Source organism: Amborella trichopoda, chromosome 11 (assembly GCF_054954075.1).
Source record: "Amborella trichopoda isolate Santa Cruz 75 chromosome 11, AtrichopodaSantaCruz75HAP2 v2.0, whole genome shotgun sequence".
NCBI classification, from domain to species: domain Eukaryota; kingdom Viridiplantae; phylum Streptophyta; class Magnoliopsida; order Amborellales; family Amborellaceae; genus Amborella; species Amborella trichopoda.
Window position 1 is genome coordinate 35,192,493 of NC_142346.1, and position 144,179 is coordinate 35,336,671.

General features: G+C 36.8%; 5 protein-coding genes and 1 long non-coding RNA gene across 24 annotated transcripts; 3 read left to right on the forward strand and 3 right to left on the reverse strand.

Annotated features, from left to right (window-relative positions):
- The first annotated feature begins 9,071 nt into the window (after window positions 1–9,071).
- On the forward strand, window positions 9,072–39,144 carry TIC110 (translocon at the inner envelope membrane of chloroplasts 110). 7 transcript variants are annotated; one of them, XR_016044121.1, is made up of 17 exons: window positions 9,077–9,175; window positions 10,644–11,197; window positions 11,349–11,408; window positions 12,137–12,260; window positions 12,711–12,779; window positions 12,897–12,995; window positions 13,449–13,515; window positions 15,240–15,304; window positions 15,429–15,523; window positions 29,312–29,436; window positions 29,537–29,637; window positions 31,480–31,696; window positions 32,465–32,571; window positions 35,279–35,433; window positions 35,733–35,858; window positions 36,100–37,080; window positions 38,604–39,144. XR_016044121.1 is itself a non-coding variant. In XM_006846932.4 (16 exons), the coding sequence occupies exons 2-16, from the start codon at window positions 10,692–10,694 to the stop codon at window positions 38,847–38,849; spliced, it is 3,036 nt and encodes a 1,011-aa protein (XP_006846995.1). In that variant the 5' UTR covers window positions 9,072–9,175; window positions 10,644–10,691; the 3' UTR covers window positions 38,850–39,144. The 7 variants fall into 7 exon arrangements, 6 of the variants coding, with proteins under 6 accessions (XP_006846995.1, XP_088707684.1, XP_088707685.1 ...); XM_006846932.4 differs by lacking the exon at window positions 32,465–32,571 and having other exon boundaries at window positions 9,072–9,175; XM_088851558.1 differs by lacking the exon at window positions 32,465–32,571 and having other exon boundaries at window positions 9,083–9,175; window positions 12,892–12,995.
- A 1,664-nt stretch (window positions 39,145–40,808) lies between these two features.
- On the reverse strand, window positions 40,809–87,944 carry LOC18436713 (Proteinase inhibitor, propeptide). Of its 3 annotated transcripts, none has more exons than XM_011626029.3 (3): window positions 87,786–87,944; window positions 87,595–87,692; window positions 40,809–41,249 (listed from the first exon to the last, which is right to left on the reverse strand). In XM_011626029.3, the coding sequence occupies exons 1-3, from the start codon at window positions 87,911–87,913 to the stop codon at window positions 40,933–40,935; spliced, it is 543 nt and encodes a 180-aa protein (XP_011624331.2). In that variant the 5' UTR covers window positions 87,914–87,944; the 3' UTR covers window positions 40,809–40,932. The 3 variants fall into 3 exon arrangements, with proteins under 3 accessions (XP_011624331.2, XP_020524489.2, XP_011624332.2); XM_020668830.2 differs by lacking the exon at window positions 40,809–41,249 and adding an exon at window positions 46,221–46,651; XM_011626030.3 differs by lacking the exon at window positions 40,809–41,249 and adding an exon at window positions 49,780–50,045.
- A 5,118-nt stretch (window positions 87,945–93,062) lies between these two features.
- On the forward strand, window positions 93,063–104,342 carry XRCC2 (homolog of X-ray repair cross complementing 2 (XRCC2)). Of its 11 annotated transcripts, none has more exons than XR_016044124.1 (12): window positions 93,063–93,380; window positions 93,939–94,086; window positions 94,717–94,841; window positions 96,375–96,445; window positions 98,336–98,398; window positions 98,929–99,066; window positions 100,396–100,492; window positions 101,608–101,699; window positions 102,324–102,360; window positions 102,540–102,640; window positions 102,748–102,845; window positions 103,467–103,745. XR_016044124.1 is itself a non-coding variant. In XM_006846937.4 (10 exons), the coding sequence occupies exons 1-10, from the start codon at window positions 93,198–93,200 to the stop codon at window positions 102,769–102,771; spliced, it is 987 nt and encodes a 328-aa protein (XP_006847000.2). In that variant the 5' UTR covers window positions 93,063–93,197; the 3' UTR covers window positions 102,772–103,745. The 11 variants fall into 11 exon arrangements, 3 of the variants coding, with proteins under 3 accessions (XP_006847000.2, XP_088707688.1, XP_088707687.1); XR_016044128.1 differs by having other exon boundaries at window positions 93,063–93,376; XR_002281394.2 differs by lacking the exons at window positions 101,608–101,699; window positions 103,467–103,745 and adding an exon at window positions 104,026–104,342.
- A 564-nt stretch (window positions 104,343–104,906) lies between these two features.
- On the reverse strand, window positions 104,907–108,067 carry LOC18436715 (fructose-bisphosphate aldolase 1, chloroplastic). Its single transcript, XM_006846938.4, has 6 exons — window positions 107,803–108,067; window positions 107,359–107,628; window positions 107,140–107,249; window positions 106,564–106,654; window positions 106,179–106,448; window positions 104,907–105,334 (listed from the first exon to the last, which is right to left on the reverse strand). The coding sequence occupies exons 1-6, from the start codon at window positions 107,962–107,964 to the stop codon at window positions 105,056–105,058; spliced, it is 1,182 nt and encodes a 393-aa protein (XP_006847001.1). The 5' UTR covers window positions 107,965–108,067; the 3' UTR covers window positions 104,907–105,055.
- Window positions 108,068–126,693: 18,626 nt separating this feature from the next.
- On the reverse strand, window positions 126,694–128,670 carry LOC148779879 (uncharacterized). The gene is made up of 2 exons (XR_016044130.1): window positions 128,551–128,670; window positions 126,694–127,123 (listed from the first exon to the last, which is right to left on the reverse strand). It is a non-coding gene; the product is annotated as an uncharacterized LOC148779879 (long non-coding RNA).
- On the forward strand, window positions 128,640–133,558 carry LOC18436716 (ammonium transporter 3 member 1). Its single transcript, XM_011626032.3, has 3 exons — window positions 128,640–129,661; window positions 130,632–130,917; window positions 132,776–133,558. Exons 1-3 carry the CDS (start codon window positions 129,011–129,013, stop codon window positions 133,309–133,311), a joined length of 1,473 nt encoding a protein of 490 aa, XP_011624334.1. The 5' UTR covers window positions 128,640–129,010; the 3' UTR covers window positions 133,312–133,558.
- Window positions 133,559–144,179: the final 10,621 nt, after the last annotated feature.

Genomic DNA, 144,179 nt, shown 5'->3' on the forward strand with positions numbered 1-144,179 from the left:
TCTCAAAGCATTTAAGGGTGCTCTTGTTGTGATCAAGGGTGTTAGAGTTGGGAACTTGTATAAATTATTGGGAAACTCCATTATTGATAATGCGGTAAATTCGGTAGGAGAGTAATGATCTTCCACTACGCTTATGACGTAGGAGGTTGAGTCACTTGAATGAAAATGGTATGGAGATTTTGACGAAGAGAAAGTTAATTCCTACCATATATTTTGGGGAATCCGAATTTTGTGAGCATTGTGTTTATAAGAAACAATATATACCAATTTTCAATGCCAGAAGCCATACAAGCAAGTGAATAATTGATTATGCTCACTAGAATTTATGGGGGGCCCTTACCCATAATATCAAGATTATATTTTATTTCTTTTATAGATGATTTCTCGATGAAGGTATGAGTGTTCACTCTTAAATCAAAGAATGATGCATTTTTGGCCTGTAAGTATTTTAAAACCAAAGTTGAGAAGAGTACGAGACGCCACATCAAGACACTTTGCACCGACAAGGGGAAGGAGTACAGTTCCGATGAGTTTACAAAATTTTGTAAAGATGACGGAATCAAGAGGCATTTCACCACAGTTTACACTCCCCAACATAATGGTGTTGCGAAAATGATGAATTGCACTTTGATGGAACGAACGAGAAGCATGTTGAGCAATCTCGAATTGGAGCAAGAGCTATGGGTCGAAGCTGTGATGACAACTTGTTATCTCATAAATCGATCACCTCTAGCAGCTTTAAGGGAGAAAACACCCCAAGATGTATGGACTGGAACTCCTTGTGATTATTCTGATTTAAAGATTTTTTGTTGTAATGCTTATGTTTTAATTCTTAGTTGCCAAATAAATAACTTGAACCAAAATCAAATAAATACATTTTTGTTGGGTATAACAAAGGTGTGAAAGGATGCAAGTTATGGGATCAAAGTGCCTGAAAGATAATTACAAGCCGAGATACGCATTTTGATGAAAAGAGGTATAGGAAATGAGATTAAAGAAAGAGAATAATCTCATAATGACACCCAAGAAATTGATTTTCAACCTTATGTCCCATCATCTAGTTAGGGTCAGATACCGAAAGAAGCACCCACAAGTATCAATGAAGAAGACATTGATGAAGAAGAGTGAGTTGGTGAACGAAGTGATTCCCATGAATAAGTTGCACCATCCATGCCAAGAAGATCTACAAGGGTAATTCGTCCACCCGAGCGGTTTGAGGACTATGTGGATCTCGAAGTACTATATGTTTTGATTGTTATGAATAAAGAGCTGAGCACTTACCAATAACATATGGAAGGGGATGATTCCATATGTTGGAAAAAATCCATGAACGATGAAATGTTGGCTTTTCGGAAGAATGAGACTTGGAATTTGGTAGAGGTGTCAAAGGGTAGGAAAGAGGTTAGTTGCAATTGAGTATTCAAAATCAAGAAAGGGATTGATGGAAGTTTGGAAACGTATATGACAAGGCTAGTTGCAATGGATTTGCACAAAAGGAAGGTGTCGACTTTCTTGAAATTTTTGCATCGGTTGTTAAGTTGGACTCCATTAGGTTGGTGCTTGAGCTTGTTGCATTGCATGATTTGAAACTTGAACAAATAGATGTAAAAATGACATTTTTACATGATGAACTTGAAGAAGAAGTATATATGTAACAACCGGAAGGATTTCTTGAAAAGGGAAAAGAGATGTTAGTGTGCAAGTTGAAAAAATCCATATATGGATTCAAGCAAGCATCAAGACAATGGTATAAGACTTTGGACATGATCATGATTAGTCTTGGATACCAAAGGAGTGATTATGACCATCGTGTTTATATGAAGTTTTTTTATGATGGTTCTTATTTAATCTTAATCTTGTATGTTGGTAATATGCTTTTGGCATGCAAGGATAAAGCTCTGATTGATATAAGACTTTGGAGATGATCATGATTAGTCTTGAATACCAAAAGAGTGATTATGACCATCGTGTTTATATGAAGTTTTTTTATGATGATTCTTATTTAATCTTAATCTTGTATGTTGGTAATATGTTTTTGGCATGCAAGGATAAAGCTCTGATTGATGAGCGCAAGGAATCTTTGAGCATGAGTTTTGAAATAAAAGATCTCAGGCCTGCAAAACAAATACTAGGAATTGAAATCCAAAGAGATCGACGGAGCAGGACTTCGTCACTTTCACAATAGAGCTTTGTGGAAAAGATGCTTGATATGTTTGGCATTAGCAAGGCAAAACTGGTGAAGACTCCATTAGCTCCTTATTTCAAGTTGTTTTCCAAGCAAAGTTTGAAGACCATGGATGAAAATGAGAATATGGTTAATGTGCCATATGCAAATATTGTGGGAATCCTAATGTTTGTCATGGTATGTACTAGACTGAACATTGCACACTTGGTTGGTGTCTTGAGTCACTGACAAATCCCTAAAAAGTTCATTGGGAAGGTGCAAATGGGTACTTCAATATTTAAGAGGTACAAGTGACTATGCCATGATATTTAGCAAAGGCTCGGGGCACATACATACAGAGCAGAGAAGATGAACTATAAAACTATTGAGGCCATTTTTGGTCGTTGAACAACCGAAATTCCAGCTATTTAGGTTGTTGAGCAACTGAAAAAGGGTAAAAACATCTTATTTTAAAAAAATTTGTTATAAAGTGAAAAAAACAGACATTCCAGTAATAACAAAAAGTATTTGGTAATAACGGAAGGTATAACAGATATATATGTAATTTTTTCTAAAAAAATTATATTTTTAATTTTAAAAATTTATTATTCTTTGCATCCTCTTGGCTCATATCAGTGTTCGAAAAACCGGCCAGTCGGAACTGAAACCGACCGGTTAGCTAGCTATCGATGGGGTGGCGATTCCGGTTAGGTTCGGTTTTAGTGTACTAGTAAAAAAACACATCGTCCTGCAAAAATTCGACAAAAAAACCGGCCGGTTTGGCCTTGAACCAATGACTTTTTGACAAAATCAGTTCGGTTTGGTGTTATATCAGGCGATACAACAAAATAACGGCACCACATAAAATAACAGTCGTTATTTGTAACAGTACCCGTTATTTGGGCAGAACCCGCGATCCGCCATTTTATGTAGCTTTTAGATGTTTTTTACTGCCGTTTTTTTGTTTTTTTTTGCTCAATTATTGTATTAAACCTTCAAATCTTCTATAAATCCATCAATATTGAATCAAAAACTTCAAGATTAGATCGATTTTGGTGAATTTTTTGTGCATTTTTTGGTGTTCTTCAGCTTTTTAGGAAAAATCCACCATTCCTTTGATTTTGGCCTGGTTTTCCAGTTTTTTACAATAAAAAGTTGGGAATTTTAATGATCACAGAGAAACATATGTTTCGAGACTCCTGATTTCATTGAAATGGAGAGATTTATGGCTCAATTTTGAGATTGAAGCAGACAAGGTAAGCCCGAATCCAATTTGTTTTAATTTTTTTCTTAATTTTACAGCTTTTTAGGATTTTTCAGACAATATTTGATTAGTATTATTTATTGCAATAAATAAAAGAATGATTTTTTAACAAAAAAAAAAAAATTGGACCTTGATTTTAGGAATTTAGGGTTTTTTTGTTTTTAATGTTATATAATTTATATATTTATAAAAATATGTTTTTCGAAATGAATATGAGAATACATATACACTATATTTGTGTGAGATTATTGATTGCATAAAATAAATGAAACGAATATTAAAACAAAAACACAAATTTGGAGGTCAATTTTGGACATTTTGGGGATTTTTGGGATTTGAGGGTTTTTTGAAAGAAAAATAAAATTGATATTTTTTTTGTGAGGATTATTTTTAATGTTCTATAATATATATATTTATAAAAATATGTTTTTTGTGATGAATATGAGAACATATATAAACAATATTTGTGTGAGATTATTGATTGCATAAAATAAATGAACGTATTTTTGAACAAAAACAAAAATTTGGAGGTCAATTTTGGGGATTTTAGAGATTTTCGGGATTTTAGGGTTTATTGAATGAAAAACAAAATTGATATTTTTTTTGTGGGAATTGTTTTTAATGTTATATAATCTATATATTTATAAAAATATGTTTTTTGTTATGAATATAGGAATATATAAACAATATTTGTGTGAGATTATTGATTGCATAAAATAAATGAACGAATTTTAAAATAAAAACAAAAATTTGGAGGTCGATTTTGGGGACTTTAGGGATTTTAGGGTTGATTGAATGAAAAATAAAATTGATATTTTTTGTGAAGATTGTTTTTAATGTTATATAATATATGTATTTATCTATCTATATATATATATATATATATATATATATATATATATATATATATATATATATATATATATATATATATATATATATATATATATATATATTTATTTATTTATTTATAAAAATATATTTTTTGTGATGAATATGAGAATATATATATATATATATATATATATATATATATATATATATATATATATATATATATATATATATATTCAATAAAAAAAATTTGTATTCCCAGTATTCTTTAAATTTTAGGGAGACATTTTTTATGAATGATTTGATTTTGTGGAGTCATTTTGATTCAAAAAACACTCAGTATTTCAAGTATTCTTTAAGTATCTAACTACCTATTGGCTATACTTCATGATGCAATTGTGTCATAAAGTCTTAAGATTTTATATTTTTATGTATGCAGCAATTAAGATTTTATATCTTTATGTGTGCAGCAATATTATGAAAAATCGATATACTTTAATTGTGTTTAATGCCCGTTTTTATAAAGGTTTCAATTTTTGTCAGCATATCTTATCAGATCTTCAGTTTTGATCAACATACATAATTGATCTATTGTACTAGCTTGTAAAACTCCTTGGAGCAATGCATGCTTTATAGTTTAAACTTATAGCAAAGAGTGTATTAAATTTCACTTTTGGAAAGTGGATGTATTTTTCCCTTCAGATGCCTTCATTTAGAACCTTTTGAGAAATACTTTTTACTCTGAATATATATTCATGGTAAGGATCACTATCACATGAAATGCAAACTGCTCATCAGGAATTGAGGTATATTTAAATGGATTACTTTTTGTTTAATAGGTTGATGCTCTTATTCAATTTCATTGTATACCATGTGCTTTGGGAAAGGTTGGGGCACTTATTTTTGTTCATATTCCCTACTGCAGGATTTACTTGACCTTAGCCCTCTAGAAAACATATTTCACCACATTTCTTAATGCATTTCCCTCATGCATGGCTTTTTCAGCTTTCATGTTCTAGAAGCATATATGCATGTTTTTTTTGAGAAATATTAGTTGAATAGCATGGTGATTCATGGCCATCTTAATTATATATATATTTTTTCTATTGGATGTTATTGTAACTTTTTCATTTTCATGAGAAAGTAAGGCTTAAATATCCATGCTTACAAGGTCCCCTTGGTAGGTGATTTTCCCAAATAAATATTTTGTAATGAACTTTTATTTTTAGGAAAATTTACAAGAAAATAATAAAATGAGAAGGGAAGATGTGACATGGCAGTATGGTACAAAAGTGAATGACAAAGGAATAGTTAGATGTAATTTTTGTAACAAGGAAATGGGTGGTGGTATTTATCGCCTAAAAGAATATCTTGCTTGGGTAAAAGGTAATATCACCGGTTGTAAAGAAGTGCTACTAGAAATAAAACAACAAATAATAAAAATAATCACAGAAGGAAAATATAAAAAAATACAGAGAGAAAGGGATGCAGAGGAGATAGGGAAGGGATACGAAAGTCCAATAGATGAGGAAGATGATCAAGAGGTAGAATTTGAGGCACAAATGGAACGAGCTAGGATTGCCAGTATTCAAGAGCTTAATTATAGACAAATGTAAATTCAAGAGATGTATGGGAGAAGGGATGATGCATTCAGTAGCCGTTATCCTCAAGAACATGTAGTAGCGGGTATGGGAGGATGTGGGCCTTCATTGCTTAGATCTACAGCTAGTAGATTGAGACGTAGTTTCTCTAGTCGCCCATCCTCTTATAGTCGGCCATCTACTACTCAACGACATGAACCCATAGATGTGTTATCAATGACCCGCGAACCCTTTAGACTTGATCCCCACAAGTCACAATATCATCAAAAAAAATTAAAATTTCCGTCAGCAGGTGTATTAATAGAAAAAGCGAGAAATATGATTAGCATGTTTTGATATGCTAATGCACTGCCATTTAATTCTGCAAGCTCAGACTTCTACCCACAAATGGTAGCTTCTATAGCTGAGGTAGGGCCAGGTGTTAGAGGTCCAACTGCGAAAGAGCTTAGAAGTTGCTGTTCATGATGTTGATAAGCATATGGCACAGTTCAAGGTCTACTGGCCAGGTACAGGAGTGACCATCATGACTGATGGTTGGAAGGACAAGTCCCATAGGTATCTGGTCAATTTTTTAATAGGTTGCCCTAGGAGCATTGTTTACCACTTTAGCATTGATTTATTAAGAAAGAGACATACTGGGAGACTGATATGCGCACATCTAAACAAAATTGTAGATGAGGTTGGGCCTGAAAATGTAGTCCAAGTGGTGACTAATAATGCTGCGAATTACAAAAAAGTAGGCTTGTTGCTAATGGAGAGAAGACTCAATCTTTATTGGACTCCTTGTGCTGCCCATTGTATTAATTTGATGCTCAAGGAAATAGGGAAGCTGAAGAGGGTTAAATACTTTATTTTGAAGAGCAAGTTGATTACAAGGTTTATATATACAATCACATGTATCTTCATGCTTTAATGAGGGAGCATTGTATGCGAGAAATTGTCAGGGAGTCCATTACTAGATTCGCTACAACGTTCTTTACGATACAATCGATATTGGTAAACAAGAAAGAATTGAGGTCAATGCTATGGTCTAATAAATGGCAGGCTGATACGGCAGCAATGAGTCAACTTGGAAGGCAGGTTGAAACTACCTTTCTCGATCGGAGGTTCTAGGCTCGATGTAACCATGTTGTTTCTGTAACTGAACCTTTGGTACAGGTGTTGAGGTTAAGTGACTTTGATGATAAACCCGCAATAGGGTTTCTGTTCGATGTAATGAGACGTGCAAGGGAAGTTATATTTGAGAAAAACATATAGAATGAAGAGATATTGGAGATTGTTGATCGTAGGTGGAGAGACCAACTGTACTAAGATATCCATGCAACAGGTAATTTATAATTCACTATCGTAATTCATGACTCTTTCTCAACTCTGAGAAAAGTTATCGTAATTAATAATATAACAAACCATGTGCATGGTTCTTTCTTGATCCACAAAAATTGTACTCCAATGCCACTTTAGATGATGCAGATATCATAGCGGGGGTAAGAAACTGCATCTACAGGCTTAAACTTGATCTTGAAACTCAGATGCAGTGTATGCAACAGGTAAACCTTAATAAAAAAGTGTATATAATAAAATTTCAATTTACAATAATGAATTGCATTTCTATGTAGTAGTAATTTCTTATATATGCATCTTGTTATTTTTAGCTTATCATGTACATGGAAAAAAATGGGAAATTTGAATACAACATGCCAAAAAAGCAGCTGTAAAATTGCGCCTAGATTAGTTTTAAGTTAAAACTTGCATTAGTTTAGTACACTACTTTTTATGGTTTTTTTTAAATCAATTTATTTTCTGTTGTTAAGTATTTTTATGTTTGTCTGTGTCAGCACAATGGTGGATGATACATGGAATTCGAACAAAGCAATTGCAAAAGATTGCCATTAAAATTTTGAGTCAAACCTGTGTTTCAAGCTTCAATTGCACGTCTCTTCATTTCAGTGGATACACGCCTCGAGGCGGAATAAATTAAAGACATAGACGCTGCACAACTTGGTGTACGTTCATTATAATTTGAAATTGATAAATAAACATATAAGGAGGACCCTCACAGACTACACGCCGATCAACTTTGATTACATCTTCCAGAGGGACCTCGCCTATGAGTGGGTGTCACTAAGGACCCCACTACTAAACCAAGATTTTCTTAGTGGGGCAGTTGCCGATATGGATGATAATGTGAATGTTGCATAATCCAATGAAGGAGACATAACAATGGACATAGATGACGATTATACACAGGATGAATATGAGGCACAGGATGTTGAAACAGATGGGACAATGGAAAACAATTGGCAAGAACCAGTCATCCAGGAATATGAAGGGGCGCAACATGATGCGGTGCCTGATGAACGTGAAGATTTAATGAGATTGGCTCGAGGAGAAGTCCAGGCATTGAGGCATAGGAGTTACTCAATAAGGGAGAGACGAAGCCGTAGCCATCACCGTAATGATGACAATATTGAAGATGCTGAGGGCTATAACACAGAACAGGGTGGGGTAACATAGAACAGGGTGGAGGTAACACAGAACAGGGTGTGGGTAACACAAAATAGAGTGGGGGTAACACAGAAAAAGGTGGGGGAGAGCATGAAGGTTAGACGAGTCTAAGGGACTTTGGCCAAGGGGGTACCACAAGAAATATTCATGACTGGCGAGGGGGCACAATTGCAGTATTACAGACTCCACCAAACCTTACTCAGATTTTTCGCTCCGTAAATCTTGATAGTGAAATACAACAATATCATGATCCCCCTCGCCACTCTCATTACTACTAGCATTGTTAGTTGGACTTTGTAACTTCATTAATTGAATTAATGTCAAATTCTAAATTCTCTTGCTTATCTTCATAGTATTCAAATATTAATTTATATAAAAATTTGTTTCAATTTTTTTGTAAGATAAATGTATGTAATATAATAGTATACACTTAATCTAAGTTTTTCTATTTTTTTTAATTTTTTTTATAATTTTTTACCCATTTTTTTTAAAAAAACAGAACTACTGGACCGGTTAAAACGGTTAACCGCCCCCGGTTAGTCCGATTCAAACCGCTCCCAGCCCCAAAACCGGTTAACGGTTCTGGTTCGATTTTGCGAACATTGGCTCATATGATGAATCTTGAAAAGAAAAAAAAAAAAAAAAAAAAACTTAAAATGAATTTTAGTGGGGGCCGTATGTGTACATATGGGTCGGCCAATACATAGAAGCCCCATCCTTTTCTTGTACTCAAACCTATTCATTTGTTGCATTTGTTGCAGGTATATTATTTCTTCTATCCAGAAAAACAAGGAGCTTCTAACAGAGGTCGTGTGCTCTCCACTCTCCCTGACTGTAAATCCGATAGTATAGCAATCCACAGTTTAGGGTTTTTGTTCTCATTTCTTCACTTTTTCTGCGAAAACGATTTATTAAAGAGAAGAATGTGAGGATTGTGCAACACAACACACACACTCTCTCTCTACATTTTAGTGTTTTACTTTCTGTTTCCTGGAAAGGAAAATATTTCATTAGACAAGATAGATAAGAAGCTCATAATACATACCTGGAAATCGCCCTGTTTCTTTCTCTCTCTAGTCTTGTAGTTTCTCTCTCTTATTTTTTGATGATTATGTATATGCGAGCTTGTGAAATTGCTTGGTATGGTGTTAGAGTACGTGCTATTTCCATTTGTAGATAATTTTTGCCTGCTCTGAAGTACTTTTCTTTTTCTGAGGTTTTTGGTTTTCTCTAGTTTTCTTTACTTCCACTACTTAAAAATGCAGAGGATGGGTAGGAAAGAGATAGAATGGTTATTCATTATTTTCATTTCTTATATTTTTTGGTGTTTTTCGGTTCCTAGTTACGTTATTAGCATGCCTTCAGCTGATAGGAAGTGGGGAGGATGATGATTAAATGGTATGAGGATACTTACTTTGCACCCCAATTTCGAGATTTTATCTTCATATGGTTTATTCAATTATCCTCGTGTTAAGAAGAAACATTCTCACCTTTTTGGTGCCTTTCGGTATATATACAGAGATGACACCATGAGGAGGATGGTCATGAATAATTAACCAATTTTGGTTACATTTTTGGGTTTCCTTTACGGAATTTAGTTTTCTATGATGGGTCTTTTATCTAATGAGGAACCGTAAATGAAATGGGTGGAATGGGATACATAATCTATTGGTTCACAAAGTAGAATGGAGAAATTGTGTTGGTCATGAATAATTGACCGATTTTGGGTTTCCTTTCTGGAATTTAGTTTTCTATGATGGGTCTTTTGTCTAGTGAGGAACCATAAATGAAATGGGTGGAATGGGATACATACTCTTTTGGTTCATGAAGTAGAATGGAGAAATTATGTTTCCTCCTTGATGTTCATGAAGTACAGCAGATATATTGGTTTGCTGTTTTTTAAGTGTCCCTTTTTTGATGGAAACAACTTTTCTCTTGAGGTAATTTCGGAGTTATATATGTCTGTACGAGTTTATCTTGTAGCATTTGACTTGTATTTTTGGGGGAAATCCATCTTTTCTTGGGCTTTGTTGTTCTGTTATTTGGATTTATTTTTTTTGGTCCCTTTTTGAGAAATGAATGCTAAACATAAATTTGGTTTTCTTGATCTATTATTTGATTTTTAAACACATCATTTTAGTTGTTAATTAGTACTCAGAATATGGTGTTTACGTGCCATATTGTTTAAATAGTGGCATTATCTTGTATCATACATATATAATTTTTTTTCAGAAAAAGCAGTAACCATTTCCCATCCTTGTAATTTGTGCTGCAGAGTGCAGAACTGAATAGAAGTGGGTTATAACCCTTGGGAGCTCCACCGATGGACCTTTCTCTCCTTCTTCCCAAATCTTCCCCCACTTCATTTCTCTGTCCTTTCAACCCCCCAAAGCTCCAGAGACCAAAACCTGTCTCGCTTCGCGTCACAAGAAAACGCAGACTTAAAATTGCGGTGTTTCGTAATGATGTTGAAGGGTCAGAGAGTATGGGGAAAACCCCAATCAAAGCTGATATATTCGGAGGTGAGAAGGAGATTTCAGGGGTTCAAAAGCTAGTGGATAGCATGCCTTCATCAGTGAGATATGTGAGTTCAGTTGTTATAGTAGCCGGTGCATTGGCTTCGGGTTACGGGTTGGGGATGAAAGTTAAGGGTACTCGAGCTGCTGCTATAGGAGGTGCTGTTGCTCTAGGAGCAGCTGGTGGTGCTGTGGCTTATGCATTGAATTCTTGTGTTCCTGATGTCGCTGCCGCTAATTTGCATAACATGGTTGTGAGAAGTGGGGACCCAAGGTCTTTGGAGAAGGAAGCTGTTGATGAAATTGCTAATAGGCAAGTTTATTTATTTATTTATTTAATTTTTTTTTGGGTTTTGTATCTCATACTGATTTGAGACTCGTTATTTGTTTTCTTTGATGCCCTCAGTGTTCCTGCATTTTCTTTTATTGTTGTTAATGCGGGTAATTGGGATTCAAATTTTCAGATATGGAGTGAGCAGACAGAATGAGGCCTTTAATGCAGAGCTTTGTGATTTGTACAGCCGGTAATTCAAATTAATTTGATATTATTTATTCAGATGCTTATCTTAGTAGCAATCTACCCATGTCTTTGGCCCTGGAGTGCTTCATCATTAGTTTTCGGCCACTGAAGTCATGAATCCATTGTTTGATGTTTATTGGTTGGCAAAATGATACTCAATGACCCACTCGACCACAATAGCTTGAATTGTTCTTTCCAAGGGTACTGTTATGGACTTAGGATTGTATATGACCTGTTAGTGAACTGGTCATCTGTATGGTATGTTAGAGGGTCATTATCATATATGAGAGACATTTTGTGGTGATCAGACATAATAAATGCCCTCCATCCTTGATGATTTTTGTGCATTGTTATTTTTATGGAATCTGCATCTAACACAAACATCAATTTTTAAAAATATCAGGTATATGACATTTGGGCCTCCTATATCTTTTGACAATTGTGATGAAGATGATATTCTGAATTGGTATTTTAGTTCTTGTGGCCTCAATTAGTCCTTGTGAGAAGGAAAAGTTTTCTATGGTTTTAATGACTACTGCTTTCTGCCTTTTTATTAACCAGCCAGTTTGGGACTTTCTCCTAATTTGCACAATATGATTTGTGCATTTTTTGGCTATCTGAATGTTAAATGCGTGTACTTGGAGTAATTGGCAATCTGTAGCAAGTGTGGCTATTCCTCTCCAAGTTTCTGAGTTTTTATTTTGATTTTTACTTCCTTCTCTGTGCATGCAGGTTTGTCTCTTCCGTCCTTCCCCCTGGAGGTGAGAATCTGAGAGGTGATGAAGTGGATTCGATTATCCAGTTCAAAAATTCTCTTGGCATTGAGGACCCAGATGCAGCTTCTGTGCATATGGAGGTATGGTAGCTAGCCTTTGTTGTTTATTTATTTGTGGTGACTAGTCATTATTTAATTGACATGTGATTAAACATAGGTTATTGCATTGTTAATTGTTAATTATATCTAAGTATATGATAATCCTATTGACTATGGAAAGTCAGTATTCCCTGGGGCTATCTTTATCCACTAAAAGGATGAACAATGATGTAGAGTGGGACCTATCGTTGGGATCATGTGTTGTTATAATTGGTCCTCTGTTTTTTCTTCGCTATAAATTTTCTTCATGGATGGTGATGGCCCAATGGACAATGGGAAGATCGTAAGATATTTCTATCTACACTATAGATGTGTTTCCTTGGCCTGAACTATGGTGTGAATTATACATTCTGTACATGTATGCATGATTCTGCAGGCATGTTTTGTTGAAGATTATTTGTACTTACTAAATGTTTGCCTGTGTATGGGTAGATTGGAAGGCACATATTTAGGCAAAGGCTTGAAACTGGGGATCGTGATGCTGACATAGAACAGCGTCGAGTAGGTGTCTTTTCTCTTCTAATATATGGGTTCTACTATATTACAATATTCTCTTCTAGAAATAAAGACTAGACTATCTGGTGAATCTTGACCATTACTTGCGAATTTCCAGTGCAGGCATTTCAGAAGCTAGTTTATGTCTCAACACTTGTGTTTGGAGAAGCATCAACGTTTCTTCTGCCATGGAAGCGAGTTTTCAAAATCACTGATGCTCAGGTATTTGAGCAGTTCTGGCTGCAAGTCATTAATAAATATTTGCTTAAACAAATGAAGGTTATCGCTCTCACAATCACAGATAAACACTTGTGCCTGTGTTTGTATTCCTACAGGCACATGTATGAATGCATGCAACCATGCATTCATGCATGTCATTTTGTTGTGCAATGCATCTTCTCTAGTAAGCAAAACCTTCTTTACTTGAAGTTAAGTAGGTAAGGAATTGAAAAGTCACATTTTTTTGCTTACATGATTACAGTAAAATGATGGAGTGCTATTTGTTCTGGGCAAGTAATGTTCATTTCATGTATGTAATAGTTTAGAAGTATGTTTTCTGCAATGAGAGACACTACCTAGGGAGTTGAATTATAACAGTCATCTAAATTTATACAGTTTTGTCGCCTTTTGAATTGTTTGTGGTTGCCTTGATCTCCTTTGTAATTTGTTCATTAGGTTGAAGTGGCTATTCGGGACAACGCCCAAAGGCTGTATGCTTTGAAGCTGAATTCAGTTGGAAGAGGTAAGAAATTGATTTTGATTCTTAAGTTTTGCTATATTTCGTTTCTTAGGAGGCTGATGTGCCAATCTTTATTTAGTTGGTATGCTATATTTTTTTACTGTATTCAGTTTAATAGTTACTTGGAAGGTTAATTGTTTTAAAAAAAATAAATTGTGATGATAGATAGCATGGAAGATTCTGGACTTTCCATAGTCAATCTTACGTTGATATTGTAGGAAGGTGAACTAATCGTGGTTCACTTTTGCATCAAATAATCATGGTTCAATTTTGCATTTTCTGGCATTTGGGTTTTCCCTAGTGATGAGAAATCTTTATCAATTTGTGTGTTCCAGGAATTTCATATTTAATTATAAACACTAATTAAAAGGAAATTGGGAAATGGTAAAATTAGGTGGAAAGGTGGTTGTTTATATAGTTGTTTGGGGTCTCCCGACATAGGCGTCGATGCTGCTGAGGAATCTTGCTCTGATGTCTTGGAAAGGGATATTGATTTTAAATTTGGTATCTCGAACCAGACTGTTAGGGATCTCGATTCCAACCTCAAAGACCAAAGTAACGACGAAACTGATGATTTTCTTTATCTATAGCCGGCTAGCAATGCAACTATACTTTTGATACGATTGCATTGATTGTCTACTATAAATAAAGTTGTCCCTAGTTTAAGTGTACATATTGTCCTAGAAAATATGTGCTCCCTAGGGTTGGGAGCTAGACACCCGAAACATTGGGATTGGGATCCCAAAAGGTCAGGATCGAGATTCTAACATTTGGGGATTTTGATTCCTAACATATGCTTTATGGAAACGGTGCTCGTATCTTCTAGCTTTTCACTGTGGTCTAAAATATGTAAATAAGTGTTCTTTTCAGTCTAATAGAAGACTTCCCCATTATAAAAAGTCTATTAGATCATCAAATATAAACAGTCTTGCACATCGTATTCATGTGGTAAAGGCTTGCCAAACCTGTTAGAAAACACTTTTGATGATTTTTGTCCTACAAGCATGCAACGTGATCTATTTCCTGTTGTGAAAGTTGTGTTGTAGGGGAGACTATTCTAGATATTCTCAATCGCGATATGACATTTAACAGAATTTTGTTTGGGTCCACCTTCAGAAAGAAAATCTAGACAATGTTGAGGAGACCTTAGTATGGTTATATTTAGCTAATTTTCTAAAGGATATAAGGATCCTTGCCTGGCTTTTCTTATAATCATGTTGCAATGATTAGAAAGAAGCTTCTTGGGACTCCCGATTGCTCCGAGCTGAGTCCTTTTGAGTTGACTTGGGCAATTTTCATCAAGACTCATGATACAACAGCAGAGAAGCATTTACTCCAGTGGCTTTTGTGATAAAAAAAGGATACTGTTCAGGGTGACAAGGCAATTTGACTCATGTGAGTCTCAAGTCAAATCACCAAGTTCTGGAACTCTTGCTTTTTTTATATACCCTTTATTTGATGTTGCTTATCTCCTTAGTTATTAATAACTAAGTTTTATTCTACTGAATGCCTTGCATAGGTGTCGTATCTATATCCCATTAGAGGTGTTGTTGGTTGGTTTACCTTCCAATATTCTCGAGATTGTCATCAAAGTCGTGGATATTTTATTTATGGAGTCAGTTTCTTTATAATGTTAAATTGTTAATTATAAATTTGACTGGTGTGTCGTTCATCAAGGAATCAATTAGCTGGTACATATGAATAGTCAAGTATTTTTCTGTTTTCAGATGTTGATGCGATGCAACTTATTGATTTGAGAGAAGCACAACTCCAGTATCGCCTATCTGATGAGGTCGATTTACCTTGAAAATTACTTATAACCCTTAAAAATTGTATTTCTGTTCATTATTTTATTGAAACCACCAAGGGATTTATTTCTTTTTAAGGAGCCTTTCTGCTAATAAACTTTGTTGCAGGTTGCTGCTGATATGTTTCGGGAGCACGCGAGAAAGTTGGTTGAAGAAAATATTACAATTGCGCTTGATGTCTTGAAGTCTAGGTCAAGAACAAAGTAAGGCAACGAAAAAGCTTTCTTCTTTAGTGCTTGTACTTTTGATTCTATCCTTGCATTTGCCATTGTTTAATATGAAGAAAAAGAAGGTGCCTCTTTCATTTATTTGTTCTCCACTGTTTTTTTTATGCTTTATTTGTTCTCCACTATTTTGCGCCGTAATCTTATCAATTGATCGAGTTTTTATTTGCATATCTAAGGGAATGATATTTTTTATTATGTGATTCATTTTTTAGAAATTTATTTAACTCAACATTATCATTGTTGCATTAGAAGCTATATTCTGTTATCTTAGGTCTTCTTTTGTGCTTGTTTCTGGCCATTTTCTTTCCTATCTCAGAAAAATATGAGTTATTCAAAGAAATTGTGAATTTTGTAGTCATATAGGTTCATAACCTTCACCAGAAAGGTTACTGAGAAGAAATGCAACTGGAAATGTAGATTTACATATGTCTGGAGGTTTAGTCTGAACCATGCACCAGATTTAGGCAAGTAATGCCATGCAAAACTGTAATCTAACCTCTTATTATTGGAAGAAATCAGTTCCCACTCCACTGTTAATTGTAATATCTACGAAGCATAGTTGTTGGGATTGGGAGCGAGAAGGGTACCGGGATTGGGATTGGGATTGGGAGCGAGGGATCATAAAATGCTAGAAGATCCCTATGGTCGGGCATGTATACGTACAATGCGCATGTTAAGGATCGAGATTCCTAATTGTTAGGGATCGAGATTCCAACCTTTTGGGGATCTCGTACTAACCTAATGTGTATAATAATCTAGAATTAAGTATACTTTTTAACATAGAGATCTTATGATTGATAGCAAGCAAGCAATGGTTGTGTTTCTAGTTGGCTATAAACAATGAAAATTATCGTATTAGTTGTTGTCTTGGTATGTTAAGGTCGGGATTGGAATCCCTAACAGCAGGAATCGGGATTCCTATGAGTGGGGTTCAAGATCCTCTTTTCATACTTCACAATGGCAGGCCTTATTTTTCATGTTCTAGTCTTCTGCCCTAAAATGACCTCACATTTTCTGGAAATTTGTTACGATATTTATTGATTGTGACCGTGTGACTGTTGGTTTCCCTGTTTTCTATTCTATCAGATACTGCTGTTGGCATTACATTAAAGGCTTTGATAACCTGGAAAAATAGATGTTGGGTTTTCGAATGCTCTTTTGGTGGTTTGAGAGTCATGTTTTGGGGGGTGTAAGTTGGGATGCTTACATCAGTATCCATGTCTTGGATTTTGGAGAATGACTCTCTATGTTCCCAACTTGTATCCATTTTTGTATCTGTATGTGTCTCGCGATTGGCATACTAACTCAGAAAGCATTTTTTTTCTTTTCCTTCTTTCTCCTGATAGGTTGGATGGTTAGTTTTCTGTGTTAGGAAACCCTAGTTTTAATTAATAGTAGCTAGTTAGTTTCCCATTTTAATAAGATTTGAATATTTCAATTAAGATTTAGGAGTTATCCAATTTGAGTTGGTTTCCTAATTTGAATAGGTTTGTTATTTTGACTTTGATTTAAATTGCCCAATCCTTCTGCAAACACGCACATGTTTAAGAAAATGGTTCTCTCTCTCTCTCTACCATTTCATTATTCAATCTCAATAAATATACATTAAGCACTTTCACACGTACAATTTAAATCAAAGTCAAAATAACAAACCTATTCAAATTAGGAAACTACTTCAAATTGAATAACTCCTAATCTTAATTGAAATCTCTATCACATCTTCTTCAAATGGGAAACTAACTACTCCTAATTAAAACTATGGGTTTCTTAACATTCCACCCGCTTCAAATCAACCTTGTCCTCAAGGCTGGAAATCTACCCTACTAGATGATCTCCCCCCTAGCCAGCATCACTGTCCAGCGTAAATATTTGCTAGGACTTACACCTGTGGTCCGGCATAAACCTTTCATCACAATTATATTTGAGACTCCTATCTCATCACAACTGTAATGGAGACCCCTATATCGATGCTCCTCCATCTCGGCCCAAGTCAGTTTCTTACTTGTAGGGGTTCCCACCCTAGAGTCTTTGGCAAGGGTACGGTAACCTCCTCGTTGATTTGGTCTCTTTCTATGAGGCTAGGGCATTGTAGTTTTTCTTCTTGCATATGCGTGAGGCCGATGTGGCCGTCATAATTGTGAGCCGGAATATCTGTACCTCGATCCCAATTTCTTCCTTTAGGCCCCCAAAAAAGCAGCCTATCAATGCCTTTTCTGTCCACCCGTCTACTCGATTTGCTAGCTGCTCAAAATTACTTTGATATTCCCAAAATGTTCCCATTTGTCTTAATTTGGAGAGGGCTGCATCAAAATCTTTGTATTCAGTGGGCGTGAAACCGACGCAAAGAGCTTTAACTAGATCTGCCCATGTTTGTGTTGTCTTTGTTTTTTCAACCACTGATACCACTGTATTGCATCTCTTTCCATGTGGAAGGATGCTAAGAGAATCTTTTGTTCCTCTGGTGTATTTTGGAGTTTGAAGAATTGCTCCGCGTGATAGATCCACCCGGTTGTATCATCACCGCTAAATTTTGGAAAATCTTGGCAGGTTTATTGGGGCTTGGATCAGGGTTCTACCCTTTCCGGTGTGAGGTATTCCTCCATGTTATGCCTTTATCTCGGTCCTCTCGCTATGACTGAACGGCTGATTGATCTGCAACATCTTTTAGCATTGAAGATGCTAGCCGCTCCAGGGTCTCACGTATCTTGGACAACAACACCAAATGTTGCTACACTACTTCCTCAAGACTTTTTTTTTTTCTTCCATCCCATGTACGTACTGAAGCTTTTGAGGCATACTAGGACCTCTCTCTGATACCAAATGATACAGTCCAAGATCGTACACAGTCTTAGACCGTGCTACCTCCTTGTGCAAACACGCACAGGTTTAAGAAAATGGTTTTCTGTCTTGAACATTTCATTATTTAATCTCAATATATATACATCAATGTGCTTTCAACAAAATAAAAAAAAAATAAAAATAAAAATATATATATATATATATATATATATATGGAAGATACTACAAAACACCTATAGGCGAAAATGAACAGTGATTTCGCCTACTCTCTTCACCGTCCAAAGTTCATCGCACCACCACGATTGTTCGGTAGTGTTTCATTTTTCATTTTTTTCTACAAATCGGAATGATCTGAAATTCGGAGCGTGTGTTCATCAAAAATAGGCGAATCTATGAAAAATATCAAAAAAATATTTTACATGAAATAAATTAACCAAAATACCCACAAAAAGTTTTAGGGGTATTTTGATCAATTTTTTTCACGAATTTTTTGTTTTATATTTTTATTAAGTGTGCCTCACTAAGGTGTATACTTTAAATTTCAGATCATTCTGATTTGGAGAAAAAAATACAAAATGAAAATCTATCAGACAATCGTGACCGTGCGATGAACTTTGGACAGTGACGAGAGTAGGTGAAATCGTTGTTCATTTTCTCCTATAGGCGTTGGGAAGACTTTTCCTATATATATATATATATATATATACGTATACAAGGTTATGTTAGGGTGCTCACACTATGGAGTAATTTATCATTGTACACAACAATTTTGGACACTTCTATACCCTTATTTTGTATCTGGAGCTTTTTTTTAATAAGGGAATTTTGGTCATTAACAGGGTATGACGTCATCCAGATGGGGTGTGATATATATATATATCTATATAGAATAAAAATTCCAAAATTTAAAATAATTATAGTTGAAAAATCTTTTTAGACTTTTCAAACCACGAAAGGAGAGACAATTGAGTCTATTCATCCCCTTGAGACTAGCTTACAACTTAAGGGAGAAAGGTTCGGGGAGAAAATTGAAGTTAAAGCCTCACCCTTTAAAATAAGACCTAAAGAAGCTGACCATAATATGGCCAAGCTTGAAGGAATACCACATATCATTGAAAAATACTTAAGTATATGTGTGATTCCACTTGGAGTTCAAGCAGTTAAGATTTGCAGTTAAAGTCTTGTTGTTGCATATTCTCGTCGAGCCTCTGTATCTGGGAACTGTAAGTTTTATAGTTATTCAGTTGTGCTTATATATCTAAAGCTTGTTCATGTTGTATTTGTTTATAGTTTAAGTTTATGATTCTCATATGTTTCTGCTTAGTTATGGTATCAGAGCCATTGCCCTGAGCAGATCAAGCATGACACTAGTGGGAACTCTCGCTTGTGACCTTTGGGTGTGGTTGGCCGAAGCAAGACTCTCCGCCCACTAGTGTAGGGTTACCTGTGTGCTGGGACCCTGTTGGTTTTGATAGGTACCTTTGTTGGCTGCCTGAGCCGGGTTCGGGGTTACTGCCGTCCAGATCGGGAATGAAATGGTATCAGAGCCTCGTTACTCTACAGTGGTTTAACTCTACTATCAATAGAAGATTGAACTTTTAGGTAAGAGTCTGAGAAATCGGCAAAATTAGTTCAAAGTTGCTGTGACCCAAAAATCACTAAGGCCAGGAAGAGCCAAGAAAATGTAGGGACTGTTTCCAGTTGACTCGAACTAAAATGACAAATTTCATCAGATCATTATCTAATTGATCAACGATTACTAATAATACACTTTGTGTTAATAATAGAGAAGAAGTTATAATAGATAATATAGAAAAACAAATCCAAAATTGGAATATACCAAAAGTACCTATAACATATGTTTATAAGAAGGGGACTTTTGATTTCAAAAGTAGTTTTTCCATAAAAACAATTGAGAAAAGTTTTTATGTTATGGAAACTCAAGACAAATTTCAATTAATTTCAGAAAGAATGATCGAAGATCATAAAAAGAAAGATTATAAATATTTGCATATTGGATTAGTTCAAATAGCTGTCAAACCATTGACAAGAACGAGATTAAATAATTCTGTTCTACTCTGTTTAAGAGATAGCCGACACAAAAGATTCACTGATTCTTTATTAGGAATAGTCAAATCTAGTCTCTGTAATGGCCCAATATACTTTAATTGTTTTCCAAATTTCTTTGTAGCCTTAAACGATCCAAATAAATTAAAAGTCCTAACTTTAAACCTAAAAACTCAAGGTTTTGATATGGACCCTGGTTCTCAAAACTTAGCATTTGTTTATAGGATCTGTTATAAAGTAATGAATATTTTATGCCCAAATGCCAGACAAATGGACTTAAAAGGACAAAAGGATATTACAAGTCGGAGGTAAACAACTCAGCTCTTTCAGGCTCAAACTCCCTATGACAAATGGGAGAGGGTTTCTTCTTCTTATAGCCAGAGGAATTAGGCGGATTTGAAATATCTTTGAAATTCGCACCGACAATCTTTTACAAGATGCTTATCTGCTTTAGTCAGCTTTTTGTAGTGGCTACAGTAAAAAGTAGATTCTGTCGGTGGTGGCTATAGTAGAAAGTCGGTTCTGTCGGTGAAGGGACACATGTCCTAGATATAGGTGGAGTCGTCCAAGTCCCTCGGTGAATTTTCTTTACTTTGAAGAAAATTCAATGCCTGCACAGTCATCGCCGTTCATTGGACTGTAGTCTTCTTGTTCATCACTCTGAGTAGAGGTAGACATTTTTTCATTGTCTTCTATAGCATTAAAGAGCTTTCTTTTAAGCTCTTCTTTAGATAGTTTAGGGTTTTGTTGCTGTAATATTGCAACATATTCTGCTATTTCCATTTTTTCTTTTTGAGATGAAATTGAAGGTATAAGTTTCATTTTTATTTTGTCTGGACTGAGGGATTCATTTTTATAACTGTCCCACCATTTGATGTATATTTGTCTCTTTAATTCGGGAATATAATCCCACCTATCCATATGATCTTCTAAAATTTGATAATCCCATTTTAAAATCCACGGGACCTGATATAAGGTCATAAAATATATATGATAGTCTCTTTTAAGACTTTGACTATTGTAATCAGAGAATTTTCTCTATGAAATTTGTAGATTCGTAAGTTGAATTTGGCTTGATGATCCCCATATAGAGAACCAATTTTTAAACCAATTGGGAAACTCATTTGGCTCAGTTAATTTAAATTGAACATGCCAGCTTTGGGAAACTCATTTGGCTCAGTTAATTTAAATTGAACATGCCAGCTATGTGAATTTTTTGTATTCTGGTATGCAAAAACTTCATCCCAAGCTTTTATATATTCGAAGTAGTGATAGGATTTGATTTTAAATCCTTTCGTATTGGTGATTGGTTTTAAAGGATTTAGTCCCCATTCTTGGTAAGAAATAACCTTTTTGATTTGGAATTAGGAGTATGTTATTTTTGTATCATTGTTTCGGTAATGGTGTACTATAAATACCGAATCTGTTTCCATAAGGATATTTTCATACCATTCCCTGCATCTTTCATTCATATTAGGATGCATATGTTGCCTTAAATATATGGCAGCTATTTAGTCGGGTTTTTTGACTGGTGGTCATTTTTTATAATCAACAAAGGAATATATGTTGTTTCTAAATTTGTGGTTTTAGTACTAGGAGTTTGAGTACTTATTGGTGTTTGAAGGGGAGTTATATCAATATCTTGTATTTGCGTTCTTATTAAAGCGTTTGATGTTGATGGTGATGCCAGGGTTTTCCCCGGGCTAGGGATTATTTCCATCGATCGCTTTTGTTGTTTCTTTCTGCCTTTCCTGTAAAAATTATCGTGTTAAAAAGTTAGGCAAATAATTAGTATTACCATTAATATGTTCTATAGTAAATTCAAAAGCAGAGAAAATACCTTGCCATCTTACAAAGATTTGTTTTGAAACATGATTTTTTACATCTTTTTGAAGAATATCCTTGGCTGCTTTATAGTCAGTTCGTATAAAGAATGATTGGTTAAGCAGATCACTCTGGAATTTTGTGATAGCATGGACAATAGCAAGTATCTCCTTTTTTACTGTTGAGTAATTTTGTTGGGCAGGGTTCCAAGTTTTAGAAGTAAACCGGACCAATTGCTCTTGATTATTGGTTTTCTGTTTTAATACAGCACCAAGTCCTTGTTCTGAGGCGTCTGTTTCTACTTTTTTAAACGCTGTAGGACTGGATAGGGCTAAACATGGTAATTCTTTAGCTTTTATTTTAATCTTTTTGACCACCTTAATATGTTCATTAGTCCATTCTGGAGGATGCTTTTTTAGTCTTTGAAATAAAGGTTTTGCATCCAGGGCCAGATCTTTATAGAAATCAGAAATATAATTTAAACATCCAAGGAATCTTTGTAATTCAGTTTTTCCTTTTATTACATCTGGAAATTTAGATGCGAGTTCTATTGCTTTATCAATGGGAATGATTTTTCCTTGAAAAATATTGTCCTAAAAATCTTATTTTTGTTTGGCATAGATTTATCTTTTTTGCTGAAACTACTAAGCCAGCATTCTTTATTGCTTTTATAAATGTACTTAAATGTTTCCAATGTTGATCAATAGATTTTGAGAAAACAAGTACATCATCAATATAAACAATCATAAATTTAGTATATGGATTAAAAATTTCATTCATGATATTTTGAAATTCTAATGGTGCATTTTTTAATCCAAAGGGCATGACATTCCATTCAAATTGTCCAAATGGGACATTAAAAGCAGTTTTGTATTTGTCCTTTTCAACAATTTGGATTTGCCAGTAACTTGATTTGAGATCAAATTTTGAGAAGATACAGGCGTTAGCCAGTCTATCCAGAAGGTCTCTTTTATTTGGGATCGGATATCTGATCCATCTAAGAACTTTGTTGAGTGGTTTATAATTTATAACTAACCTAGGAGTTCCTCTTTTCTATTTTTGAGGCCTTTTCAACATAAAAGGCTGAGCAACTCCAGGGTGATGAACTTTTTTTTATAAGCTTTTTGTCTAGTAATTCTTTTATTTCCTTTTTACAGATCTTAAGTAGCCTATTGTTCATTTGAATAGGCCTTGCTTTGGTAGGAATTTTTTCCTCTCGAAAACCCGGTTCATAAGGAAGTTCAACAATATGTTGTTTTCTATCGCAGAAAGCATTAGGGATATTGGGGCATATGTTCTTTTCAATAACTATTTTTAGAGATTTAATTTTATTTTGTATCTTGGGAAGTAGTAATTTTTCTTCTATATTTTTATATTTTATTTCTTCTTTTAGATGGTAAAGAAATTTTTCTTTAGAAGAAATCTTATCCCTGATATTATTAATCTCATGGACTCTAGGTTTGTCAATAAAGGTGAATTTAACCTTATGTCCTTCAATATTAGCTTCTATCCCTGTGTCATCAATTTTAATTTGATAGAACATGTTTAAAAAGGGGGTTCCTAGAATAACAGGTTGACTTAAACCTTTTACCATTATGAAGGGGAATTTGAAACAAGCACCATTATTGCATACTACAGCATCTGATAACTTGTAATTAATAAGCATTTTACTACCATCGACAGTATTTAGTACTTGGGTAGTTTTGCTCAAGTATTTTGTTGGTACTAACCCTTCATTTATGCAATTCAGGTAAGCTCCTGAGTCTATTAGGGCAGTAGTTTAAAAACTGTATTCCTTTTGTACTATAATTTTGATGTTAGTAAACCATTTTTGGGTTATTATTTTGTCGACCAGGTTTACAAACTTGCAATTTTGCACATTTTCTAACATATTCATATTAGATTTAGAGGTCTCAGATCCTTCCTTTGTTTTAGGAAGGGTATCCTCCACTTCGGGTGGTAAAGGAATATCATATTCAGTTACCAGATTATCGAATTCTAATTCTATGTTTTCATCTTCAATTTCTTCTTTAGGAGGTTTCTGGGTTAATTCTAGGATTTGAACCCTTGTTTTTAGAGTTATTAACTCGTTTCTTACCTCATTTATCTCATGTTTTAATTTAGAGATTGAGGGTTCTCTATCAACCTGGGTTTTGTTTTGCACTCTCCTAAGGATATCATGAAAACTATAATCTTCTTTTGTCGGAACAAGAGAAGATCTTGCCTTTTCAGATGAAGTTTTGGACATGTTGATATATTGAACTAAGGCTTCCCTTTTAGCCTCTGGTTCTGTTATTTTGTCGATAAGATCTATAATCAGATCTTCTTCTTTTGTAAGAGTGTTGATACTTAATCCATTCATATCAATGACTGCCTTGTAAAAATTACATTGGCAATTTTCTTCTTTTGGATTATTTTCATCATCAGAGTTTGAATCAGAACTACTAATGATGATATCTTCATCATCATTGATTTTTTCAATTAACATTTCATTTTTTGAATCAGAAGAATCAGAAGTTTATTCTTTTATTTGGAGTATCTCAAATAATTGGGTTTTAAGACTATTATCTATTTCTAAAGAGTTAATTTTTTTTAACTCAACATTTATTTTTGTAATGGCCTACTTTGCCACAATTATAACAAACATGAATTTTTCTTTTTCCTTTACTTTTAAAGGATGGTTTGTCTTGTAAAAATTTCCTGGAAAATTTTTCTCTTTTCTTTGAAGATTGTTTAAAGTTTTTCTTTCTGAAATTTTTATGCTTTTCTTTACGAAAGGGTTTTGAAAGGGGTGGGGTATTATAAGCAAACTGTTCACAGAAATCTCATAACTCCTTTCTCCTCGTTATTCTCTATTTTTCCAATTGCCTTCGAAGCTTTAAGTTTGTACATAATGCTAGACCTTCAGCACAGATTTCGGCTGATAGTTCTCCTAGGGCATACAGAGAATAAAAAATAATTCCACCATGCTTATTTTTAAGCCTTCTTTTCACCTTTTCTGCAAAAAGGTGTGGTAGTCCAGCTACAAACTTTTCTTTCCATTGGTTAGATTTACTATCTTCTCTTGATAGTAATCTTGAGAAAAATACATCTTTATACCATTTATAATGAGAGAGTGTAGGACATCTTAGATTTGATAACAAATCTTCAGATCTTGCTGTCAACAAAGTAGTGCTTCCTACAAAATGGAGGGTGATTGTATATATTAGTGTATTGATTGCATTTCCTTCTTTAATTATATTGTCTTGGCTAGTTTCATTCTTGACTAGCCATTGTTTTGAGGCATTCAATATTTGATTTTTTGATACTTCATCCATATGAAAATCCCACCAACCTCTTAACCATCCTGTAAATCCACATATTATGGCCTTGGCCATCTCATGGTCTTGATTTCCACTCGCCTTGCAGGCAGTGACATACCTAGTCATGTGTTTCATAAGATCTAAGATTTGATTTTCAGCCATGCCGTCTATATTCCAGTTTGCTATGGATTTCTCTGAATAGGAGACCGAGGTAGAAATTAGGTCTTCTTTTATTTGAAGATCTACGAGGATTGGTCTAGGATAGTACATTTTGGTTTGAGATACTGGTCTAATTTTTCTTCCATAATCAATTCTATTAACTTCTAAGCTTTCTGTTTTAAAAGCTTTCTCTATATCAGAAATTTCTTGGTCAGGTTCCTTTTGTAGGACTTGAACATCTCCTTCTTTGGCTTTAGAAGATTGACCTTTCTCCCTTTCATTGATTTTTAATTTTTCCAATCTTTTAACCAATTCATCGACTAATTCCCTATTGTCTTCTTTTTTCTTTATTCTTTGTAAGCTAAACTTTCCTATCTCAATAGTTGGAGGAGGTTTAAACAGAACAACCTCTTTTTGCTTACCAATTTTTTTATCTTCTGCAGTTGGTCTTAAATTATTGACTGCATTTTTTATTCTTGTAGCATGCTTTCCTATTATTTGGAGGAAAACATTTGTATAATTATTTTGTTCAATAATATGTGGTATTCCTTCAAGCTTGGCCATATTATGGTCAGCTTCTTTAGGTCCTATTTTAAAGGGTGAGGCTTTAACTTCAATTTTCTCCCCGAACTTTCTCCCTTAAGTTGTATGCTAGTCTCAGGGGGATGAATGGACTCAATTGTCTCTCCTTTCGTGGTTTGAAAAGTTTGAAAAGATTTTTCAACTGTATATATTTCAAATTTTGGAATTTTTATTTCATTGTCTGTAGCTATGTATTTTAACCATTTAAAGAATTTGACATTTGCCTTATGTTTTATCAGGAACCTGTTAAATTTTAAATGGAAGGCATCCCAAAGAGGTTCTTTAATCTCTTTGAAGAACCATTCTCTTATTTGTCTATTTTCTTCAGAGAAGAAATCCTTTTTGATCCATTCTTTATCAATTTTAAATTCTTCTTCCTTCTGTACCACACATATATCAAAATCAAGATCAGAATGTGTCGGTTCTCCTAATTCAAAAGATTATGGAATGTCTACTCTGTAGACTGGTTGTTGAACTTGGTTTGGAGTTCTATTGAGTCTTTCAATAATAGTTCTCCTATGAGTGGGTATTCTTTCATATTCAGATTGTGGAACTGAAGAGGTTGACTTCTAGGAGGATCTTTAATATTTGAATTATCAATCCTTAGTGTAGTCCTTCTTGAAGATGGAAAACGGATTTCTATTTCTCCGTCAATGTATTCTATTTATTTTCAAGAACTTTAATCTGAGTTTCAGATTGTAAAACCCAACACTCTGGTTGTCTTACCTGAGACTATGCCACTGGTTTGGGTATGACTAAATTTGATTTGTCCATATTTGTCTGGAAAAATATAGTTTGTTTTTTAAGTCCATTTGTCTGGCATTTGGGCATAAAGTATTCATTACTTTATAATAGATCCTATAAACAAATGCTAAGTTTTGAGAACCAAGGTCCATATCAAAACCTTGAGTTTTTAGGTTTAGAGTTAGGACTTTTAACAGATTTGGATTGGTTAAGGCTACAGAGAAATTTGGAAAACAATTAAAGTATATTGGGCCATTACAGAGACTAGATTCGACTATTCTTAATAAAGAATCAGTGAATCTTTTGTGTCGGCTATCTCTTAAACAGACTAGAATAGAATTATTTAATCCCGTTCTTGTCAATGGTTTGACAGCTATTTGAGCTAATCCAATATGCAAATATTTATAATCTTTCTTTTTATGATCTTCGATCATTTTTTTTGAAAGTAATTGAAATTTGTCTTGAGTTTCCATAACATAAATACTTTTTTCAATTGTTTTTATGGAAAAACTACTTTTGAAATCAAAAGTCCCCTTATTATAAACATCTGTTATAGGTACTTTTGGTATATTCCAATTTTGGATTTGTTTTTCTATATTATCTATTATAACTTCTTTGCTATTACTAACACGAAGTGTATTATTAGTAGTCGTTGATCTGTTAGATAATGATCTGATGAAATTTGTCATTTTAGTTTGAGTCAACTGGAAACAGTCCCTACACTTTCTTGGCTCTTCCTGGCCTTAGTGATTTTTGGGTCACAGCGATTAATCCTGCCGATTTCTCAGACTCTTACCTAATAGCTCAATCTTATACTAATAGTACAGTTAAACCATTGTAGAGTAACTTGGCTCTGATACCATAACTAAGCAGAAACATATGAGAATCATAAAATCAGATATTGAATGCCTCAAAACAATGGCTAGTAAAAAAAGAGATGCAATCAATACACTAATATGTACAATCACTCTCAATTTCGTAGGAAGCACTGTTTTGTTGACAGCAAGATCTGAAGATTTGTTATCAAATCTAAGATGTCCTACACTCTCTCATTATAAATGGTATAAAGATGTATTTTTCTCAAGATTACTATCGAGAGAAGATAGTAAATCAAACCATTGGAAGAAAAGTTTGTAGCTGGATTACCGCACCTTTTTGCAGAAAAGGTAAAAACAAGGCTTAAAAATAACTACTACTAATAATACCATAACTGTTTGAGCTTGGAAGAGCTGAGTTAAACCCTTTTCCTATATATATATATAGGAAAAAACTGGTGTAGGCCCACTAGCCTACATCTATATATAAGATCTGACAGTCACAACTTCATTTCGTATTTTAATTTTTTTTTTTTTTTCTACAAATCCAAATCACATGAAATTTTAGGTGTCTATTCTTATCATCAAGGTACATCTAATAAAAATATTTTAAAAAATAATTCACAAAATATAAATTGACCAAAATACCTCTGAAAAAGTTTTGGAGGTATTTTAGTCAATATATTTTTTGCAAATTAATTTTTTGATATTTTTATTAGATTCTCCTATTTTAAAAAAACACACGCTCAAATTGTTAAGTGATTTGGATTTATAAAAAAAAAATTAAATTTCAATTACAAAATGCAATCATGATTATTGGATCGGCCCAGATTCAATTTGGGCCATTGGGATCATATGTAGTCGTAGGCTCGTGGGCCTACGCCAGTTTTTTCCATATATATATATATACATCAAGCACTTTCCATATATAACGAACCTATTAAAATTAGGAAACTAACTCTGATTGAATAACTCCTAAATCTTAATTTAAATATTGAAATCGATTAAATATTATTCAAATGAGAAAGTAACTTACTACTCCCTATTAAAACTAGGGGTTTCCCAACCCTTTGAGGGATAAAATGTGATCCATTGACATCCCTCATGGAAATTATGGAATCCTACCCAATAATGTTTTGCTTTTATAACCATGTGCCAGACTGATGATTTGGTTTTCTAGTCAGTGTCTGATGGTTTATGGGTTGTCTTGTTGGCTCAAACATGGCCAGTTTGGGTTGGGACCATCAGAGAAAATTTAAGTCTATCCTTAGAGTTTAAGAGTTTGAACATGAATTTGTCGTTCTTATGCAACTTCTAAGATTTGCTTTTTTTTCTTTCTTAAACTTAGCTGTAATTTTGGTAAATTCTTGAGCAACTATGGGATAATTGCTGATTGACATCAAGATTTACTGGCATATAGGCTTCTTGTTACACATTCTTTTATTGAATGATATCATTATTGATGCTAGCAGGGGACTGACTAAAGTGGTTGAAGAACTTGAGAAGATTATCGCATTCAACAAGTTACTTGTATCCTTAAGTAACCATCCCGAAGTTGCTCGTTTTGCTCAAGGGATTGGACCTGTTTCCTTATTAGGTAAAGTGTAGCATGTACTATGGAAGTCTGGACTACCTTGTTTGTCATCTTCTAAGTTGTACTTAAAAATGTTCTGTTTCTTTGTCAATGCCTATCCTAGGTGGTGAGTATGATAGTGACAGAAAGATAGATGATTTGAAGCTGCTTTATAGAGCGTTTGTGACTGAATCATATTCCAGTGGGCGCATGGAGGATAAAAAGGTGTGTGGATATTAGGCCTTTCATACAATTATATTCTCTAGTTTCTATGCTTCTAATTTATGTTGGTTGTCTGATTAAGTTTGTCTATGTACTTCCATTGTCTAACAAAGTTGAATGGTGATCTCGAATCTTATGTACTTATTTTGAGTTTGAGTTTTTTGAGCTAATTGCTTAATTTGTTTGATGTCGTATAAGAGACCCAACTTCTTGATTAGTATTATTATACTAGTTGTTATTACAGAAATTTCGACAAAATAATGATTTCTGGCATATGTGATATGTTAAATACCTCGAGTATCTTAAAATAACTGCGTCCTTGTTCAGGAATAAATTTTCTTTTGAATACATATACTCAGGAATAAATTTTCTTTGGAATACATAAACCATTCAACTGAAGGATGAAAATGTTATTTTCTACGGTTAGTATGGTGAGATCAAAACTGGAGAAAAGATGATATCTTTTTTCGAATGATCATAACAGCCTTTCAATAAAATAGGGAGCACTTTTGCTTGTGGTTACCAACAAATAACTTATGCGCAAAAATGAAAAATATATGGTGATATTTTTATAAATTTCCTTCAATGATTGTGGGACTTGCACTATTTGGCTTATAGGGAAAATAGTTGTTGATGCGGAAAGAGATGATCATGGTTAACTCTTTGCATTTTAGTGGCATCCACATTTTCTTTATTAATCTTCCGCTGGCTTCTAACGAGAGACTATAAAATTATTTTTACTAAATCAAAGGATATCGCAATTTAAAAATTTGCTTGCTAGCATGTAGTATATGAATTTTAGGCTTATTGTTTGACTGTCTTCCAAAGATGTACTTTGCATGGTCTAGCACAATGTCACTTCTGCTTTTTGGCAATGTACCTGGATTTGATGCTGAGAATGATGGGTTTAAACTCGCTCGGGTTGATGGGACATGCCTACTTAGCTGGGGAAAGTGCTCATACACTTGGGGTTGTAAAAATCTTTCAAACAAAATGGAGTTTTCTCTTTTAAAAGTTTCGATTTTTTGTTGTATTTGATTGTCCATTCATAGGAAGTGCGTTGCTCATACTTATGGCTTCCTGTTGTGGAGCTTTTTGATTAGAAAAGAATTTATTACATGTATTTTATATTTATTGTTGCATTATGTAATATAGTGTAGATTAAGGTTCTTGAACTTGATTGATTAATTTGGAGGTTTTTATTTTGTGGGACTTCAGGATTACAATATTCTCTTGGGTTATTTATTTCTTCGCACTAGGATTGATTTGGATTTTGGATGCAGTCATTTATGGATATGTTTTGCAAACTACTACGTTCACATTTTTACCTTGTTGCCAAATTTCCGCTCTGTCTACATATAAGCGCGCGTGTGTGTATGCCTGTGTGCATGTGTACTTTTACACATTCGTTCATTCAAGCTGAGCTGGATGGATTAGTATGTAGGCTGAGCTGAGTCTGAGTCCCAAGTTTTTGATCAATGGTTGTAATGAATATAAAAGAAGCCTTAAATGGCAGAATTTCATCAGAAAGCTATCCATAAATTTTATGCCACAAGGTGGCAAAAGCAGATGTGCAAAAATATTTAGAGAGTCCAGGTGACAACTTGCCTATACCATTAATTCCTGCTGCCATCAGAAAGAAACTGGGCTTCTACTATTGGACCTAATGTTGCATAATGGGCCCCATGGTTTTAGAGATCAGTTAGTAATAAGTATAAACTGTGGACATTCTTTAATACATGAAAATTATTAAGATATAATTCATGATGAATTTGTACCAGAGAGCTACTAAAACAATTTGTCACATTACTTATAATGTTTGCATTTGCTATTTCCTTTTTGTAGCTTGAGGATTTGAACCAGCTGAAGATCATATTTGGTTTAGGGAAACGTGAAGCTGAAACCATGCTGCTGGAAGTTGCATCAAAAGTCTACCGCAAACGACTTGCTCAAGCTGTTTCCAGTGGTGACTTGGATATTGCAACTAGCAAAGCTGCCTATCTTCAAAATCTATGTGAAGAATTGCATTTTGATCCACAAAAGGCTAGTGAAATCCATGAAGGTATGTGGCAATGGTTTCATTTCTAATGATAAGCGAATTGCTCATTTTTCCCTCGTAACCAATATTTGCGAAATCAGCTTGGGCTTGGGCTCGGGCTCGGGCTCATAACTCAGGTCCTGGACTGGCCAAGTTACTCAGAAGAGTCCAAGTTGAAAAGTCCATGTAGAGTTTGAAAGAAGCCTCAAACGAAATGAAAAAAAGGGAAAAACCCTAAAGATAATTTATATTTTTTTAATAAAGAATAAAAGTTAAAAAACATAAAATATTTGTAAAAGATGGAAATGGTTACTAATTTGACAAATTGAAAATGAAAAATATGGAAATTACCCAAAATTTTGACCAAAACTCCCAGTACTGTGATATTTGCCCAATGCAAATCAATGCCTCCTTGTCAAAGCTTCTTCAAACAAATCCCAATCGAAACCCCCTAACGGGCTTTTGATTTGAAGTTCTAATCCTGGAGATCCAAGCTCTTAAAATTTTTCTGCTGAATAGTGAATCCAAAAGTTGAACATCAGAAATGTATTTTTATTTTTATGTTTTGTGTTGTGGGGAAGAAAGAAAGAAGGGGGGGATGGGATAGGGATAAAAATATGCTTAGGGATCAAATTTCATCGAAAATCGACCAACCATTGGAAGAAATTGCGGCTTTTTAAAATGGGGCGAAAGCTAGCTGAAATTTCAATCTTTCAAATCTGTCAAATTTCATGTTTTTTTCTCAAATCTGAACTATCTAGTGAATATATCTTGGAAAAAAAACACTTGCAGGCCAAAATTGGGCTCAGATGATTTTTTGGCCCAAGATCAAAGAAAAAAGGGGCCCCCAAGTTCGGGGTGTTCCAGGTTTGGTAGGATGCTGAGCCCGAGTAACTCAGGTGAATCTAAGAGGACTTGCCGGAGTTTTCAGCCATTGCTTGTAACAAATATCATTTCAGTCAATGATTCTTATTGAAATGCCTCACTTCTTGATTTCTAGTCTCATATTTGATGCATATTCTCACTAGTAGTGGACTGCAAGTTTTGAATAGCATAAGGGCACAATATATGAGCATGAGGTTTCAAGCACAAGAATATCTATAAAACAGATGTCTAATGGAAAGAATGACGACTCTAGGAAAAAAAATGGGGAAAATAAGAAATTACTGAAATACTCAAGGAACTTATAAGATACTCAGTATCAAGTGAGACTATATTTCAAACTAAAGCTCTATGAATGATCAAGCACTATATTTTTGCAGGTTTGCCTCTAAGAAACTCTCACTCCTGACAGTTATCTTCTTCGGTTGGTCTAATCTTGGGTTTAGTATAGCAACTTTGAGTAGCCAATACTGTTAGAGTCTTGTCTGAATGTAAAAATATTGAATCAGTTGTTAAAAAGAACATTCCATGACTTTGAGGTGGTGTACGTTGAACGAGAGTCTGAGAGTTTTATAATGCTAAGACCGGATCCAGTTTTACTGCAGCTAATTTCTTCACTCTTATTGAACTAAAATGTGCAGAAGTTCTCTCTCTCTCTCAATTTCATGTGATGCACCTTCCATCATGATTTTGGTCTTTGAAATTGCTTTGAACCTCTTGGGTAAACCTTTTAGTGTTGTTGAAGTTACAGATCATAGTTGTGTAATGTACGAGGGGGTTTATTGCTACTATCATATAGTAAGAGGTCTTCATCTGCTTTTGTATATAGGACATGGGAGATTGTAAGATATTTGTTGTCTTTTAGATTACCAAAAAGCTTTCCGGAATCTGAGGCGTTCTCAAGTTGGCAAATATAATAAAGGGAGAGTATAATAATCCTATAAACTCGGGAAAAATGATTCAGGTTTACCATTTTCCATTGAAATGATGGAAGTGATGGAGAGATGGGTTCAACCATACAAGTCTTATCTTGTTTTGTTACATCCTACTCCCTCTCCAACACTTCGATCATTTGAATAGCTGCTGAGGATTGTATGTAATAACACTGTTGACCTTGGTTACAAAAAGGAAACAATCACCCCAGCCATTGTTAAAATTGTTAAAGTGTATTTTCTAGAAATTATATTAGTTTTTATTTTATTTTATTACGAGTGATGTAGTGAGGTTGTACTTGTAAGTTTGTGTAATAATAAGCTATGAAACTACTTGTATGTGGGTAGTTATTGTAGTAAATGTGGTTGTAAGAACCTCTATTTAAAGAGAGGTGTGTGGTGGGAAAATTGGGTCACATGTTTTAAGGTTAATCTTGGGTATCAAGATTGTAATGCCTTTGTGTACCCCTGAATCATATGTATTAAGGTTAATCTTGGGTGTCAAGATTGTAATGCTTTTGTACCCCTGGGTCCCATGTATTAAGGTTAATTTTGGGTGTCAAGATTGTAATGCCTTTGTGTACCCCATGTTTTTCTTTAATGAATGTTTCTCTTCCACCTCATTTTGGTGCTTCTTCTTTCTATTTGGTTGAGTCTTGGGCTAGTGTGACATCGTTACACTAATTGAGAAGCAGATTGTTCCGGTACTGTGGAATCTGTGTTTCTCTACTTGATATCAGAGCCACAAGGGTGGTGGTGGTATTATCTTGACTCCCTCGGTGAAGAAGATCAATTATCTTTTTTGAAGATGGATTCGGGTGGAAGGTCCAATGGTTTTAATGTTCAGTTGGGAACTCAACTCAAGGCCGTCTTTCTATTTCCCAGATCTTAAAATCTTTTTAAGATCTAGAATCTTTGTTTGGAGATCTCCCATTGATGCGGAAGAACCTATTTGGAGGCACGAATGAAGTGACTTTATCATTTGTGGCTTAAAGATGGAGTATATTTCCTATGTTAGTTCTATTCAAGGGTGGGCTATACAATCATCCTTGGTGGAATTTGATAATCTCTTTGATGACTTGTCAAATAGTCAGATTTTTTATTTCTAGAAGTGATGGAGATGAGCACATCACACTTACACTTAAGAGCCAGTCATGGGCTTCTCTCTAGAAAATCACTTGTAAAGGGGAGTGCTAAAATTGCTAAAGTGTATTTTCTAGAAACTATATTAGTCTTTATTTTATTTTATTTTATTATGAGTGATGTAGTGAGGTTGTACTTGTAAGTTTATGTAATAAGAAGTTATGAAACTACTAAGTAGTTAGTAGTTATTGTTGTAAGTGGGTAGTTATTGTAGTAAATGTGATTGTAAAAACCTCTATTTAAAGAGAGGTATGTGGTGGGAAAATTGGGTCACATTTGAGCATGGTTAATGGCACAGCCTTTGCCGCCGTATTTTACTTTTTATGGCTACGAGTGATTGCAGCCATTTTGTACCAAAGATTAACTGTCTGACTAACTTTCCCTACTCTACCTTTCCTATAATAAATAGACAGGGTTTTCTTTTTTTCCTTTTTTCAAGAAAATAGTGGACAGGTCTTATCAGTGCGGTAACAAATTTTGCTCGCAGCAGTCTTCTCAGTAGAACAATGATTTGGCACACCAAATCACCTATTTTCTGTTTTGAGATTTGTGTGCAATTGTTTATTGCTATGAACGTGTTGACAATTATGCTTGTGGAAGACTGGTTGCTTGTGGATTGTTGTTTTGAAATATATTGTTTCTGTCTCAGATATATACAAGCAAAAGCTTCAGCAAGCTGTTGCAGATGGTGACTTGAGTGACGATGATGTTGCTTCTTTACTGCGACTGAGGGTCATGCTCTGCATCCCACAACAAACAGTGGATGCAGCACATGCTGATATTTGTGGCCGATTGTTTGAGAAGGTGAAATTTTTTTACTGGAATCAATTGTTTTTTTATGTCACGGAATCTATATTATATGTCGTGTGTGCACATGTGTAGTATATAATATGTGTGTGGACGTGTAGGGGGATGTTAATGGCACCCAATAAACACTATATGGGTGCCCAAAACGTCACATCACATTCACAATGATTATTTATATCCAAGTGTTTTATGAAGCTGATGCCTTTTTGGGTTCTAATATGGTAGTTCTTTTCGAACTTTTTTTTGTAATCACTTTGTTGTCGATTGATGCTAATTAAATGCATTGTGATATGCAGGCTGTAAGAGATGCAATTGCAGCAGGAGTAGAAGGCTATGATGCTGATGTCAGACGTACTGTACGAAAGGCATCTCAAGGCTTGCGTCTTACCACAGACACTGCCATGGCCATTGCTAGCAAAGCTGTATGTGCTCCCTCTTTATAGAAATGCCTCCCTTGATCCTGAATAAAATTAGTAGGAAGCCCTCTTTTTAGCTAGCCTGACATGGTCAAGAACTCGGTCTTTTCTGTCCTAGTCATAAAGTCTAGATAGTTTTTGTTAGTTTGGAAGCTGTAGAGAGAGAGAGAGAGAGAGAGAGAGAGAGAGAGAGATGCTCTTTATCTTGCTGGGCAAAAGCTTACCCACCTGTGATTCTACTCTCTAGGTGCGCGCAATGTTTACGAACTATATAAAGCGATCAAGGGCAGCTGGCAACCGTACTGAGGCTGCTAAGGAACTTAAAAAAATGATAGCATTCAACACCTTGGTTGTTACCCAGCTAGTATCAGACATCAAAGGAGAGTCTCCTGCCCCACCTGATCCAGTCAAAACTGAACCTGAACCCGAACCCAAACCCATCGAAGATGAAGAAGATGAGTGGGAATCACTGCAAACCCTAAGAAAGACAAGACCCAACAAGGAGGTTGAAGAAAAACTTGCTAAACCTGGCCAAACTGAAATAACACTTAAAGATGACCTCTCTGACAGAGATAAGGAAGACCTCTATCGTACCTATCTCCTATACTGCATTTCTGGGGAGGTCACAGTAATACCATTTGGAGCACGGATAACCACTAAAAAGGACAATTCAGAGTATCAATTACTAAACCAACTCGGTGGAATTCTCGGAATGACTTCTAAAGAGATTGTAGAGGTTCACAGGAACTTAGCTGAGCAGGCATTTAAACAGCAAGCCCAAGTGATTTTAGCAGATGGGCAGATCACAAAAGCTAGACTTGAGCAATTGAATGAGGTGCAAAAGCAAGTAGGCCTTCCATCTGAATCGGCACAAAAGGTCATCAAGAGCATTACCACAACTAAGATGGCCGCTGCTATTGAGTCAGCAGTGAGCCAGGGGAGGATAACTATACAGCAGGTTCGTGAGCTTAGAGAAGCAAATGTGGAAATTGATAACATTATATCAGAGGGGTTGAGAGAAAATCTCTTTAAAAAGACAGTTGATGAGATGTTCTCATCAGGGACAGGGGAGTTTGATGAGGAAGAGGTTTACACGAAGATCCCATCCGACCTTAACATAGACAAGGATAAAGCTAAAGGGGTTGTTTTTGATCTTGCCAAGAACCGTCTCTCCAACTCGCTTGTCCAAGCTGTGTCACTATTGCGGCAGAGGAATCGAACTGGAGCTGTAAGATTGCCCTTGACTTGTTATTTCTCCTTTTATGGGATAGTCTGCTCTAATCCAGTTGACTGTCTAATGAAATGTTGGTTGGTGATGGAGAGAGTGGGACCCACCAGAATAGAATGTTACCCCAATCGTGGGTTCTACTCTCTCTTAAATGGTGGATTATAGCAAACTGACTCCTGTATGACTGACGAAGAATACTATGAAGTTGCCTTTGGGTCATGAAAGTATAGTACTACCTAAAATCATAGTCTACTGCATCTATTACCATATAATGAAACGATTGACTGCGACGGGGAGAGAGTGGGATCCACCATGATAGAAACCCCTGTTGTGGGATCCACCATGATAGAAACCCCTGTTGTGGGTTCCACTCTCCCCCCATTGTTGGATATTAGTATCAAAAAGTAGTCTATGAGTTGGGGGACGCAACTCTACATTTGTGTCCCCTGAGGTATCAAACATCCGTCTTTAAGATGGATGCAAAGTTGTGATCCTTCCTAAAAGAATAAAGTCTTAACGGTTCAAATTTTTTCTCCAGAAACTTATCCTTTTAGCTTTTACTTTTTTTTATTTTATGTATTAGTGATCTCCATGTTACAAACTCTATATATTTTAAAAGGACAGTTTATATAGAGCCAAGGCTCTAAACAATCAAATTAGAGCCCACCACAAAAATTTCACTAGAAGAGGTTGTTTTGATGCTCAAATATCTTCAAATTGATCGTCTCAACATCAAGATGCATGGATATGAAAAAAAAATGGATTTCAAGTTTTGGAAATAGTGCATCTTGTTATGCTTTTTTAGACCATTAATTTTCAAGATTTTCAAGTTTTCATAGATCTGCACGATCTACACTTATTTTTGAAGCTTTAAATTTTATAATTAGATATGAAAATATATTTTAAAGCTACCACAAAGATTTTCAATGTTGAAATTGCATTTCTTGACACTATTTGAAGGTGGGCTTTACTTTGATTGTTTAGAGCCTCGGCTCCATACAAACTGCACCTTTTAAAAAATTAGGTTTAAATTCTTTCTAGATAATAGATCAAAAAGAGGGGGCCACAAATTTACATGTGGGTCCTAGGACTCATAGAAACCTTGTCCTATTGGTGTATGCTCCCTACGTACTTGGTATTTGGTGAGCTTGGACATGCTAATTTGGCTAATTTGGGTCATTAGCACTGTTGGGAAATTATGCTACCATAATTGCGTGATAGAGTATCATAATGTGTCACTACATCACCATCTATTGAAAGGACTGTGATGGAGAGAATGGGAATATGATCTATTGAAATGGACTGTGATGGAGAGAATGGGAATATGATTTGGTGCATGTCCTGTTCTCCTGTGTCCTTTCATGATTTCATTGGGCAGTGATCGCCCGAATGGACATAGGATCATTGTTCTTAAATTAGTCTCTCTTCCTGCCATTTGCTGAATGCTTCTTTCTTCAAATAGAAAGAGTTTCTCTCCTCCTTGAGTAACCTTTCTGGTATGTTTTCTTTCCATTTGATTTCAGGTGTCTTCTCTTAATGACATGTTGGCCTGTGACAAGGCTGTGTCTGCTGAGCAACCATTGTCATGGCCTGTGCCAGAAGAGCTTGCCGATCTTTACTTTGTGTACTTCAAGAGCGACCCACCACATGAGAAACTCTCTCGCATGCAATTTCTTCTTGGTATCAGTGACTCGACTGCTTCTGCACTTAGAGAGAGAGGAGATTATGATGACGATCTTGGAAATGAAGTGGACGAGTTCAACTTTTAGAATATGCACATTGCCCTCTTCATGGGTGGTTTTTGTTGGATTCTGTTGAGGGGATTTGCTTGCTTTATGTAACTGTCTGAACGGCGAGCAGTACCTGCAGTTTTTGGACTTAAACGGAGTTGGGGATTTGATTCCAGCTTATTGAGGTGTATGTGTAGTTTAAGCCCTGAGAGTAGGTGACTTAAGTTCTCGGCAGAAAGTAATAATGTGTTTCAAGGTTAAGAGCCTGTATGGTATGTGCTTTTTGTTTACATTGTGAAAATTAAATTAAATATATTTGCATATTAAATTTCTATATTAGTGGATGTATGTGTCATTGGGATTTTCTGATAGGTTTATGTGCTTTTAAGCAATATGCATTTCAGTATTTCTGGAATTAGATTCCGCAAAGGACTCTGAGCGATTCTTAACCAAACTTTTTAGGAGGGCTCACCCACCAAAAACTGCTCCATGTCCCAGAGCCAATTCTCCAGCATCTTGGCACATCGGATTTCAGTAGTTGCTGGTTCATGCAGCTTAATCCTGCCCGGTTGTTTACATCAGGAGAGGTTGTTGATGTAGTTGCTTGTAGTTTTCTTCAAGCTTGGAAATCGATGAAAAGGAAATAAAGAAACAAGCCCTTGCTAGAGTCGAGTTACTTGGACTAGTCCTAATGGGTACACCCCGAGTAAAGACCATTACAAAAATGTAAAAAGGAAAAGTTCAAAAAAAAAAAAAAAAAAAGAGGGAGGGGGAGGGGTTTTAGGTCATATGTCCGAGGCTTGGGCACTTGGCCAAAGGCTTTTGCCACGTCTCTTCCTCTCTTTCCGTCACCTATCTCTCGCAGCTCGCTCGCTCACTCTCTTCCCCTCTGTATCTCTTAGATTTTTCCATCTCTATGATCTCTCATATTTCTCTCTCATCTCTCTATCTCGATTTCCACCTCTCTGTCAGCTCTCTGATCTCTCTCTGTCTCTCATATATCTCTCACTGTATCTCATAGATCGCTTTCTCCCTAATAGAAAGATGACAAAAGGGGGCAGACTTCTTAACCCTTTTAAAAGAGAGAAAAAAAAAAAAAAGAAGACTGGGTAGAGAGGAATAAATTGGGGGGGGGGGGGGGGAGGGGTAAGACGAGACTGTGAGAGATGAAATAAAGGGGGTGATGCTCTCCTTTTATTTTGTCTATAAGTTGTACTGAGGTGCTCGATACGATTCACCTTAGCACAAGGCCGAGTCTCAAAACACTGATATATTTGCATATACTCGGATTAAATCCATGAAAGCGCACCTCTCAAAAGACCATGGAAATTTACACTGTTGGTTTGCTGCTGTCTTGGGGATTATTAAGGATGTGTTGCCAGTTTTGATGAATTTTATGATCTTTCTCACTGGTTTAAGATATTTTGCAAATGCTACCCTGGTTTCATGAGCAACTTAATGATAGCTAGGAAATATTTCTTGGAAGAGATGGAGGCTGGGGGCTTATGGTGTGATTGCGATGTGTTTTTTCATGGAGGGACGTTAGTGTGCATTTTTTAATGAAATTTTTTATTTAAAGCAAGGAATGGAGCTGGGGGTCATGGTGGTAGAATCCCCACCCGGTTGCTACATCGTGTTATCCATTTCTACAGCTGACACTCCCAATTAACACTTTCAAAATAGACTCTCTAATCTATTGAGAAAAATGAGTAGGGGACCGTCTTCTCCACTGAATTACCCAAAAAAAAAGAAAAGAAAGAGAACTTTTTAATTAGACCACTATTGTTCCATGACGAGGGGCGTTTCAAATTTCTAAATCTTAAAAAACAGACGGTCTAGATAATGTATTGCAAGTGTACTATTTTTTAGACTCAAATTTTTTTTTTTTCATATCTATACATCTTGATGTCGAGATGATCAATTAGAGGGTTTTTTAACCTTAAAACAACCTTTTTCGATAGATTTTTTTATGTGCATATTTAATTCTACATTTTAAGATTCATTTTAAGGTTGCAACCTTATATAAATTTTTTCTTAAAAGAAACCAAAACAATTATTTCCATTACATAACTCTATAGAGAAGCCGCATGGTTCCTTTTAGAGGCTCCCATTACACGTACTCTTAAGGTAGGTCTAGCCCAACTTCCCGAGTTCTTGTGGTCCGCGCGACAAGCAGCAAACAGTGGGTGTTGAGCAGGAGGATCAGACTTGAGTCGATCCCTTGTGGCCACGAGAACGAGGCCCAGCGTTGTTCCTCAACCTCGAGCAAAGTCTTGCAACAATCGATCCCTGGAGGATTCGTGCCTGTTGTAAAGAAGCCAGAAACCTGTTCCCAACAACTCCCGGCGACATGTAGATCCCACAGGAATCCTCCCGTCGTACTCTTTCCCGATTTCTGTGTCCCACTCTGCACTTGTGCAAGCACGGGCTCTGTGATGGCTGAAATGGCCACAATGATCAATGAGACTGCATGGATCAGCTTAGAACTCATTCTCAAATCTTCATTACCTCTCTTAATTCTGTTTTAGGATTTGTTGAAGAGTTTTGTTTATGGTATACAAGGTCGTGTTTCGCCAGGTGGGTGAAGATAAGGTTTAATTTTGATTGCTATAGTGGTTGAACAATGAAAATAAGTAGCTAGTGTTTAAGTTTCTAGATTTTTGCATGGATGATTTATTTTGAGTGTAACCTACTAACCCCTTCCCACAACCGAGTTGGTTTTGGGGCTGTGGCGATTGTTTGGTGGAATCTGGCTATTTAAATTAAGTGTAGTGCTCAGTTGGGAAGGGGTTTGGATCCACTAAATAAATTCAAGAAGGAAATTTTGCCACTTATTTGACCTAACTTTATCCTAAAATATGGCGATTGCACTGGTAACCCTACTACCACAGTTATTTAAGACCTGACTGAATGACCGTCTGAACGGTCATAATGTTGATTGGTGCTTTAGTCGGTCTAGTCTAAAATAAAAATCATGTTTGGTCCCAAACTATTCAAAACTAGTGTGTGACCAATCTAACCGACTAGTTTTGAATAGCTCAAGCAGCCAAACAAAGTGGGCGCCTTTTTCTTAAGAAAAATTATATATGGACCGGTTTTTGGGCCTGTTATGATGGTTTGGTTTATATTCTCCCAAACATTATGCCAAGCTCTACCCGCTAGCCCGCCCCTCTTTATGCCCCTCTTTATTTTCAGTTTTGTCCGTTGGTCTGATATTTCCAACATTGCAGTGTCCTAAACTCAGCCCCAAAGTGTGTTCGACGACGTCAAAGCTATTAGATTACTTTAATTATTGGATTTCATTTTACTATCCTTGTGCGCATTAGAAAAAGAGAGGGAAAGAAGGGAGTGAGAACACCATCATCTCTTTTTCTTTTTTTATTTCCTTAACGGTTAGTTAGAGAAAAGCCCATGATATTGTCAATATTCTGCTGAGTGTTAACGTTGGGTTCTTTAAAGGCCTTATAAGAGTTTGTATGAGTATTTTATATTGTGAAACATAAACTCAGTGGGAGTATAGTCATCTTGTGGATCATACTAGAACAATACAATTTGTCGATACTCAGATTAGGCTTGACGTGGTAGGTCAGTCAAGTTGGAAAAACCCAAGGTACCAAGACAGGGAGATAAACCAAAAAAGGTTTAGTGGGTTAGCCTTTGAAGATGTCGGAGTATGTCTGGATGAGTGCAGAGGGACTGTGTGACTGTTGTGTGCAATGAATAGCCTTTAGAGACATGGCTAAAACTCTATCATTGTATTATCACACGGTACGTACATAGATAGCCATATCAAGATAGTAATCCACAATTGAGGGTGAAGCATGTATATGTGCGAGAGATTACCTCTATCCACCATTAAATCATAGTTGCATCATGGCTTGAGGGACCAAGGTTTTTTGTCTATAGGAGAGAACCTGAAATCTACATATTGAGATTGCGTTCCCTAGCCTATCGGCTAACTTTAGTGGACTGTGGGTCATGAGAACTGCTGGGTCAGTTTGAAAAAAGTAGGTGGATCGTGATCCGTAGTTGAAGGTAGAGTGCTCGAGTGCATTGATAAATTCTTAAACCTAGACGGATTCAATTCCCATAAAAAATTAATTAATTTTATGTTATATGTTTTTTAGAATGTTTATTTAAATTTTTGTGATTCTCTTGATATTTTATTTTTATCATTTTGATTTATAAATAAGATAAAATCATTTTTCAATGTTTTAAATAAAAGCTCATTTCTAAAAATTATTTTAATTCATAAATATTTGAGAGGGTCCATGGGGGCCAACCAAGCAACCCATGGGGGCCAACCAAGCAACCATTGTGACGTGTGTGGGGCCCACATAGGGGCCCCATGGGTGGCACACCCCATTTAGGGGGGTACTTTCTAATTTTCTAACCTTGTGAATCAAAGCAATCAATTAAATTGAAAATTTATGGCAAGTGTTTTGTAGAGATTTTGATTGAAACAAGAATGTAATGTTTTGTGCTTTAAGGAATTTTAATTATTCAAAGATTATGTAAATAAAGAATGAATATCTATAAAAAAGAAAGTATGAATAATATTTTTTATTTAAATATTCGATGGGAATGACTTTAGGAAATGAATGATAAGGTTCTAACACCTTCATTGAATTTTGATGGTGGATCTAAGGAATGGATGACTCAAATCTCTAATTCCAAAAATCTCTTTAGATTGACCGTCAAGATTTAGCCCTACGAATTGAAGCAAACCCTAAAGCATAAAAAATCTATAAAAATGGACTTTTCCCCTTTACCTATTCTCCATACCTCTTCTCTCTTCTATCTCTAAGAGTTATTTCTCTCTATTTAAGATCCCTAAAGGGGCCACACCCCAACCTAGCATATATCTCTCTCCCAAGTTAGCCTATGGGGCAACGTCCCAACCTAGCTTCTCAATCTCTATAATCGGGTGGCACGCCTAGGCTAGGATCTCTCTCAGCTCTCTTGTGGGTTTTTAGAAAAGGGAGCATGCCCAAGCTAGGTTTGGTTCCATATTTTTGTGGGTAGCAATGGGGAACATCCCCTAGCTATTAGATGTCTCTCTCCCTTCTTAAATTTTATATCTCATCTCTCTAAAGATTAAGCCCCCTTAGGTAGTTGGTTATGAATTGAGATCTATATGTCTTTTAGAGGGTTTTGTCATAAGTAAGAGAAGCACGAGACCAAGCATAGATCCCGAGCACCATCGGAAAGAGAAGACTCCACGTGGGGTGTATTAAGCCTAGTTAAGGTAATCTTCGGTAATTGTACTTCTTTAAATTTTATTTTTTTGTTGAGCTCTTCTATTCCCCATAAAACAATGAGTTAAGGTTTTGATTTAAAGAGTTGTATTCAAAAGTGATAGTAAAGTGAGAACCGTAGTTTTTTTTTTGTTTTATTTATTCAAGTCATTCATTTGTAATTGGACATTGTGAGTGATCTTGCTGGTGTAGAAATAAAAAAAATTTTAATTTATGTACACCGTGCTTGATCACATAGTACAAACTTCAGTGAAGAGAGTACGCTTCTGATCCTAGGTTTTCTTGGATCCCTAAATCATGATGAGGAGCAAGACGTGGGCAGTACACCTACAACTATCCAGGTATATGTACGTAATCTGCCTCTTGGCGCTGATCTTTCCCCATTGTTTTTGCATATTTTATTTTTCTTAAGGTCTTGGCGCTGATCTGTCCCCATTGTTTTTGCATATTTTATTTTTCTTAAGGTATTTGTATATGTAAGGTCCAATACCCAAATCAAGGGTGTCCGACCCTGTATAGAAGGTTAATGTAAACTATAACATAAATTGGAAGTTTAAGGAATTCCTCATGAACCCCAATTCCCTTTTATTTCCAATATATAAAATTTAATAGAAACTTTGGCCATGCGTTAATTATCTAGCACATTTATAAGCAACCAATGGTCTCTTCATTCACCGAACACATGACCTAGAACTCTCTTACTTCTCTAATGCAAACTAGGCTAGTTGTAGGGCTGAGAATGGGTCAGATCGGGCCTAGATCCACCGAGATCCGGATTTAGATCTGAAAAGTATACATGGGATTTGATTCCAGATATAGACCCAATGAGATCTAGAATATTCATATCTATATTCAGACCCAATTAGATCCAAAAAATTATTTTATAGATTATTGTACATCTATAAAATAATGTAGAACAAAAAAAATACTATATAATGTATATGTATATACATAAAATAATATACAATATTTTAATAACTAGGTTGGATCTAAATCCGATCCACTTGTACCCCAATCCGATCTGAAGTACTATTTGGATCCAAATTTGGATCCGGATCCTACTCATTGGATGCAAATCTTAAATCCATACCCGGATCCAAATAGGGTCTAAAATTCATGTTTCGGATCCAAACTAGGTAAATTCTCAACCCTAGTTGGTTGCCCTAATCATTTGAAATCTACTAGAGGATATACTATCTTTATGGGGCTTAATCTTCTATCTTGGAACTGTAGGAAATAACAAACAGTGGCCCGCTCAAGCACCGAGTCAGAATATTGTGCAATCACCAGTTCTGCTGCAGATTTAACTTTGTTCCAGTCGCTTCTAGGTGAACTTGGCATAATATGAGCATAGCCAATTCAATTTTTTATGAGCTATGTACAAAGCCACATGACAACACAGTCAATATTCATCCAAATTCTTGTTGTAACAAAATCAGCTATAATATATATATATATATATATATGAAAAAAGTTTATATAGAGTCGAGGTTTTAAACAATCAAATTAGAACCCACATTAAAAATTTTACTAAAAAAGGTTGTTTTGATGCTCAAGTATACTCAAATTGATCATCTCGACATCAAGATGCATGGACATGAGAAGAAAATGGATTTCAAGTTTTGAAAATAATGCATCTTATAACGTATTTTTGGACCTTCAATTTTCAAGTTTTCATAGATCTGCTCGATATATATATATATATATATATATATATATATATATATATATATATATATATATATATATATATATATATATATATATATATATATATATATATATATACATTTTTTTTTTTTGCTTTAAATTTTGTAATTAAAGATGAAAATATATTTCAAGGCTATCACAAAAACACCTTTCAATGTAAATAGACACCTCTGATTTCACGTTGCCGTGTGAGAAGGAGATTTTACTAAAGTTTTGACAAATTCCGTTTTCAATATATCATAAGGATTTTTAGGCCGGAACCTTCAATTTCAAATGGGCTTTTAAAATGTGGCATTACTTTTTCAAAAAACCTAGGCATTACACTAACTGGACCGGACCCTCTGTATGTATTGTCACCTAAAGCTTTGGCCTAGCTTTTAAAGGCTCAGTTTGCAACAGGTTTTGAAAATGATCTCTCTCTCTCTCTCACACACACAAAACATTAGCCAAATCAAATGCACTTTTTATTAACACTCCCAAACTACGGTTTCCATTGCATATGAAATTCTATGGACACAATCTATTTAGGGGCTCCTATTCCATCAGACAGGATACTTCAATACTAAGCTGGGTTCTAACCCAAATGGTCTGGTACTTCTGGTCCAATGATACCCACACAATAGTTGTTGAGCATGATAGTCATTGTTGGGTCGATCCCGTGGTCTGGCATCGGGTATGATCCCCAGCATTGTGCCTCGGTCTCTAGAACAGCCTGGCAGCAATCGGCTTTCGGAAATGTTTTGCCAATTGGCCCAATTTTGATGAAGTTGTAAACTTGTCTCCAGCAACCCACTATGCTCGACACAGCCCCGAAGCATTGTCCCATCGCAGTCAGCCGCTCTCTTTGGGGTCCAGTTTGGGCATGCACCAGCACTGGCATTGCACTGGCCAACAGACCAGTCATGATCAGTAACAACGCATGGAGCTGGTTAGACCTCATGTTGAAATCCTTTGACCTCTCTTACAAGTTTTTGTTTTTGGATCTGTTGTGGCTTTGCTGGTGTTCTTAGGTTGCTGGGTCTTGAAGGGAAGTACTTATAGAGTTGGGTCTTGCCTAGTGGGTGAGGATTGGGGTTTAGCTTGGATTACTAAGTAGCTAGTGCTTAATATTTTAAAAAAATGAAGTAGCTAATGTTTAAGTTAACAGTCAAAAACAAAAAAAGGGAAAAAAATAAGAAGAAAGAAAAGTAGCTGGGTTTTAAGTTTACATTAAGATTTAAAAAAAAGAAAAGAAAATAAAAAGAAAAAAACGCAAGTAGATAGCATTTAAGTTTGTAGATGTCGTGTTTAGTTTGAGTTAAGTTGAGTTTGTGGAGATTAGGCTGATTATTAGGTGAAGAATGGTCATGGGAATAAAAGTAAGAATATTTTTTTTAAAAAAAAAAAAGAAGAAAAAAAAAATCCAGTTTTACCATTTCTATGACCTAACCTCATCCTGAGTAGCACTTGTAAATTTACTGCAACTATACCTGTCAAAAGTGATATACTTGGCAGACCAACTTTGCAACGATTTTCACAGGATATTGGTCATGAGAAAATTGGGTAATTAAGGTATTTAAAATAGTGCAGTTTCTCTAAGGTTGCGACCTTAAACAATCCAATTAAACGCATCTCCAAATTTTATCATAACATGTAAATTTGGTGTGAAAAATTCTTACGATTATTTAAAAATCTATTTTCATATTTAATTATAAAATTTTAAACTTCAAAAATGGTTAAAATCAAGTAGATCTGTAAACATATGAAAATCTTGAAAATAAACCGTCTAGATAATGTGTTGCAAGATGTGCACTATTTCTAGGATTCGAAATCTTCTTTTTTTTCATATTCATACATCTTGATATCGAGATGATCAATGAGAGGGTTTTTCAACGTTAAAACAACATTTTCCGATGGATATTTGAAGTGCAAATGTAGTACTACATTTTAAGGTTGCAACTTCATATAAACTTTTACCATAAATAAAAGTACTTCTAGGATTTCTTTTTGTTAATCTCTTTAAGATGGCTACTTTCTCTGCGTGTTAAAGAACAAGAGTTTGAGAATTAGCTAGTGGAATGTCTGCATGAATTTTCACAGGTATCTTTACATATTGATGGTTTGTGATATTTGTTACTATTAATGGTGGCAAAGAGCCAGCGCCCTAGAAAAAAACATGGCCAAACCAGCCGGGCTGGTACAGGCCCTAGCCCAGCCCTAGGACTACGGTTTGTGGCCCAAGCCCTATATTTTAGTACTGGGCTGACCGGGCTGGCTGGGCCGCCCGGCCCATTGCCAACCTTAGTTACTATCAAGAATCCGGCGAAACCAGGCTCATTGGGTTTTGATGAGACCAGTGCATTGGACTCTCAATTTGAAGGGAAAATAAAGTGGACTCTCACGTTAAAAATGTGGGTGTGTGACCAATTCATGCGTCCCTGTATTTGATTGTCCAAATCACAAAGTTGTGGTGCTCATTTAAGATACAATGGTCCTGGCTCTTTACACGTCCATATTTTCTCAGGAGCAAGGACTAAAAGAATTGTCAGATTGGAAAAAATTGTCAGATAGATTGGAATTTGTTGATCTAGATCTAGCTCAATCGGTAGAAAATTAGATCCATGGAACCCAATTAATCAACCAATTCCCACCAATTTATAATTTCTTATGTTTCCTTGTCATTTGACATTGAGAACCAGTTCAGCTGGATTATTTCACCAGAGGACCGATCTGAAATCCGATTCGAGGCTTTAAAAGCCGGGTGAGGAATAGTAGCAATGAACCACGCTCATTTAGGTTTACCAAAGCCAGGCCCCTATTGGTTGTTGTTCCTATGATCACCTTCCATGGAGAAGTTGTGAATCTATTTAAAAGATAAAGTCAGTAAACTGGTCAATTAATTTGAGTTCCATAGACTATGATCAATTCGGATTGATCAATTCCGATAAGGATCAACGATTTTCAAATCACTATCGCTAGCTTTGGAGTCCCAAAATTACTTCAGATACTATTTACACTGAACGGAAGATATGAAATGCTCCCATGGGTGGATACAGTTTTTTATCTAAACCCACCGACCACCATTCCAGCGTTGGAGATAAAATGTTGAGCAAATTACGTACGGACACTATTTGGGGGCCTTTAGACCAAAGAACTCCTTCAAGCAGGTTGTCTCCCAAAGGGATTAAATGTACAATTCACTCTGTTGGGAGCATAAAAGACGGTGCTGGATAGGAAGGTCCCAAGCTGTGATACGACTCGAGTCCAAACAAGAAAACATTAAACTCTACTGACTCGCAGTATGTTTAATTCAAAAGGCTCAGCAAGGTGAAGATAGAACATTAGGTGCCATTCAAACTCAGATGTTTACATATGTATGGTATCAGGCTTGACAAGTTGCTGAGCCGGATTAAACTCGCCCTAGTTTCCAACAAACTGACGAAACATAAAATTCATCTGCGGAAGAAAAGCTCAACATGCTCTGAGATACTACCGGTTGGGGGCTTTGGGTGGAGTGCTCAGGACGGGTTATGAGAGGGGCGCGGCAAGGGAAAATGTGCCGAACCTAGGCCTGGGGCCTCTTTACGCCTTACATATTTATAGCAACACGAGGCCACCCATTCCTTTTGGGATTGTATACAATGAAACCATTTATTTTATTTTTTGTACTTATAACCATCCAATGTAAAATCTGATAGCTTAGGTATGTCACAAAGTTCAAGAAAATTTCTTTTGAACTTTGAACTTAATCAATGGAATAAATATAGCCACCCAATTTCACATCCAATTGTAGGAATTAATTGTGACCACCTTGTACCAAAGAAAAATGGCCTCATTGTATACTTTTCCTTTCTTAAATTGGTCTTTCCTACATATATATGTTTAAGCACTAATACTTCAAACAAGTTATATTTTCATAAATTTTTTCAAAACCTAGTGCTACAACCATCACTTCCCCTAGGAACTTAACAGAAAACATGGAACATAAGGCCAACACAAAAACTGAAAACAAGCATTCAAAATACCACACAAGTTTTTCTTTATTAGGCAGAGGATACGATGTGATCAACACTGTATCCATTAGACTCATTTGAATTGAAGCTATCTTTCATGAAGCAGTCAAGTTATTTACATTAGCCAGGTTATATGTTGTCAAGGATATCTTTACTTCTCCAAAAGAAGACACAAAATGCTTATCTGGAACAGTTTGAAACTCATTTCATCATCCCAGTCCCAGAATGGAGCTTGTAAGTCCTGCTTGGAACAACCTGAAGAACACCTGGTTTCTCTGGAAATTTTGACAATTGTTACCAATTTACTATTTATGAAGATCCAAATAAGACAAGGAAGATATGTTGAACCGGAAAGCTTTGTATACAAAAGCATAAAATTTTGCAGCATCACCAGAAAAGACAGGAATACAATTAAGCACAGTGAGAAGGAAGAAATCTGAGCCTGGCAATTTATTGAGAGAGAATGTAATTCTCAGCTAAACCCATATACGAAGACAGAATCCTTAACTGATACTTGTATATTAAAAATTATTTTAGAGTAGTTTGTCACTGACATATTCCCATAAAGGAGCTCTTGACAGGGTTTGTTCAGTCTAAATGCTCATTCATAGTAAACCAAACACTCATTGAAAGTTTTCTGCTAATGCACTTTCCAATAGCATGTGAGATTCAGAACGACAGTGTTAGTTAACAGAAACATCTAGGCAGAGAAAGATTAACACCAAATCATATACACGCAGGTGATCAAACTACTTTGGCCACCTAAAATACACATGAAATAATATGCTATGCCCTCTATTCTTCAATGAGGTTAAAATAGTCACCAAAGCAAATTGACATACCCCAACAATCAACCTATAGCCGACACAAATCATAATATACATAAGCAGCTATAAAACTCTTGAAATGGATATGGAAATAACCCGCAAATAAACAAGGCATAAGTTATAATTATTAAGTTGATTAACAGATTCAGATGCACAGGCTTCAGTGCCACCATGTACTGGCTACTGGCTAACCACATGCGCAGCTAAAAGGTCTGATCTACTCGTACAACGGTAGTCATATCAACACAACTATGGAGAGAGAACAGAAAGAATAACTTCATCATCCACCAAATATTTAATATCTAAGTTTCAACTGACACAGTGTCCTGCGTGCATTTGGCAGTTAGGCCTCAGGAATACATGAGCTGAGATGAAAGGATATTTGGGCAAAGTGGGAACTCAGATACTAAAGAAGAATGTTCTTCTCAGGAAGAGGCATCCTAAATAAGGGTATGAATGCCACTGATATCACCCTTATTCCCAATACTGGATGGGCAGAGAAGGACAAGGACTTCAAACCCAAAGTCACAGTTCTTAAAATATCCTAGCTAAGGTCCTTGCCCCTGGTTACGTCAGGTGCTCAGCCTAGTAATCTCTCCCCATCAAGGCTCCTTTGTTCAAGGAAGGCAAATCCTTGAAGGGATTCTAGTTGAGAATAAATACATCAACAAAAGAGTCCAAATCCAATTTGCCAGGCATTATCTACAAATCAAATTTCAAAAAGGCCTACAGCCACCATGACTGGGGAATCCTTTATCAAATTCTGTGTTTGATGGGCTCTAGAGCAAAATGGAGGTCTTCAATGTAAGGATGTCGTTCCTCTGCACACTTCTCGATCCTCATCAATGGCTCCCTGTAAGGGTTTTTCCCACCATCAAGAGGGTTAAGACATCAGGACATCTCCATTCTTGTTCTCTATCACCACAGACATTGAGCAGGTCCATCGAAAGAGTCTACAATCATGGTTTACTAAAGGTTTCAGTAACTTGCAACATGGACAACTTGTCACCCACCTCCAATATGCTGACAATACACTTGTCTTAGGCGATGCCACTCTGCAACATGCAACCCACCTTCGGTTTTAGTTAGATGCTTTGAGTTAATCATTGGGCACGAATGACATGGCTAAAAACCAAACTCCTCAGGTTGGTCTCAACCTTGACAGCATCTGTACCCTAACAAGAAGAATGGGCTGCAGCTAAGCCTCACTACCCAACAAAAATCTCGGTATGCCTCTATATGTTGGCAAGCCCCAAAAAGCCCAATGTGACTGTATTGTGAAAAGTTGGAGGCAGTTAGCCGACTGGCAAGGTCAGCTCCTCTCCTTTGGAGGCCGCATCACTCATATCAAAGCTACCTTAGCAAACACCCCAATCTAACAAATGGCCCTTTTCGAATGCCAATGAATATTGTACACAAATTGGAATGGCTGATGCACAATTTCTTCTGGAACAGGGGAGCGGCATCCAACAAAATCCATCTGGTGAAATGGGATATTCATTGTTTACAAAAAAGGTATGCGGACCTGGGCATTACAAGGTTACCGGACGGCAACACCACCCTTCTCGATGAATGGTGGTGGAGTCATACCATCATCAAGATCCTTTGGCACTCCTCTGACAACTGTTGGGTATTGGTGGCCATTAAAGGCCCTAAGAGAGCATGTAATCAATATTTTGATATAGTGGAACGAAGAACTCCAGTGGGACCGAGATTGGCAAATGATGTTTGCCCAAACTCAAACTAGGCTTAACAAGCTAGGCCAGTCGAGTTACAAAATCCTAAATACCTGGGCATAGAGCACAACCGATGAGGGTTAGCAGGGTTATCCCTTGATGAGGTTAGAGAGTTGCCCAAAGTAGTGAGCTAACGTATTGTGTGTGATTGGTAGGCCTATAAGGACGAGTGCCAAAGCCTTGTCTTATACCATCACACGACATTTATATATGATAGCCACATCGAGAAGCAAATCACCATTGAGGGTGATACGTGTACATGTACGAGAGATAATCCCCATATATACCATAGAGTCGTGTACGCACAGGTCTGTGTGACCTTAGTCTTGTCCCTTGGGGGAACCTGTAATCCATAGAATAGGATTGTATCCCCTCACCTATTGGCTGACTTTGGTAGCCCAATCATGAACCCCTGCGATGTTTTATGGGTTATGGGAACTACTGGGTCAGTTTGAGAAAGTGTGTATGGATTATAATCCTCAGTAAAAGATGGATATTGCTTCAACAAAATTAATATTTTCTTAACACAATTGGATCCAAATCCCATCAAACTAATTTAGAATTAACTATTTTGATCATAAATAATTTTTAGATTAATAGACTGAATTTTTATAAGTCTTTGGATATTTTATTTTCTCAAAATGGATTTATAAATTGTCTAAAACTGAATTTTCAGTATTCTAATATTCATAGAGAAAAATACAATAAATAACTTTTTCTAAAAATCATTTTATACATTTTTTTTTGAGAATATCATTTTATACATTTTATATGGGGGCTCGTTATAGGCTATGGGCCCCATCATAAAAGATCATGTGGGTGGTGCGTGGGGCCCACTAGAGGCCCCATGAGAGGCATGCCCCACTTATTGCATCTTCTTTCCTATTTTGTGTTGAGGCCATCAAGGCACTCAATCAAGTTGAAATAAAAAAGGAAAGTTTTGAAAATTAAAGAGATTTGATTTTCAAAGAAAGCATGTGTGAGAAGAATATGGAAATAAAAGGAATATATAATATATTTTTCATATTTTATTTAATTGATGGGATTATGTTAAGGAAGCAGAATAACAAGGTTTTAGCACCTTCCTTTTAATCATGATGGCTAATCTAAAGATTGTAAGGCTAAAATCGCTCATCCCACAGGTTTCCTTTGATCAATGGTCTGGATCTATTCTCCATAAGGATGACTAATCCTAAAAAATCCTAATCCTAATATAAGTTTATAAATAGCCTCTATGGGGGGTCTCATTCTCTAAACATCTCATCTCTCTCTCTCTCTCTCCCTCACAAGGTGGCACACCACCCTCTCTCTCTCTCTCTCTGATCTCTCTAAGCCTCCCATACCACTTAGAATATTTTTGAGAAGAGAAAATAGGGGCACGCCCGAAGCACAGTGCTAAGAGAGGGGCACGCCCGAAGCACAGTGCTAAGAGAGGGGCACGCCCCATACAAGGCATTTAGGCCTTCTTGTTTTGCTATTAGTTCCCCAATTACTCTCGGTTTTGATTACGAGTTGATAGTCTAGGGTTTTCCATACTTTGATGATCCGAGATAAAACCTTGATCCAATGTGCCATCGAAAGAGGAGACCTGTAGCGGCATGTGCTAAGTCCAGTTGAGGTAATCTTTTGGACCTTTGTAAGTGTTCAAGCAGGTAGAAAAGAGAAATTTAAAACCGCATATACTGTGCTTGTTCAGCCTCTCAAACATCATTGGTATCAAAGCATCGGTTTCTTTCTGCCATTAGGTGGATTTATTTCTTTTATTTAAGTCTTTCATTCATTTGGCACAAGACCATATAACTGCACGCAGTTTTATCTCTAAGATCCTAAAGACCAAAAGGTTCGATGGGACAAACTACTTCTCATGGAAGTGCAAGCTTGTTAATGTGCTTTGTGAGGAGGGTTTACATGAGATACTTATTGAGCATCGTCCTTCCCATCCGAGAAGCAATGCATCTCAGGTATAAGAATATGCACGCAAGGCATATCTTGCGTGTTTCCATGAGTGACTCATATATGTCTGAGTATTAGCCGATAAGAATTGCTAAAGGCATGCACGATCGGCTCCAGAAGAAGTATGCTGATCCTTCTCTTATGAAAAATCATTGGCAATGAAGAAGTACAACTGTAAATGGTCGAGCGTACAAAAATAGTAGAGCACGTGCACACGTTCAAGGCGCTTGTTCAAAAGATGGAGGCGATCGAGATGCAGCCTTTGGAACCCTCCCTACTTCTTGGGAGGTATTCATATCATCCTTTGCTAGGAGCTTATCACATTGCTTGAAGCCGAGGAGGAAAGGTGGAACGCACGCAGTGCACCGCCATCCAAAGATGCGGTGTACATGGTAAACTCTCAACCCTACTTTAAGCCTAACAAAGGGAAGGGTAAAATGAAAAATAAGAGAGAGGGAAAGAAGAGAGAGAGAGAGAGAGAGAGAGAGATAGAGAGAGAGAGAGAGAGAGAGAAAACAAGTTTAAGGGAAAGACAGAGACTAGGGCTTGCTACATATGCAAGAAAGTACGCCATATAACCGAAGACTGTCGGTTCAATAAGAACCCCGGGGGCAACAAGGAACTTGCATGTGTAGTACTCGAGACATTTTTAGCCGCCCCCAAAGGCATATCCTAGTGTCTTAACTCGGGAGCTACGGCTCACGTGTTAAACACTAAGGATGGCTTCCACATCTTTAAACCCGTGGGACCAGGTGAGCAACACATTTACATGGGAAGGAACCAAAGGACTGATGTTTTGGGTATTGGTGACTTTGCGCTAAAGATGAAGAATGGTAAAATCGTGGTCCTAAAACAAGTACTCTATGCTCCTGACATGAGGAAGTGCTTGGTTTCGATCCCAAGAATGGCTAAAGCCGGGTTTATCACCACCTTCTCTAGAAACAAGGTGATAGTGAAAAGCCATGATGAGATTGTCATGACTGGTCTACTGGTATACGGTCTTTATTCCATTGAAATAAAAGAGGCAATTTGCTTGTCTCGTCTTCAAATGATGTTGATGCCTTTCTATGGCATATGCGACTAGCGCACAAAGGATTTAAGAGAATGGAAAGAGTGACACTTGCGATCCTATGAATGTGGCTACCAAAAGCCGCAAGAGATACTTCATCACGTTTATTGATGACCACTAGTGACATGGCCATATATACTCGATGCATACAAAATCTGAAGCCTTAGAGAAATTCAATACAAAGCCGCGGTAGAAAACCAAACAATTATGAAAATCAAAGTCCTAATAATCGATAGGGGCGGTGAGTATTCCTCACAACTCTTTAGGACTTGTGTGTGGAGCATGGTATTATTCACCAATACACCATTCCTTACACACCCCAGCAAAATGGAGTTGTCGAGAGATGGTATAGGACCTTGGTAGAAATGATGAGAAGCATGAAGGGGCATGCAAAGCTGTCTCTATATTTCTAGGGAAAATCAGTATAGACGGCAGATTGCATCTTGAACCGTGTACCCAATAAGGCTGCCCCGCTTACTCCTCACTAGATTTTCATTAGTCGTACACCGTCCCTCGATCACATAAGAGTGTGGGGCTGCTTTGCCCGTGTCCTAATCCCATACTAAAATAAGACAAAACTAGATCCCACCATAATCAAAGGTCTATTCATTGGCTACCCTGACCACAGACAGGGCGATCCTTCAACCTTGAAAATGGGGAAGTCATAGAAAGTTGTGACATCCACTTCTTTAAGGATGAGTTCCTCGAAGCAAAAGTGAGTCACACGCAAGTAGATCTCTATGAGATGACTAATAATAAGGTTGAGTCTCGAGAACTCGAACCACCACATAGGACAAGTAACCGAATTAGGAGACAACCTGAATTCTTCATCTACTGGGGGGAACACTATGACAGGGTTGGGGATGAGCCAGATCATGAGCCTTCCACTAACCAAGAAGACATAACTTGTTATGAAAAGAACCACTGGGTAGAGGCCATGAAAGATGAATATAATTCCTTAACCCAAAACCAAGTCTGCGAATTAGTACGTTTACCTCGAAACCGTAGGCCATTTGATGTAAGTGGGTGTTCAAGAAAAAGCTAAACTCAGAGGGTAAACTAGAGAAATACAAAGCCAGGCTAGTAGCCAAAGAGTTCACCCAAAAAGAAGGGATAGACTATGAAGAAACTTTATCCCTAGTTGCTAAGTTTCCACCTATTAGAATCCTGATAGCCACAACTGCCCACTTTGATTTTGAGGTCCATCAAATTGACGTAAAAACAACCTTTCTCAATGGGGATCTAGAAGAAGAGATTTCATTAAACAACCTAAGGGTTTTGAAGAGAAAGGAAAGGGGAACCTTGTGTGTAAATTAAAAAAATCCCTGTATGGCCTAAAACATGCATCGCGCCAATGGTACATCAAGTTTCAAGAGACATTGTCTCTAGCGGGGTTTACCTCAAATCAAGAAGACTATTGCATCTATAAAAAGATCAGTGGGAGTGAGGTTGTATTTATTTCCTTGTATTTGGATGATATGCTGATAGTTAGTAGTTCAATTGCCCTCGTGTCAGAAACAAAGAAAATCCTTGCACAACTCTTTGATATGAAGGACTTATACGGGAAGCGTCGTACGTGCTGGGTATCAAAACAATAAGGAGTGTACCATTCAACTTTCCCAGGTGACGTAGTGCAAAAGAGAGCTGGAAAAGTTTAAGATAGACAATATAAGCCCATATCGACCCCTATAGATATGAAGACAAAGCTCAGCCTCCAAATGTGCCCTAGTGAAGACAACGATGAAAGGAAAATCATAGAAAGAGTACCATATAGAAGTGCAATAGGGTACCTTATGTATGCCAGATCAGAAACAAGGCCAGACTTGTCCTTTTCCATGAGCATGATTAGCGAGTCCAATGCAACCTTAGGATTGAGCATTGGAAGGTGGTTAAGAGAGTTCTGAGATACTTAAAAGGGACTGAGAACTACGTGCTAACAAATGGGGGAGGATCAAAAATTGCTATCCAAGGATATTCGAATGCAAGTTACTAGGGTGATCCAGATGATGCAAAATCCACATTTGGATGTATATTCTTGCCTGGAGGCGAGGTTGTTTCTTGGAAATCAAAGAAACAGGATGTGGGGGCGTTGTCCACCATGGATTCAGAGTATGTGGCATGTTGCATGGCAGCCAAGGAGGCTGTATGGATCAAGAAGTTTTTTAATCGGCTTGAGTTTGAGCCTGTACGATGTGAATGCGTAAGAATCTTCTGCGACAACACGTCGCAATATGAGTATTCAAAAAGCCATGATTCCATAAGAAATCCAAGCACATAAAGCCTTGCTTTTATCATCTACACAATGAGATGCAGTGTAGAGTAATCGAGATCACATACATACCCACAGAGGTAATAGTTGCAGACCAGCTTACAAAGGAGTCAGCTGCAAATGTTTTTGTAAAACATTACGTGAGATGGGGCTAAGAGAAAGTGAGGAAGAGAGATTATAAAAACTTCAAAGGCCAAGTGGGAGAAGTTGGGTGTTGGTGGCCATTAAAGGCTTGATGAGAGCATGTAATCAATATTTTGATATAGTGGAACAAAGAATTCCAGTGGAAGTATAGTCCAGTGGGACCAAGATTGGCAAATGATGTTTGCCGAGACTTACACTAAGAGTGGGACCGAGATTGGCTAATGATGTTTGCCAAGACTAGGCTTAATAAGCTAGGCAAGTCAAGTTTTTTTTGGCAATTCAGTGGGGATGACAAGCCCTTACCCATTTTTTAAATCGTTAATGGTTTTTTATGCGTTAGGTGAGAATGAAAGCCTAAACCTTAGCTAGAGCACAAGTGGTGCTACCACCACGACCCCAACCCCAGTCCAGTTACAAAATACTAAATACTTGGGCCTAGAGCACAACCAATGAGGATTGTCCCTTAATGAGAACAGAGTTGTCCAGGGTAGTGAGTCATGGGACTGTGTAACCCTTGTGTGTGATTGGTAGGCCTGTAAGGATAAGGGCCAAAGCCTCATCTTATACTATCACATGGCATGTACATATGATAACCGAGAAAATTACCATTGAGGGTGATACGTGTACATGTGTGATAGATAACCCTCATATGCACCATAAAGTCGTGTCTGCACAAGTTTGTGTGACCTTGAACATGTCCATAGGGGGAACCTGTAATCCATAGACTAGGATTGTATTCCTTTACCTATTGGCTGACTTTGATAGCCGAGTCATGAACCCTTGTGACGGTTTGTGTGTCATGAGAACTGCTGGGTCAATTTAAGAACGTGTGCGTGGATTATAGTCCTCAATAAAAGATAGCGTACTTTAGCAAAATTAATATTTCTTTAGCATAGTTGGATCCAAATCTCATCAAATTAATTTAGAACTAATTATTTTGACCTTAAATGATTTTTTAGATTAATAGATTGAAGTTTTAGAAGTCTCTGGATATTTTATTTTTTCAAAATGGATTTATAAATTGTCTAAAACATAATTTCTAGTATTTTAATTTTCAAAGAGAAAAATATAATAAATAAATTACTTTTCTAAAAATCATTTATATATTTTATAAATCATAAAATATAAGGGGGCCCATTATGGGCTATGGTTCCCATTATAAAAGATCATGTGGGTGGTGCCCCCATGAGAGGCACGCCCATTTTATTGCATCTTCTTTCTTAATTATTGATGAGGCAGTCAAGGCACTCAATCAAATTGAAATAAAAAGGAAAGATTTGAGAATTAAAGAGATTTGATTTTCAAATTAAAACATGTGTAAGATATTTATAGACGAAATATGAAAGAGTAACTTATTTTCTATATTATTTTTAGTTGATGGGATTAGGTTAAAGAAGCTGAAGGATAAGGTTCTAGCACCTTCCTTTAAATCATGGTGGCTAATCTAAGGATTATAAAGCTAAGATCTCTCACCCCACAGGTCTCTTTTGATCAATGGTCTAGATCTATTCTCCATAAGGATGGATAACCCTAAAAAACCCTAACCCTAGTATGATTCTATAAAAAGCCTCTATGGGGTTCTCATTCTCTACACATCTCATCGCTCTGTGTATCCCTCACAAAGGTGGCACGCCACCCTCTCTCTCTGATCTCTCATCACTCTAAACCTCCCAAGCACCTATACGTTTTTAGAAATAATTAGCGGCTTTTCGAATGCATCAGTGGGAATGGAAACCTAGACCGGAAGTTGAGGCTCGCAGTGGTGCTACCACCACGACCTCAATAACCAAAAATTACATACGACTCTTGGGACAAGAAAATATAAACTGCAAAACATAAAGTAAACTGCCAAAAGATTACTTCAATTGGACTTTGCACACCCCACTCCGGGTCTCCTCCAATGGCACACGAGATCAAGGTCTATCCCAGATCTTCAAAGTATGGGAAACTTAGGCGATCAACTCTTTCAAATCAAAGAGCAATGGTAGAACTATAACATAGGTTTCAATACTTATTATGTGGGGCGTGCCCCTATTTTTCTCTCTCAAAAAATTCTGAGTATTTTAGGAAGGCTTAGAGAGAGATCAGAGAGAGAGGGGTGTGTGGCATGTGTGGGGGAGAGAGAGAGAGAGAGAGCTCAAGGTGTAGAGAATATGGAAGACCTATAGAGGCTATTTATATAATCAACTCAGAATTAGGGTTTCTTAGGGTTAGCCATCCTTATAGAGAATAGATCCAAACCACAAATCATAAGAGTCCTGTGGGGTGAGAGACCTTAGCCTTACAATCCTTCGATTAGCTATCACGGTTAAAAAGAAGGTCCTATAACCTTATCCTTCAACTTCTTTAACTTAATCCCATCAAATAAATATCCCATCAAATAAATATAATAAGAAAAATATATTACTCTTTCCTATCTTTTCCATAAATCTCCTACACATGCTTTAATTTGAAAATTGAATCTCCTTAATTTTCAAAACTTTACTATTTGCTTCAACTTGATTTAGTATCTTGATGGCCTCAACATAAAATAGGAAACAAGTTGCTTAAAGTGGGGCGTGCTCTTTATGGGGCATCAAGTGGGCTCTACATGCCACCCACATGATCTTATTTAATGGGGCCCATGGAGTATAATGGCCCCCATGTGTAATGTTAATTTTAAAGTAATACTTTAAAATGATTTCTAGAAAAAGGTTATTATTTTATTTTTCTCTTTGAATATTAAAATACTGAAAATTTATTTTTAAACAATTTACAAATCCATTTTGAAAAAATAAAATATCCAAGATTTCCAAGAATTCATTCTATTAATATAAAAAGCATTTAAGGTCAAAATAATTCTTCCTAAATTATTTTGATGGGATTTGGATCCAACTAAGTTAAGGAATAATTAATTTTGCTGAAGCACTCCATCATCTACTGAGGACTATAATCCATACTCACTTTCTCCAACTGACCTAACAATTCCCATGACTATAGTCCATCACAGGGGTTCATTATAGGGCTACTAAAATCAGCCAATAGGCGAGGGGACACAACTCTAGCCTATGAATTACAAGTTCTCCCTTAGGGACAAGTCCAAGGTCATACAGACCAGTGCACACACAACTCTATGGTGCATATGGGGGTTATCTCTTGCACATGTACACATGTCACCCTCAATGGTGATTTGCCTCCCGATACGGCTATCATATGTACATGCAATATGATGGTCTAAGATGAGGCTTTGACTCTTGTTCCTACAAGCCTACCAATCCCACACAAGGGTCACACAGTCCCCTAGCTCACTTCCCTGGGCAACTCTGATACTTATCAAGGGATAACCTCGCTAACCCTCATCGGTTGTGCTCAATGCCCAGGTATTTAGGTTTTGTAACTCGACTGGCCTAGCTCGTTTAGCCTAGTTTGAGTCTCGACAGACATCATTTGCCAATCTCAGTCCCACTAGATCATACTCCCATTTACATGCTCTCATTAAGGCCCTTAATGGCCATAAATACCCAACATCTCCCACTTGGCCTATGACAGCCTTACAATCTCTCTTCCTCATGTTCTCTCAGCCCCATCTCACATATATGTTTTACAAAAACATTTGCAGATAACCCCTTTATAAGCGAGTCTGCAACCATTACCTCTGTGGGTATGTATGTGATCTCAATCTCTCCACACTGCAGCTCATTGCATAGATGATAAAAGCTGGGTTTTATGTGCTTGGACTTCTTATGGAATTGTGACTCTTTGGACATGCATATTGCGGCCGTGTTGTTGCAGAAGATTCTTATGCACTCACATCGTACAAGCCCACACTCAAGCCGATTAAAAAAATTCTTAATCCATACAGCCTCATACTTTGACTCCATGGTGGAAAATGCCACCACATGTTATTTCTTTGACTTCCTAGAAACAGCCCCTTCAAGCATGAATACATATCCAAATGTGGATTTTACATCACATGGATCACCCTGGTAACTCGCATCTAAATATCCTCTGATAGCAATTGCTGATCCTCCCCCATAAGTTAATGCGTATTTCTTAGCCCCTTTTAAGTATACCAAAATCTCTTATTAACATTTCAATGCTCAATCTCATGGTTGCATCGGAACCAGCTAATCATGCTCGCGGCAACGACAAGTCTTGGCTTTGTTCGAACATTGCATACATAAGGGACCCTACTACGCTTCTCTAAGGAACTCTTTCCATGGCTTTCTTTTCATCGTCGTCTTCACTAGGGCATATTTGAAGGCTCATCTTTGTCTTCTTATCTATAGGGGTCGATATGGGCTTACATTTGTCCATCTCCAACACTCTTTTGTAGTAAATCGCCTACGAAAATTGAATGATGAAGCTTCCCTTAGATCCTTAATATCAAAGTGTTGTAAAAGGAATTTCTATGTTTTTGACACGTGGGCAATTGAGCTACTAACTATCAGCATATCATCCACATACAAGGAAATAAATACATCACTCCCACTGATCTTTTTATAAAAGCAATAGTCCTCCTCATTTAGAGTAAACCTTGCTAGAGATAGGGTCTCCTGAAACTTGATGTACCACTGGTGAGATGCTTGTTTTAGTCCATAGAGGATTTTATTAATTTGCACACAACGTTCCCTTTTCCTTTCACTTCAAAATCCTCAGGTTGTTTCATGAAAAATTCCTCTTCTAAAACCCCATTGAGAAAGGTTGTCTTTACATCCATTTGATGGACCTCAAAGTCAAAGTGGGCAGCTATGGCTATCAGAATTCTAATAATTGGAAATTTAGCAATTGGGGATAAAGTTTCTTCATAGTCTACCCTTTCTTTTTGGGTGAATCCCTTGGCTACAAGCCTAGCTATGTATTCCTCTAGTTTCCCTTCTGAAATTAGCTTTTTCTAAAGGTACTAACTTCTAGACTTGGTTTTGGGTGAATCCCGATGGCCTTACTATTTTTAGGTAAAGGTACTAACTTCTAGACTTGGTTTTGGGTTATGAAATTATATTCATCTTTCATGGCTTCTACCCAATGGTTTATTTCAGAACAGGTTATGGCCTCTTGGTAAGTGGAAGGCTCATGATCTGGCTCATCTCCAACCCTCTCATAATGTTCCCCCAAGTAGGTGAAGAATTCAGGTTGTCTCCTAATTCGGTTACTTCACCTAAGTGGTGATTCGAGTTCTTGAGACTCAAACTTATCACTTGCCACCTCATAGAGATCTTCTTGCTTAAGACTCGTGTTTGCTTCGAGGAACTCATCCTCAAAATGTAGACACTCCATTTTAAATCTGGTAAATTCTATGGTTTTTTAAACCCTTAGGACCACATTATCCTAGTAGACCCAATTTAATTACCCCAAATCCTATCCCAATTTGAAGTAGAGCCCAAGAACTTTCCAACGGTCCAAGAATCCTCTGAATAGGACCCATGGATAAAAAGATATAACAAATGACAATTTAATCCTTGTGAGACCCAACTGTCGGGTCGCAGGCCAGGCTGTAACGAGCCCGACAGGCCCAGACGTGGACTGATGACACAGTCAACGCATCTGATGATGCAGTAAACATGTTTTCTTTAATTAGATAACGCTAAAACTTCAAGATAAATCCAAAACATTCCAAAAAAACTCCAAAAAATTTAAGAAAAATCACCAATTGAATCATATAAATACCCCCTCTCCCTAATTCAAAAAGAGACCAAAAAACCCATCGAAATTCCCGAAATTAGAAAAATGACCTAAAAATACCAAAAATCAGAAAAACCCTTGGAAATTTCCTAAAAATTTAGGAAAAATCCCCAAAAATCCCAAAAAATTAGAGAAAATCTTAGAATTCATATTCAACCTCTAGAGATCACAAAACTCTTAGAAAACTAAGGAAATTCTTCTCCAGACCCCTAGAAAGACCAACAGTTTTAGAAAAATCTCTAGATTGAAAACCCTAGAGACGATAGAAACCCTAACCTCTTGAAGTTCTAACCCCGAAGATTGAGAAAACCTAGACCTAGGGCACAAAAACCCTAGATCAAAACTAGAATTAGGGCACAACCCTAGATCTAACCCTTTACACCAGAGATCTGCTGGTCAACATCCGAATCAGAGAGGCAAAGAGAACCGGTTCTGATACAGGTAAGCCCTTGAAGGCTGGAGAATCTCGAGCCATGCGGCCCGATTTGGCATTATTTCTTTCTCTCTTTCTTCTTCTTTTCACTGTTTTGCTTCTTTTATTATTTTTGATCTGTTAACCTGTCTTAAAAATCGCATTTTAATGCTCTGGATCATACTGGCTCTGCCACAGATCCAAGAGTAGATCTGCTCGTTTCCGAACAAATCTGGCCTCAGATCTGAATTCAATCTATTCCACTTTCTCTACCACTTTATTTACATCTTTTTAATTAGTTTAAGGTGTTAAAATTCAAGAGAACTTCATCAGAAGATCTATCAGATTTTCATCGTAAACAGTTTGGCGCCCATAGTGGGGCTATTTCGAGCTTGATCCAAGCTTCAAAATACGATTTTTATTCACTGTTTTTCACTATATTCAGTAACAAAAGGTCCCAAAAGTCGGCTGTGACCAGTATCCAAGGCTTCGGTGCCCTGCTTTTTCTGCGCGACACTCCCAGTGTCGCCCAAATTCAAAGGTCTTAAAAACCTCTGAAACTTTGTGGATCAGTTCTATGGACTCTTTTGTGACTGCACAAAAAAATTCAGATCAAAATAAAATTTTTAAAAATACAAAAAAAATATTGTTCAGTTCAATCTAGGCTTTTCTGTTTTACTTTATTTTAATTTATTTCATCATAAATATTTTTATTTCCTGCTTCTTCCAAGTTTAAAGTAGCCTTATTTCATCAAGATTAACAAAATAAAAATATTAAAAATAAATAAATATTTTTTTTGGGCAACATTAGCCGTGTCGCCCACCCTGCAAGGGCGACACCACTAGTGCCACAAGGGCGACACCACCCGTGTCGCCCAACTGCAAGTGTCCTAGAAAAATTCTGGAACCCCACAGGACCATTCCAGAGACTTTTGGCTCCTTGTTGACCAATTTTTTACCTAAAATTAAATTTTTAAAATATAAAAAAAATATTTTGCTTCATATAGATCTATTCTGTTTCTGGCCTTTTGATTTTACTTTAGTTTGTTAATTTGACTGAAATCATATTTTCCCTGCTTTCACCATGCTTAGTTTAACTGTGTTTCATCAAAATTAAAAAGGTAAAAACATTTAAGAAAATAAAATAAAATACATTAGGGCTGCTTACTCCTCCAAACCTATACCCACTTTTGGTATGAGCCGAGACTCGTGCACCATCTAGTCTAGATCTTAGTCTAGGTTCTAGCATAGGTCTAAGCTTAAGAGTTGCCTCTAAAGCTAGACTACGCTTACCTTAGTTCAGGGTCTTAACCAAAATCCATTGAGTCTCGTAAGTCTAGGTTCCAGTCTAGTCTTAGCCTAGGTCTTAGCTAAGGTTTTTGCCCCTAGTGTCAGGCTAGGCTTGCCCGAAGTCGTCCAGTTTAGATCTTACCTAAGTCTAGATTTTATAACCCAGCCAAAAGCAATCACCATGTCAATCACTCCAGGCGACCATGATGACTGCTCCACAGCCGACTCTAAGCCTAACCTGCTCAAACCTAGGGACCAGTATGTTGCAATCCCTTGAGGTTATCGACAAACCTCAGGACAATCCATTATCCAACTCCCAAGTCTTCAATTAGAGGCAGAGTCCCAAGCATCCTCTCCTAATCTTGAGATCTGTGTGGCCCGAAAAGCCGACTCTGCCCGAAAAACCTTGAATAGTTAGGGAGTCCGACTAAGCGTCGTCCTACAGGGGATTTTAGGCAACCAAAGTAGAAGTCAAGTGAGGGAAGAAATTCATGCAACATCTAAAGCCAATTCCCGTAGCTCAAACCAAGATAACTCTGAGGTGTAGCGATCTCAAAACCAAGACCCACCTAGGTTTAGAAGATCTAACCAACCTCGAGCCACCATAGTAGAGCTCATGATGTCCTGAACACTGTACGAAGCAGAGGTGTCGACTCAAACCGACCCTTAGGCGAGATAGGCGTCCAAGCTGCCCTCAAAAGTCTAGTTGACCTAGGTTACACTATTCATGCCCTAGCTTATGGGTCGATCCCAAACCATGTTAGTGGTATAAGTCAACCTTTAGGACAACCGAGTCAGCTGATTCTTCAATTGGTCCCTCTAGTTCATCCGATCCAACAAACCGTGCAATTTCCGTAATCGGTGGCGACACCTATGGGTCAGTATGCCCCTCAGACACCAATGTATCAAACCGCCCCGTTAACTGCGGCTCATCAATCTCAGGTCCATGCAGGCCAACCTATACCCCAAATTTCAGCTTATCAATCTACGCTTGGGAACCCACCAACCAGTGCGTCTACAGCCATGCCAATTACTCAACAAGAAGGCACCTTAAAAGCAATGCAACATATGCTTGTAAGAATGGGCATGCATGAAATTCTACCCCTAGAGGCCTATGTTCATGAGACCCTTGGAAGCATAGAAGACCTTCCCCTGGGATTGTCGTCCCAGAATTAGAAACAAGTTCAATGGGAAGAGCGATCCAGATACTCACGTCAACGCGTACCTCCTCTTACCAATTGAAAGTCATCTTTTCACAAACATTGACCAGTGAGGCCTTGAACTGGCATCGGAGAACAATGTCCGCTCGACCACACATCACTCCAGACGAAAAGTTCAACCTATTCGTCTCTCACTACCGCTAGTCGACACCAAGACCTCTCTCCTTGGGCGAACTCAGCGCGACAAAACAAAACCCAAGAGAATCCTTCGAGGATTTCATCGGTCAATTCCGCGAGGTGGCAATGCAGGTCATAAAATGTCCACTTACAGATGCAGCCAAGATCTCCATAGTCTTAGAAAATGCTGCTCCCGAGTACAGGGCCTTCTTCAGTCAAGGTCTTATCCCCCACTCTTTAGACTCCATGTTTGAGCGGGTGGCGCGACATGAAAGGGCCAGAGGGACACCCCTCAGCACCAAGCTCGACAACAAGCCGATAACAGCTCCCTAAAATAAGAACAAAAACAAGGAGAATGCTTCTGGTTAGGTTAATGAGATTGTCGTTAACGGATCGGCCTAAGGTTCAGCTGCTTAACGCAATAATCAGAATCAACCGAAAGGGTCAGCCTAGAGCCAACGCTCAAAATAATAACCAAAGGCGAGAGGATAATTTCACCCCTCTCAAAGACCCATTAGAAAGAGTGTTGGAATTACTCTTGGCTAAGAATACGGTTTATCTCCCGCCACCATCGGAACCACCATTTCAAGTCACAGATAAAAACATGTGGTGCAAATGGCATCAAAACCATGCTCATGATACTCAAAACAGCATATATTTGAAACAGGTGATTCAAGGGTTACTCAATAAGGGGAACATCACTGTCGCACCTAGAAATCAACCTGTCGAAGAGCCTAATCAAAAGATGGATATCTTCACAAATCCTCTCCCAAAAAATATGGTCGCAACGACGGAAAGCCGGGAGCTCAAGACAACTCGAAAGAGAACGTTGTCATTCACATGATTGAGTGTGGAGACGAAGAAGAGGATCTCAGTCAGTTCATATTGTCTTGTGATCATCACTTTCAAGAACCCGAAGAAGATCTTTTAAGCCTCCTAAAAGGAAGCCCTTCATCTCCAAACCTCGATAACCTTCCCAAATGGGACCGATATAACAAAGATGACACACTAAAGATTGATATGGTCAGGACCAATAAAAAGGCAACATCTTCCAAACAAAGGGCCAACACCCCAATGAAGAGGCCGAGTGTTCAAACCCATTCAATTGATGGTCGATACCTCGATGAAAGAATGAGAAATACTTCAAAAACCAAACAACCAGCGAGGGTCGTAGATCACAAGCCAAACAAAGAAATTCAAGGATCTACAACCACCTACGATCTACCAGCTCACCTAGGGAAGATCCAGGCTCAAATCTCCATCTTGGAGCTACTCACCAATTCACCAGCACATAGAGCCCAGATTGAGAGGTCCTTACCAAGACACATATCCCAAGCAACACACAGCAGGATGAGTTGTGTGGAATGATCGACCAGCTGATGGCATCAACACCAATCGTGTTCACAAACGATGACATCCCAGCTAGCTTCAACCGATTTCACGTCCAACCTTTGCACATCACCGTCTTCATGCAAGGATATGAGATACGAAGAGTGCTTGTTGATAATGGGGCATCCTTAAACATATGCCCTATGAAAACAGTAAAGCAGATAGGCAAAGGCCCAGATGACTTCGAGCCATGTCAACTATCGCTTGCAACGACAGAACCAAAAGACAAGCTGAAGGCATACTGCCTCTCACACTCAAGATCAGCCCTACCATCCAAGTGATAAAGTTTTATGTCTTGGACATAAAACCTTCTTTCAACATGCTGTTAGAAAGATCGTGGCTGCATGAAAACCTCGTGATTGCCTTTACACTCCATCAATGCCTCAAATTTCCAACTAAAAACGACATCGGAAAGGTATGTTCTGAACCCCCTGCTTTTCATAATCCTAGTATACATAATGGGAAGCTAGCTGTAGGAGTCGAGCTCGGAGAAATCTTTGAGCAAGCTGCTTGCACCACCTTACGCCAAGAGACCAACCTTATGCCTCAAATTTTGCAAACTTTTGCATTGATGGATGACATTATCCAATGTCAATATCAATTCGATTTCGAGTCCCCCGAAGCTTGGCACATGCTCTTCTCCCTAGGCTTCCAACCATGCCAAGGCTTGGGTAGTCAAGGGCAAGACGTAATGGAGGCAATTTCTGAATCATTCGAAGCCAAAACTGAAAATGGAGATCGAAGAAGTCTTGGGTGTTCTCTCACCTTATTGCAAAGCCAGGTGAAGCCTTCCAAGTTATCCGGACTTTGTATTTGGAGGCATTCAAAGCCTCGATCCTCTCGATGCCCGTCCTTCAAAACGGCCTAAGGTGATCCTTGAATCTCCAACGGGGGATAACTCTTCTCCACATCTCAACACACACAAGAATTGGGAATTGAAGACCTTTTTGCTGACCTGGATTTGAAGGTATGCACAATTGGTTCTAACACAACCAAGCGTGCTCATCCACCAATTCAAACCCAGGAACAGAATTGATCGATCACTCCCCTATCTCGAGAATCGCTGGAAGCATACCAGTGGCACCTTCCAGTCCAGGTGCTAAAAAGCGGATAGGCGCAGGGTGGCCATCTAACCACCCTGCGCATCCAGTCCCCAACATTTCTCCGGCGAGTCCCATAAGGGACACCTCTTGTGTTATTTCAAAAACCGTTGAAAAATCAAAACATGATAAAACTGATAATAATGAAAAAGAATTTTCAAAAAAGACGAACACTCAAGATAGCCCGATAATGGTACACAATACCCTAGATGACGAATTGGATGACCAAGACGAAGATCAAGATAGCTAAGAGTCTGAAGAAATCCCCTAACCTGAGGAACTCACTTCCCATGTTGAGGAATTCAAGAAGAGGTTCGATGGTGACCCAACGGCTATCATCAAAGAGACGATCGATATAAACCTAGGAACTGAGAAGGACCCAAGGTTAACCAAGATTGGAACCTCCTTATCCCCTGAGGAGCGAGGAAATATGATTTCCTTTCTCAAGAAATATCGCGTTGTTTTCGCCTGGTCATACGATGCTATGTCAGGGCTAGATCCCACATTGGTGCAACATCACCTAATGTTCAATGAAGGGGCCAAGCCCGTAAGGCAAAAACTCTGATGTCAGAAGACCCACCTTGAGCTCAAAATTAAAGAAGAAATCGACAAACCGCTCAAAGCGAAGTTCATTACCCCTGTCGATTACTCAGAATAATTGGCCAACATAATGGTCGTATCTAAGAAAGACGGGAGGATCCAAGTGTGTGTTGATTATAGAGACCTCAACAAAGCATGCCCAAAGGACAATTTTCCATTACCAAACATACATGTCTTAGTCGACAACACTGCGGGGCACGAGATGTTGTCATTCATGGACGGCTTATCAGGTTACGACTAGATCTTCATGGCAAAAGAAGAACAGACCAAGACTTTGTTCATAATGCAATGGGGAACTTACTGCTACAAAGTCATGCCTTCGGCCTCAAAAATGCAGGGGCAACTTATCAGCGGGCAATGACTAGCATCTTCCACGACTTAATGCACAACATCATGCAAGACTATGTTGACGACATTCTGGTCAAGTCGAAGATCAGACCTGATCATCTCACCAACCTGAGAACCATTTTCGAAAGGCTCCAAAAACACCAACTCAAACTCAATCCGCAAAAATGTGCCTTTGGGGTTGAATCCGACAAATTATTAAGCTTTTCAGTAAGTCAAAGAGGCATCGAGGTGGACCCGTCCAAAATACGAGCCATCACTGAAATACCCTCTCCTCAGAACATCAGAGAAATTCGTGGGCTGTAAGGTCGCATACAAGTCATAAGGCGGTTCATTTCACAGCTAGCAGACAAATGCGCGGCGTTTAATAGACTACTAAAGAAAGATACCCCTTTCATATGGGATAATGAGTGTCAAGAAGTGTTTGATCAAATCAAAGAGTACCTCACCAAACCTCCCATCCTTAGTCCTCCTAGTCCAGACAAACCCCTGTTCCTATACATGTCAGTGAGAGACAAGACCATTGGGGCAATGTTAGGGCAATGTTAGGACAATACGATGACCATGGAAAAGAACAAACGATATACTACATCAGTAAGACTATGGTGGACTATGAGACAAGATACACGGATGTGCAGAAGCAATGCTTGACACTTGTGTGGGCCATGAAGAAGTTAAGACATTATGTCTTATCTCATTCAGTCAAGCTCATCTCAAAAAATAGACCCACTCAATTACCTATTGGAGAGACCAATCTTGAGCGGACGTTTGGCAAAGTGGAGAATGCTATTGAACGAGTTTCAGATCGAATATGTTACTCAAAAATCGATCAAAGGACAAGCCATTGCTTACCACTTAGCTGAACATGCACTGCTAGATAACACACCCATCAACTCGGATCTCCTTGATGAGAACCTCTTAACAATTGAAGAATCAATATGGGAGCTTTACTTCGATGGTGCAAGGAATGAATACGGGTCAGGTATAGGTGTCATATTATGCTCACCCGATAAGATTTTAATACCAACAGCCATCAGATTGAATTTCCCATGTATCAATAACGTTGCTGAATATGAAGCCTTGATAGCCGGGCTGCTGTACGCCATGAGAATCAAAATCCAACAAATACGAGTGATTGGTAACTCCGTACTCGTCATAAACCAAATTCAAGGGATTTTGAGAGTGAAAGAAGAAAAGCTCAAGCCCTATCTAGAAAATGTGGAAAAGATGATCCCATATTTCAAAAAAATCACCTTTCAGCACGTAACTCGGGAAAATAATCGGTTCGCCGACGCCCTTGCGACCCTTGCTTCAATGGTTGATATTCCTCAAAAAATCACCACGTTGTCATTCTATATCAAGAACAAACATGATCCTTCCCCATCAAGGATCGAAGAAGAAATAGAGCAAAAAATGAGAATGATGGGGAAGTGTCTCTCGTGGCTTCAGATGCACTAGTTAAGGTAAAACCATGGCTCCACGATGTTTTATCCTTGTTGAAAGATGGGTTATGCCCCGAAGGAGCCACCAAAAAGGATAAAGAAGCCCTTCCAAGGTTTTCTATGGGACTCTTAGTAAGGGGTGATCTCCTGTTCAAAAAGTCATTCGCTTGCATCATTCTACGGTGTCTTGATTAGCCAGAAATCGACCAAGTACTGACAGAGTTACACAATGAAGGAGGTCATTCTGGCGTAGCCGCCTTAGCTCAGAAAATCAGGCGCCAAGGCTATTATTGGACCACCATGGCTGAAGATTTTGTAAAGAGGCGTCCCAAATGTCAGATTTATGGAGACCTCGTCCATGCACCGTTCGTACCACTCAACTCAACACGGCCTATATGGCCCTTTGCAATGTGAGGCCTTGATATCATCGGAATGATCTCACCGAAAGCCTCAAACGGCCACTATTTTATGTTAACAGCTACAAAGTACTTCACCAAATGGGTAGAGGCCGCATCATTTGTCAAAATTGAGGGGCATGTTGTCCGTTTCACAAAGAACAATATTATATTCAAGTTCGATGTTCCTGAGTCAATCATTACTGACAATGGATCCAATCTCAAATATAAAAACGTCTCTGAGGTGTACAAAAAGTTTCGGATAAGGCAGAAATTCTCCACACCTTACTACCCTTAAGAAAATGGACAAGTAGAGGCTACAAACAAAGGGCTTCTCAGAATTATAGACAGAATAATAGAAGGTGGCAAAGATTGGCGCGAAAAGCTAAATGATGCGCTATAGGCAAACCAGACAACTGAGAAGACTCATACTGGCATGACCCCGTACTCATTGCTGTATGGTATGGAAGCAGTGTTATCCATTGAAGTTGAGATACCGTCTCTCCGAGTGCTTATTTATAAAGATTCAGATGAGGAACAAAATATCGAACCACGAATCGCTGCCCTCGTTAATTTAGATGAAAGACAACTACGAGCAACAGAAAATATTGTTGCGTACCAGCATAGAATCGAGAGGGCATACCAAAGTAAAGTTGTTCCTCGACAGTTCAGGGAAGGGGACATGGTACTCAAGAAAATCTTTCAGGCTCCTGCAAACCCACACCCTTTAGGCAAGTTCAAACCTAATTGGGAGGGATTCGTGGTCACCCGAATGCACGCAGGCAATTCTTACAAGGTCAAGAATTAGGAAGGGTGCGAGCTCAACGACCCCATCAATGCGATGTATCTCAAAAAATACTACCCGTAACGGGCTCAAAAGAGTGGTGAAAGCCTGAAAAGGCATCAAAAAAAAAAATGGACGTGGTGAAACTTAAAAGGGCATCACGGGTAAAAAAAAAAAAAAAAATCTCCAACAAGGGAGCTTTTGATTCAAAAACACTTAAGTACAAACAGCTACTTGCAAGTTCCAACAATACGGCATACGCAGACCCTGAGGACAAAGACTCCTAAACCCTGCTGGTTCCCAACAGAACCAACTCAGAAAGATGCGGGAGTGTGATATGAATAAAAAACCAAAGTGCCTTCGACGAATCCTAGAAGAACATCGAGACCTCTCCAAGATCGAAGCTCAGCAAGAATCCAAAGAACTCTTCATGGACCCACGAAGCACAGGATGAAAGCTCCAAAGGTCAAAAGACAACTTCACGACTTTTGAGTTCTCACGATCCCACAAGGATATCCTTTCATTATCTTTGGGTAAAATATAATAAAAATATGACCACCAAAGGGGCCACAGGTGGCAAAATTGTAAGGCCCGTCCCTTTTAAAAGCATTTTTTCAATCTGATTGTTAAAACCCTTTATTTCCAAAACCCTTTCAAAAAGGACTTCCTCCATCACTACAAGAGGTTAAACTGTTAGTCGATCTGACCTCGTTCTCGAAGCCAACTTCCTACGCCTGTTATGAAGGCTTGAAACTAGCCGGCACTCCTTAGTTGTATGAGTATAACTACCAACTACCACATATCAGAGATAGGTGAAACTCGCCAATGACGATATTGGCTAGTCTGGGAGCTTTTTTCTCTCGACCGGATCCCCTAAGGCACAATGAGGCAAGCTCATCCCCGTGTGTACGTACGATGTCCAAAAGTCCAATTCGAAAAACGTCACACACGTACGACGTTAAAGAGCTGAGACAGGATAAACATCAAACTCGTGTGACGTAAATGAGTCGAGACAGGATAAGCGTCAAACTCGTACAACGTTAAATAGTCGAGAGAGAAAAAAAGTCAAAACTCGTGCGATGTTAAAGAGCCGAGACAGGAAAAACATCAAACTCGTGCGATGTAAAAGAGCCGAGACAGGGACTATCCAGCCCCGTATGACGTGAAAGATCGAGTGTATTCAGGGCACAACCACCCTGTTCAATGGAAAAACATCAACCTCGTGCGACGTCAAAATGCCGAAACAGGGATCTTCCAGCCCCGTATGACGTGAAAGGTCAGGTGTATTTAGGGCACAACCACCCTATTCGATGGAAAAATGTCAAACTCATGTGATGTATAAGAGCCGAGGCAGGTATCGTCTATCCCCGCATGATGTGAAAGGTTGAGTGTATCCAGGGTCCAACCACCCTGTTCGATGGAAAAACGTCAAACTCATGTGACGTAAAAGCGTCGAGGTAGGTACCGTCTAGCCCCGTATGACACAAAAAGGTCAAGTGTATCTGGGGCACAACCACCGTGTTCAATGCATTCCGTCTACCCCGTATTAAGGTAAAAGGGTCGGGTGTATAGTCCATCCCTAGATGACACTAAATTGCTTAGAGGGCTCTATGGTTGCAAAAGTTAAAACTGTTAGCCAACCTTGTTTTTTGAAATATCTTTCTCTTTTCAAAATTTTCACTGTCTTGTGTTTTCCAAAAACTTTAATTTCATTGTTAAATCGTAACATTGTCCTTGCTCCGGGTTCTATTTCAAGTCTCCCCCTACTTCAAAAATTCAAAAAAAAAAATCTTAAAAAAACGAAGGAGATTGGACACCCGTATACGATGATTACCGCATTGCCGTGATGCTGCCTCGTCTCTTACTTCGGATTCGACCATACATGTCTCTTCCTATAAAAAGCCTTTTCCTATAGACAGCTTTAGGAAATCCTAAGAAGATCAAAGAAAATGCCAGGCTTAAAAATTCAAACTACAAGAACCCTGAAGTTAAATGGCATGGCTAAAACATCCAACTCGAGTTTCAAGCTTGTGTAACTCACCGACATCTCACGCAGAAAACCTTAGGAGGAAATATACCCTTGGTGAGTGAGCTCGGTGAGCGCAATGACTCAGTGGGATAGTTGGTGTGCCCCCAGACCACGTGACCTCAAGAAGAAATTTAAAATGTTTGCTTTATCTTTGACGTTCACGTGCCCCTCGAAGGACAGAAAATGCCAAAGTGTCTATTTATTTGCCACTCACCTGTCCCTCGAAATACAGGGAGTGTTAAAGAAGAGCAACTGTAGACACTCCATTTTAAATCTGGCAAATTCTATGGTTTTTTAAACCCTTAAGACCACATTATCTTAGCAGACCAAATGTAATTACCCCAAAACTACCCAAATCCTATCCCAATTTGAAGTAGAGCCCAAGAGATTTCCAACGGTCCAAGAATCACCTGAATTGGACCGACGGATAAAAAGATATAACAAATGACAATTTAATACCTATGAGACCCAACTGTTGAGCCGCAGGCATGGCTGTAACGGGCTCGACAGGCTCAGACGCGGGCTGATGACACAGTAAAAGCGTTTTCTTTAATTAGATAAGGCGAAAACTTCCAGATAAATCAAAAAAATTCCGAAAAAACTCCAAAAAATTTAGGAAAAATCACCAAGTGAATCTTATAAATTCCCCTCTCCCTAACCCAAAAAGAGAGAAAAAGAGACAAAAAAAAAATTCGAAATTCCTGAAATTAGGAAAATTACCCAAAAATACCAAAAATAGGAAAAACCCTTAGAAAATTCCTAAAAATTTAGAAAAAGTCCCAAAAATCCCAAAAAATTAGAGAAAATCTCAAAATTTATATTCAACCTCTAGATATCACAAAACCCTTAGAAAACTAAGGAAATTCTCCTCCAGACCCCCAGGAAGACCGACAGCTTTAAAAAAATCTCTAAATTGAAAACCTTAGAGAAGATAGAAACCCTAGCCTCCTGATGTCCTAACCCCCAAGACTGAAAAACCTAGACCTCGGACACAAAAACCTAGATCAAAACTAAAATTACGGCACAACCACCTTAGATCTAACTCTTTACACCAGAGATCTGCTGGTCAACATCCGAATCAAAGAGGCAAAGACGACCAGTTCTGATATGGGCGAGCCCTCGAAGGCTTGAGAATCTCGGGCCATCCAGCCTGATTTGGTATTATTTCTTTTTCTCTTTCTTCTTTTTTTTACTGTTTTGCTACTTTTATTTATTTTTTATCTGTTAACTTGTCTTAAAAATCATATTTTAATGCTTTGAATCATGTTGGCTTTGCCACGAATTTGAGAGTAAATCTGCTCGTTTCCGAGCAAATCTAGCCTCAAATCTGAATTCGATCTGTCCCACTTTCTCTACCACTTTATTTACATCTTTTTAATTAGTTTAACGTGTTAAAATGCGAGAGATCTTCATAGGAAGATCTGTCAGATTTCCATCGTAAACACAAAGAAGTTAGATTCTCAGCTTTCTATAACCACCCCATTCTCAAGGTTGAAGAATCGATATCCCTTACCATGGTCAAGATGCCTAATGAATATACACTTGATGGTCTTGGGACTCTAATTTTGTCCTATTTTGGTATGGGATTAAGACATGGGCAGAACAACCCCACAGTCTTAGGTGGTCAAGGGATGGAGTACGAGCAGTGAAAGTCTCGTGAGTAAGGGGAGCAGGTGCATAGTTCAGGATATATCTTGTTGTCAATATTGCTTCTCCCCAAAGGTTTAGGAAGAGCTTTGCATGCCCCATCATATTTCTCACCAATTCTACCAAGGTCCTATTCTGTCTCTCGGCAACTTCATTTTGCTTTGGTGTGTAAGGCATGATGTATTAATGAATAATACCATGCTCTATACGCAAGTCCCTAAAGAGATGTGAAGGGTATTCTCCACCCCTATCAATTCTAAGAACTTTGATTTTCAGATTTGTTGGGTTCTCTACCTCGGCTTTGTATTCTTTGAATTTCTCTTAAAGCTTCAGATTTTGTATGCATTAAATATACATGGCCATATCGCGAGTGGTCATCAATAAACATGATGAAGTACCTATTACAGCTTTTGGTAGCCACATTCATAGGACCACAAATGTCACTATGGATGATTTCTAGTATGCTAGAAGCCTTATGTGATCCGGTGGAATTTATTCTTATTAACCTTCCTTGCACACACAACTCACACACCTTGATAGGTTGCCTTAATAATTTTTCAGAATTCCATATTTTCTTAATCTTTCCATTCTCTTAAATCATGTGTCTTAATCTCATATGTCATAGAAACACATCAACATCATTCGAAGAGGAGACATAAGCAACTACCACTTTTATTTCAATGGAATAAAGACCGTCTACAAGTAGACAGATCATGAGTTTTCACGATCACCTTATTTCTAGAAAAGGTGGTGATAAACCCGGCCCTACCCATCCTCGGGACCGAAAACAAGCACTTCCTCATGTCAAGAGCATAAAGTGTTGTTTTAAGACCAAGACTTTTACCATTCTTCATCTCAAGAGCAAAATCACCAACGCTTAGAACATCGGTCTTTTGGTTGCCCCCCATGTAAATGTGTTGCTCACTAGACCCCACGGGTTTAAAGGTGCGGAAGCCATCCTTGGTGTTTGACATGTGGGTAGCTCACGAGTCAAGACACCAAGATGCACCCTTGGGGTCAGCTAACAATGTCTCAAGTAGCACACATGCAAGTTCCTTGTAACCTGCAGGGTTCTTATTGAAACGACAGTTCATAGCTATATGGCCTACTTTCTTGCATCTGTAGCAAACCCTTATCTCTCTCTTCACCTTAAACTTATTTTATTTCTCTTTTCTTTCCTCTCCTCTCTTCGTATTTTTCATTTTACCCTTCCCTTTGTTAGGCTTAAAGTAGGGTTGAGAGTTTACCATGTGCACTGCGCGTGTTCCGCCTTTCCTCCTCAGCTTTGAGTGATGTGATGAGCTCCTCTAGCCTAGGAGCAATCTCTCGGGCAGCAATGGATGATATGAATACCTCCCAAGACGTGGAGAAGGCATTCAGCAAGTGAACCACTTGCATGGGTTCCAGCTGCCGCATATCGATCACCTCCATCTCTTGATCAAGCGCCCTGAAAGTGTGCACGTGCTCTATTATTTTTGTACCCTCAACCATTTTCAGATCACTGTACTTCTTCATTCCCAATGATTTTCTCATAAGCCATGGATCAGCATACTCCTTCTGGATCTGCTTGTGTATGCCTTTAACAGTTCTAATTGGCTCATGCTCAGACACAGATGAGTCATTCATGGAAACAAGCAAGATATGGCTTACGCACATATTTTTATGCTTCCACTCAGTGTATGCATCACTTGTAGCCTGAGATGCATCACTTCTAAGATGGGAAGGACGATGCTCAGTAAGCATCTCATGCAAACCCTCCTCATAAAGCACATAGCCAAGTTTGCGCTTCCATGAGGAGTAGTTTGTCCCATCAAACTTTTCGGTCTTTCGGATCTCGAAGATTAAACTGCGTGCAGCTATATGCACTTGTCTCAAATGAATAAAATACTTAAATAAAAGAAATAAATCAACCTAATGGAGGCAAGAAACCTATGTTCTGATACAATGAAAGTTGGACAGGGTGAAGAAACACATGCAGATTTTAATTTTCTCTTTTCTACCAGCTTGAACACTTACAAAGGTCCACATGAAATAAATAATCTCAAAATAAACAAAAAAGAATTGCCTGGGGCCTTAGTAGTAGTATTGCTGAGCCCCATAGTGAGGGCTCTGACTCCATTCTCACCAAAGGGTAAGTGCCCAATTCCTCACTGACATAACCACTTTATATTTACGCAAAAAAAAATCTCAAAATAAACAAAGAAGAATACTAAATGAGGTTCTCACTTGCTACCACTAATAAAACTTCTTTTATTCAATAAACAAAAATTACATAAGACTCTTGGGACAAGAAAATATAAATTGCAAAACATAAAGTAAACTGTTAGAAGATTACCACAACTAAACTTTGCACATCCCACTTCAGGTCTCCTCTCCGATGGCGCAAAGGATCAAGGTCTATCTCAGAAAGTATGGGGAAACCTTAGGCTATCAACCCTTTCAAATCAGAGAGCAATGGTGGAACTACAAACTAGGTCTCAATGCCTATTATGTGGGGCATGCCCCTTTCCTTAGGCTATTATGGTTGGAGTGTGCTCCTATTTTTCTTTCTAAAAAATTCTAAGTATTTTAAGAAGGCTTAGAGAGAGATGAGAGATGAGAGAGAGGGGCGTGTGGCCTATGTGAGGGCGAGAGAGAGAGAGAGAGCTCAAGGTGTAGAGAATATGGGACCCAATAGAGGCTATTTATAGACAACTCAGAAATAGGATTTCTTATGGTTAGTCATCCTTAGGGATAATAGATTCAGACCATTGATCATAGAAGAGCTGTGGGGTGAGAGATCTTAGCATTAAAATCCTTAGATCAGCCATCATGATTAAAATGAATGTTTCAGAACCTTATCCTTCAGCTTCCTTAACATAATCCTATTAAATAAATAACATATGAGAAATATATTACACATTTCTTTTATTTCTATATTTTCTCTTACACATGCTTTCTTTGAAAATCAAATCTCTTTAATTCTCAAAACTTTCTTATTTTGGGTCAATTGATTGAGTGCCTTGATGGCCTCATCATAAAATAAGAAACGAAAGCTCATAGGTGGGGCATTCCTTTCATAAGACCCTTATGTGAGCCCCACACACTTCTCACATGTGCTCTTATGATGGGCCTATAGTCCATGATGGGCCCCCATATATTTTATGATTTATAAAAAATATAAATTTTCGAAAAAGGTAATTATTTTATTTCTCTCTAAATATTAAAATATTGAAAATTCAGTTTTAGACAATTTATAAATCTATTTTGAAAAATTAAAATATCTAGATACTTCTAAAACTTTAATCTATTAATCTAAAAATCATTTAAGATCAAATTAATTAATTACAAATTAATTTGATGGGATTTGGATCCAACTATGTTAAGGAATGACTAATTTTGCTGAAGCACTTCATCTTCTATTGAGGACTATAATCCATGTTAGCTTTTTGCAAAACAAAATGTTTCAAAACAACTTTTATTTTTAAAATTTGGTGCTAGTCTATTTTTATAGTGTAGACCTTATGGTCTACACTTCATTTGCACTAAGTTTTTGCTTGATGGTGGTTAGCTTTTCCACCTTACGCGGCAACCCTATATCCCCTGTTTACGTATTTGAGACACCTTTATATGAGGTGTTATAATTTTAAAAGGTTTCTCTCTCTCTCTCTCTCTATACTCTCTCTTCCCCTCATAAAAAGCCCTTTACGGGCTCAGTTTGAAAATGGGGCTTCTTGTTAATAGGAAGCATCACAGTATCAGGCAACAGTGAGCTATCTCTAAGGGGTTACTCCAGAGCATCCTGTCAATTACAGGAAGCAAAGCAGTAAGCGCTCTCTCTCGTTATGGGTTTTTAATGTCTCTCTCATAAGTAGCACTAGCCTCACGTGATTTTCAGGTAACAGGTACTGTCACAAATGATTTATTTTAAGACGTGGGATGATCATATATGTGCTTCTATTTCCCCGTCGATGTTAAATTCTTGTGATTTCACTGATTGGAAGACTTATTTCAGCGAGTGAGAAGATGTTCCCAATCGATGTTTTATTGTAGTATTTATTGATTGAATGATAAATTTTTGTAGTGAGAGAGTGAAGTCTATTTCCAATTGATGTTTATGGTTACCATACCAATTGGAAAGACATATCAGTAATTTTTGTGACTGTGGTTTTGTACGGGTCTCATGAGTGTTCAACTCAGGGACTCAGGAATTATTTTTCAATCTGGCTTTATCCTGGAAGTGTACTCACCATGACTCGTTTGAACCTCGAAATTTTACCGAGACGGGGGGCATTTAACACTTCGAAGAAAGCGAGAGCACCTCGTGCCTCCAGATCCCCTATTTTGGTCCCAGTTATTTGGGACCACCGTGATGTTTTGTCAACCACGGTAAGACCCCAATCAACTAACAATCCATACTTTGTCAGACTGACCCAACAATTCTCATACCCCACATATCATCGCAAGGGTTCATGATTGACCTATCAAAGTCAGCCAATAGATGAAAGGACACAATCCTAATCTATAGATTACAGGTTCCCCCGTAGGGACAAGTCCAAAGTCACACAGACCTGTGCACACAGCTCTATAGTGCATATGCGGGCTATCTCTCACACATGTACATATATCATCCCCAATACGGCTATCATATGTACATATCGTGTGAAGGTTTAAAGTGAGGCTTTAGCCCTAGTCCCTACAGGCCTACCAATCACACATAAGGGTCACACAATCCCTTGGCTCACTACCCTAAGCAACTCCAACCTCATCAAGAGATAACCCTGCTAATCCTCATCGATTGTGCTCTATGCCCAGGTATTTAGGGGTTTGTAACTTGACTGGCCTAGCTCGTTAAGCCTAGCCAAAGTCTCAGCAAACATCATTTGCCAATCTCGGTCCTTAATCTAGTCGGACATATGGGGCCTCGAAGGCCACTAGGCAACTACTCAGCCAGTTCACCAGACACATTCCATTCTTGCCCAAACCAGGGGGATCAAATAAGCTTCTGGCATGATCTGCCGGTGGCCAATTAAACTCTCAATTCAGCCTGCCATCCCTCTTCATTCTGGCCTCAATAGGCCACTGCAAGATCTTATGTCAAACTTTTAGGTGGCTGTATCGTTTCGAACTCTTCCCTTTGATGCGATGTAAACGAGATCAAGGCCTTCGAACTATCCTCCCTGACTGCGTTGCTCTAGTTTTGTTTCATCCTGAAGCAAGGACGTGATGTAACTATTTGTATTTCTATTCTGAAAAGTACAATCTTGCTGTCCTCTTTTTATAGTGCCTTCTCGAGGAGTGATACCATTCAAGCCATTGTCCTTAGAGCTCGGTTCCCTTCTGCCCCTCAAAATGCAAGCCTTTAATTAGTTCACCATCTTATACAAACCTCTGATATAGACTTTGTTGCAGAATGGCAATCCCTGCAAAACACAGAGGTTCTTAACCACCCTGACTGTGGTTCCTGGACCTGTGTTAATAGTTCCATAGGCAATCGCCACCTTCTCACAATGATAATGGAGTAGAGTTTCTCTTTCGATTCTTCTAAATCATGAATCATAGGGTCCGTCAAACGTATGCACTCTTCATGCCTTAATCTTTCAGCTGTCTTAATCTTTCAGCTGTTTGTTCCCACATGGAATCAATTTCATCTGATTTAAGGTGAGATTTGCCTCCTGCAAACTCATCCATAAACCATTCATTTCGATTGAAATGCAACCAGGTAGCTTCAAAAATCCTCTCTTTCTCATCAGTTTCCTCACCATCACCAAATTGATCCCACTTCCCCGCCACCTCGAATTTACTCACTGAATGTATATATCTTCCACCATGAGTTGGGCCCAATTCAATCAAATATTTTCCAGTTCTCCCCCCTAAATGGATCTTTCCACGGATTCTACAAGCTTCAAGAAAAGCACCTGAAATTACTGAATGGGGTTCCAGGGCATGCATCTTACAAGCTCTGCTGCCTCATCTACAAGACCAGACCTTCCTAGAAGACCCACTGTGCACCCATAGTGCTCAATGAGGACCTCATGCCAGATTCTTTCTCTAGACAGCTAAAGTTTCTTTCCCTCTCCTCACCAACCCCGCATAGTCACAAGTAGTCAAAACCTCAGTAAAAGCCTCTCCATTTGGCCACATATTCTCTCTCTTCATTTCTTCGAAGAGATTGAGAGCCTCTTCCACTTTCCCATCTATTGCGAGTCCACAAATCATAGCTGTCCAAACCAAAACACTTCTCGTATTAACCATGGAAAATATTCTGAGTGCCTCATTGATATCACCTGATTTAGCATACACTAGGCTACCAGCCAAAACCTGGTCCAATTTTTCTTTCTTCTTATCAATATATGAATGAAGCCGTTTCCCCTGATCCAAGGACCCAAGGTTAGCATAGGCTCAGGCAAGCTTGTCAAACCCATCAGATTGCATTAGACGAAACAAGCTCATAGCATCTTCATAAATTCCACTCACTACATAACCTGAAATCGTGGTAGTCCATGAGGTGACATTTCTTTTAAGCATTTCAATGAAGATTTTCCTTGCTATTTCTAGATTGCCAATTTTGACATGCCCGTCTATGATAGAATTCCAAGAAACCAATTCTCTTTGTGGAAGCACATCAAATATCTTTTATGCATCTTGAGCACTTCCATGTTTTGCATATGCATGGATAAGAGAATTGAGGTTTACACACTCAATGCGAAAACCTATCTTAGTGAGTGCAAGTGAATTTTCTGCAATTCTTTGGAGGTGGAGAAAACGAACAAGGCTTAAGAAAGAAAGGGAAGGGGTGGGTGTTATGAGGAGCTGAATGATGGAGCATTTGGGAGTAGAGAGAGAAAGCTTCTTCCAGTATGGTGCTTATGTAAATGGGCTCTAATCATGGTGTTGTATATAAAGGTGTTTGGCATAAGGGATGTGAGGGAAGAATCGGCGAGCATGGGCCAATTAACCAGGGTCAGAGGGGGAGAGAGAGAGAGAGAAAGATTGTGACAGAGCTTGCCCAAGATGAGAGAGAGAGAGGAGAGGAAAATCCACAGTAGATGGATGAACTGGGTCAGGGCATGATTTAAAAAGAGGGATGAGAACATGATTTCCTTATGTGGGGTAAGGGAATTTGTTGATGTCAAATTACAGGTTAGAAAGTGAGAACATATGGTAGGGAGGGAAACAAGAAGTATGATGGTAATTTTAAGGGAAATATAATGCTCCCTGAAATAAAGAAGTTAGGCGAGGATTCCGTGAATTGGGAATTGGGATCCATGACAAAATTCTCCCTTAGTTTTCTAATCCGGTCTCCATGAGAAACCACTTTTAAATCTCGCTCACATGTCTTTGCACTTTGGTCTAGGGATTACAAGCATGATTGAGAGTGTTACAACAAAAAACGTTTGAGCCCATCATTGTGCTTGCAAACCATATCACAATACTTCCATTGTTAATAAACCATTCAATGTGTACTTCTTTCATATCAAGATCAAAAGTAAATGGCATAACAATTGTAGTATCATCCACATACTTCTATTTAGGGAAAATATCTCCGTAGACCTTATTTTAGGGTTTCATTTCTCCATGGACCCAAAATTTCAAAACCTATCTTGCGGCATAGTAATTCTATCTTTTATATCTTCTAACCCCCTGGACCAACTTTACCTATTTTTACCCCATCTTTTTAGCCCAAACAAATTTAAAAAAGACCTCCTCTCTCCCCATGTTGGTCAGTCTCTCTCCCCCCGTTAACTTCCCCAAATCCCTCTCTCTCTCTCTCCCTCCCTCCCTCCCTCTCTCTCTCTCTCTCATTCTCTCTCTCTCTGTGCAAAACTGGAGAGTAAATCTATGTTTTACTAAATGATCTTCTTAGAAGAGGAGGGCTTCTAAATGAAGCAGAGGAATTACTAAAAGCTTCACCATTTGGGGTGAATTCAACAATGGTGAGCTCACTGCTGAGAAGTTGCAGAATTCATGGGAATTTGAAGATGGGTAGACAAGTTGTAGAGGCGTTAATGGAGCTGGAACCTGAATTGGCGTCGAGTTATTTGCAAGCTTTGAATATGTTTAGTGAGAGTAAGAATTCTACTGATTCCTTAGAGATTAGAGAGATGATAAGAGAGAAGAAGTTTGAGAGGGAGCGTGGGTATAACTTATATATAGTGTGAGAATGGCATTGTTTAGTTAGCAGTCATGTCTTTTTTAATGAGAGGGAATTTTGTGGATTGCAACGGATGTTAAGAGAGATGATAAGACAGAAGAAGGTCAAAAGAGTGCATGTATACATCTTAATTAGCCTCCATTTTAGACTGAAGTGCTGACGGCCTTAATAACCAGTAAGGGAGTTTAAAGCAAATATTGGAAAGTTGATGAGATAACATCAAAGAATGAAGGAATATTTGTCAAAGAATAATCTAAAGAGTTTTGAGAGATACTAAAGAGATGATAAGAGAGAAGGCCAAAAGAGTGCACATATGGATAATGAGAGAGAAAAATTAATTCGGCCTGAGTTTTAGCTCAGTCCAGATTACCTTTCACAATTAGGGAGTGGCAGTCTTGAGCAGATATTATAGATGATGAGAGAGAAAAGAAATCAAAAGTGTGCAAGGGTAACATACTAATTTAGCCTAGACCTTTTGCAATTATTGAAATTGCATTAAAAGATTAGAAAGAGAACAAAGGAATTTGGGGAAGTTTACTCCTGTTAGCCTAGACTTTGGGTTTATTCATGTTACCCTTTTGCACAAACACATAGATTTGGGGAAGTTAACAGGGAGGGGGAGTGAGAGAGAGAAAGAGACAGAGAGACAGGGAGAGAGGGATTTGGGGAAGTTAACGGAGAGAGAGGGATTTGGGGAAGTTAACAGGGGGAGAGAGAGTGAGAGATATGGGAAGAGAGGAAAAGCGTTGGGTTGAAGAGAAAAAGAAACACATGAAAAGAGAGGACGTTTAAAAAGGACATATTTTTTTAATTTGTTTGAGCTAAAAAGATGAGGGTAAAAATGGGTAACGTTGGTCCAGGGGGTTAGAAAATATAAAAGATAGAATCATAATGCTGCAAGATAGGTTTTAAAACCCTTGGTATATAGAGAAATGAAACCTAAAAATAAGGTCTATGGAGATATTTTCCCTTCTGTTAATCGATCCGGGTCAAATGGTCACTCATACTAAATGAAAATTTTATTTTGCTAATTCTCATGAAAGTAATCCAGAACTTGGGCATGGATGGCCAACCACGATTGAAGAGGATTGGCCAGCCCTAAGGAGGAAATATTTTGCTTCTCAGGGTTCCTAGGAATAACAGATTCTACTACAGCCAAATCCACTACTATCTTTGAGGGTCTGAAGCGAGCAATTTCTCTTGTCGCTAGGGTGGGATCTCTAGTAGTGAAGGGGATGCAAGGAATGTCATTAATTGAGCTGCTAGAGAGGGCCAACCTCCATGGAGATTTGCTCAAGTCATTGACCATATTTTGATGCATTGCAAGAACCTCCGAGTGACTCTCCGCCATTTCCTAAGAGCAGCCGACCATCACGCTGATCGGCTGGCTACAGAAGGTGCTCGGGGTGGCTCAATGATAGGCGGGACTATAACGTCTCTCCCCAAACCCCATGAAGTACCAGTGATTGACCCAAGGTTTCCAACTTCTCTCTCTACCTTTCCTCATCTCCCCTCTTTCCTCAATTTTGCCTTCTCTCCTCTATCTATATCTGCTCCCCCATCCTTTTAATCTATCTCTCATATGCTATCTTCTCATGTATGTCCTCATCTGTTTTTGGTACTTGAGCTCCCATTGAGTGTAGCCATTTTTGTAATGCTTGGAGTTTTAGGGTTTTCTTTATAAGCACTAGGGCTGTGGGTTGCCATATTCTCCCATTCCTCCTTTCTCTACTTTTTTTGCCACTCATGCTTTCCTGGGCACTTAGATTACAGGCTGCCAACGAAGGCCATGGTCTTTTTTTTTTTTTTTTTTTTTTTTTTTTTTTTTTTTTTGGTAATTTTGTCATATAGCAATACAATAGAGTCAAACCTTATCCCACAAAAAAAAAGCTGTCAGATGCTACTCTTTGGGAGAATTAGATTTTCTGTTGTCAACAGTAATCACAAACATGCAAGAAACTCAAGCATAATCTTGTAGGGATTAGCCATAAATATGATAGACATAAGTATAAAATGGACAAGAATCTAACAAGAGGTCAAAATTGCATGTTTCCGACTTTAACCTCTAGAGTCTAATCGCACAAGAGGTTGCAGAATGAAATATTAGTACAACCGATGAGGTTTACAAGGATTCTGAATATTCTTCAAAATGGTTGCATTGAAGGAGGATTATAATCAGCATAGCAATTGAAATATGAACACATTCAATGCTTAATCATGGTCACTTAGATCAGATATCACATTCCTGGATTTTCTAGAACATCAATGCTCTCTGTTCAAAATATCTTGAGCAATGTAAACATCCCATTTCAAATGCTTTTCCATAATGAAATGATGACATTAAATTGTAGACATGCTTTACAAAGAAAATTGATCAAAGACAAGACCAGGAAAATCCAAACTTCATATTTATCTTTTCAACAATGAGAGAAGCATGCCATGGGAGAATAATACAGATGAACACTTCCTGGATTACCAAAAAATCCAAATCACACAAATTTACCAAAATGCTCCATACAAGCAACACACTCAGATTTGAGGTCAAATTTTCAGCAAGTCGCATTGAATATCAGATAATTGATGGTGTCAATTATCTCTTTTCATAAGTAGTGCATACCATGTAATTTTAGTGTAGACATGGCGAGACGCTCTTATATTAACGATTTTTCAGACCAACATCGTAGATGCACTGAATTGCACTAGCTAGGGTTTTGACTAATAGCGGGTTTTCATGTTGAGCTTGAAGAAATGATACCCAATATGTGTTATCATAATTGAAACCAACAGCACATTTTTGCCGCAGATCAACTCCAGATAACACTGGATTTTGACGTTGAGAATTACATTAAATCAGACTTTTTACATGCAAACAAGTGAAATAATGGTTTATTGAACAAACTCCAAGTGCATAGAAACAAAAATATGCAATCAACTCTCCATTTTTTTGCAATCAACTCTCCATAGAGATCTGTAGGGTGTTGGAGTTCTCAAAAAATGCTACAAAACATAATAGTCAGCTAATACATAAAAAAATCCAAAATCCACTCTTTGATTTCCACCAACATGCAGGTTACTTAACCAGAAAGTTATGGTAGTTCACTTTCTTAAATCAAATCAGTCATTGGTCGAAAAAAGAACACGCAGAATACTTGCCAAACTACCAAAGATCCCAACCACAAATCAAATCCTGCAAATTCAATAACTATTACATAATACTAATTCTTGAGAAGAAATAAGGAAGATAGAGAGAGAGATCCTCACTTGAAAGCTCTGCAACCTGCTGTGGAGTGAGTTTTGCAGAGAATCCACTTGCCGCCTCCTTGTAACTGTAAAGGATTGCATCTTTGGCCGCTTCTTCACTGTGTAAACAAAGAAACAAACCAGAAAACAATTCCAAAGAATCAGGCAGAGAATACAAAATCATGGGTTCCAGAAATGGGGAATTGGTGTACCTTCCAAGCACGGAAGCTAGGGTTTTGATGTGAAAGGCTTCTGGCTCTTCACCGTCACCGGGTTTCTCAGTGTAAACGATTTGAACGGCTGCCTTAGCTTCTTCGGATGAGGAACCTGAATCCGCCATGGCCACAAACAAGAGAGCTGAGATTGCCAATCCAATAATCAAAGCTTTCTTCACCGTGCTTCGCATTTTATACTTTTTTTTAGCGTGAGAATCAATGAAGCAGAGCCGCCTTCCAATTCTCTCCTTTTTAAAGGGGCGTCGTTTATGACGTCATCCCTGGAGAAGAGAAGGAAAGTTCCTTTGCTTTCATGGTCACGACTTTAAGCGAAAGACACGATCCATGGGTTGATGAGGACAATAGATACAGCTTTCAGCCCTTTGATGCCAAAACACTCATTAATTTTGAATTTTTTTTTAAAAAATATTGAGTGAAAATAAATGACCACATCCCTTCAAAAGTTCTAGAGGTATTATAAAAAAATTTTATTGAAAAAAATATTTTTTATTATTTTTATTATGTGCACCCCCGTTAGAGTATACGACCAAATTTTTGCTACAAAATGATTTATAGAATAAAGATTAAAAATAAAACTATTGCTACAAAATGATTTATAGAATAAAGATTAAAAATAAAATTCTTTGAGCCATTGGATCAAGATTTATCGGTCGATAGCTAACTTGTGACATTGTGACTCAAGTCATCCACTCAAATTTGACTGCTAAGAGTAAGAGTGAGTATACCTTTTGCAGGTGGGGTTACATGTAAGGGTGCAGTTTGCATACGGATGCATCCGCATGCGTAGCCGTAAGGTGCACCTTCAAATTTTATCATGGTATATAATTTTGATGCAAAATGATCTTAGGATTATCTCAAAATCTATTTTTATATCTAATTATAAAATTTTAAATTTAAAAAATAGTTAAAATCAAGTAGATCTATAAACATATGAAAATCTTGAAAATGGACGGTGTAGATAATATGTTGTAAAATGCACTATTTTTTAGACTAAAAATCTTTTAATTTTTCATAGTCATACATCTCAATGTTGAGATGATCAATCAAGGGTTTTTCAACATTAAAACTACCTTTTTCGATGGATTTTTGAGGAGCATTTGTAGTTCTACATTATAAGGTAGCATCCTTATATAAACTTTTTCCTACATGTAAAGCTTTCCCACAACAATATTAACATAGGGTGGTTTTTACCTAATAAGGTGGACTTCAAAACCTCATCTTGGAAAGCCTTCCTATTGATCATCTAAACTTCATGGGGCATGAATATGAATATCCAACTGATTCAACTCAACCTCAAGAAAAATTTATATATAAAAAAAAACAAAAAATTTATTTCAAATCTGATGCTTTTTGAAATACCTTATTTAGATCATCCATTTTTTAGATTTTCAAGTATTTATAAATTTTATTCGATCTTCTTAACTTTTTTGCTTTAAATTTCATATTTAGGGTTGAAATTGAGATATTGTACAAGTTTCTAGCACCTACATCTTTTGATGGGTTTGTAGGTCTTACTATGATTAGTCAGGTAGAAGCCTTATATAAATTGCAATTTTAAAAAAAAATTGTGTAGCTTGGCTTCAAATTGTACTCAACTTAAAGATCTATTTTTTTGAAAAACAATTTGAAATATAAAATAAGAAATAGAGATCTACCATGGTTAACTCTAATTCAAAAACTAAGTGAGATGGTCAGTTCAAACAAATATATCAACAAAGTAGTTATAATTAAAAATTGTTACTATATATGTGTAGAAAATATTTTTGTTATTATACTGTATTATTAAGCCAAGCTTAAGGGTGGATACGTATAGTGAAAATAAGAAGGGACTCTAATTCTATAGAGGTTGTAAGAGACATTCCCACCTTTAAGGGAAGAGAGATAAATAGAGAAAGAGAGTACCCATCTTTTTTAAGAGAGGGAGAGAGGGAGAAATGGAAACGTTCGTAAAATGGGTGTGTGAATTGAAAGAGAGAATTGTTACGTGGTTCAATTTTTTTGGAGAGAGAGATGAAGTGGGGAAATCTATGGGTGAGGTAGATTAAATATCCAACTAAAATGGTGCGTGCCACTTTAAAAAATTGTATATGTAAAAGTTAAATTTTTGGAGAGAGAGATGGAAATGTTCCTAAAATGGTCTGAGTTGGAAGAGAGAATTGTTTTTTCATATAACTCCTTCCTTTCACCAACCTACTAAATTGTATCCTTGAATTCCTAATCCAATTAGATCTTATTCTAATTTTTGAAAATCTTCTCACAACCAACTAAATGAGTGCGTGCTACTTTTAAAATTTATATATGCTAAAATTAGGAATAGAATTGAGAGAGAGAGAGAGAGAGAGGAAGAGAGAGAATCAAGGGGATATATAACATTCCTATCTTTAAGAGATACAAGTGGAGAGGATATTGAAAGAAAGAGAATACGTGGGGGAGAGAGAGTAATGGAAAGAAAATCAAGGACATAGACTTAAGGGAGAGATCCTAAAATTTAGAGAAAGCATTAATGTTTATCTTAAATAATAAGAATAAGTTGTGGTCTGAGAAATTCAACCTCGGACTGCAACTTAACAAAATAAAGTTGTTCAAGAATTTCACCGTCGGATCGTGGGGGCAAACTTGAAAAATAAAATGCGTGTTGACCGACCTTTTTGGTAATTTTTGGTTAAAAATGGAGCATCCCATATTTATGGTACTTTTTTTAGGGTTAATACATAATTAACTATCGAAAAAATGGTATTTCAAATGGAGACTTGGTAACTATGATTGTGAGTAAGCAATACTATACTCAGCAGCTTGTGCAATACACGGTTCGAGGGAGGGGTGAATGAGTGAAAGAAAAAATTTTCATGCAGTGGGGACTGCATTTTTTCATTTACAATCCCCGAGGTATAAAGCATTCATCTTAAAGATGGATGTAAATAGGTGGTTAATCTAAAACAAATTAAAACTCACGATTCAAATGCTTTTTAATAGAATTCATCATCATCATCACTATAGCCCTTTTCCAATTAATTGGGGTCAGTTACATGAATCATGGTTCTCCATTATGCTCTATTAAATGTCATATCTTTAGTTTGGTCATAAGTCCCCATATCTTTTCGGTCTACTTCCAACCACATCCTTTTGCGCCTGCTCCTTGCCCTTTTCAGTCCTGCCATTTGAATTAATTTGCGTCTCCTAGCAAGTGTTGTATTTGGTCGGCGACATGGCCAGCCCACTTAAGTTTATTCTCTCTCATTTTATCGCTCATTGGTGTCACACTTAAATTCTCTCAAATAGATTCATTGCAAATTATATTCCTTATTGTCTTGCTACTCATATATCTTAACATCATCATCTCCGCTACACTCATTATATGGGTATATTGTTTTTTGTCCGCCCAACATTTCGCGCCATAGAGGGTCTCACCATTTTCCTATAGAACTTACCCTTCAACTTTATTGGTATGCGGGGATCACATAAAATTCCAGTTGCACATCTTCACTTTACCCACCCAACTCTAATTTTGTGAGCATCATTTTCCTCTATCTCTCTATTTTTCAGGATTATCGACCTAAGATATTGAAAGTGCAGTTTTTTTTTGTACTTCTTAGTTGTTAATTTTAACTACTTCTTCGTCTCTATTCCTATTATTACTAAATTTGCATTTCATATACTTTGTCTTAGTCCTACTAATTTTAAAACCTTTAGATTCTAAAGTATCCCTCCAAAATTCTAACTTTGTGTTGACATTGTTTCGGGTCTCATTAGTCAAAACCATATCTACGAACAATATGCACCACGATATCTCATCATGTAGGTGCCTAGTTAAGTCATCCATAACTAAGACAAATAGGCACGTGCTCAATGTTTACCCTTGATGTATACCTATTGTCACTGAAAACTCACTTGTCTCTCTACTAGTTATTCGTACACTAGTAACTGCTCCATCATGCATATCTCTCACCAAGTCGATGTAGTGTCTATAGATGTTTCTTTTCCAACATCCACTAAATCAAATCTCGAGGTACTCTATCGTAAGCTTTCTCTAAATCAATAAAAACCATGTGGAGGTGTTTTTCCTTCGCTTTAAACTTCTCAATCAGTTACCTAAGTAGGAAAACAACTTCAGTTGTTAACCTTCCTAGCATAAAACCATATTGATTTTCAAATATACTTGTTTCATGCCTTAGTTGTTCATCAATGACTTTCTCCCAGAGCTTTATAGTATGGCTCATAAGCTTGATCACTTGATAGTTTGTACAATTCTGTATGTTTCCTTCATTCTTATAAATAGGTACCACAATACTTTTTCATAGTATTACATGTTCATTGTTTTCAATACCTTGTTGAACACTTTTATCAATCGGTCAATGCCAATTTCCCTCATGTACTTCCAAACCTCTATCGGGATAATATATGGTCTTAAAACATTTCATATCTTCATCATTTTCAAAACTTCTTTCATTTTCGACATCCTAATCTTACAAATGTATCAATGACCTCCGTCACCACTTGTACCAACAGTCCCTTCTACCACTATGTTCCTATTTTGTTCGTCATTTAATATTTTTTGAAAATAAATTCTCTACCTTTAATTGACCTCATCATCCTTTGTCAATACCCTTGGATCATCACTCTTAATGCATTTAATATGGTTTAGATCCCTACACTTTTTCTCTCTTATTTTTGCTAATTGAAAGATATGTTTTTCACCTTATCTTGTTCCCAATTTATTATATATATTATCATATGACTTCAGTTTAGCTTTATTTACTATTTGTTTAGCATTTTTCTTAGCATTTTTATATTCTTTTAAGTTTCTATTACACTGTCAAGTTTTATAACTTGATCGTTTTTTACTAATGACCTTCTAAACCTCATCATTCTACTATTAGACTTCTTTATCGAAGTTTTTTTTCCGTCTAGATTATCCTAAAACTTATTTTGTCGGTAAGCGTCCATATGGCTAAACGCATCCTATTCTTTTAGACTAACTTCTTTATCCCATTGGGCGGCGGTGCACGGCATTGTTTTTGGGCATGACCTAGCTACCTGTTATTGATTTCTCACTATACCCGGGTTCCGATAAGCAAGTCGCTTCCAGGGAACTATTTTTAATTTTTAAATTTATTTATATTTTCATATTCATTATGTGCACGTTAGACATATCCTTCAAAATTAGGTCCACAAATCCATCTCAAAAATACATTTTTTTGTTGGAGGTGACTCAAAACATGGCCCTCCTAAAAACCGTAAAAACTGTGTTCATGAGGGAATCGATGAAAAGGCGATAGTAAGGGCGAAGAATTCAACACAACATTCTTGAAAAAAGGAACAGAGAGGGAGAGAGGAAGAATTCGACATAGCATTCTTCAAAGAAACGGAGAGATACAGAAGGAGGCGGTAATGGAGAGTGCAAGAGAATGGATAAAGTGCGATGAGAGTGCGAAGAGCTTGATGGATAGGGTATCAATGGAGCGTCCTTCTTTGCTTCTCCCTCCTCCTCTTCACAGAGCTCCTCTCTGCGCTGGTAATGTCGTCGAGATCGTTGGCCCTTCCCCTTCTGCCAAGTCCTACATCTTATTGCAAGTATTCCACTCTCTCCATATATTCTTTCGCTTCCCTCTTTCTTCCATTTTCTATGTTAATGAGTTGTTCCCTTTTACCTGTAATTCATTTAATTTTCTTCTTCCTCTGCTGAATTGTTCCTCATTAATTCACTTTTCAAATTCGGATTTGGTATTTAATGTATTTATTTTGATTGTTGTTATTTGATGAAACCCTCATGGAAGATTGTGAACAAATGGTGATTAAATTGTTTATGTATTGAATGCATTTTTGCTGAAGTTCATATGATTGTTCGATGTAGTTTCATGCTCGTACTCAGAAAATCATCATTTGATTGCATGTGTGTGTGTGGGTGGGTGGGTGTGTGTGTGTTGTGTGTTTATGTGTGGGTGGGTGTGGGTGGGTGTGTGTGTGTGTGTGTGTGTGTGTGTGTGTGTGAGAGAGAGAGAGAGAGAGAGAGAGAGAGAGAGAGAGAGAGAGAGAGAGAGAGAGAGAGAGAGAGAGAGAGATGATACCTGAATTTAGTCCTACATGGAGTGTTTATCTAGAGGTCAATTAGTGGTTTCTCTGTCTTTGCAGGCTGCAATTAATTGTATCTTGCCAAAAGAATGGAATGGAATCCATTATGGCGGTTTGGAAAGATTGGTGATGTATTTTGATCTGGATTGCCGCTTCGATGTCTCTTATCTTTCTCAATCCTTAAAACGTCGCATAGTTAGGGCTCAGGGTATGTTGCAGACCTTTGTTCATGCATTGTTATAATTGTAAATTTTTTAAAAATTTATTCCTGTAATAAGCATTCCTATTGTGTAGTAAAAATTAAAAATTGGGTGGAAATATGTTCTATATTGGTGTGTTGAACGAACCACTAATATGACATACACATCATCAAATGGATAGCAATTTGTTTCTGGTTTATACTGGAAAATTTTTGTTCTATTCGATATGCATGAATGAAATTGTAGTATTCATATTTCTGGGTTGGTCTAATGTCAGTCATGGAGATCTTTGTGAAATTGTTTTGCTTGTTAGTCTCTTGATTCCTTTTTCCTTTTTATGCACGAGGAAAATTATGTTTATGTGTAAGCAGTCCTTTTTTTTACCATGCATACCACTGGGCTATTTTGGTCCATCTATATTCTGTCAAAACATATCTCAAGAACAAACCTTTTTCCTTTTTATGCATGAGGAAAATTATTTTTATGCGTATGCAGTCCTTTTTTACCATGCATACCACTGGGCTATTTGGTTGATCTATATTCTGTCAAAACATTTCTCAAGAACAAAAGAAAATTCTGTAAAATCTGAATGTGTTTCTATTGTATTAAGTTGAAGTGTGTAACTTGCACATGTGCAGGACCAGATAGTCATTCTTTGGTTGAACAAGATACACATCTTGATGAGGTTCTGTTTTTGGCTTGCCTGAAGCGCTTTTTATATATTCGTTGCTATAACAGCTTGGAGTTTCTAGCTGCTCTTAAGGCAAGTTCATTTTGTTGTTCAGTAAATTGGAAGATAGGATCTTGTAGTTGGGAGTAGAGTTAAAAACTTAAAATGCATGAACACTCCCCTTGTAAGATACAACTCGATGCATATGACTTTCTAGTTTCTACCAGTTAAGCAAACCACATGATATGGACTAGTTATTTGAACATGTCATTGTTGATTTGTTACTAATGTCGTAAATCCCATGTGCTGTCATTCCTAACATAGATCGGAACATCTGGGGCTTCAGCATGTGTTATACTCCTACCTCTTGGCAGATATATGTTTCAGTATAGCTACGTATATATGTGCATATACATTCGCACCATACACCGTGGGAAGAATTAGACAAAAGCTAGAGCTCCAATTTGTTTTCTCAAGTGATTATGTGGACACTCTTTGGCAGTGTAGATTAACTCCAGAAAAATGTTAGCAAATTATCATCTTTGGTTTAGTAGTAGTTGTTAGTTATTATTATTATTATTTTATTTTAATATATTTCATTTCATGTAAGTAATTGTCTGCTTGGCAATTTTTAGGGAAACAAGTTGCTTTTCAGGCCTTAAAATGGATTTTGCAAAACTTAGTCCCTTGACCTCCCTCGATATTTTTGGAACAGAATGTAACCACCATTGCGACACTACAAGGAGCTTAGTCTCTGGGTGCCTTGAATTGTGTTTCTTGGGCAAGTAGGCTTAGTTTATTGCCTTTGGTTGTGACAAACTTGGTGGCCAAACTCACGTCTTTGACTGGGAGCAAACTTGTTAATTTTTAGAGTACAATTTGCTCAAGTTAGTCAGCCAGTCAAATTATTTTTTATTTTGCTATTATTAATTTTTCTGCCTTGAATTCTAGGTAGCTCCGTAGAGAGCCTAGATGGAGTGCCCCCCTTATTGCTCAGGTGCAATGTAGCACTTTTAAATGCATTGCTCAAAGCTACATCCCCCCTTATTGCTCAGGTGCAATGCAGCACTAACAATTTGCTCCAGTTAGTCAGCCAGTCAAATTATTTTTTATTTTGCTATTATTAAATTTTCTGCCTCAAATTCTATGTAGCTCCCTAGAGAGCCTATATGGAGTGCCCCCCTTATTGCTCAGGTGCAATGTGGCACTTTTAAATGCATTGCTCAAAGCTACATCTGAGCATGAATGATAGCATTTTTTTGCTGTATTTAGTAAAATTGTAGGTTTGAATTTGTATCATGAATGGGAAAATGAGAATGTATTAATAAAACTTATATATGGTACTTTTTAACAATGAAAAGTTGCCTGCTCACGTGACTGTCATGGCAATTATCATTATGATGGTTGGAAGTTGCGATATTGAAGTTCTTTAACCATTTCATATTTTTTATTCACATGTCTGTTGCTTGTTATGTAAAATCAAATATGATAGCTCGCCAGATCTTAGGGATTCTTAGTTATATTCAGATTCGTCTTCTTCTTCTTTTCTTTTTTTTCCATTTTAAGAATTTGAGATAGATTCCAGTTTCTTATATTTTTGACTCATTTGGCCCTCTTATTATTTAGACTATTCGCCCTCAGCTTCAAACGGAAAGTGAAGGTCATGGCATTGGTGTCCATTTTCTTATGTTTGACAGGTTTGTCTACAACATTTTTTCCTGCTAAAAAATGCACTTTGATGCACAAAATCTTGAATTTCAAAGGGCATTGGTAGTGTTACTCATGGATTATTTTATGCTTATTCTCTACTTTTCTGTTGCATCTCTTGTAACAAACGCATTGGGCGGTGAACATGTCATGGACTTTCCAAATCCTGATCTCTAGCCATACAAATGTGAGGTGGACTATGTGCAATGTATTTTGCCTCTCAATGGGCACAATTTCTTATTGACTTTGAATAAAGCAAATTCATCAGGACTTCTACAAATGAACCATTCAAGTCCCAAAGGATGTGATTTTCCCTTTTGACCTATCTAAAACTGTTGAACTGCTTTTATGGTTGTGTAACTGCTACAGGTGCCATGTTAGGTTCTTATCTCATTCATAGAGTTTTTCAAATGAGTCCTCAGCACTTATATATATATATATATATATATATATATATATATATATATATATTCTTATCTCTATGGATTTACTTATGGACCTGGTTTCTATGCGGCCAAGCCCGCATATGTAGAAATGCGGGCCTCTTAATAAATCTATTTTTGAGATGGATTTTAAGACTTAATTTTTGAGGACATGTAATCTCTAACATGGGGATCATGAATATGAATAAATAAATAAATTTAAAAAACTAGAAATAATAATTCCAGAAAGAAAACATTTCGACCGTTAGTTTCCATTATTTTTAGATGGAACACCTACTCGCATCCATCTTTAAGATGGATGCTTTACACTTTTTGGACGGCATATGTAGAAATGCGGTCCAGCCCGCATGAAACAATTTTCCTTTACTTATTCCTTGATAGAGTGAATTAAGGTCAAGGCGATTTGTCTGCTTATAGAAGACTACCTTAAAAGCTATCTGTGGCTTTTAAGTTACTATATATATATGGGTATGTATGTATTCTTATCTCTAAGGATTTACTTATTCCTTAATAGAGTGAATTAAGGTCAATGTGATTTGTCTGCTTATAAAAGACTACCTTAAAAGCTATCTGTGGCTTTTAAGGTGCAAAATATATAGGCATGTAAGAAGAGAGGTAATGACACTTTCCCATTGAAATTTTTGAGGTCATCTGAAATCACCACAGCTGAACAAATGGCATGTGGAATGTGCTATGGAAGATGCAGTGGCCAATTATAGATCAATAAGTATCTGAACATCCAACCCAATCAGAACCAGCATTGTAGTCTGCTTAACTTTAGTCCTGGACAAATTTAGAGGAGAATGTTCAATTTTTGGTGCCCAAGAAGTATCACAACCTATCCATATCCTTTACGTGAGAAGGAATCTAGAGTTCCTTATTGAGCATGGATAGAGTGCCAATTAATAATGAATGATACCTATACATACCATAACAGTTTTTTCTTTTTTGTCTTAATAAGGAGCCTTTTTCACTACTTTTTCTTTATGCTTCTTTCTGGGTTCTTCTTTTAGTCTGCAACTATCTTGTTCAATCATCTCTTTATCATTGTGGAAAGCAAAAAATTTCTTTATTGCATATGCTGGCTTGAGTTACTTCCATGGTATCATACATTAAATTAACATTTTGTTATTTTTGTCCTCTGAATTTTTATAGAAAGTTTTGGTATCACACTACTAATTTATATTGTATTCCTTAGCAAATATCACATACATTCATTTTCGTGGTCCAATGAATTAAGAGATCGTGTTTCCTAAAGTTTTCGAGTTAATTTTGGCTTATTTTGGACATCTTTATTGCTGCATGTGTAGAGCATGTTGAATTCATTAGTGTTGCCCTTTAGTTTCTGTTTTGGATACAGTGAATTACATTGTCTTGAAGTGTTCCAATATGCCTACATGAGATTGTCTGAAATGTTTCTTAATTTGTTTTATACAGCATTAGTGCTTATTATTGGATTGACCGGGCATATAAACCATTGTCATCTGCGATAAGTAATAGGTAAATACTAGTTCTACCACTTATTTCCTTCAAACTTGATCTCAATGAAGTCTAAAAATACTATATCTCCTTGATAGTATTTTCTAATCTTTGTTTATTTTCACTTGTTTACTTATTTGATGTTAAAGGCACACATAAATTAAATGACTTATTTCACGCGTTTGTTAGTTTTTGTCATGGTGATCTACTGATCATATGTTGAATTAGTGAGTTGTGATGCATTTTAGGGACCTGACAATCATTGTTCTCATCTTTTATACTTGGAAGACCAAATTGCATGTAATTGTCGACTGAAAATTCTTTCAACTTAACTGGTGGTAGGTACTGATTGGGGTTTTAATATTTCATCATCTTTGAAGTTGATATCAGATCTTTCACTTTGTTATTTACTCTCTCTACCTTACATGATTCAGGCCTTCTTGGATCCTCACGGACTCTATTGATGCACTCTATATTTTTCTTAGGGTTATTTCTTTAATTTCTTTTTGGGACTTTTATTATCTACATTTACCATTGGTTGTTCTTTGTAGGAAACCCTTCTCTCTTCAATCTATAACAGAAGCGGTTGTTCAAGAACTACGACAACTTTTACAGTTCCACCCCATGCTAGTATTGGCCACAAAACCAGCTCTACTAGGACTGGAGTTTTCAGCATGCCACATTACGAGGTTGGCTATGAGTCCCATTTTATCACTTCAACAAAAATAAATCAAAAGTATTTTTCCTCCCAGTTTTGGAATGTTTCATGGTGCATTATTTCTAGTTTCTGACCTGTTCATTGCCATAATGTAAAAGTGAGAAGTCAAAGAAGGAAAGGATAAACCATAAAGAAAAATTTGACAGAAATCTGAACTTAAAAAGAGCTACAAATATAGCAAACGATACGTGACTGCTAGAATTTTAATACAAGATAAGAGGCTGAAAGAAAGGAGTAATAACTATTTGTGATGGCAGTTGTGCTAATAAAAATTGTACATGTATTTGTGCTCAAGCATTCACATGGGATTTTAGGGCATTTGTGATATTTGAAAGCAATGAAAAATTGGTCATTCTTTAAAAAATGTCATTAAAATTGCACATACCTTGTCATATAAATGTCCAAAGTACTTCCTTTTTTTTTTTTGTAATGCTGAAAGGCAATTTGCTCCTAAAAATTTTAAAATCTTATATGAAACTTCTTTTGGCTTGTGTATGATATTGGTGACCTATATTAGAATCCATGGTACAAGGACCCAGATGTGAAAATCCGTGTCTGACATGGATTTGAAAAATCTGATTCACCTACATGTATTTTGCCAAGTCCAGTATGGCACATCTGTACAAATCCATACAGTGTATTCATGGATATATATTCATGTATAAAATTGATTTGTGACTTTCAATAATAAAACTTAACTGAAAGCATGCACGTCTGCTTATAAAATGGACATGTGTGTCTTACAATGAGGAAACAGATTGCTTACGAAATGGATACATGAGTCTTGTTTGTCCAATTTGTGAAGTCAAGTGTCCGCATAGCAGACACGGCATGTCTGCGAAACCAAGAAAAAAAACTTCTAGACATGCCTAATGACACAGATTTCCCATGCTGTCCGTCTATTGCTTATCAACATACATATTTAGTGTTTTGGCAATGTCGGATTCTCCTAAATGCATGCAACATGCATGTAATTTTTACATAGATTGGAATCATTTGGCAAACCAACCCAAAATTGCTTAAGTTCCAAACTAAAATGCTTCCACATCAGTCAAATTTGTAGTTTTCTTAACTCATGAATGTTATCTTGCATATCTTTACTAGGGAGAGAGAGAGGTTTTTCTTTTGATGGATTCAAAACTTTTAATTTCTAGGTGTTTGATTTTACTTGCAATATAACTTGTAACTAGACTATTGCTTCTGTCTAGGAAGCTCATTTTTAGGAGAATACTGTAATGAATTCTTGCATGAATAGGAGTTTTTTAATAGTTTCTGTTAAAATTTGGGTTTGATGTAACAGGAAGCAGTCTTCTTCACCATCTGCAACAGGTATGCTTCCTTTAAGCAGAGGAGCAGAGAGATTTCTTTATCGGGAGTATATGCCTTCTGCTTGGCAGGTGATTCTTTTTCTTGTCGATATTGCTTAATATGGATTATGGGTGATATGAAACCAATTTTTCTCTGCTTTAAATGTGCTGTACATGGCTCCAATTTCTGTATTTGTTTCCCTTTCACATAATATCTGATATGTCAATTAAAATTGTTAGACTATACATATTCATGTACCATGCAATGCCCTCATTTCTATCATGTATTTATTTGTTCCTTAATGCTTGATATTGTTGTTGGGTATTGTTGTCTTTTGGCTTCAAGTTACTGGTTTATAGGACACAAGGGTTCATTATTGTGGTTTTTTATCCTGGTTTGTTAGACTTCATTGTTTCATATGAAGAGCATTACTTACTCTCTCATGTAGTCATACCACAACCCCTAACTTAAAATTCTCCATTTGTCAAGTTTGAGGTTTGTGGAGGTTTCTGTCAAATCCAAGGGCTGTCTAATTTAGTACTTTGATAAAAATTTTTAGAGCAATACTCAAATCTATTCTTGGTAGTGCAGTAAACATTTGGCATCAAAATCTAGAATAAGCCCTTGGCCTTTTAATCCAATTTGGATATTTTAATGGCAAAGGTTTCACAAATTTGGGACCAACAGGTGATAACACTGCTCATTTTGGTTCACATGCATGGTCAAAGGCCACGCTTGAATGATTTCTACGAACTATATCAGACCCTGTAGAAGTTTCATGGAGATAAGTTTTGTGAATGGAATTATGATTTTTGGCCAAATATTTCAAATTCTTGGATTTTTGGGCACATGTGGGTCGTCATGTGGGGCTGAAATGGCAAAATTCTAGAAGAGCACTGATCATGACCCTTTCCGAGAATCTTTTTGTAGTTCACTTCATGGAAAACATATTTCCTTTCACTAAGATGACCTTTAAATCCCTAAGATTGCTCAAGAAACCACCTCATATCCTGCAAAAAAACCACTCAAAACTTTTGTTTAACTGCTCATCTTTGGGCTCTCTCTAATTAGTTTAGTTGGCTTGGTCTTTTGAATTCTATACTCGCATGTGGGGTAGGATGGATTGTCTATGGAGCATTAGGGCTTGCTGCTTTTAAATAGTAATTTCCCTAGACCCCCTTGAAATCATCACACTTGGGAGCAGGTGCACTACAATTAGCATCAAGTCTGAATAGACAAGTTCGCCGGTTGACTTGCATTTTCAGAAACATGGATACGTCAGGGAATGAATGATGGGTATGCAGCTTGGATCATTTTATTTATATTGTTTCAGGTTTCTACTCTAGAAAGAAATGTGGATGTACTTCATGGTTAAGAGAAGGAAAAAGTTTATATAAGGTGCACCTAAAAAATCCATCAGAAATGGCTATTTTGACGTTGAAAAAACCAGCTAATTGATCATCTTGACGTCGGGATGTATAAATATGGAAAAGAAAAGATTTTCAAATCCCAAAAATAATACATCTTGCAACATATTATCTGGACCGTCCATTGTCAAGATTTTCATGCGTTTATAGATTTGCTTGATTTGAATAATTTTGGAGTTTAAAAATTTATAATTAGAGATGAAAATAGATTTTTGGGCCATCCTAAATTTTTCGATACTAGAATTGCATCTTATGACAAAGTTTGGAGGTGCGCCTTACTTTTGATGTTTTAAGTTTGCAACCATATGCAAACCTCACCCTTAAGAGAAAGGGTTAATTTTTAAAGCTTTGTAGAAACACATTAAAGGTCTCTTTTCTTTAAGTCAATAGATTAAGAGTTTCCTTCTCATCTCATTGTATTTTGTTTTTCTGTTAATTAGCAATATTATGAATACCATAAAATGACACCTTTACTTCTTTGTTCTTCATGCAGTCATTTGTTTCACACAGGATACACTTAAGAATTTCAGGTTTGTGCTCACTCAAGTACCAAATAATGCCAAACTTGTCATACGTTCGTTAGATAGTGATCATGGTGAAGATAGATTATGTATTTCCATACCATTATATTTTGGTTATTCTCCTGAAAAAAATTTTGTTTATTATCCATAAAATGGTTAGATTTCTTAAACTTGCAATGGACCTGCAGATGAAACTTTTGCCGATGCTGAAAATAGATATCTTCCCATTTATATAACAGAATGGGAATTGCCGCCCCTGAGTTACTCGGATAAGTTTACTGTGAGAGATGTATGGTGTTGAAACTGTTTTTGATCTTCCTGTTCAGTTCCCTTGTGTGTTTCTGTGATTTTCAGTAGTTCTTTGTTCTTAATTTTCTTGTAATATTGTCTCTGCAGGAAGGTATATTTTTGGTCGTCTAAAGTTGAATTGCATAATCTACAACCAATTTACTCAATTTTCGGTGCATTGTTTTTGGCATTCTGGTTTGGATCAGGTTGGTAAGGCATTTAATTAAATTTCTGAACTTGAATTCTTTTCTTGTATGGTTGATTTTCTACTTTGTTTATAGCAGGGATTTGTTATTTTTGTTTATCTATTATTTCATTCCCATGGATATATACAGACAAAAAACAGACACATACGACACACACAACATATGTATGAATTAACATACATAAATCCATGTATACTTGCCATTTCCCAGTAATGGAAGCATAACCTGGTTTTTTTTGTTGGATACTTGTAAATTGTGCCTGAGCATCTCATGATTTCCAGGCTGAACTGTGGAATTTGAATGGCCAGAGTTACACTGTATCAGTGTGAACAAATAAAGCGTAGCCTTTGATCTATAAAAACTAAAATTTCAGATCATTGACAAACTACAGCGATTTCTGATCAATTTGTTTTCTGACCTCATTTTGTGTTGTCATAACACTATATGCAAGTTTTCCACCATCAAATATCAAAAAGGAAAGTTTGGTTTATGCCCATTGTACTGCTCTTCTTCCTTTGTATATTTAATAATGTGGATAACTTTTTGCCAAACTTAGGGTGGGTATTAGATAATAAAATTAACATGTTACACTGACGATATGGAAAATTTGAGATCGAACAGGGAGCACTCAATGGCTGTCTTTGATTATATGCCCTACCCCAGCCTGGACAGTCCTGCGAGGGGCATTGCCTTGCTCTCTTGCCCATTTTGCACGACCTTCTCTCGCTATGGAAATGTTTTATTCTCTACCTTCTGTCTAGCCGCTATTTTGTGAGGCTGAACTTATTTTTTTGGCATTTGGTTGGCCTTTTGGTGCTCGTTGTACATACAGTCAACAACGATGTAACACACACCTGTTATATTAATATTATAGAGTCAGTAAAAAAGATTGAGATTTTTTATTGGTGGCAGTGATTGGGCTAACTGGCCTTATTTTATATGTTAAGATGAGATTTATACTGCTCAGCAGCTGGGTTGAGCTTGTAAAATATTCAGGTAAATGATATACGTACAGAGAAAGCACACTTGAGCTGCTAACTGTGGATTTATCTCATGATATCAAATGATTAGTTAATATAATATCTTGTTTTAATCATTTAACGATTGCATGCAATGCAAACGTGATAAGAATTCAGAGTATCCTAGGCTGAGATTTGGATGACATGGGCCTTGCTTACAGAGCTTAATGTTTGGACGTGCCTTTGGAATGTATCTCCCATCTTGAAGACACTCCCACGTAGCACTCTATTTAAATGGAGCATGAGCAGATCCAACTAGAATAGGAAGTCATGAACCCTAGCAGCAAAGAAAAACATTTGGTTGCATGACTCGTTCTTAAAGCTATATAGATGGGAAGAAGTATTACTTCTACGCACTTCCTCAACTTTAAGTGCTGCTGTAACATTTTTTTCATTTTCATTATTGCTGCCATTGATGAAATTTGACTGATTTTATTGTATACAATTTATGATTTTATATTATACTGTTATGCTTCAAGTTTTGCATTTTATGCAATGCAATAATAGAGTATTAAGATTTGCAATGATACCAAGATATGTAGTAGATGTCAAAATAGCTAAGTAAATTTAATTGAATATTAGTGTCTAGAAACTATAAAAATTTATATCTAATATCAATAAGGGTCTTGAGGTATCGAAAGTGTCCAAGTGTCGCTAAGGTATTGGAAACTGAGAAGAAAAACAAATGCAAAGTTGTGGTACCACCAATCATCGTTCTTAAAGTTTAAAAACAAAATTGTTTTCTGTATGTCTCAAGATCCAGTCAATAGATGATGAAATGTGGATTGATTGGTTTCTCGGGGAATTTGTGAGGAGACAATGAACATGTTTCATTGTTTTCTTGTTCTTGCCTTGGTAGATATGCAGGAACTTGAAACCAAAAGTCTATATTCTCAAAAGCTTTTCCTTTCCATTCAACTTAGTCCATGTCATATTTGCAGATTCTTTCCTTTATTTAGACCTCCAATTGAGACCTTCAACTTTATTTTTCTGACAATAAACAAAGTAGGAACTGAATATTGTACTCACATGGCTCAAGTTCTTTTAAGCAGCTAAAAATGTGCGTTTACTAATACTACTCCGCCCATACAGAGCCCTTGATCATAGTCCACACTCATCATAAAACATGGTCATTTGTTCTTTTACATCGGAAGAAAGATGGCTGTGTGAGTTTGAGAAGAAAATAATATTTCAATAGACATAGCCCTTCACAAACATTCCCTTCTTGGCCTCCTCGGATTCACCTTCACCTATGTACTTGCCAAGCTGAGCAAGTGAGTTGGACTTGGCACGCATGAGGAGGGCTACTTGTGCAACCTTCACATTCTCCGGCCTGCCACCCCATGTCTTGAGGCACGTGTTTTGCAAGGCACGTGCATATGAGAAAGAAACATGCCATGGGTTTGGCTGCTGGTTCATGGCATTCAAGTTCAAGGTGGCCTCCACCTCTGACTGTCCTCCTGAGAGGAACTGTTCGGACAAATCAACATAAAAGCCAAAGTTAGGAAAATGAAAAACTGTGCATAAATTGAATTCATCATCATCATCATCACAGATTTTTCCAACTATTTGGGACCGGCTATATGAATCTTAGTTCGCCATTCTGATATGTCAAGGACCATACCCTCAGTGAAGCCATAAGTCCCCATATCTTTTCTGACTTGTGGATAAATTGAACTAAAGAACTAAATTTAAGCTTCAGCGCTTCTGTGATTCAGGCTGGGCAAGAGATCACCTTGTGCTTGTGTTTCTTTTGCTTTGAAAAGAAGTTAGTGTACTTGTGCTTGTGTTTCTCTAGCATGTTTGAATGGAAATAAATATTTTAAAGTATTCGTTCTCTTCCTAGTTCTAGTTATGAGGAAGGTCGCTTTGTCTTTGGTAGAAAAAAAGAGGTTTTAAATAAAAAAGTTAATCTAACCGTATAGAAATGACTGAAAGGTGTGGCCTTTCATTTAGAAAAATAAAAGTCCCTGGTGTATGGCAAATGCCTTTTTTAACATATTTTCAATATTGCGGGACTTCCCTTTCTACTTTTTTAACCCAAAATGTTTTGGTGATGGAAGTCTTAAAAGCTTAAATAGAAAGCAAAAGGCATACTGATACTGTCTTCCTATGTTCTCTTAAAACTTGGGGAAGATTATACTTAGTGTTTTCTACTTTCTGATTTTTGGATTGTCTCCGAAGAGATTCCGAAAAAATTTTCTCTGAAAACTTATGTTGTCAAGAATTTCCCAAGAATGATACTTGGCACCATAAGAAAACATACATGTCATAAAGATGTTTTGGTAAATGCTATTGGGTGAGAAAGGCATACCATGATCCCGGGAACAGCTGGTGGGATCCTCCTCTGTAGGAACTTCAGGGTGTATTCAGCAACTTGTTCAGGGGTTGCCTTCTCTTTGCACTCGGCTCCAGGTGTAACCATGCTAGGCTTCAAGAGAATACCTTCAAACAGAACACTGTTTTCAGCCAAGTAAAAGAACACCTCTGCCCAGACCTTCAGTGCAACCTCGAATGTCCTGTCGATCCCGTGGTCTCCATCCAACAAAATCTCAGGCTCAACAATTGGAACCAAACCATTGTCCTACAAGTATGTCAAGAAACTCTATGATTCTACCATCTTCCCTTTTCCATTTGAAATTGACAATTGCTTGTGAGTGGAAAAGCAAGAAGGGAAATGAAGAGGATTTGTTATTTACTTGTGCAATTGCGGCGTATCGGGCCAAGCCCCATGCAGCTTCCTTCACTGCAAGAGCAGATGGTCCGTTGGGAATGCTAACCACTGTACGCCTGCAAGTGTTGAAGGTAAGAGAAAATAGTTTTAAAGGAAGGAAATGGCAAGCAACGTCATAGATCTCTTACTAGAGGATCCCTTGACAAGGTAAATTCTCATAAAATTTAGAGAGGTTAAATTTTCTCATAAAATTATTGAGAAAATATAGCTAAAAAGAAAAAAAATTAAAAAAATAGAAAATATAGAAAGGGAAGATAAAAATCAACTTTTTTATATTTATTGCATTCTAAGTGCCCCTATGTTTCGAATTTTCTTCTACTTTGTATGAGTCTAAAGATGCATACTCAACTCTTATGTCTTTTGTAAACATTTACTCACAAACATAAATTTGTTTCTTATTAGTACTGGATAACACAAAAAGAAAAAGGTTGCAGTATTAGCAAATTTTCATTTTTGCAATTCTGTATGTCTCGAAAGAAGAACACAAAGGCTTTTCACTATATCATGTAACCACCAAAAAATTAGTCGAGGCGGATTTCACCATTTAGCGAAGCGAGCACCCTGCTGATAGTAGGCTGCACACCGCGATGCCAATCCATCGAGCCCTTGGCACCATGACTCGTTGTTTGAACCAGCTAGGGGCACAAGACCCTAAGCCACACCAAGTTCATACTCACCATGTCAAAAGAAATCAAAGCTATTCATGCCTACAAAACCAAAACCTTCAATTTACACAAGAAAGGAAATGTTTTGATCTCACCTTGTCAACCTTGATACCAGGCATGATGTTTTGTTCGACGAGGACATCAACCATTTTCTTGCCATCGACAGTCGATTGGTAGAGAGTTTCCTCGAAGAGGATTGCACCAGAGATGTATTGGCCGATGCCAGGGACAGAGACGAGGAGAGTTCGGTATGCTTGACGGTTGGCTTCAGTGTTTTCTAGCCCGATGGATGCAAGCCTCTTTCCACATGTGGCGTTGGACTCGTCCATGGCAAGGATGCCCCTCCCCGGGGAAGCAACAGTTTTCTGCAGAAGTTAAGTGACAAATGGTGACTTGCATGAAGAGATTGGAGGAATGCTCTCTCCATCTTTTATCTGTGGTCATTGCTTATGTGTGCGCGCATGAGAGAGAGAGAGAGAGAGAAAGAGAGAGAGAGACTTATGGTGTTTTAATAAGATGAGAGAGAGAGAGAGACTCACAGCAGTCTTGACAAGCTCATCAGCATAGGCGCTAGCTTTCACAGTGAAGGAGACAGTAGTCGGGTGGCCATGGAAGGAGGCAGAGGAAGGGGGCCTCACAGACTGCCCAAACAGCTCAGACCGGTTCAAGAGAGCCGGTGACTTGAGGAGTGAGGCTGCCATTGACAGATAGATAGCACGCTCTACACTACCAAGCCTTGCTAGCAACTAAGCAAACTGGCTTAGCTTAGTTTTAGGTGTAGGTGGGCTCTAGTTTGTTGGGCTCAAGCTGGGTGGTAGTGTTGAGGTGGTTTATAATGGGGTGGAGATATGGCATGTGAGGTGGAGGTTGAATTTGGGTGATGATAGGCATGTGATGGCCTCTCACCTGTTAGTCACCGTGGGCCGATCATTTCTTCTTTCTCTGTCTTCTTGTCTTCCTGCCCTTTGAACCCCATTAATTGATTACTTCATTTATTTTTCTCCAATTTTGATCTCTCTCTCTCTTCATGTCTGATTGAAATGAAATGGTCCTTTATTTGTGACAAGGAGTTCAGCATTTGGCCCCTTCTAATTGCAGCCATGAAAAGTAATCTAGATTTCACTAGAGGTGGTGTTTTGATTAAAATGTTTTTCTTTCCTTTATTGGGTTTAATAATTTCAAAGTATTCGTGCTATATATATATATATATATGTGGTGTGATTTATATAAGGTTGCAATCTTGAACAATCCAATTAAGGCGCACCTCCAAATTTTATCATAACATTATTTTAGTATAAAAAATTCTTAGGATTATCTGAAAATCTATTTTTATCCTTAATTATAAAATTTTAAGCTTAAAAAATGGTTGAAATTAAGTAGATCTATAAACATATGAAAATATTGAAAGTGGATGGTCTAGATAATTTGTTGCAAGATGTACTATTTCAAGGACTCAAAATCTTTTTCTCTTTTCATATTCATACATCTCGATGTCGAGATTACCTATTAGAGGGTTTCTCAATATTAAAACAGTTTTTACAATTGGATTTTTGAGATACATATTTAATTCTATATTTTGACAGCCTTATATAAATTTTCTCTCTATATATATATGGGAAAAGTTTATATAGAGCCAAGGTTCTAAACAATCAAATTTGAGCCTACCTCAAAAAGTTCATTAGAAGAGAATGTTTTGATGCCCAAATATCTTCAAATTGATCATCTTGACATCAAGATGCATGGACATGAGAAAAAAAATAGATTTCAAGTTTTGGAAATAGTGTATTTTGTAACGTATTTTTAGATTGTCAATTTTCAAGATTTTCAAGTTTTCATAAATATGTCGATCTATACTATTTTTGAAGCTTTGAACTTCATAATATATATGAAAATATTTTTTAAGGCTATCACAAAGATTTCCAATAATAAAATCACATTTTTAGACACTATTTGAAGGTAAGCTCTAATTTAATTGTTTAGAGCCTAGGCTCTATACAAACCGCACCCTATATATATATATATATATATATATATATATATATATATATATATATATATATATATGTCCCACCCGTCTGATTTCAACAACGAACAGTTGGTTTTGTTGTGTTTCGTCCGCCCTAAATGTCTGCTAATAACAGGCTGGCCCCATCTCCTATAGGGTTGGCCCAAGCTTGGTAGTGCTGAGCCAAAAGCAAATGAAGAAAAAATTAGAAGAAAAAAGAAGGAAAAAGGAGGGCTTGGCTAGGGTGAATCAGGCCGGAACTGGCCCTAGCCCAGGCCTCAGGCCATGGTTTGCAGTCCAAGCCCTATGTTTCGAGGGTCGCGCTTGGCCCATTGCCAGCCCAATCTGCCAAAAGGTTCCATTACTCCCTCTGGGCTCAGGCCATGGTTTGCAGTCCAAGCCCTATGTTTCGAGGGTCGCGCTTGGCCCATTGCCAGCCCAATCTGCCAAAAGGTTCCATTACTCCCTCACCGTCCATTTCTGCAAGGGATTGTTGGAAAATGCTGCCAAAAAATGGTAGCATGGTATACAAAAGCTTGATGTTTGGTTGGAAGTGGTAATAGTAAAAGTGCTAGGAAATTGTTTATGGCAATGGGCTGGGTGACCCAGTCCAGCACAGCTCTACAAACAAGGGCCTGGGCTACAAAATATGGCCTGAGGGCCGGGCAAGCATTGCCAGAGGGTTGGGCCGGACCTTGGGCTATAGTCGGCTCGGCCCTCTTTTTTTTTGTCTTTTCTTTTGTTTTATTTTCAATTTTTTTTTTGACCCGTTATGGCCTTGATAGGTTAGGCCGGAGCCTCTTTAGCCTAGTTAGCGCCAGGCCGGCCCTATGGGGACAAGGCTAGGGCTAGGGGAGGCCTGGCCAGGCCCACCTTGTTGCGACCCCTAGCTTATACCCCAAAATGATGGCTTATTATGCAAACCCTTATATAATCGTCTTGGTTCTCATGTATCATTTTATCTCTATTTTGATTGTTGGAGGAACAATCCATGCTCTTTCAATGGTAATTAGTGAAGGGAAAGGTTTCTATACTTCCTTTACAACATAAAAGATGCATACTTTCACTTTCATTTAGCCGTCTAATTTGGATCAAGTGAGCTATTAATCACTTAATCTATTAGATCCAATGACTCAGAGTATTTTATTTTTAATTTTTTTCTATGAACTATATGGACATGAAATTTGGTAATTTGGTAAGTGGCATCACTTCAATGGGACGCACCTAAATAAAATATTAAAAAAATATTTTTAATAAAATGCAATAACCAAAATGCCCTCGAAACTTTCAAGGGCATTTTAGTTATTTTATTTTATTGAGAATAATTTTATTTTTATTTTTTATATGTGCGAGTTCAAGAGAGGATTGGACGCAAAATTTTTGGTGCTAAAATGTTTTGTATAAAAAATTAAAAATAAAATAGTATAGAGGGTGATAATGTGATTGGGGTCTAAGCCATCTATTTAGACTTAACGGTATGGTTGGATAAGAAGAGACATAGAAGTTTTATGCTGTAAGGGAAACATAAAAAGCTTGCTCATTAGTGATTAGTAACCAGGGTTGTGTATTAAATCTGGTTGTTCCCAACATTTTCCTTTATATATATATCTATATATATATTTTTTTTGGAGGATGGGTTTTTCTTAATTGTCGTAGCGAGAAGTGTGATTTGGCCCTGCCCTACCTATATGTGGCACAGGCATGACGAGTGGTTATGATTTTTGGCTTGTAGTTATTGTTAAATCCGAACCATCCGTTCCTAAACTAATTTCCCTCGTAAGTTGTAGGAGAGTACATGGGAAGGAAAGCTTCGGTTGCCGTGTTTATCGCTATCTTGTATGGTTTTTTTTTTTTTTCAGCAAACACTTATCATGTTTGGTTTGAGTGAAAATATTTTTTGGAAAATATTTTTCACTTTTTCATACCAGATGGTCCTGGTGCATCTTTTCACATCAAGTGGCAGCTAATTCCTGTGAATATATTTTCAAACCTAACAGCATGAGAGAATTCTCTTACATGAAAATATTAGGAAAAAGTCGGACACTTCCCTCTTTACACGGCTATCAAACACAGCCTAAGTCTACTATCCACACATAGGAATGGAGAAATACATTTATAAGGCACAGTGCACATTTATGGGCTTAGGATTATTTTTGAATGACCATCGGGAAAAACATCACTAGGTCCTCTTGCGTATCGTCATCATCGTCATCATCATCATCATCATCATCATCATTAGTGCCTTTCTCCAACTATTTGAAAATGGCTGCATGAATTCTAGTTCGCCATTGTTCTTTATCAAGAGTCATACCCTCAGTAAGGTCATAAACATAGATTCAGGATTCATGGAAAATTTTGAAAAAGTTTTACATTAGCGGTCTACCTAATACAATCCACCTCTTTTATCCAGATGTGGGACATGTTAAGAGAAAGTTTAAAATCCTTACCCTTCTTAGATGCTTATCTTCATATTTATTGTAATTTGATATAGATTCATATTGTAGACAATAAGAAATCAACAGGTAGAAATCCATGATCAACCCAGATGATCATAAACATTTTCCGTTATTCCATTGTTGTAAATATGCAAAACTTTATTTACTGAACATTTTCTAAGGAATCATACATAGACACGACTCACAAGTAGGTAGAGTATCAAGATTTTCATAGGGGTCACCGTGAGGTACAGATTAATTTGTGAAAACCAATTCGAGTAAACCCAATACCTTTTGGCAAAAGTTTATATAGAACCAAGGCTCTAAACAATGAAATTAGAGCCCATCACAAAAATTTCATCAAAAGAGGTTGTTTTGATGTCCAAATATCATCTAATTGATCATCTCGACGAGGTTGTTTTGATGTCCAAATATCATCTAATTGATCATCTCGACATCAAGGTGTATGGACATCAGAAAAAAAGAGATTTCAAGTTTTGAAAATAGTACATCTTGTAACACATTTTTAGACCGTCAATTTTCAAGATTTTTAAATTTTTATAGATCTGCTCGATCTACACTATTTTTAAAGTTTTAAATTTTATAATTAAAGATGAAAATATATTTTAAGACTATCACAAAGATTTCTAATATTGAAACCACATTTCTCAACACTATTTAAAGGCATGCTTTACTTTGATTGTTTAAAGCCTTAGCTATATACAAACAACACCCATATCTTTAATAATATGTACTAAAAGTTTCCATAACGTATCAAGCACCACCATTCATAGATCTTACAAAAATACTTTGTGGTTAGTCATATTGGAATAGGAGAACTGCCTTAGAAATGCAAGCTTCCACTTTGTGACTCTTGATTTAGAAAACGGAATGGTAAAATGGTTTGAGTGGGCTACAACCCTATTAAAATAAGCAAAGCCTCGCTTCATAACTTATCAAAAACTACATTTCAAGTATTTCAAAACCTTTATATCGATTATCTCAGCTCGAACATTATGGTTGTGAAAAAAATTAAGATTTTAAACTATAAAACTAATATATATTGTAATAAATTATCTAGGTCATCCATTTCACTCTAAAAATACATATTCATAGATCTGCAAGATTTGTACCATTATTTAAGTTTTAAATTTTATTATTGTTGTTGAAAATAAATTTTAAATCTATCATGGAGATTTCTGTTGCTAATAATATTTTAACAGATGAGGATTTAAGGTGAGCTTTGTTTTGTTTTCATAAAGCGCAGGCCTTGTAGAACCTTCATCCTTTAGAAAACCCACATTGGCTTTTGGATGAGCCTTGTTGGATATAGGGCTGTCAACAAGTTGGTAAGCGGAGCCTATAAGCTTGACTATTAATTAAACCAAGCTCTAATCTAAATAAGACCCTCTTTAATTTGTTCAATAAATTTTAGGGAAAATATCTCTATATATCTTATTTTAGATTTTATTTCCTTCTAAAGCTAAGGTTTTAAAACCTATTTAAAATTTTTATTTATTCTATCTTCGAACTTTATCTTTTTAACCCAAACAATTTTTAAAAGACACCCTTTTTAAATCCCTTCCCTCGTGTTTCTCATTCTCTCTCCCCCCATAAATCTCCAAAACCTCTCTCTCCAAATAAAGATGGAAAATATTGTGGAGCGAAGATCATCAGTGGAAGGAACCCAACATGCAAAGTGCAAGAAAAATAAAAGTTGTGAGACTCGTTGGAAGTGATGTTAGAGTTTAGAGAGAGAGAAGGGGGCCCATGGGTGTCGTTGAGAAAGGGTAAAGAGGTACAGGTCAGAACTCTCAAGAAAAGGCGTAAAGTTTCAAGCTCTGGAAATGAAAGAAGATGATAGATGTAAGATATGAGAGAAAACAAAAAGGGACATTTAGGTTGAGAGAGTGAGAGAAAGTAACAGTCAGGAGAAAGATGTTATTTGGGCCTGGTCAACCTAGTTATACAGAAAGTTCTCTTATATAAAGGGTGTTGTGGTTTAGGGCATTGTTTGCAGAGGAGACCTTTCAGCTTTATATAGTGTTCTACTGGAAACAAGGTCAGGGACGATATAGAACAAATGCGGACTCTGGCTATTTGTTTGCTTCAGGGAGAAATAAAAACTTTCCCATTAAATGAGTCTCCTGCAAGACAGCAAATGCATGTGAAATAGTTTGTCAAATGAGGATGGAAAAACGGAGAGAGAGGATTTGAGGAAGGATGGGGAGAGAGAGATGAGTTGGGAACTTGCGGAAAGAGAGGTTTTGGAGATTCAGAGGTTTGGTACATGTGGGTGGCCATGGGCCTCACATGTGTCATATTTTTTTTTCTTAATCTAATTAATATTTATCTTAAGAGTAATGATTCTATAGGACCCTCCTCCACTCATGTGTGTAGGATCCAAAGGATCATCATTAAAACTAACACGGATATCTAAAAAAGTTATCACATAAGTGTGAGACTTGACCTTTTTAAAAATCCATATTAAATTTAATGGTGATCCTTTGGGGTTATACACACATGATATGATCATTTCTCTTATCTTAATTAATATATTTTAATGTTTATCATTAAAAAAGCTCTTGGTGAGAAGATGGTTTTATTTATTTATCTTAATCTATTTAATATTTATCACTAAAAATACTTGTTAGAGAAACGACGATTTTATCCAACAGGTAGCAGATAACTACCCATCTCCCAAAAAAAGAGAGCCACTTTCTCAGAGATTCGAGGAAAGAGATTCCAAGGTGAAAGCCTAACGTTGGAAAACATATCCTCTCATTCTTCTATAAGTAGGGTTTCATGGCTATGGGAGACACACAGAGAAAAACAAAGAGTTATCAATAGTTCCGATAAAACCCTAATATTTGCGATTAACAGTCTAATGAAACTGCTATCAATACCTAGGAGTTTGGTGGTAATGACACTGCGATCAATACCTAGGAGTATGGTGGGTTCATCTCATGCACACATAGAAAAACAAAGGAAAATTACCCCCCCCCCCGCCCCCCTCAGAATACACTATTCACTCAACTTTCCCCCACCCAAACTTTTCCTCACACTTTTTTTCCCTAAAAATGCATTCCTTACAAAACCACCCCAAAGTAAAAAGTTGTAATTTTTTGGACAAAAATGCTCTTATCGTACAATAAAAATTCAATTGGCGGTCCCAAGTTGCCTATTGCTGGAGTGAAGAACAACAAGGTCGTACAGCTTTGAAATGACTGCCAGATCGCAATAGCCACCACCGGAGCGAGATCAAATAATGCCGGAGCACGCTGCCACACCGCCGGAGGAATGTGCTCCAAAAGAGTATTGCCGAAGTGCATGTAGATATCGCCGGAGTGCATAATGTATCGTCAAAGCGACGTACAAAACTGCCTGATCGAAGTGGCTTACTGCCGAAGGGGCTGATCTGACTGCCGGAAAAAGCTTGTTTGCCGGAGCGTGTTTCTATAGTGCCGAAGCACGTGGGAAAAGCTTCAGGTGCATAGAGAAGGGGTATGAAGACAAAAGGGTATTTTGGACCTTTTTTTACTTTTTTTTGGGTTTGGGGAGTTTTTGCGAAGATAATTTGTTGAAGGGAAAAAGATGAGAGAGAAAAGTCCAAAGGGGGTAAGTTGAGTGAATAGTATATTCTGGAAGGGTTTTGTAATTTTCTTGAAAAACAAAGAGTTCTCAATAGCTCTAGTAAAACTCTGATCTTTACGATTAACAATCTAACGACACTGTCATCAATACTTAGGAGTTTGGTGGTCCATCTCTTGTCTACAAAAGTTCAACATTAGCATAAGAGCAGGGTTGTTGTCAACGTGCTACTGGTTTTTCCCATTTTTGCTCTTTGCAAATTTCCTAAATTGTCATTTTTTCTCTCTAACCATCTCTGGCCATCACTTCTCTCTCTAACCATCTATTATAGATCGACGCTCTCTCACACCATTGATGTCAACCTAAATTTCTGTCGATCTCATATTAGTGAAAAGGCAAGAGAGCGGATTTCAAATGAAAACAGGTTTTCTCTCTGGAAGCTCCTATTCTCCGTCAACGAATAGAGGTTTTCTACCTTTCATGTTAACTTTGCATGACTTTGTTAATTTTACATGATCATGTATAGTGCTTGCACTAGTAACATAAGTTCACTGCATTATTGTAAAATTTCACAGCACCTGCTTTTATTTTGTAAACATTATTTCACTGCATTAAGCTTTCCTTGCTCAGCCTATAGGATTGAGTACCACATGCAGTTCACCGTCTCCTCTCAAAACCTATATTATTTGTTATTTATTCTAGTGAATGTTTTCCTCTCTTTTTTTCTAAGAAAAATTCTCAGATCACCATCCGATTAAAATTTATCTTTCTTGTAACCTTGCAAAGACATCTTCGACAATCTCAATCATCTATAACTGTTGTTGTAATTTTAGAGAAAGAGAGAGAGTTATTGCTCAAATTTTAGAGATAGAATAACTATTGTTGAAATTTTAGAGAGAGACAAATAGACACATAACTCCTACTGAAAATTATAGTGCAGCTCTTTTTTCCATAATTTTTGGCTGCTGAAATTGGTGCACATCTTTTGTGGACTATTAAAACTGTTGTGCACACACACCAACTGTTCAAGTGAAGGTTTACGCAACAAATTGCATACATTTTGTGGTTTATAAGTTAGGAATTTTCTACGTTATCTATTTGTAGCATAATTGTCTTTGCCTTGCATAATTATCATATGCTTTGGTCTCTTTAAGTGAGAAAATTTCATGATCTTGATTTAGTGAACTCAAATTTTGTTATTATGTTTGTTGCGAATATCAACTATCATTGTAGACTCTCTGTCTAGAGCTAAAACACATTCATATATTTATAAAAATTATTCTTATGTAAGAATTGACAAGAGTATTTTGTTGTTTTGCTTTATTAGTTTTTGTTGCATCACAACAGTACGAATATAAATTGTTTTTAGAGAATTCTTCATTGAAATCACCACGCATGTAGAGTTGGCAACCATATTGATTTAACTAGCAATCAACCATTTTCTTAAATACAATTAAAATTTTGAGCTTTTAGGCATTATTTAAATTTTAAAATGACATACAGGCGATTCATAGTAGAACTCTCAACACTCGAAAAACTTAATGTGACTAATTTTTTTATGTGGAAAAAAAAAATTAGATATATTTTCTTCCAAGATAGGGTGGATTATGTCCTAGATACATAGCCACCAGTTTTAAAGCTTAATACCATTGGTCAAGCTATAAGACGACTTGACAAATGGTTAGAAGATGATAAAGTAGCTAGGACCACTATGTTGAGTTTTATGAAAGACGATTTAATTAGAGTTTTTGAGGACCACACCACAGCTCAAAATATGATAGGAGTTATATTGGAAAAATATGGGATCACTTCTGAGACCAATGTGCAATTGTTATTAAAAAAATATAATTCTTGTAGAATAAAGGAATCAGACATAGTGATCAAGCACATCAACAAAATGACAGCGCTCGCAAAGGACCTTGTTGCGGTTGGTAATCTAGTCCCTGACCCCATGCAAGTGTCCATTGTCTTTAACAGTCTCCCTCAATTTTGGGAGCCTATTGTAATTGTTTTGAATCACTCTGTACAAAAGACAATTATGTTGAATCTTCCCATGCACCTCAGTATTAAAGCTGAGAGAAGAATGATGAAGAAGTAAAATGAGCTTCATTTTGCTCAAAGTTTTTTTTACATTCTCAAGAAACTTTACAATAATTAGAAAAACAATAAGTATAAGGGAAAGAAGAGAAATTAAAAAAATCAAAGAATAAAGCTAAGAATTCCTGTTTTTTATTGTTAGGAAATTGAGCACATTAAGTTTAATTGTCCTAAGCTGAAAAATAAAAATAGGAGCCATAATAAAAATAATGCTCGAAGTAATAATAGTAATCAAAATAAAAGAAATGTTTGCGTAGTTCTAGAATCAATAGTTGCCGACCATGACCTGAGGAATTGATGGGCCGACTCAACTCCACTCGACATATCTCGAGGACCAAGGACAGATTCACAGAGTTGACGGAGATCGCAACCGGTAACTAGCATATTTACATGGGAAATGACACCTACTGCGATGTACTTGTGTTGGTACTTTTAACCTGTGTTTACCAGGATGAACGAATCTCCTATTGACTGATACTTTGTATGTGCTCAATATGATGCACAATTTGATTTTTGCTCCCAGGCTAGATGACAATGGTTATGAAATAAGATTCAGGTATGGTCGGGTCACCATTGGAAAGTATTCTAGAGCTTTGGTATATGGTACTAAAGTTGACAATTTGTACCAATTGAATATTAATGAAAATTCATATTTTTCTGGTTATATTGATGCATCTTTTGATGATTCTATTTGTATGGATAATTCATATTTATGGCACTTAAGATTAGGACATGTAAATAAAGATAAAATGAATCAAATGGTCAAAAGTCATATGCTCTCTAAATTATGAGAAATTGCGTTTAAAACATGCGAGTCATGTATTTCTGGTAAATTAACTAAGAAACATTTTCCTAAAAGATAAATGTCTACTTTACTGATTAGTATTGTTCACTCAGATATATGCAGCCCATTAAATATTAAAACACATAGAGGTATGGAATATTTCATATTTTTTATAGATGACTATTTGCGTTATGGATATGTGTAATTACCAGAAAATTAGATCTATTAGAAACATTTAAATAATATAAATTTAAGGTAGAAAATTAGCTAGATAGACATATTAAAATTCTTCGAACAGATAGGGTAGGTGAATATTGCTCAATTTTATTGACCGAATTTTGTAAGGAGCATGAAATAATTCACCAAACCATAATGCCATATACACTACAGCAAAATGATGTAGCTGAAAGAAAAAATAGAAATATAATGAATATGGTTAGGTCTATGATGAGCATTCAGATTTATCACTTCATTTTTGGAATGAGACTCTCAATACTACAATGTATATCATTAATCATGTTTCAACTAAATCTATAGACTTGACCCTCATACGAATTATGGATAGGTAGGAAATCTGAGCTTACGATTTTGAAAGTTTGAGGTTCTTGGGCATATTCACTTATACCACCACAAAATAGAAATAAATTATAAAGTAACACTATAAAATACTCATTTATAACTTATTCAGAAAATTCTAAGGGTTATAGATTCTATAACCATGATACTAGATCCTTAATAGAGAGTCGTGATGTTCATTTATTAGAAAATATAAATGATGAACACATTTTAAATAAGCTTATTGACTTACATGAAATTAATAAAAATAAGGGTCTCGAAGACCTTATTTCTCATTCTCACTTTACAATTGGTGAGAATAATTCAACTGGACTTAGTATACCAGATAGACCTAAAAGAACTAGAGCCCCACCAACAGCTTTAGAAGAATTTTATGTGTTTATGAATGAAAATAATTATTATTGAATGAGTGAGGATTCAATATATGAACCTCAAAGCTATAGTGAAGCTATTAGCTCATATGACTTAGCTGAGTGGACTTAGGCCATGAATCATGAACTTTATTTTATTAAAAGAAATTAAGTTTGGGATTTGGTTAAACTCCCTAAAAATAGAAAAACCATTGGTTGCAAATGGGTTCTAAAGAAAAAGTTTAATGCAAATAGATCCATTGATAAATATAATGCTAGATTGGTAGCTAAAAGATTTATCCAAATGGAAAGTATAGATTATGTAGAAACTTACTCTCTAGTAGCAAATTTTTTATCGGTTAAGATTTTCCTAGCATTAGTTACATATTATGATATAGAATTATTTCAAATAGATATTAAAATAGCTTTCTTGAATCGAGAATTAAAACTATCTATATATATATATATATAACAACCAGAATGATAAGTAATTAAATGCCAAGAAGATAATATATACAAACTTAAAAAAAAATTATATGGTCTAAAACAATTTTCTAGACAGCGATATTTTAGGGAGAGAAAAAAATAGAAACACGTGAAGAGAGACAGAGGGGGGTTTAGAAATGGTGTCTTTTTAAAATTTGTTTGGCTAAAAAGATAGGATAGAAATGGATAAAGTTAGTCAGGGATTAGAAGATGGAATACATAGAATCTATATGTAGATATGTTTTAAAACCGTAAGTCTATGGAGAAATGAAACCTTCAAATAAGATCTATGGAGATATTTTCCCTAAATTTTATATTATAATAATAAATAGGACTGTCTAATGAGAGACCATTTAATTTTTGTACATAGAGATTACAATTGTAAAAAATTTATTATTTTATGTGAATTTTATATTTTAAAAATACTATTAATGAAGGGTGCCGTTTGTATAGAGCCGAGGCTCTAAACAATCAAAGTAAAACATACTTGCAAATAATGTCGATAAATGTGGTTTCACTACCGAAAATCTTTGTGATAACTTTAAAATATATTTTTATATTTAATTACAAAATTTAAAGCTTACAAAATAGTGTAGATCAAGCAGAACTATACAAATTTGAAAATCTTGAAAATTGATGGATAAAAAATGCAGTACAAGATGCACTACTTCCAAAACTAGAAATCAATTTTTTTCTCATGCTCATGCATCTTGATGTTGAGATGATCAATTTGAGGATATTTGGGCATCAAAACAACCTCTTCTAATGAAATTTTTGAGGTAGGCTCTAATTTGATTGTTTAGAGCCTCGGTTCTATAAAAACTTATTCCATTAATGAATAACATAACATTTTTGGAAAGGGTGCGGTTTGTGTAGAGACTAGGCTCTAAACAATCAAATTAGAACCTACGTTCAAATAGAGTTGATAAATGTGGTTTCAATGTTGGAAATCTTTGTGATAGCCTTAAAATATGTTTTCATCTTTATTTATAGTTCAAAGCTTAAAAAATAGTGGAGATCGACGGATCTAAGCAAACTTGAAAATCTTGAAAATAGATGGACAAAAAATACGTTACAAAATACACTATTTTCAAAACTTGAAATCCATTTTTTTCTCATGTCCATGCCTCTTGATGTCGAGATAGTCAATTTGAGGATATTTGGGCCTCAAAACAACCTTTTTCAGTGAAATTTTTTAGGGAGGCTCTAATTTGATTGTTTAGAGCCTCGGTTCTATATAAACATTTCCCTTTACGATATTATTAGAATAATACTATTTTATGTCTTAAATGCAAAGTTTTGATCTTCTCTAGAAAAATCAAAATCACTTTAATAACGGTGAGGGAAAGATAAAAGGGAAAAGTTTATAAAGAGCCGAGGCTCTAAACAATCAAATTTGAGTCTACATCAAAAATTTCTTTGGAAGATGTTGTTTTGATGCCCAAATATCTTCAAATTGATCATCTCGACATCAAGATGCATGGACATGAGAAAAAATTGGATTTCAAGTTTTGGAAATAGTGTATTTTGTAATGCAGTTTTGGACCGTAAATTTTCAAATTTTCATAGATATGTCGATCTACACTATTTTTGAAGCTTTAAACTTTATAAATAAATATAAAGATATATTTTAAGGCCATCACAAATATTTCCAATAGTGATACCACATTTCTCGATACTATTTGAAGGTAGGCTCTAATTTGATTGTTTAGAGCCTAGGCTCTATACAAACCGCAGCCTAAACAAGATAAAAAAGGTGAGGGAGGGAAACACTTTTGTGTGCTCTTGCCAATGCATATTGTGCTTTGACTCCCTCTTATAAAAGATCCTTTATAGGCTATTGTTTAATTATAATTTCGGATCCGCTTTTAAGCAGAGACTTTTATGTAACAATTTGAAGTTTTATTTTCAACGCTACACCTAAAGATAGGGGAAATCACAAACAAATTATGGGTTTCCCTCCTGTCTGTTGTTATTGTCAAACGGATAGGTAAGTTAGAAAAAAAATAAAAAATCTTAGGAGTCACTTGTCTTCATTTTTGCAAAAAAAAATAGGGGAAAATAGTGTCTATATATAATTTTCTCTAAAGTAAAATACTTATAATGATCATGAGCCTACAATTTTGTTTGGTAGGTCAGCCTGGGATTTATATTTTAAAATAATAGTAATCAAAGAGAAGGCCACCCTTTGGGATTGGAAGCTCGGTGTTGTGATGCAATTAGTTAGCACTCAACAACACCCTAATCATTAAAAGGAAAGCTTTCTATGTTCCCCTCTACAAGATAGAAGTCTATCTTCTTTTTTATCCAACCGTCTATTTTTAATGGAGGGTTAAGATTGTCCCAATCACAATGTCATATATTTACATTATTTTTTTTAATTTTTTTTTTATATATACTATTTTGACACCAAATTTTGGACGTCCATTCCTCTATTAAACTCGCACTAGCAAAAAATATAAAAAACATATTTTCGATAAAATAAAATTATCAAAATACCCCTGAAACATTGAAGGGGCATTTTGGTCATTATTTTTTATCAAAAAATTATTGTTAATATTTTTTATAGGTGCGCCCCAATGAAAATATGACATGTACCAAATCTCATATTCATACAAATTGTAGTAAAAAAAACTAAAAATAAAATATTTTGAAACGTCGGATCTTAGATCAAACGGTGAGTGACTTTCTTGATAAAAAATAGACGGTTGGATGGTAGGGGGAGGATAGGACTTCTATGTTATAGGAGGAACATAGAAAGCTTTCCCATTATTAAAAGCCAAATTCCCACACACGTCATTATGTCTTGATTGTCAACAAAGTCGGGCAAAATTTAAATGTTTTTTTTTTGTTTTTTTTGGGTAATTCAGTAGGGATGACGAGCCCTTACCTGTTTTTTAAATCATTAGTGGTTTCTAAATGAGTTAGATTTTTTTTTTTTTTTAAAAAAAAAAAAAAAAAGAAGAAGAGGAAAGTAAACAAGAGACTATTACTTTTGGATGAAGCTTTCTATAAGGTTTATGCTTTAAGAAAACAAAATAAAGCCTCACCTCAAATCCTCATTCGGAAGGTACTTTTCGCATCGAAAATCTTCATGTTGGCTATAAAATCAATTTTCTACACCAACAATAAAATTTGCAACTCAAAAAGACGTACAGATCTTGTGGATTTGTGAAATTTGCAACTCAAAAAGACGTACAGATCTTGTGGATTTGTGAATAGCTATTTTTAGGGCAAACTAGACGGTCTTGATCATTTCTATAATAAACATTATTTCTAGAATTTAATATCCTAATTTTTTCACAACCATAGTATTCAAGCTGAAATAATCTATTTAAAAGTTTTCCAACACTTGAATTGTAAATTTCAATGAGTTATGAGATGGGGCTTTTGATAGGGTTGCACCCCTATCAAATCATTTTTCTTTACTTTTATTTCACGGAGTTATGAGATAGGGCTTTTGATAGTGTTGCACCCTTATCAAATCATTTTTCTTTACTTTTATTACACGGAGGTTAGAATCATTCTTGTCCATCAAATTTCAAGTCAATTGATTATAGATGTACTTATGACTAAACTCAAAGCCCAACTAAAAATTTTCTTGAACTTTATAAGATACTCTAGGCCATCCAATTGGACATCTAATGATTAAGATTAAATTTGACCTCCTTACATTAAGGAAAATTGTTTCATGTGTGCTGGACCGCGTTTCTACAATATGCGGTTCAAAGGTATAACACATCCATATTAAAGATGAATGCAAATAGGTGGTCTATCTAAAGGAAAATTGCTTCATGCGGGTTGGACCGCATTTCTACATATGCGGTCCAGAAAATGTAAAGCATCCATCTTAAAGATGGACGCAAGTAGGTGTTCCATCTAAAAACAATGGAAACTAATGGTCCAAATGTTTTCTTAGTAGAATTATTATTTTTAGTTTTTAAATTTTTTTAATTTTTTTTTTCTTATTCATGATCTCCATATTAGACTCAGTGGAGAAAACACGCCTCACACAACTTATCCGTCGTGTGTGATACTCAATCATCGCGTGTTATACTCAAACTAAGCTAATTGGTCATTCTTTGAGCATTTCAAAATGTATATAAGGTTAGAACCGTAAAATGTAGAATTACAGATGGACCTTAAAAATACATCGAAAAATGTTGTTTTAATGTTAAAAAACACTCTAATTGATCATCTCGACATCTCGATGTATGAATATGAAAAACAATAGATTTTGAGTCTTAGAAATAGTGCATCTTGCGACACATTATCTAGACGTCCATTATCAAGATTTTCATATATTTATAAATCTACTTAATTTTGACTATTTTTGGAGTTTAAAATTTTATAATTAGATATGAAAATAGATTTTGAGATAATCCTAAAAAATTTTTACACCAAAATTACATGTTACGATAAAACTTGGAGGTGCGTTTTAATTGGATTGTTTAAGGTTGTTACATCATAGAAACCCCATCCATTCTTCTTCTTTTTTTCTTTTTTTTTCCAATGATTAGGGAATTTGTCTTTTCTTTGTTTTTTTTCAATGACCAAAGAAGATTTCCTTACACGGATATAGGAATGGAGTCTGGGATCTAGTGTTGGAAACTTATCGTCTAACACGTATCCGTTTAACCCGGGCTCGGTGCCTGAAGACGAATGAGTGCTATTCAGCAGAGCAGAAGGGGATGTATCCAACCTCCAAAGGGTGCATCCCGTGCATCTCAGGGTTCACCCCCTCTTCTCTCTCTGTGACTCTGAGTATCCATCCATCTTGCAAACACCACCCATAACTCCTCTCTCTCTCTCTCTCTAGAACAAGCTCCCCAATAGAAAATGGGAGCATGCTTCAATGGCAAAAAGATAATGTTTAAAGCCCCTGAAGTCACAAGCTACACGCCGAAGACCAAGTGGGTTTTAATGAAGTCACTGTCACTTGTATTTTAAGTATTCAACAATCTAAACAAAAGAACAATGACAAGCTGGATTAGTGTTTGATAAATGATAATGACATCCCTAATGCTGCTTCAAGCTTGACTGGTGGCGTGCTTCCTTGGAAGCGGTTGAGCTCTAGAAGGACAGTGTAAGCTCAAAATTCAGAATAGCATACTGTGCGTCTCTTCCGTTGCTCAAAACATCCGTTTAGCCAATTCTTTAGTCTAAAATTATTTCAATATTTGAATTTTGAGTTTGGTGACACTTAGATGGACGGTCTCTATTCAAACTTGACGCATTATATTTTTCTATGACACATATTATTTCAGAATTTTTTTTACTGAGGTTATTTTTTGGGTGGTAGAGTCTACATCCCCAGAATTTGAAATCTAAAAAATATCTTTAGCATGTGTTTTAACAGAGGGAGTAGTACACTCCCGCAGGAGTAGGAAATCTTTTGGAAATACGAATTTCAATTGACATATCAAAATAAGTGGGACAAACTAGTCACCCATCAAACTTGTTATGTAATAGCTGGCAGGAAAAAAAGAAAAGAAAAAAAAGAAATTAAGATAACCAGTGGGATAAACTAGTCACCCATCGACCCGAGGCTACACGTCACCTGTTGAGCATTAAAAGTCGGATCGGTACCCACCGCTTCTGAGCCGGTTGAAAATGGGTTATGTTAGGGTGCTCACATTATGAAATAATTTATCATTGTACTCAACATTTTTTGACACTTACATAATTTTGTTTTGTACATGGAACAATTTTTTAATAAATGTATTTTTGGTCATTAATAGGGGTGTGACATCATCGATATAGAAAGTGACATCATCTACATGATCATTAAATGTCGATCCATATGAGTGACATCATATCACATGCGGATGACGTCACACGCCTTATAATGATAAAAAATATATTTATTAAAAAAATGATCCACGTTTGAAACAAGTGTATATAAATGTCCAAAGTTGTTAAGTACAATGATAAGTTAATCCATAGTGTGAGCACCCTAACATAACCTTTTGAAAATTTATACCGAGGTTCCTCCGGTATTATAGTTTGGCCGCTAATATAATGTTGCAAACATCGGATTTTTTTTATTTTTATTATTCCTAAGGCAGTTTGATACCCAAATATTAGAGCAACCTATTTTTAGGTTTGTCCTATGTTGAAAACATCAAAACATCCCATAATTAACTTTTCTTTGAAATATACTAGTTTGATCTCTCAGATTATTGAACCCTCTTTAACCAAAAAAAATCCCATAATTAACTTTTCTTTGAAATATACTAGTTTGATCTCTCAGATTATTGAATCCTCTTTAATCAAAAAAAAAAAAATAGAAAAAAGAAAATAAGGAACTCATTCAATATCTCTTAACGATCCTAGCTCTTTTGTCTCGCAAAAGGAACTCGGATTACGTTTACCTCCAAGTTATGAAATTAGACAACTAAGAGGAACTCGATTAATATATCAGTTGTTTACCTCCAAGTTCTAAGATTACTTAAGTTGTATTTTACTTGCTACCTTTTGTTCCTTTGGACTATTATTACTCTTTATTTATTATTTTTTTAAATTTTTCTTCCTTGGGTTTGGTCCTATATCAGAGATATCGGACAAGCCCTTAAAATAAGAACAAAGAAAATATACAATGCGACCATTTATTTTTGGTAAAAAGTGGTCACAATTAATCTTGACCTTTGGATGTGATATTAAATGGCTGCATTTATTTCATTGATCAAACTCAAATTTCAAACACATCTAAGCTATCAGATTTCACATTGAACGATTGTATATAATTGTGACCACTTTATATAAAAGGTAAATGATCTCATTGTATACTACCCAAATATATATATATATATATATATATATATATATATATATATATAGTATGATATGTTCAACATCAGACCCATAAATTTTTAAAAGAAAATGTAAATTATGGTGTCGAATGTTTCTAATATTGAACTAGTGCAAAAATGAGCCAGCTTAACATTTGGGGTTTCGGATTGCCCCAAATCTATAAAAAATATATATATATATATAACGAGACCATTTACTTTTGTTACAAAGAGGTCACAATCATTGCCTACGATTAAATTTGAATCAGGTAGTCAAGGATATGTCAATGTTTAGGCACAAAGTCCAAAATAAAATTTTTCGAATGTTGTGATAAATTTTCATCTATTAGATTTCATATCCAATTGCAAAAAATTAACTATGACTTCCGAGTAGAAATAGTCTTAAGATACACAATTCGAAATAAATAAAAAAAGATAAAATATGGTCTAATATGAAAGCAATTTCAAAACTAAAAAAAAAAAAGGGGACCACTTTTTATTTCTCACAACTAAGAAGTAATTGGAGGAGAAATGACGTGACATTCGTGATCTAATGAAATATCAATTAAAAAAAAATTATAAAAAAAATAAAATTATTTTGAAATCACTAAAAAGAAGTTTGGACCTTGCCATCCATCGGAATCATTCTGTTCCGAGAAGCATGCTCCAAGGGTAATGGGAGGAGGAGTCTCGTCTTTCGTGTCCCTCCATCGACCCACACTTCATTAAGCACCTTCCTTCCACCCTAAATATCCAAATTACGCAAATTCCTTGCTAAATTAGATATTCATCAACTTGCTATAAAATGAAATGTAATTTAACTCCCTCTCAAAGTAGAAATTGCTATTCCTAAATCTTGCTAAAATGAAATGCAATTTAACTCCCTCTTAAAGTAGAAATTGCTATTCCTAAATCTTAATATATATAGAAAATGGAATGGGACCCACTTGAATCAAACCCAATTACGCTTATATAAAATCTAGCTTCTTTTTTTTTGTTGGGAAATTCAATGGGGAAGACAAGCCTACCCATTTATTTCAGTAGATTAAGGGTTAGATTTTTTAAAATATTAATGGGATGGTGTTATTGGTAGGAATGAAAATCACAATATAATGACTAAGTGTAGGGATGCTATCACCACGACCCAACCCTTTTCTTTCTTAGTATAAGGTCTAGTTTAGAAAATAAATTTGCATATCATTTACCTCGAAATGAGGTAGGAAAATCTAATTTTGGCATAAAAAATCCCTCGATGGTTTTCGAATATATTTTCAACCCTAATTTTAAACTCCAAAAATATTGTGGGTTTTATGGATTTATACATCAAAAAAAGTTGGTCCATATAATGCATTACAAGATATATCATTTTTTAGGTTTTAAATACTCAGTTTTTAAAAAGATTGTCTACAAAAAAACCATTTACTTTTTACACAAAAAGTCGCAATCAGTTTTATTCGTAAGATTTTAAAGTACATAATTCTCGACTCATCAATTGCGCCTATAATGCATTTCCTTTTTTATCATGAAGGCTCAGCCTTGTATGTAACTCTATAGTATTGTCTTTTGGTTGTGTAACCTACTGATTTGGAGCTTTCATGAGTCATTTAGATTTGCTGGTTTATATTTAACATTCACACAAAACAAATTCCCATGATTACCTACCATAAAGAATGCAAATACAACTACCTAAAACGACATGAGAATGAAACAAAGGCCTTTTTTTTCTCTAAAGTCACTCGGGGAGAAAGCCCCTCCCCGATTTTTATTAATAAAAAAACTTAGTCTACATAGTTTTACCGTTCTAGAATCGGGAAGTTATGCGGCATCATAAAGTAATGTAAGAGAAAAAAAATCCGGCGGTTTAAATCGCCAACACGTGGCATATCTAAGAGCCGCTTAGACTTTGGATATATTTATTCAAAAAAAAGTGATATATTTTTAGGGGGAAAGGACTTTGAGAGACCCCCTACATCTATGTGTATAGGACTTTATAAGACCATTATTAAATTTAATACAGATATTTAAAAAAATCAAATTTCACTTTTCATATTATATTTTTAAAAAATCTGTATCAAATTTAATGAAAGTCTTTCGTAAGAGATCATCGCTCATTTTGAAGTGTCATTTAAAACCCCTCGAACGAAATGAACCCAAAAGGATAATCCATTGTACCTTAAAATTGCCAGGGCTATTATAGTAATTTAGTTGCCCCTCCTCTTCACCCCGTGGAATCTTGAGTCAACGGATTCCTTAACCAATGAATCTCCTCTCCTTCCAACTCTCTCTCTCTCTCTGGAACAGGCAAATAGGAAGGTCACAACTCTGTGTAGAGAGTAGAGAGAGAGAGGTCATAACAAAAAAAAATCATGTAAAGGGTCCTGCTCTCTAGGAAAGATCGAGAGAGAAAGATTCTTTTGCTTGCAATCTCTTCGGAGAGAGAAAGATCGTCCTTTTGCTTGAGAGATATCGCGTTCTCTTGTAGAGAGAGAAAGTCCAAAGGTCTAACTAACTTGGTGAGGGTCTTCTCTTCAGAAAGGCCTGTATCTAGAGAGAGAAAGACCATACATACCTCTGTAGGCAGAGAGAGAAACACCTCTGTTTAGAGAGGGAGAGAGAAGGTTAAGTGGCTGCCATGGCCACAGTGGTGCCAATCGCCTACCAGGCGAACACCTCCCTGGCGGTGCCGAACTGGCTGAACAAAGGGGACAATGCGTGGCAGATGGTGTCGGCCACCCTGGTGGGGCTCCAGAGCGTGCCGGGTCTGGTCGTCCTCTACGGCTCCATCGTCAAGAAGAAGTGGGCGGTGAACTCTGCCTTCATGGCCCTCTACGCCTTTGCGGCTGTCTGGATCTGCTGGGTCACATGGGCATACAACATGTCTTTCGGGGACCGCCTCCTCCCCTTCTGGGGGAAAGCCGGCCCCGCGCTGGGCCAAAAGTTCCTCGTGAACCAGGCCCAGCTGCCCGCCACACTTCACAAGTACCACAATGGCACCATCGAGACCTCCACCGCGATGCCGTACTACCCGATGGCATCGATGGTGTATTTCCAGTGCGTGTTCGCAGCGATCACGCTGATTTTGTTGGCGGGTTCGCTCCTGGGGAGGATGAATTTCATGGCGTGGATGGTGTTTGTGCCGCTCTGGTTGACGTTTTCATATACAGTAGGGGCATTCAGTCTGTGGGGAGGTGGATTCTTGTTCCACTGGGGAGTGATTGATTATTCAGGGGGATATGTAATTCACTTGAGCTCTGGGATTGCAGGCCTCACTGCCGCATATTGGGTATGCCTTCCACCCACTCGCTCTCCTCCTCTGCTTTTGCCGGAGGCCCGGCCCTTGCCCAGTTCATTCTGGCCCGCCCTTATTTTTTCACTGTATTTTCTCTGTTGTCTTTTATTTGGGCCTGAACGGGCCCTATTAAGGGCCGGGCTAGCCTTTTTGCTCTCATCTTTTTTTTTATTTTTTGTTTGCATTATGGTTAGGAATGGACCCGACCAAACCCAGGACCTGACGGGTAGATCCGATCCCCATGTATGGGTTCAAAATTCGGGCTGGGGCCCAGCGAGACCCAACCGGTACCTACAGTCATACGATCTAGATGTTTTACTATTTTGGTTTGAGTTCGGGACTAGCCGGACTCGACCCATACCCGTAGTCATAGTCAGAATATTGGCAAGATTTAGTATTATTGATAAAAAAAATAAAAAACATGATGAGAGGGTATATGATTTTTGGTAAAAAAAAATATTCGCCTACGCCCTTATTTTTTCACTTTATTTGCTTTGTTGTCTTTTATTTGGGCATGAGCGGGCCCTATTAAGGGCCGGGCTAGCCTTTTTGCTCTCATCTTTTTGTTTATTTTTTGTTTGTATTATGGTTAGGAATGGATCCGACCAAACCCAAGACCTGACGGGTAGACCCGGCCCCCGTATATGGGTTCAAATTTCGGGTTGGGGTCCAGCGAGACCCAACCGCTACCTGCAGTCATACGGTCTAGATGTCTTATTATTCTGGTATGAGTTCCGGACTAACCGGACTCGACCCTTACCCATAATCATAGGTAGAATATTGGCAACATTTAGTATTATTGGTAAAAAAAAAAAAAAAAGTCCAAATTTTGGAATACTTACTATTCGGGTCCAGCGGGATCGGACCCGACCGTTAGCATCCTATTTGTATGCTTAATTTGTATTGATTATTAGGTTTTGGAGGTCTCTCGTATTGAGTAGTGATAGGTGTGCGGTGTTTATAGGTGGGGCCAAGGTCGACACGGGATAGAGAGAGGTTTCCACCGAACAACGTGCTGCTTACGTTGACTGGAGCGGGGCTTCTGTGGATGGGTTGGGCGGGTTTTAATGGAGGCGACCCTTACGCTGCTAACATCGATTCTTCCATGGCAGTTCTCAACACCAACATTTGTGCAGCTACCAGCCTTTTGGTCTGGACCTGCCTCGACGTCATCTTCTTCAAGAAACCATCTGTCATCGGAGCCGTTCAGGGTATGATCACAGGCCTCGTCTGCATCACTCCCGGAGCAGGTATCAATCTTACACCCCCTATCTCTCTCTCTCTGCAATTCAAAATGCGTGAAATTAGGGTTTGACGTTGAATTCTAAACGCTTGGGTTTTTTTTCTTTGTACACGTCGTTTTATACCAACCCGTCTTCTCCGTTGTCTTTTGAAAATCCCACTAAATTCCTCTTTTACTGTTGGACTCGGTTTCCTGAGTTACCTCTTAAAAAATCTATTTTTGAGATGATGGATTGATCCCATGTAATGTAATGTAACGAGATCATGAATATAAATGAATAAATAAATTTTAAAATTTTTAAAATAATAATTTTTTTAAATAATATTTGAACCAATAGTTTTAATAGACCACTTATTTGCATCCATCTTTAAGATAAGATAGACGCTTTATATCTTGCGACCTCAAATTGTGGAAATACGGTCCAACCGGTATAAAACAATTTTCCTTAATTATTGCTATACTCCAGCTGAAGTAGTAAAGTGTTCAGTTGTTCCATCGGGTACATAATTTACTTAGATTTTCTCCATACATCTCGGTCCTAAAAATATTTTCAACTTGTTTTGCAAGGAAGGATATATTTAGGAGGGAGCATACACTTTGGCAAATTACCATTTAAGATTTCCTCAATATTTCCGGCTAACTTTATAATCATTTTGCAATGGGAGAATGAAATATTCCAAGAATTTGTGGTCCCAAGAACAGCGGGGGAACAGCAAGTGGACCACAAGAAAATCCAAAGCACCTGCTCCATTAGTCAACTGCAAGTGAACCACAAGAATCTTCACTAACGTGTCATTAATCCCCCACCGTCCATCATGTGTAAACTCATAATCTTGTCCCAAATGCAATACTATCCACCCATTATATATCTCATTTTTTTTAAATGTCTTTCTAATCCACAGACTTTGGGGTTCCTGTAGGTTAAAAAGGCGAGAACAACACCATTTGAAGTACCTCCTTCTTGACTAATAAACCTAAGAAGTCAAGTGACTTCATCAACACAAAACCAATGGCCATTTATGAGGTTTTTGGCATTGCGCCGGTGCCAGGCCCGAACCAAAAAAAAAAAAGAAAAAAAAAATAAAATAAAAATTAAAAAAAAAAGGCTGGGCCAGGCTAAAGTGGACTGTCACTAGTCCTAGCCCGGCCCTTAGTTTGTGGCAAGCCTACATTTTAAGGGCCTGGCTGACCGGGCCACGCGGCCCATTGCTAGCCGACCATATCCAAGTCCATCCCTCTCCACTTATCATTCCAATGTCTCAATAGTGTGGCAACATGTCGTGTGGGGCCGGGCCAGGCCAGGTCGGGTTTTTGTCTAGTCAAACCTTGAACTAGACCCGGACCCGAAAAAATGTTACTAGACCAAGACCCTAAAATACAGTGTGGGACTTGGATCCAGACCCATACCCAAAAATACAGTGTGGATCTTGGACCCAGACACAATCGGACCTGACCCAAAAAGTTAATATATCTATGTATTTTTAAATTTATTTCATATATTTGGACACGAAAAATATTACTGGATTCAGATCCAACCCAAAACATTAAAATATCTTTGTATTTAACTGTATCAAATATATTTCATACATTAAGACCCGAAAAATATTACAAGATCCGGACGCGAATAGTGATCAGGTCCAAGATTTGGACCCGGACCCAGACCCGGAGCCGACCCACTATGTCCAATTTTTGAACCCATACCCGGACCTAGATCAATCTACCCCTCTGATCCCGGGTCGGTTGAAGGTCCATTGCGACACCGTCCAAACATTTCCAATCTCTATAGATGGGGATTACAATCTATACGGCTAAACCACCAAATCTCTTACACTTTCTCCCAACTACTGCTCCTATGGTTGTTGTAGGCCTTGTCCAAGGTTGGGCCGCCATCGCGATGGGCGTCCTCTCGGGGAGCATCCCATGGGTCACGATGATGATTGTCCACCGGCGCTCCCCCCTCCTCCAAACAATCGACGACACCCTCGGCGTCTTCCACACCCACGCCGTGGCCGGCTTCATCGGTGGCACCACCACCGGCCTCTTCGCCGAGCCCCAGCTCTGCGCCATGTTTCTCGCCGTCACCAATTCTCGAGGTGCAGTCTACGGACGCAGTGCGGGCGGCTTCCAGCTCCTGAAACAGCTAGTTGGAGCCGCCTTCATCATCGGATGGAATGCCGTGGTGACCACGATCGTGTGCTTGTGTATAAGAACGGTGATGCCGTTGAGGATGTCTGAGGAGCAGCTGAGCATCGGAGATGATGCGGTGCATGGAGAGGAGGCGTATGCATTGTGGGGTGATGGGGAGAAGTTCGATTCTAGTAAGCATGGCTGGCATTACTATTCCGATGAGACTCAGCATCCGACGGTCAAGCCATCGAGTGGGGTAACGCAGAATCTCTAGGGGTGGGATGGGAATTTGGGAGATTGTGAAGGGCAAAATGCGGATAAACTACTCTTGCTTTTTTTTCCTTTTTTTTTTTTTGATTTGTGCAGTGAATTTTAGAGGGGCAGTGATTCTCTAAGGTGGGGGTAAGATGAGTGTTTGGACGAGGCAAGATGGGGATCTTGGTTTCATTGGGGATTGTTTGGTGTTTTGTAGATAGTGGATTGATATGGAATAAGAAGGTATTAGAATGGTGAAAAAGAAAGAAGGTTTTTTTAAGGAAAATGAGAAAAGAAATGGAATATTATAATGAGGGGAAATTATATAAGTATCTCACAGCCCTTCCCACTCATTAGATGTCAAATTGGTTTGAGAAATTTTTTTTTTTTGGAATTTTGTGACTATTCAATGATACTCGAGAGCCACCCATTTTGAAATTTAAAGGTTAAAGATGTTATTACCTTGTATAAAAGGTAACAAGGATCTTTATATATATTTTTAGCATGTTATAAGACTATTTATTTTTAGTACAAAATGGTCACACTTACCATTAGATGTAAAATCCAATGATTCGGAGTCTATTATTGACAATTACTATACTTTCTTGGATTTTGTGACAGAATGTAAATGGGCCAATTTTCTAAATTTCTAGACCTTAAATTCTTAAAAAATTCTAGGATAAGCTATTAGGGATTATACTAGCTTAATAAGTAGTACACCATTATCCTTAGTCTACGCGCCCGGAACCATGTCCCTACCTTCAGAAGGCCCTGAAGATATCCAATTGGAATCCCAAAACCATTCGGATTATCAAGAATCCAACCAGGATAAGAGAAAATAGAATTTGGCTCAGATTGGAGTTGTCCTGGATCCTGATCACAATAGAGTTGTGTCCAAAACCAAACCTAATCTAGGAGAATATCTCATGTCCTGAAGATCGAGGCGAAGAAGACTTTAGATCCTTCATCCTCCATAACCTTCAACCTCGAAACCATACGTGCATTCAACCACTGACCCTAGCTCTAGGAACTTAAAAGACTCTAAAAAAAATAATATTTTTTCTAAAACCAATGTAGGAACCAATTTCAACAACCCAACTCAACAAATTCTTCAAAAAAGAAAGAAGGCAAAATGAGTAAATCAACTTGAAGTCTGATACGAGCCCCAACTTCGGTTTCGTGCGTCCTAGGCCAAGCAGCCTGGCTCCGGTAAATTTTTCTGTTCTTTCTATTTCCAAATTAGTTTTTTTCAATTACTTTAAAAATAAGGAAAAAGTTTATATAAGAATGCAACCTTATATAGTGTAGAACTACGGATGCACCTTAAACATCTATCGAAAAAGGTAGTTTTAATGTTAAAAAACCCTTTGATTGATTATCTCGACATCGAGATGTATGACCATGAAAAATAAATAGATTTTAAGTCTCAAAAATAGTACATTTTACAACATATTATCTACACCGTCTATTATCAAGATTTTCATATGTTTATAGATCTACTTGATTTTAACCATTTTTGACGAACCCCAACCATCCAATTTTACATGTAAGAGCTTTGGTGCTTATGACATTTGTGTAGAAACGTAGACGTCTACAATCCCTCTTAAGAGTTAAGTTCTGTTTGGCCACTGCTTGATTTTAGGAACGTTAAACTTTAAAACCCCGTAAGGGAAATCAAAGTTTGAGACAACTCTTGTGATGGGCTGGAAATATATTTCCAGGCCTGGAAATTTGAAGCTCCAAAAAGAAGTGTAGATATAGAAGATTTGTAAACAATTGATTGTAAACAATCGAAATAATCATTAAAAAAAAAAACATTTTTTCTAAGTGAACCATTTTTTAGAGGATAAAATCTCTTTTTTTAGATCCATAATTGTGCAGGTCGGTCGATTGACTTGCATATTTTCTAACATCAAAACTTTGTTTAGTGCTGCCGATTCATTTTTCCAAATTTGCAAAGTAGATTGGCTAACATTGGTTAAAAAAAAAAAAAAAAAAAATCGAAACAAAAATTATCCCCCATATTCCTCGCACTTCTCTTATGCGCAATTCTTGTCGATCATGGAATAAGTGGTAATCTTCTACATAAAATTAAGCTCGTGTGTTAAAGAGAAAATAGGTCTAGTTTGTGTATGTCTCTTTTGTAGGAGATTCTTCATTGCAGAGAAACACATAAAGCCTTTTTTTGTAAAGAAGAAGAAGAAGAGAGAGAGAGTTACCATTCTCATAAAGAGAAGAAGAAGAGATAAAGAGGGAACATTTTCTTTTAGAGAGAGAAAGCCTTTAGACAGAAAAGAAGCTTATGAGCAAGAGAAGAACCTCATAGAAAAAAACCTAGAGAGAGAAAGTCTTTAGAAAAAAGTGGAGTGCCAAAAAAGGTTGCTTCTTGGCATACTATTGTAACATTTAAGTTCATAGCGGATTTCATCTCTTTCTCTCGTGGATGTAGCCTGAAAAGATGAATCACATAAATATTGGTGCCAATAAGTTTTATTGTTTATTTGCTTTAATTCTTGTTTTTTCCCACTCATACCCACACATCAGCTTTGGCATAATTCGGGTGAGCCCAACACTCTAGGTTAAGTTCTCCACTCATGACAATTAATAAAAGAAAAGCTTTATATAAGGTTGCAACATTAAAATGTAAAATTAAGTATGTACCTCTAAAATCCATCAGAAAATATTGTTTTAATGTTGAAAAAAACTCTAATTAATCATCTCGACATAGCGATGTATGAATATGAAAAAAAAAAAAAAAAAATTGAGTCTTAGGAATAATGCATCTTGCGGTAGATTATCTAGACTGTCCACTTTCAAGATTTTTATATGTTTATAGATCTACTAGATTTTAATCATTTTTTGAGTTTAAAATTTTATAATTAGATATAAAAATAGATTTTGAGATAATCCTAAGAATTTTTTTACTATAATTACATTTTATGATAAAATTTGGAGATACGCCTTAATTGGATTGTTTAAATAGTATTTTAAGGATGGTTTAAGGTGAGGAGGATGATGGTGGTAAGTGGAGGAAGAAGGCTGGGGAAGACATTGCTTCTCTCTCTCTGGATCAGGCAAAAGTTGCGGAGGCGATCAGGTGGGTGGGTTGTGTTGTGGTTGGTTCTTTCTTACTACCCTTTAATGATTTTTTTGGCTTAGGAGATTGAGCTAGACACTGTTGGGGGATTTTTTATACCACAGGAGTGAAATAGATGGGACACAATAAATTTTTCTTTTGCCTGCGTTCAGGTTTAGATATAGAGACGGCTCTTAGTATTTAGGTTTTGAGTGTCCGTGGGAGGATTTATCCTTTGGGAATGGAAAAGCTCGGATCATGTCTCTTTGGTTAACAAAATACTTAAGTTTTAGGGGGGTGCCAATTCATGTTTGGAGCTTGACCGTTTTCCAAAAACTAGGTAACTCTTGTGGGGACTTCTTGGGAATAGATTGTGAATCTCTAAAAGGGAAAGATTTGTCTTTTGTCAGATTTAAGGTCAATTAGAATGTTCATACTCCTAGGCCTCGTAAGATTCATTTATCTATGGGCTTGGAAGATTTGTTTTTTGATGTTGCTTTTGAAGGTAATGATGTTATTAGTAGATTGGATACTAAAGCTCTTGAGACCCACAAAACCTCTGACCCTGTGTTTTTGAATAATCAATGGAGGATCGTGCAATGGAGAGGAGGTTTGAATTGGTAAATAGGCTTTAGCAAGGGCAACAATGGTAGGCTTTCAGAGAAGGAATTCAGTTACGCATGATAGTGCACATGGAGGCACATCGTAGGATTTCTTGAGATATAGGAATTCAAAACCATTTTCAAAATTAAAAAAGGCATAGGTCCCTAAAGCTCAGGACATTACTAAAAGTCAAGATCAATCTTCGATTGGTTCAATATGACTACTGTTTCAAGATATTACCAAATTTGAAAGTTAAGGGGCTGCTGATATTTCTCCTAAGTGGAAGGGGAAAGAGAAACTGAATGGTCTTTTGGATGATCGTGTGTGCATAGGGAAGCAAAAAGTGGCTGCTGATAGGACGGGTGGGGCTGGCGGTGAAGATATCATTCGGAAGCCAGGAGGCTGTGTACTTCCCAAAGAGGTTTTCGGTGACGTTGAAGGTGCTAAGGAGCCCTGTTTTTTTCCTGTGAGAACCTCCTTGAATGTTTCAGCCAAGGAAGGAGAAGATCTAAAGGAGAGTGTGGCTGCTTCGAGGGGTAAAGATCTAGTTGGCTTGCTTAACCTTTTTGTAAGGCGGTTTATAAGAGGATGGAGGACGATCAGCGGGTGGCACAGGAAGAGCAATGGCTCCCCATTATTATCCTGGACGATATTGTTGAGGGGAACCAAATTTTTTTCATACCTTCTGAGTTTTTAACTTTATCTTATAGAGATTTAGTGGAAGAGAATTGTTGACGATGCTGTGGATTTTGTACCATCGTTAAATGTGTTGCAGCTAAAGGTAGTTTGAGTGGAGTTGATTATCTTATTAGTGAGGACAACTTTGCTCCAGTTTTAATCAAGGATGAGATTATTGGTGGCCTTGAGAATGTGCATGCAGCAACTGTGGCCATGGTACAGGATGAAGTTGCGGTGGTGTTGCCTAATTCGGAGGTAATGGTGGAGGCTGAGGCTTATGTAGATCCTGAGGGTTTCCTTGGTTTCTCGCAGGAACAACTGGCTATGATGCTCTTTTATACGGGAGAAGATATGAGTATCCCTCCATTGATGATTTATGAGGTTATCAAATAGAAGAGGGGTCAAAGATACGGAGCTAAAGAATTTTGAAGCTGCGGTTGCTGTGAAGCGTGTTCCCAAAGATGTCGCTAAGTTGCTGAAAGGTTAAAGACTGGTGTAGCAAAGCAATCTGGTGTAAAGCCTACATGGTCATCGGCTCGTATTGCAGCGAGATTCTAGGAAAGAACTCCATGTAACCCAGGTGAGGTCTTTTTCCTAAGTGATGAAGATGATGATTACTTTGATGGCGGTTTTGGCCAGTCGTTTGTGGGGACTGTGGGTGCTGCTGAGACTGGTTCTTCATCGTGCCCATGATCATTATATCTTGTTAGGGGATTAAGCAATGTTAAAAGAAAACATGAGTTGAAACTTTTGGTTAATAAGTATAGACATGATGTATTGCTACTCCAAGAGGCAAAATTGCCTAGTTCTTTTGTTAGTGTTATTGGGAGTTCTGGGGTTTGAAACCAGTTATGTTTTGTGAAGTGGATTCTTTTGGGGATCTTTAGGCTATTTGGGATCCAACGGTTTTGGTTTGTTCCCAAGCTATTATCAGGGATCGTTTTGTGGGTATGGTTTTTTATAGTCCTTTCTATACCTATAGATGGTTGCTTTTAAATGTGTATGGACCTAATTTGTATGCTCTCAAGCCTTTATTTCTGTTGGATTTATCTACTTGCTTGCAAGATTTCTCTGCCTGTTTGAGGTGGGGGAGGGAGGTGGGGGAGGGTGGGGGAGGGAGGTGGGGGAGGGCGGGGGGGGGAGGGGATTTTAATTTCGTTCGTCATCCTGATGAAACTTCTGTTGATGTGTCTTTAATGCTGGGATGAGAATGTTTAATGACTTTAGTATGACCAATGGGTTGATGGAACTATCTGTTAGTGGTGTGGATTTTACTTGGTCTTATGGTAGCCTTGTTAATTTGGTTATGAGCAAATTAAAGCGCTTTTTGGTTTCTAATGGATGCGAACATCATTTTCTGCTTGCTCAAATTTTTGTTATGCCTAAGCTATCCTCCGACCATATTCCTTTATGTTTATAGTCTTGCAAAAAACTTTCTGGTCCTGTGCCTTTTCGGTTGGATGCAAGTTGGCTGCTTGAGTTAGATTTTATGCAACTTTTTAAAGATACATGGTTGAATACTAATTGTTTATGGTTACTATGGTCATAGAGTGCAAAAAAAGCTGGTGAATGTTAAACATAGGCTGATCTCTTGGAAGAAAGCTAATAGATTCTATTTAAAAGCTAGATTAGATGATGTTATGTCTAATCTTAAGCTTTTAGAGAATGATATTCAAAATGGAGGTTTTTTGTTTGAAGAGAATTTTACCAGTAAATCTAGGCTGGATGAGGAGTTGTAGAACCTGTTAAGGCAAGAAGAAGTTTATTGGAGATAGCGGTCCAAAATTAAATGGCTGAAGGAATGCGATTTGAATACCGCCTTATTTCATGCCATTGTCAATTAGGATGTGGTAAAGGATGAAATCTGACAAGTTTATATAAGATTATTGTGAAATTGCTTTCTTTACGATTCAAATTGGTCATTCTTGATGTTATTTCTAGGCCGCAGTCAGCATTTATTAAAAGAAGAATAATTACTGACAGTATCATCATTGCACATAATGTTTGCACTCTAGAGCCTTGAGCTCTGAACCAAGTATAATGTTGAAACTTGACATGGAAAAGGCTTAAGACAAGGTTGAATGGGATATTTTGGATTAGATTATGAGATGTATTAATTTTGAAAGTAAATGGAGAAGGTGGATTAAAGGCTGCTTGTCTACGGCCCATTTCTCAGTTTTGGTGAATGGTAACCCCAAAGGGTTCTTTAAATCCTCTAGGGGATTAAGACATAGGGATCCCCTTTCTTTTTACATTAATTGCTTAAGGTTTTAGCCTTACGTTGAAAAGGGAACAGATGGGTCAGTTTAATGGTTTTAAGGTGGTTGATGGTGGTCCAGTTATATCTCATTTACAGTATGCGGATGTTATTCTTATTTTTGTAGATCAATTGGCTTTGGTTATGGGGTGTTCGGTTGAATATTTCCCAATCTCCTATCTTGGTATTCCAATTTCTAACTCTAGACTGAATACAATAGTGTGGGATCTAGTGTTGAAAAGAGTTCAACAAAGTTGGATTTATGGAAATCAAAATTTCCTTCTCATAGAAGAAGAGTAACTCTGATTAAATCCACTTTATCTAATATGTCAGCTTATTTACTATCTTTGTTACATATGTTTGCTCACATTGTTAAAGAAATTGAAAGCCTAATGCGAATTTCTTATGGGGGTCATCAGAAGGTAATCGTAAATATCATTTGGTGGCTTGGGATAAGGTTTGTACCCTTAAGTCAGAAGGTAGTTTGGGGATCAGAAAGATTAAATTAGTTATTCAAGTTTTACTATATAAATTGTGGTAGAGGTCCGTAGAAGGAGGTAAACATTTATGGAAAGAGGTGTTGTGCCAAATATGGTGTAGATAGTGCAGGTTACAATGGAAGAGGTCAAGAAGGGAGTAGACAGTCACAAATGTGTAAAGAGATTTATGCCAATAAGGAGGTGGGCGATTGGTAGGGATTCTTTGGTAGATTTTTTGAATCATAAATAGCTTGGTCCAAATATTCTAAAAGTGCAATACAGAGAGTTGTTTGAAAACTAATACATCAATCTCTAAAAGTGAAAGATGCTTATTGCTAGTCATCGTTTGGGCCCACTTGGGATATTCAATTTTCTTATAATAGAGTGTCAGGCTCTATGCTTGCCCATTTTTTTTCTTTATTGGCTGATTTATCTTCGGTTTATATTTCACCCAATCATGATGATGAGGTTGTTTGGGAGCTATCTAATGATGGCAGTTTCTTAATGAAGTCGGCATATATGTTGCTTTTTCATGACAAATTTAGATGGGAGCAACCAATTCTGAATTCTATTTGGAGGTGGCGGGTACCACACAAAGTTCAATTCGTTTTATCGACTGTCACAAAATCAGGCATTGACGATAGATAACTTGAGAAAGAGAGACAAATTTATTTTCAATTGTTGTATCCTTTGCAAAGAGGATGGGGGGATTGGAGATCATATGTTCCTATATTGTCGTGTGACTTTGTCCTTATGGATGTGGGCCTTATCTTTAATTAGTTTTTTGACGTCACTTCTTGAACTACATACCCACAACATAAACCATCTTGATATTACTTTGATCCCAAAATTAGGTATGATGATTTGCCAGATGTTGAGAGCATCAATTTTATGGGAAGTATGGCTTGAGATGAACAGACAGATTTTTTTATGGAAGAGGTTTAGAGCTTGCCAATATTAAGGGGAAGATTATCTACAATGTTTCGTTTTTTGCTATCCAATTCAAAAGAAGGTTTTGGTATATCTTTAATTGATATACGCCTTAATTTGAGGAACCTTATGCTTCAGCAGGTGCACTGACCTACTATTCGTAGAGTTTGGTATCCTCCATTCAGTGGTAGTGTTAAACTAAATTTTGATGGAAGCTCTTATGGGAATCTTAGTCCAGCAGGTTATGGTGGTGCTATGTGCAACCCATCGGGTTTGGAGTTGTTCTTTTATGGCCTGTGTGGGTCAATTACAACCGATGAAGCTGAGATGATGGCGATTTTGCATGGGATAAAATTATTGAAGGTGCGTTTTCAGTCTGTGGGCTAGGAAATGGAAGGTGATTCTTTAAATATCATTAATTGGTGTTCTGGAGTGTATAGGCTACCATAGAGATTGAGGAAGTTTTTATTGGAAGTGAATGACTTATGTCAAAATCAGGTGGTTGCTTTCAAATATGTGTATAGGGCAGCTAATGAGAGAGGAGATTTTCTTGCTAAGGGTACATGCTGATTGTATTTTTGTTTCTCCTTTACCTTTGTAACCGTCTTATTGTTCTCCTTTAATTAATAAAATTTCGTGCTCTTGTCAAAAAAAGAAAGTCTCAAAAATCCCTAATTGTATCATTACATTTTCCATTATAGTAATGAAATGAATTATAAGATTTAAAGAGAAATGTTGGCTTATCAACCTAAATCTGCCCTCATCTCTCTCTCTCTCTATCCTGATTGCACTTGCACGATCTTACAAACATATGGGTACATGCATACTAAGACTTTGTTTGGACGGTTGAACAACTCCAATATGCAAATGAATTGTACGGATTAAAAAAATGGTTCGGTTTATGTTATGGCTGAGGACTTCTTGGTCACTTCTTACTAGTAAGAAGAGTTGTAAAAGTCTCTTACCGTTAAATAGTGGAGCTAAGCAAACCGCGTCATTTTCCACTCCTAAATGGGTGGAAGAAAATTTTATGGGTACCCTCATTTATGTCTTCACTCATTTCATTCTTGAAATTACGATGGACGGAAAAATTATACTTATTTTTAATTTATATTCAATTTCAAATGATATCTATTTTTATTTTAATTTTAAAATTTATTTTTTGAGATTTTAGGGCTTTTTTTATATTTTCTTTATTTACTATTTGTAAGTACATTTCATGGTACTGGTCACCGTTAATGTTGACATGTTACTAGTCACATGGGTGTTTTGGAATTTAGTATTATTTTAGTGATATTTTGGAGTTTTAAATGTTTGTTTGAATCTCAAGTTAAATTAAGGTTTCATAGGGCTTATAACAGGTTGGATGTCATAAGACAAATGTTATTGAAATAAATTTTATTTTATAAAAACAAAAAAAAAATTCTTCTTTTGCTTTGATTTACAATTATTTCCTTTTTCCATTATTTTTTATTTTGATTGTTTAAGGTTTAGGAAAATGGTGGATTTAATTTTCCACATTTCCTTGCTGCATCAAGTGGTACCAGAGCATAGTTTAAGGACGGCTGGAAATTGTAATGACTTGTCGTGGAGGTCTTAGCTATAAGGATGTTGATCTAATCCAACTGCGCAAGCAAATCAACAACTTGACGGAGAGGGTTACAGAGCGATTGTTACGCAAGGGAGACCAGCAACAACGTGCCCTAGAGAAAGAGGAATCTATAGTGATAGATCCAAATTGTGAGATATTTTATGGAGAATGGCGCGAATCAGAGTCCGACTCAGAGTTGGAGCAGAATGATGAAGCTGCCCTCAACTACCTATTCTATGAGGAGAATATAGCAAGGGATTTAGTTTATCTACATGATTTGAAAGAGAACGAGGTTGATTTTGTCGTAGGCTATACAAAAAATCAGCAGGTTCTAGATTGGGATCTGCCACCAATTTTGATACTTAGATGATGAACAAGATCCTTGGATAATGATCAAGATTTGTTGGTTAAACCCATTTTTAACAGAGAAAAAGATGAAGATATTAATGATATCGAAGAGGCGGAGCATTAACGAGATTTAGGGCATTTGAATCAGAGTACTACAATAAAAGCATGGTCAACTTAAAATCTGCAAATTATGGCCCTGGTTTCAGAGAGTAACGAGATAAATGCCAAGAAAGCCTCTAAACTACAGAAAATGAGAACTCAAGAATAACCAAATTTGATAATTTTGCATTAACTCTTCAATTATTTATTAGAATCTGTTTCTTAAGAAATTATGTTTATCATAAATAGTATTGAGAAAGGTTTCTATGCTTCCCCTACATCATAGAAGTTCTATCTTCCCCCTACCATCCAGCCGTTCAATTTTGATCAAGAGAGCCACTCACCGTTTGATCTTAGATCCGATGTCTCAAAGTATTTTATTTTTAATTTTTTTATACAAATTGTATGAATATGAAATTTGGTACGTTCCATCTTCTCATTAGGGGGCACCTATTAAAAATATTAAAAATAATTTTTCGATAAAATATAATGACCAAAGTACCCCTTGAAATTTCTAGGGGTATTTTGGTCATTTTATTTTTGATATATATATATATATATATATATATATATATATATATATATATATATATATATATATATATATATATATATATATATTGCTAGTGCAAGTTTAATATGTTAAAATTTGTGGGAACATAGAAGGGATATTTACGTAGTTCAAGCCGAATCCTTACGTCTGCGGATCCAAAGCACCAACCGGCTATATCTTCATTATATTTGATGAATGTTTACAGCAATAAGTTTCTCTTTATATAGAGGACAATCACACGATTAGATGAGATAATTATGGTATGATAACTTA

Coding starts and splice junctions, on each gene's coding strand:
- TIC110 (XM_006846932.4), top strand. CDS start 10,692: ATGGACCTTTCTCTCCTTCTTCCCAAATCTTCCCCCACTTCATTTCTC. Junction 11,198..11,348: donor GTTGATGAAATTGCTAATAG/GCAAGTTTATTT, acceptor TCAAATTTTCAG/ATATGGAGTGAGCAGACAGA. Junction 13,516..15,239: donor GCTGAATTCAGTTGGAAGAG/GTAAGAAATTGA, acceptor TTCTGTTTTCAG/ATGTTGATGCGATGCAACTT.
- LOC18436713 (XM_011626029.3), bottom strand. CDS start 87,913: ATGGCGGATTCAGGTTCCTCATCCGAAGAAGCTAAGGCAGCCGTTCAA. Junction 87,693..87,785: donor CTAGCTTCCGTGCTTGGAAG/GTACACCAATTC, acceptor TTGTTTACACAG/TGAAGAAGCGGCCAAAGATG. Junction 41,250..87,594: donor GCAGGTTGCAGAGCTTTCAA/GTGAGGATCTCT, acceptor TGGCCATTTCAG/CCATCACAGAGCCCGTGCTT.
- XRCC2 (XM_006846937.4), top strand. CDS start 93,198: ATGGAGAGTGCAAGAGAATGGATAAAGTGCGATGAGAGTGCGAAGAGC. Junction 94,087..94,716: donor TCGCATAGTTAGGGCTCAGG/GTATGTTGCAGA, acceptor GCACATGTGCAG/GACCAGATAGTCATTCTTTG. Junction 94,842..96,374: donor AGTTTCTAGCTGCTCTTAAG/GCAAGTTCATTT, acceptor CTTATTATTTAG/ACTATTCGCCCTCAGCTTCA.
- LOC18436715 (XM_006846938.4), bottom strand. CDS start 107,964: ATGGCAGCCTCACTCCTCAAGTCACCGGCTCTCTTGAACCGGTCTGAG. Junction 107,629..107,802: donor ATGAGCTTGTCAAGACTGCT/GTGAGTCTCTCT, acceptor TAACTTCTGCAG/AAAACTGTTGCTTCCCCGGG. Junction 107,250..107,358: donor CTGGTATCAAGGTTGACAAG/GTGAGATCAAAA, acceptor GGTGTGGCTTAG/GGTCTTGTGCCCCTAGCTGG.
- LOC18436716 (XM_011626032.3), top strand. CDS start 129,011: ATGGCCACAGTGGTGCCAATCGCCTACCAGGCGAACACCTCCCTGGCG. Junction 129,662..130,631: donor GCCTCACTGCCGCATATTGG/GTATGCCTTCCA, acceptor CGGTGTTTATAG/GTGGGGCCAAGGTCGACACG. Junction 130,918..132,775: donor CTGCATCACTCCCGGAGCAG/GTATCAATCTTA, acceptor TGGTTGTTGTAG/GCCTTGTCCAAGGTTGGGCC.